The sequence below is a fragment of the Tauraco erythrolophus genome, chromosome 1 (assembly GCF_009769465.1).
Source record: "Tauraco erythrolophus isolate bTauEry1 chromosome 1, bTauEry1.pri, whole genome shotgun sequence".
Classification (NCBI taxonomy): domain Eukaryota; kingdom Metazoa; phylum Chordata; class Aves; order Musophagiformes; family Musophagidae; genus Tauraco; species Tauraco erythrolophus.
This window is the reverse complement of record NC_141465.1, coordinates 4,413,755-4,545,987: the sequence shown is the minus strand read 5'-3', so window position 1 is coordinate 4,545,987 and position 132,233 is coordinate 4,413,755. Positions and strand designations below refer to the sequence as shown.

General features: G+C 48.1%; 5 protein-coding genes across 6 annotated transcripts; 4 read left to right on the top strand and 1 right to left on the bottom strand.

Annotated features, from left to right (window-relative positions):
* Positions 1-14,137: 14,137 nt before the first annotated feature.
* On the bottom strand, positions 14,138-41,166 carry CHD1L (chromodomain helicase DNA binding protein 1 like). 2 transcript variants are annotated; one of them, XM_086616903.1, is made up of 23 exons: positions 41,070-41,166; positions 38,649-38,761; positions 37,791-37,897; positions 36,389-36,503; positions 34,118-34,149; positions 31,874-31,955; positions 30,191-30,353; positions 29,697-29,852; positions 28,371-28,463; positions 27,846-27,942; positions 26,359-26,432; positions 25,142-25,252; positions 23,414-23,528; positions 22,817-22,970; positions 21,581-21,746; positions 20,090-20,235; positions 19,553-19,716; positions 18,580-18,788; positions 16,935-17,033; positions 16,142-16,212; positions 15,764-15,878; positions 15,397-15,505; positions 14,138-14,694 (listed from the first exon to the last, which is right to left on the bottom strand). In XM_086616903.1, the coding sequence occupies exons 1-23, from the start codon at positions 41,164-41,166 to the stop codon at positions 14,616-14,618; spliced, it is 2,667 nt and encodes an 888-aa protein (XP_086473029.1). In that variant the 3' UTR covers positions 14,138-14,615. The 2 variants fall into 2 exon arrangements, with proteins under 2 accessions (XP_086473029.1, XP_086473035.1); XM_086616909.1 differs by lacking the exons at positions 25,142-25,252; positions 26,359-26,432; positions 27,846-27,942; positions 41,070-41,166 and having other exon boundaries at positions 38,649-38,718.
* A 188-nt stretch (positions 41,167-41,354) lies between these two features.
* On the top strand, positions 41,355-60,945 carry LOC147529351 (uncharacterized). The gene is made up of 20 exons (XM_086616834.1): positions 41,355-41,513; positions 41,608-41,664; positions 43,405-43,442; positions 44,721-44,861; positions 46,642-46,704; positions 49,450-49,570; positions 50,003-50,095; positions 51,140-51,300; positions 53,578-53,663; positions 53,934-54,017; positions 55,224-55,286; positions 55,416-55,493; positions 55,586-55,674; positions 56,423-56,459; positions 57,785-57,933; positions 58,150-58,212; positions 58,525-58,600; positions 59,232-59,316; positions 59,494-59,581; positions 60,145-60,945. The coding sequence occupies exons 1-20, from the start codon at positions 41,355-41,357 to the stop codon at positions 60,253-60,255; spliced, it is 1,842 nt and encodes a 613-aa protein (XP_086472960.1). The 3' UTR covers positions 60,256-60,945.
* Positions 60,946-65,872: 4,927 nt separating this feature from the next.
* On the top strand, positions 65,873-84,717 carry LOC147529350 (uncharacterized). The gene is made up of 20 exons (XM_086616742.1): positions 65,873-66,031; positions 66,126-66,182; positions 67,923-67,960; positions 68,493-68,633; positions 70,414-70,476; positions 73,221-73,341; positions 73,774-73,866; positions 74,911-75,071; positions 77,349-77,434; positions 77,705-77,788; positions 78,995-79,057; positions 79,187-79,264; positions 79,357-79,445; positions 80,194-80,230; positions 81,556-81,704; positions 81,921-81,983; positions 82,296-82,371; positions 83,003-83,087; positions 83,265-83,352; positions 83,917-84,717. The coding sequence occupies exons 1-20, from the start codon at positions 65,873-65,875 to the stop codon at positions 84,025-84,027; spliced, it is 1,842 nt and encodes a 613-aa protein (XP_086472868.1). The 3' UTR covers positions 84,028-84,717.
* Positions 84,718-88,789: 4,072 nt separating this feature from the next.
* Positions 88,790-106,181, top strand: LOC147529349 (uncharacterized). The gene is made up of 20 exons (XM_086616628.1): positions 88,790-88,948; positions 89,043-89,099; positions 90,839-90,876; positions 92,153-92,293; positions 94,074-94,136; positions 96,881-97,001; positions 97,434-97,526; positions 98,239-98,399; positions 99,042-99,127; positions 99,399-99,482; positions 101,038-101,100; positions 101,230-101,307; positions 101,400-101,488; positions 102,237-102,273; positions 103,599-103,747; positions 103,964-104,026; positions 104,339-104,414; positions 105,046-105,130; positions 105,308-105,395; positions 105,960-106,181. Exons 1-20 carry the CDS (start codon positions 88,790-88,792, stop codon positions 106,068-106,070), a joined length of 1,842 nt encoding a protein of 613 aa, XP_086472754.1. The 3' UTR covers positions 106,071-106,181.
* Positions 106,182-110,716: 4,535 nt separating this feature from the next.
* On the top strand, positions 110,717-128,686 carry LOC147529348 (uncharacterized). Its single transcript, XM_086616520.1, has 20 exons — positions 110,717-110,875; positions 110,970-111,026; positions 112,767-112,804; positions 114,083-114,223; positions 116,004-116,066; positions 118,811-118,931; positions 119,363-119,455; positions 120,168-120,328; positions 120,973-121,058; positions 121,331-121,408; positions 122,964-123,026; positions 123,156-123,233; positions 123,326-123,414; positions 124,163-124,199; positions 125,525-125,673; positions 125,890-125,952; positions 126,265-126,340; positions 126,972-127,056; positions 127,234-127,321; positions 127,886-128,686. Exons 1-20 carry the CDS (start codon positions 110,717-110,719, stop codon positions 127,994-127,996), a joined length of 1,836 nt encoding a protein of 611 aa, XP_086472646.1. The 3' UTR covers positions 127,997-128,686.
* Positions 128,687-132,233: the final 3,547 nt, after the last annotated feature.

Genomic DNA, 132,233 nt, shown 5'->3' with positions numbered 1-132,233 from the left:
CTCACAGCAGTTTTCAAAGCTGTTAGCAATAAACCACCACTTTCCACCCTCGCCCTCCCCAAACACAGAGAGACAACAACAGAAATTGGGCTTTATACTTGGCCAACTATTCTTTCCAGCCGTAAGATTCCTCCACTAACACCTCCAGAAAAGCTCGTAAGAGAGCAGAGAGCTCTACCACACGCAAGCCGTGCCAAAAAACGAAGCCTCCTCCCCACAGGGCTCCTTGGCTGGCAGTGCAAGCTGCAACGACGTTAAAGAAGGGTTCCCACTGCATCAGGAGCTGCAGGTATTTGCACAACATCTGGGCTTGCCAGGGCTCCTGCAAAGGAGAAGGCTGGGGGACACCTTTTGTGTACAGGAATTCCCAAGCTCCAAGGGCACATCGTGCCTCCAGAAAGCTCCTGAAAGGCAGCCCAGAATTTAGGGAGGACCAATAAGGACAGGAACGAAAGGCTTGAAGGTTTTGGGAGGGGAGAAATGAGGATGAATTTAAACACAGCAAGACATAAAGCCAAGGCACGGCACAGTTTGGAAAATGGCATCATTACTGTAGCAGGAATAAAAATCCTCCAGCCTGGGACACACGATGTTAACACTCGTTAACTCTCTAGACTTGCACACAGCCTGTAGCTTACGGCTCCAGCAATAGGCTGGGACTCATTAAACCTGATTTTTTTACTACCATCCTGCTGGGCAACCTTGGAAAAATCCTTCCTCTGTATCTGCCCTTCTCCGATAAATGGAGGTGAGGTCACCAAGCCCCTACCTTCAGAAAGCACCATGATACCCACAGAGATGGCTACCCAGGACCTTGGCAACATCAGGCATTGCGAACCACGGACACGCTCAGTTGTACAAAAGGTGATAACAAGTATTATAGGCTTAAACCACTGACCATTTGTGATGTTACCGGAATCCCTTTGAGAACAACCACTATCTTCACAGCTACGTGCCACCACATTACAGGAATAGGAAAAGCAAGGAGAGCTGCCAGCGTGCATGAGCAAGAGTTACAGTTTTCCTAGGCTTCTAGGAAAGTATCAACTCCCAGCCTTTTCCTCTAACCACATAAGTGAACGTTTCCCCAACTCCCAGACAGAAGAATTGTCACTGAGACAGGGACTGGGAACAGAGCTCCTCTTCTGACCCCTCTCAATCCCGGCAGCACAAGGTCACGCTTCCCTGGAGATGTTGGAAAACATTTCAGCAGGTGAAGAGGCTGCTCTGGAAACGCACAGGCTGCATAGACAGGAACCACAAGCCGTTTGACGGCGGGCGAAGCGAGGCAGCGCTGGGCACCAGGCACAGAAAGCAGACTCATGGAAAGACTAACACAGGAACATCGAGGCAGGCTGGATCATGCCAACTTTCGTTTTCTGTGTAAACAAGAGCAACGGTTTTGACACAGCCCTGTGAAAAGTCAACAAGGCGGCCCCCAAAAGCGTCAAGCCTCCTGGCTTGTCGTCAAAAGCAATACAATGAACTTGGGTACGGGGTGTACCACCTCCTGGCCCTAGCTGCAGGACACCCTGGTGGCTAAATAGATGTTCCTGCCAAGGCAGTTACAGGGCTGCCAGGAATAAAATGTATCTGCTCAACTTCAGCTGGAAAAAGCGTAATACCACTGGCTTTGTCTGGTCTCAACTATGGTTGATCTTCAACAAGGCTTCCTATATTTGGCCAACAATGGACAGCCTGGGCTACCGGCTAGACACCACTCCCAGTCTGAGCAGGATGATATGAAGAAACCGAGGAGGGAGGAGCACAGTCCAAACACACACTCCTCACAGCCAAGCCAAGCAAGTTACCTACCTCCTGGTCTATTTTACAGCAGGAGGGGACTAGCCTTACCCCAGAAAAGCTTCTGGAACAGCTGTGGAAGAGGTAGAGAGGGGACCGAAAGAAAAGTAACATGCTAAACTACGTCTCCTAGTTGGAACTCTTTCAGTGGCATGGACAGAAGTCAACCCTGGATGAGTCACCACCCCAACAGTGTCCACTACTAGAGCCTGAGCAAAGCTAGATAAGACAAGCTGGACGCAGCACAATCATATCCAAACTAAGCATAATCTTTAAACACTTCCACTACTAAACCACTGTTAATGAGGAGACTTACCCTACCCCTCTAGGCAAAGAGAACTGCGCTGCGTAAAGAAACAGGCCCATCACTTGGGGCCTCATCCGTCCACAAACAACTGTGAATTGAGAGCCCAATTTAGCCAACTGAAACGGTTTCACAAAAGATCATTGCATCTTGCAGGATGCCACTGAAGGCATGGTCTGTTTGCAGAGCTTCTGGCCCTGCGTGAAAGAAAGCTCCGTCAGCCCGGGGGTACAGTTGTACCGTATTTCGGCATCGACAAGAAAGCCGGTGTAAGTGGCTTCCACCTCCGCACCACGGTTCACCACTCTCGGTTGTGTCAACACAATTCTCTGGGAGAACAGCACCGCTGGAAAACAAAACAACAGCAACAAAAAATCTCTTTTCTCCTCCTTGCCACGCTTTTGTCTTGGATCCTTTCCGTGACCTAGTTCACAGCACAGCCCCAAACAGCAAAACCAACACGGGGTGAACAGCAGCACAAGTGAACAGCTAGAGAGGAGATAGGAACGCCTCCTCTGCTCCAACCATGACAACCGTGTAACTGCACACCCAGCACTTTGCTCCCAGTAGGGCCGGCACTCTCACTTTGCCTTTCCCTTTCTCACTGGTGACAGAAGGACACCAAGTCCCGAATGGAAAACAATGCTAAGGACGCCCCAAAGATGATTTTGGGACCCTATTCTAGCAAGAAGGATGGCTGCATCCTGCGTGACAGCAGAGAAATGTAGTTACCCCCAAATACCGCAGAGACCACTGTAATTGCAGTTTCTACGCAGCTACACAACTCATTGTAACTCCCTCTTTTCATACGCTCATAAATCTCCAAAGAGAGTTCTTTTGAATCGCTATTTTCCATGCTGGGAGCCCAGTCCCATTTCCAATGAAGTTCACTTTGTGATTGTCTTCAAGGGAGCACAATTTGGCTCCCTGCCCAAGGGAAATCTAAAAGAGCAAGTTACATCTTTAAATCAAAGAGGGCAAACGCAAACAAGAGCGCTCTTTTACATCCCATGCTTTCCCGATGGATTTTCCCCTGTGAAGTCAAGGCACATAACTCCAAAGCTGCTCAGCTTTGAAATCCTTGTCCGTATAGTTTCCATCTTACCCCGTTTAAAACTTGCAATCAATTAGGGTCGATTTACCAGTCAGTTCATGAAGTTACACGTATTTGGAAGTGCCATCTGGAGCACAAGCAGCCACAAGTGTCCGCGAGGATGTGCGCACATTCGGCTCCCTACGCTGTCGGCCTCGCTTGTTAAACAGCGCCAGCTGTCCGATGGGTAACGGATGCCCACGAGCTATCGCGCTGAGAAACCTTTTTCCTTCGTTTAGCGGAACGAAGAGCTTTACAAATTAAACACGCAGAAACCCAAGAGCTAAGCTACAGGATAGCGTCAGGGTTCAAGAGTAAAAATAATCGGAAGACGGCTAGGCAGCAAGGAAGCCTTCCAACTCCGGCATTGACTCGGCTGCACGGCACGGCCACAGCGTGTTCCTATTATTCACTTCCAAAAAACGAGAAGTTACGTAACTCGCTACGTTCGGCTGCATATACAGCAAGACCTATGAGCAATGCCCCAGGAACCTTCTGCTTCTGAACTTCCTGAGGAGGCCCCAATCCAGCAATGTGATCCGTAGGCACAGAAGCTCACCCATGCTCATCTACTCCCAGAGCCAAGGCTTTCACTTTTAATGGCCAACGAGCTTTGGGAAACAAGGTTTTTCCAAAAGCTTTCTATTTATTTTTGCATGTCATTAGACAAGGTTAATTTTAGCCTTGAATAAGGACATGGAGCTGCTGGAGCGGGTCCAGAGGAGGCCACGGAGATGATCTGAGGGCTGGCGCACCTCTGCTATGGAGACAGGCTGAGAGAGTTGGGGCTGTTCAGCCTGGAGAAGAGAAGGCTCCGGGGTCATCTTATTGCAGCCTCCCAGTACTTAAAGGGGGCCTACAGGAAAGCTGGAGAGGGACTTTTTACAAGGGCATGTAGTGATAGGACAAGGGGCAATGGATTTAAACTGAAACAGGGGAGATTTAGATCGGATATAAGGAAGAAATTCTTCCCTCTGAGGGTGGTGAGGCACTGGAACAGGTTGCCTAGAGAAGCTGTAGATGCCCCATCCCTGGAAGTGTTCAAGGCCAGGCTGGATGAGGCATTGGGCAAGCTGGTGTAGTGGAGGGTGTCCCTGCCCATGGCAGGGGGGTTGGAACTAGATATCTTTGAGGTCCCTTCCAACCCAAACCATTCTATGATTCTATATATAAAATATGCAGGGCTTTTACTCTATAGCAGTGGCTCTTGATTTGCGAGCCCTTCATTCTAAAAAAATGTTTAGTAGTCAGCAAATTCAAGCCCTCTAGCAATACGTTCTCTTTGCTTTTGCTTCTCAGAGGCTTCTTAGAAAGATTTGCTAGACCCCTGGGAATTTCCAGCCCCTAGGCTGAAAACCATTAGTCCATGACACGGATATTTCAAAAAGAAAAGTCACTTGCTTTATTGAAGCAATCCACCTGTGTGTTAAGCAGAACATGCAACAACACAGGTCTGAAAACATAGTGAGGCTGTTTCAATTGACAACAGAAACGCCCAGCCAAAGCCACCACCCAGGCAAGCGCTGTTTCCAAATGCTAAGCCCCAGCCTCTTGTCTCCCTGTTACACAGCTGGAAGCTGGGAATGTCTCTGCATGGGACCCAACGGTGAAGTACCTCCCTGGAGGATGTCCTTTGCCCACTCCAAGAACCACATCTGCGCCATCCAAGTTTGTGAAGCACAGCCAGCATTCAAGCCTATCATGCAAATCACATCTTAGCTGCCAGCCCACCAGCCTGCTGAAAGCTTGTGCTTCCTTGCTCATGTCTCCCGTGTTACTGGACCTTCAAGCGCTCCTCTTAACCCCAGAGTCACGGAGCATGGCAGCAGATATTGTGGCCTCACCCTCACGATACTAGACCTCCTGAGACTGCGTGTAGGAACAGTTTTCCATATTGATATTTAAAGCTCTACAGCCTTACTGAAACAAACAGGGGAAAGACTCTGCAAGACTCTCCAAACTATGTCTATCCAAGCAGGTAGTACCTGTACCCCAGTGTCAAAGTTTACTTTTAGCCATAGCATTAAAGGCTATAAACTACAAAAGGTTTCTCTACTGAAAGTGCACCCCCTCCTTGAGGATATCACATGTTTTCCTGCATTTTCTATTTGAATTTAAAAAGAAAAAGTCCACAGACCCTGATTAAATCCCCAGTACACAACACAGTGGGATTCCACAGTATGGAGTCTCCTTCTATCTCCATCCTCTTGCTCAACCCTGTACAAAGCCAATGCCACTCTGACTTTGCAAGGAGAAAGGGCAAGGGTGTTGGCTTCTGAGGAAATAAACACTGTTTTTTAAACTGACCCAAATCAGATAATTATGAAGTAAAGGCTAATAAGAAATTAAAAGATGGTTTTGACAAGGGTTCGCTTTCTCCTTCTGCCAAATTCCCCAGTGATGGTACCAGATACGGAGGAGCATGACACTGCTTGTGACTCTTACAATTAGTTTCCCACTGGTAGAACTGGACACCACAGGTCTCCACTCGAGGCTGCCACTCAAGTCCCTGCACAGCACAACAAGCCCTACAGCAGCAAAGCCCCATTTCTGATACCATTCTTTGCTTTGGTTGTCAGAGGCGAGGGTGGAAGGCAGGCTACCACAACAACACAACATGCAGTTTTGGTAGGACGACTGCATCCTCCTGGTAGCATTTTCCTGGCACAGTATCCTGGTCTCCCAGCGACAGGAAGCCCTCCCTACGTGCACGTATCCATAAGATAAGGGCCACCAAGAACGCTGCCACTATTAACCAAAATCAAAAGGCCAGCAGCAGCTACCAAGAGCTGCTGGCCAGTGACCATGGGCAGTCAGATACTTGCCTGGGTGGTTCTGATACAGGCTGGAATCCTTCCAAAATTTCAGCTCATAGGGAGCATTCTTAAGGGAGGCTTTCTGTAAGACTCTATTCACCATTTATTTTTCAAAATTAACAAGTGAAACGATCCCAGAGCCAGCACCAGTCCCATAGTGGTGGCCAGCTACATAGCCAAACCCCATCGGCGGAGAAGAGCCAAGCGTGGTCAAAACGAAGCTCTTCAAAGATGGCAAAGCATTGCTGAAGCTCTCTTCTCCTCAAAGTCAGGATGTCCCGGTGACAGGCTCACAGACAATGATATCACAGAATACACTCCACAACATCCTAATTTGCTCTTCCAGCCAGCGTGACTTAATTGCTTAACTCCTTATAGCTGCTAAGATCTCACGGGCCCGTCATTCTCAACAAACCCAGGGCCAAAAAACCCCACTGCTTCAAACAGCCACACAACTGCTAAGTCTGCCTCCCCTGCCATCAAGTCACTTACGCTTTCGCAGACCCTGTGGTCAAAGAGTCCAGCCCTTGGCAGGAGAGAGTGGGCACACAACCTTGACAGTCTTCTAAATGAGAAAGCAGTGTTTGGCAGCGGCTCTCCAGAGCAAAGCGTGCCGTTAGTGAAACCCAGCAGCTAACGCAATAGCTTTGCCCTCTATTGGGAGCACTCAGCAGCATTCCGGTACGCATCCCAGGCCAGCGCTGCCAAGGCGCAGGAGGAGACTCTGCTCTCCCTGGATGTCGTCGGAGCAGATTTATCTCCAGCCATGTGAGCTTGGCTGAACAGAAACAACCGTTCGGTCCTTCGAGCGTCGCTTCGGCCACCAAACCAGCTTCTAAGCAGAGAAGCGCGACCGTGTCCCCCCCTCCCCTTGGCACTAACCCCCGTGCCACCCCGCAGGACGAGCCCAGCCATAAAGCAGCGTGTTTTACACGGCCCGGGCACACGAGGAGCCTTCACGCCGCCGTGAATTCACCCGTGCTGGCGCATTACCGACACACGCTTTTCTCCAAAGGCAAGGCTTGGCACAGAAACCGCTGCCCACCGCAAAGCGCTGCACCTCCGGGTTTTACCCCGGGAAGTTGAGATCCCTCCCGCCCGCCGCCCCAACAGCCTCCCCGCGGGCGAGGGCAGCGCCGAGCCCGCCCGGCGGAGCCCCGGCCGGCAGGAGGGAGGCCCGGCGGCCGCCCCCGCCCGTCCCCGGGAACCGGCTCCCAGCCGCCCCGGAAAGCGCCGGGACACAGCGGGGTACCCCTGCAGCCCCCTCGGGCTTTCAGCTCCCCCCGGCCGGGGACGGACCCCTGCCACCAGGCGCGGCAGCCAAGGGGGTGCCCCCCGCGCTGCTCCCGCCGGCCCGGGCACCCCGGGGCAGAGCGGCGGCGGGGTCCCGGCGGCGGGAGGGCGTGGTGGGACCAGCGCCGCCGACCTCAACCCCACGCACACAGACAGACAGACGGACTCACCCACCTCCTTCCCGCGGCCGCCCCATGCCGCTCCCGGCACCGACCCGCCGCCTTTTCCCGGCGGCGGCCGCCGTCGCCGCCGCTGCCGCCGCTTTCCGCTTCCTGTGCCCGGCGCCGCCCCGCCCCGCCCCGCACCCCCGTCCCTCCCGCGCCAGCCGCCGCGCCGCCCCCGCCCCGCCGCAGCCGCCGCCCCTCGGGCGAGGCTGCCCGGGAAGCGGCCGCGCTCGGTGCCCCCGGGGCCGTGGCAGACCCTGTGCCCCAGCCTGGCTCCGGCGCTGCCCGCCCGCCAGACCCGGGCGCTGGCACCTCCCAGCCGGCCCTTATGCAGCCATACCTGGGGGGCACCTCGGGCTGGACCTGCTGCTCACCCCTCGGAGGCCTGATTTTACCCGTTGAACCTCTCCTGCAGCTCTGCCTCCTCTGCCATCCCGGCTCGTGCCCACGCTCAACGTGTCCTGCTGCTGCCCTTCTTCCCCAGACCTACCTATCGCCCCGCTCCCGGGTGCCAAGCACCCGCGCCCCGCAGCTCATCGAGGCTGAGCCCTTCCATCTCTACAGCTCTCCTCCACCCAGCCGTGCCCCTCACCTGTTCTTACACCATCACGCTCCTCCCCAGCAGGAAGACCAGTCCCTTTGAGCTCCAGGACAACCTTGTTCTCATGTTTTCTCCAGGCCTTCAGGACTGCTTGGTCTGTCCCTCCATCCATAGCCTGCAGCTGGGCACACTTTGCCCCTGGTCAGAAGAGGTCTACAATAAGGAAGACTCTCCTGCCCTCCAGGCTGCCTAAAGCGTGCCCTGGGCACCACATTCCTTACGCCACTGGCTCTGGGCAGCTGGGAAGGAAAGGCAGAGTTATGCGTAGCGTTCGAGTCGCCTCTTCTGTATTTAAATGTTCCTCCCTTTGCTTTCCCCTCTGGGCAGTCTTACCCTTCAAAAATAGTTACGTTTTCAGGCCGTACAACCAACCTGCAGCTGGGAACGCATGGAGAAAATCTAGACTTCCTAAATTCCATCCCTGTGCTTAGACGTACTCACGGACAATCCAATCTACAAAGGGAACAAACGAAGATACTCAAGTTATTCCTATCAGATAGTTGCACGGTTGTGGCTTCTCCAGTTTGCATCTTTCATTTCTCCCCTCACTCCCTTTTTCCAAAAGAACGCCACGGTTTTATTTGTGGTGCTTGCCCCCATTCCGTACAACATGGAATGACCTTACAATAGAAGAGTCAACCGGGAATTAGAAGGAACGTTTCCACATCCTTGATTGGGTAGTTGCATTACATCCTGCTTGGCACGGCGTACGCGCTTACCCGAGCCCGGGAGGGACTGGAAGAGGCTGGTATCAAGTGATAGGCTCCATCTTGTATCATGCATCAACACAGGGAGATGCTGTCCTGCCTGAAAGGCTACGGAAGCTCAGCGGAAAACTTCGACGAGGGAAAGAGGCTTTTTTCAAAGGTAACTTTCACTGGGCGTCTTTGAAAGCCAGCAAGAAACTCCTCTGCTAAGTCTGTTTCTTCTCCTACTCTGCTGCCCCAGCAGCTGCTCAAGATTTAGGGGATTTCTAAATGCTAGCTTCATGGTCTAGAGCAGCAGGACGTGCAGTACCCTACGGAAAGGAGACTGCTAAGAGATCCAAGCTGGGGATGTATATGAACCTCAGAGAGGACCAGCACCTACGTCCTGTCCAGACCTAGCTGGTGCAGACACCTGTTAGAGCCAGCAGTGAGGACCACTTGCGCCCAACTAAGCCAAGCTCTTCCAAGGAATATAGGCAAAGGAGGAATACACTGAAGGTGGGTGCAGGGGTGGATGCTGAGACGCTGTTACATGCTTCTCTCTCCTCATCTGTATAAGCCACTGAGACATGAGGAAATGTTTCACATGAGTCAAGCTCCTTGTGTGGTAGGGTCATAGTTCAGAAACTGGTGAAGCACCTACTGAATAGGTAAAATGAGAGTTGTTTGTTTGTTTGGTTGGTTTTTTTTAAAAGTACCCAGAACAAATCGCATAGATTCACAGGAGAATCCTTTTAAGTTGGAATGGACTTCCGGAGGTCCAGTCTCCCCATTCAAAACAGGGTCAACTAGAGCAGGTTGCTCAGGGCTGTGCCAAGTTGGGTTTTGAGTATCTCCAAAGACAAGAAAGTTCACGACCTCCCTGGGCAACCTGTTCCAGTGTTTAATAGCTGCATAGTAAAAATAGTTTTTTCTCATGTTGAAATGGAATTTCATGTACTTCAGTTTGTACCTATGCCCTTTTCCTTTCACTGGATACCTCCAAGAAGAGTCTGGCCTCATCTTTTCACTCCCTTCCACCAGGTATCCATACATGTTGACACCTATTTACACACATTGATTCCACTCCGAAGCCTCTCTTCTCAAGGCTAAAAAATCCCAGCTCTCCCAGCCTCTCCTGGGCTGATCACGTCAGATGCTCCAACTTCGGAATTATCTTAGTGGACCTATGCTAGACTCACTCCAGTATGTCCATCTCAAACAAAGATGGTCTCTGGTCCAGAGTATGCTCTATCTGCTTCTAACGCAAGACACCTTCACTGTTCAGTTCCCTTCTGTTTTGGTCTTTTACCAGTCCTGCTGGCATAGTGGACAGCGGATCTTTTAGGCAGGATCTCTAAGTAGTCAAGTCCATGGACTGGCACCACTTTATGACATGCTTTTAGATGGACATACAGATCAAGAGATGAAGAGGCAGGACACTGAAATGAAACCAGGCCCAAACTTGGCCTGTTTCGTTATGTAGCACACAGAAAAGGGATATGAGCTCAGGTTCTTTGCCTCTTTTCTGCAGCAGGCTTGCATGAGATCATAAATATCTTTGATTTGCTCCTAACTTGTCTGTCTTCTATTTGGAAAAAAAAAAAAATCCTTATCATGTGAATGCGGATGCTAGAACCTCAAGTTCACTGGAAGTAGCAGAGGAAGGCTAGTAGGTGCCCTGCATTTATTTCAATAAATAAGTTGATAAAATAATTATTTTCTGCTCAAGGCAGCAAAAAATGGGACTTTTTCAGATCTTACAAGCAGCAGCTTCTGGCTTCCTTTAAACTCCTTTGGTTTGTTTTTCCAATAGAAGTATGACTGACCTTCTTACTTGATGTAGATCCTTGAGGGGACTGTTTCTATCCATAACTCTGAAGAAATACTCAATAAAATGCTAGGAAGTGCAAGCAGGAACATTCTTTTTCTGGCTGAAACATGAGGATCCAGACAATTTTTGTCCTCAGCACATTTTCAGAAGATTCTTGGTGTTTTCCCACAAATGCAATACCATTTGCCCAAGGCCAAGATGGGTAGATGGCAGAGTCCAGCATGGAAAACACAGACTCACTCATGCAAGGAATTCAAAATGATACAGAGAGCTGTTTTTTTAGAGGAAATACTCATCTGTAATTTTACCAGTCCTGCTACTGCATTCCTCAGACTTGTGTTTTTCACTCTGAAAAGCATGAGTTGTACAGAAGACCAGCCAGAGACGGATTTTCAGTGACAGCTGTGGAACACAAGTGATCTTGAAGGAACTGGAAGAGTTACTTTCTGGAATGTGGACATTATGCCTTCTTACAACAAATCCCTTAATGTTCTGAATAACTCTGTCTCACATTTTGACTTGCTGACCACAGTGCACAACCAACCTGCTATCCAGTCAAACTACCTAAATAAAGGTCTATGCTGGCTCTTCTGGAATCATCTATCGTAAAGTGGTGGGAGTTTTCACACGACTTGACATACAGGTTACACTTTTAAGTCACGTCTTTGCTCAAAGGTTTCCTTTCTTTTTACTCCAGGATCATTAGAGTCACTTATTTTAAAACAAATCCACCTACTTATCCTTATATTTTTCTACTGGTCATTTTTGTGGGCCTGATTCTGCCTTGTTTGGAGACATGTACATGCAATACTTTTGTTAAGATACTGAGGTTCAATTTGCTGTAGATCGTCTTCATCACTCTGGGAAGCAGTCTTCCTCTTTCTGTCCCCAAAATCCAGACTCCACCTTCCCCAACACCCACTGACATATCCAGATCATTTTTGTACATGACAAAATCACAAACCTACACATGTCCATAGAACCTGATTGGTTTCTCCACTTTTTTACTGTTTCCTGAGTAGGACAGAAAGATCATTCTTAAGTTACAGGTCACAGAGATTCCTCACCAAAGACAGAATTTGTCTGCACAACGCTTTGAGAATCAGAGGCAGTGCCATGTCAAGGAAGAAACACAAGCATGAGCTGGTCCAGCACAAGTATAAATGTAATTCTGAATTACTGCCCACTCTTACGTGGCATCAGCTGGAGCCTCCAGCACGGGGTGGGCAGAGAAGTTTTTCACTGAGACTGGATGCCACTTCCTAGCTCCTATCTGATGAAACTGCTTGTATAGCCAGCCTGAACTGTGCACGATCTTGCTCTGTGCCACTGACCTCAATCTAGCAGAATACATCTAAAGTCTAAGTAAATGTGCACTGAGATACGCACGAGGAGCTACATTTCAGCTCTTACGCTGCAGAAAATTGTGTTCAGAGGAAGAGAGAGGCCAGAGGGACATGACTACAAAAGAACACCTTCCTTCCCTTTTGGGGTGGTTGCTATTTAGGAAGGGAAAATGTGTAGTACAGCACAGCTGAAGAAACAGCATGACACATTTATTTCGCCTAGCAACTTGCATAAAAGCTACTAAGCCCTTTATGGAATTAATTATCCAAAAATACATGATTTCTGCCCAAATAAAGAGAAATGGTGGTGGGCAGCAAACACTAGAAAAACTTCACTTGGCAGAGATTCTGCAAAACCCAGTTCAGGATTCAAGTTGAAATCTCACTTCCATTTCAAAGCAGACAGAGGTAGAACTTTTCTTTGGGTTCAGCAGATTTAAAGAACATTAAAGAATATTGTTCAAAAAAAAGAAAAAAAAACCCAAACAACAAAACCCCCACACTCCAGAAGCATTTCCTAAGTAAATTTAAAGAGAAAAAAAAAAAAGGTAGATTTTTTCTGTACAGGCCAATAGGACTAGAGGGGGAAAAGAGAACATCTTTTGTCTGACTTGCCCCCAAGTTAGAATCTATTGCACACCAAGACCTTTCCTCTCTGTGTGTGCCAGGAACCCTACAGCCCCCTCTGGACCTTATCTTAGAGGGTGTGGGACATGAACAGGCAGGCAGCCATGCCCTCCTTTCCTTTAAAACTCTAGTCATGAGTTATAGCAGGGTGGGGACACAGGACAGAGGCAGAACCCCATCTTCTTGTAGAAACAAAAGCAAGCATGAGGCCTTAAATCAGAATAACTGGCCATAGTGGTGGTAGAAGCACTACTTCGACCTATTCTGGGAGACCCAGCCACGAGACGAATCCTGTTCCACGTGTAACTGCATGGTGGCCAGAAAACCCGTAGGTGGGCTGGGATTTGGCCATAGGTGTGTGTGAAGCTGAGGAACAAGACAGCACACGCTGGAACGCTTGGGAATGAAACCTTTTAAAGAAGGGCAGTAAATATACAGGAAAAGAAGAGGTGGAGGAACAGAGCCTTGAGTCTGCAGGCTGGAATTACGAGTTGAGTCAAGGCGGCACTGAGAAAAGCATAACTGGTGTTTTAATTCTGGCAAAGAGGGAGCGTTTTTCCAGGCTGGAGACCACTGCCTTGCTCTCCCGACAGGGAGCCAAAGAGCAACATGTGCTGCTGCAGCTGATTAACAGTGCCGCCAGCCGGCCTGCTGGAAGAGTGCCAGTTTGTGTGACAGAAAAGGGGGGAAAACACGTACATCTATCTACTCACCACCTTCCACCCCACAGAGTCAGACTCTGATCCTGCAAGCCCTTCGCCAAATCCATAGGCGTTGTTCCTGCTGCAAGAAAGGTCTTACCCACAGAGGTGCTATGCAGCACTAGCTTACCTAAGCTTCAGCAGGATCAAAGATAACCAGTCACTTGGGGTTTAACAGTGAATGACTGAGTATCCAACTCAGGAAGGCTTCTCCTGGTGTGGAGCACACCACTCAGCATGACAAGCCACGTCAGAATCAGGCCTGAAATTATTAAGTAAACGCAGCCAGCGATGCGTGTTGGCAATTAGATATTTAAAGACATACTTTCCACTGCTTGTGGGGTGATTTCCTATTGGAAGCTGAACTTTAAATTGAATTAAGTTTGGCACCTCACAGTCTCTCTGGTCAAAACACTTACTAGGAGAGCTACTATTGCCTGGTTGTACTAAAAAACTCTGAAAAAATATGCTAACAGCGCCAACAATGCACAAAACAGGAAAGTTCTGTTGCAACAGAGTACAGCCAACATCAAAAACTCTGCATTATGATTTCCTTAAAATTAATCAAAGGGTCATGGGAACGTTTCTCACAGCTTTTTGGACAGCAGTAAGGAACTGGATTGCATAACAGCTGCAACAAAGAACTGTGCAATGAAAAAGCAGTTGTGGGAGATGGAAACGTGTCGTTTATAAAGTCAGACACAAATTTTGGCAGCCTTGCACACCTTTGCCCAGAATACTGGTAGCATTTTGCTTAATTGTAAGCATGTGATTGTATTTGAATATTGATAAATTTTGTATTTGAACAAAAGCAAGTCAAATGGACTTCTGGGGTACTGGAACAGTGTCAACAATTTATATTACGTGGTTCTCACGCGGTGTTGTGCAGACAGCTTCCTTTCCACTGAGACGTCCATGTGGGCAGGTGCACAGAGTCCCAGTTAACCACTAAAAAGCTGATTGAAGAGAAGTATAGTGAGACAGAGGATGAAATCTGAAGGGGGGGAAAATATGCCCAAACAATACTATATTCCAAGCCCTAGCAATACCTTAACGTAAGGGGTAACAACTGACCATCAGTGAAAGTTTAATTTTCCATCTCCCAAACAGGTCTGGGATTGAGCCAACATCCTTATCCAAAGACTCTTTGAAATCTGAGGCAGTCTCAGTCCTCTCCAGAGCCATCGATAAGATGTAAATGTTCTGGCTAATAAAGGCAGAGAGATGCAGGGGCAAATAACGACTGTGTAACTGACGTTTCTGAAGTGGATGCACATGGAACGTCTGAGTGACGTTGAAAAGATCCTCGGCTTTTTGTGCGTGTTTCCCAATGAAATTACTGCATCTTCATGGCTTTGAGACTGTCATTGAAGATGAATATGCTTGTGAAGTGGAGGAAGAGCCTTTATTCCTAGGGAAGTAATATCTAATAAGAAGTGTCAAGGAAATGCTGTCAAGGACTGCCAGACAACACGTCCACTAAGAGATTCTCCAAGGAAGGAGGCAGAATGCTCTCAATACTATAGTCTTTGTTTCAGGTTTTCAGTTTCACAGAACTGCTGACAGTGGTAGAATAGCAAATCATGTCTTCCTAGAGAAGTGACAAAACAAAGCCTTCTCATAAACCTCCGTTTGCTTTCCCAGAAGGTGAAAGCAATGAGCTCTTTTGCTGTAAGAGCCTGTCCTAACACACACCAACTCCACCATGTTCAGCCAAGGAAGCAGGTTATCACTTGCTTGGAACAAAAAACATTGTAATGCTTTTTTCACATTCTCACTTTTGATACTTTCTGAGTCACTTCCCTTACTCTGAAATACCAGTCATCTCCCCCACAGACGTGGCATATACAGGTAAGGTGATGGCTGTCAACTGTTAGCACCCAGTTCTAACAAACTCTGACAGGTATAATGAATCACACTAACCTGTCATTTTCACCTAAAATGGGAAGTCCTTACTGTGGAACGAGTACCTGGATGACAGCAAAGTCAGAGAAACCACGTCTTTAGTCAGACTGTGGCATCTGTGCCTTGCCTTGCCTTGCTTCCTTGCTTTGCATCCACCAAGGTATTCAGGGAAACATTTCAATATTAGATTATGAACAAAATAATACACACTCCAAAAGGATACATAAGAGTGGGGACACCCCGTGTTGCCAAATATTTTTGGATGAGCCGCTCGGTACCGTACCAGTTGAAACCTTTTGTTGCGTACCCGATTCGTGGAAGATGCACTGTTGCTGAGAAGGAGGGAACAGAGTGCACACTCTTTAGGACAAGATACACACAATAGGACAAGATATACACAAAGCAATCTAGGTAAGGACTTCAAGCTAACCAATGTGAACAGAAGAAATATTTTGGAACACGACATATCTGCCATAGAGATCTCACTCTTACTTCAGAAAAAACAGTACAGGAGGGGTGGAAATTGGTCATCATCTTTAGGTGCAGTCACGCATGTTAAGGATTCACTGTTCCACTGCACAAACACTTACCATTCCTTTTCTTGGCTGCTAAATAAATCTTCTTCAGGCCCTTTTCCAAAGCAGACAGCTTAATGCCAGACAAGTTGTTGGACCGATCCCGGTGCTGAGCTACAATCAAGGCCAACTAAGCAGAAAGCACACCAAAAAAATGAAGTGGAGTTTACATACAGCACTAAGAGACACAGTGATTGCTGCTGTTAAACTGCAGGACTAACTACTAGCTTTAATAAATGAGAAAAAGATCCCCTTTTCTCTAATGTTTAACTGCAGCTTAGCCATGTTCAGTATTCAGTGCCATTATTAGTGGGAAAAAGTCATGACATTCATTTCACACAGCTTCAAAAACATGTGGACAGAGCAACACAAAAAGGAGCTTCTCATTCTCACCAAGTCTTGTCCTTTTTTCCTGGATTTTTTATCATCAATAGGAAATAACAGGGTCCCTCCTAACTCCAGGTCTGTCCAGAAAATAAGAACAGAACAACAAAAAAATCAGTCCTGAAGAGCCTTTGCCTAGGGAAGCAAGACAGACGTTACTTCCCTTGACCCCTGAGATACACACACACACACTCTCCCCCACCCTCCACCCCGCCAGTTATATCCCAGTTAAAGACCAAAAATGGAGAGAGAGACACTAGAACAAGAAGAAAGCGTCTCCCAGGAAATTAGAAAAAACAACAGATCCACCTTACAGCAAGATGTGCATTCCTCACCAGCTGCAGGTAGCTCAAAACTGCTAATAGATGCTCAGGAGAAGATGAGTGCTTGGAGGAAACCAAAGGCTCAACTGAGTACTGCCTGAAGTGGCTTTCATCCTCCTTAAAAGCACTTTGACAGAAGATGCAGGGCTCTGTCTTATATAGTGAAAAACATCCTGGGAATAATGAACAAGTTGGTGGGGTTTTTTTTGGTTTTGGTTTGGTTCTTTTTTGATTGTTTTTTTTTTTGTGACTTGCAGCATGGATTGGAATGACCAACCCCTATGCAGAGTTCTCACACTCCTAACAAGTCAAGTCAAAGCTCCTGCTGTATTACTGCTTTCAGAGCTAGGGATGCAACTATCTAGAGAAAGAGGAAAAAAGCATGAGTACCAAGGTATCCAGGCACCTCACTCCTGCAACACCAGTGGGATTTCAGCTTTTTCAAGTATCTTGGCCTAAAGTCAGTTTTAATCTCTCACCTTTCATCTTTCCTGCCATCTCATATATTTTCCTTGGCTGATCAGAACGAGCCTCCAGAGCTGTAAATAAACCACCCCTTCCCCAGCGGCCAGAGTCATCTAGAATGAAATTACAAGTTAGATTCCTTTTAGAAAGTGAGGTTGAAGACCACCCCTGCAGGAAAGGGACCTACTCTGTACAAACACAACAAATGATTATCAGAAACAGACATGGGAACCAGACATGAACTGAAGTCAACCAGTACTCAAGGGACCATCCTAGAGGACAAAACTCAGCCCTTGAGGAAAAACAAACTTGTCACAGTTCCCTGAAAAACTCTACAGGAAGAATTCCTTCTTATTGTCCACTGAGGATGCTCAAACAAGCACTAACCATGGCACTGAGCCCATAAACCTGTCGGTATCCTCACATACATGCACATAATATGTGCATAGAGCAGGCATCTAGTGTGTCCCCAGACTGGTGCAGGTTTTTACTTTCATATGGCATTTCCACTTCAAACATGGAATACTGCATTCAGCTCTGGAGTCCCCAACACAAGAAGGACATGGAGCTCCTGAAGCGGGTCCAGAGGAGGCCACGGAGATGATCCGAGGGCTGGAGCACCTCTGCTATGAAGACAGGCTGAGAGACTTGGGGCTGTTCAGCCTGGAGAAGAGAAGGCTCCGGGGTGATCTTATAGCAGCTTTTCAGTACTTAAAGGGGCTACAGGAAAGCTGGAGAGGGACTTTTTACAAGGGCATGTAGTGATAGGACAAGGGGCAATGGATTTAAACTGAAAGAGGGGAGATTTAGATTGGATATAAGGAAGAAATTTTTCACTCTGAGGGTGGTGAGGCACTGGAACAGGTTGCCCAGAGAAGCTGTGGATGCCCCATCCCTGGAAGTGTTCAAGGCCAGGCTGGATGAGGCTTTGGGCAACCTGGTGTAGTGGAGGGTGTCCCTGCCCATGGCAGGGGAGTTGGAACTAGATGATCTTTGAGGTCCCTTCCAACCCAAACTATTCTGTGATTCTATGATTCTGTGAGTTTTTGTGCTGAGTTCAATGTAAGCCAAAGTGGGTTATAATCTTCTGCTATAGCCTTGGTCAGAAGAGCTGATTGAGGAGGAACTCTGTAACCTGAATTTCTCTCCCTCAGCCTCAGTATCTTAACAGAGGTCCTTAAAATAGGAGACTAGCATAGAGCCTCTGCACTGTCAGTGTTGGGAAACAAGCACCAAGAGAGAGCAGCTCACACCTCGGCCTCTGGAAACGCCTGTATCTCTCTGCTGACTGTATAAGGGAGACAACTTTCAATATCTCAATTCAATGCCTCAGTTTACATGGGATGAACAAAAGGCCCTCATCTCAGGAAGAACTGTCTCCACTTGGCTACAGACATACAATTTCAAGCCCTACAGGCACCTTTCAAGAGGCTCACCCATAAATCCAGAGAGGGCATGAAAAGATCCATGTACACCTTGCTAGTACTTGTGTGAGTTACACATGTAGTAGAGTCTGTATTGCCTCTGCACCACTCAAGATTGAAATGAAACAAAAATTATCTCAGTCTGGATAGGAATTAGAAACTACTGAGCCAGCAGGGACAATTCAGCCCCCCTTTCCACCTCACCCATCAACATTCCTGTTGTCACAAGTTCTACCTAGGCAGTGGACAATGATGGCATCCTCCTCTTCTGCTTTGGGGTGGGTGACATCTCCCATGACATACTTGATACAGTTCAGGTCTGCATCTTTGTAATCTAAATCCACACTCAGCCCAGCCTCATCCTCCTCAAACTCTTCCTCAGAGTCACTTTCCTCTGAAGGAAGGCAGGTTGATGTGTAATGATTTGCCTCCCACCAGGCCATCCTGAAACAAAACAAGAGAAGATGATGTTCAATGAAAATCAGAGGTGAGGGGAATGCACCTTGGTTTAAATCATTGCAGTGAAACACAGGAGACCCAGCCCTGCATTCCCTCTGCTCTCCCCCCTATTTTAGACTGAAACCAAGTCTATCGCAGTTCTTAACTTTGATATTAAGAGCCACATGCCAGTATGATAACACAGTTGCAGGCATGGAAAAAGTGAGTATTTGACAAAGGGCAAGGAGCTGCTTACAGTGGAGAAAAGGAAGAACACCTAGGAAAAAAGGAGGAGAAAGTTGAGACACATGCCAGAGAGTCACAGATGTCAGACCAATACATAGGGGCCAACTGTGACGTTTCAGAAAGCTTCTCCCAGAAGCTCACTGCACATTCAGATATGAGGTTTTTATTCAGGCCACTCTTTATTAATTAAATTAGATGTGAAGTCAGGCAGTGTATTCAGAGGAAAAGAACCCTTGCCAGAAGCTCAAGCCATTTTTCCACCTTCACATGCCTAAGTTATGCAGTTTGAGCACACACATGGAAACATCCTGATGCATGAAGCTAACCCTCTCACGAGGGTGGCCTGCAGCCATTTTGTTATGTTCTCCTCCCCTCGTGCCCAGCCCCACCTGCCATGGTGGATGGATACAGAGCATGGAGGGTGGATACAGAGCATGACTTGTTTTTGTCAGTCAGACACACATTTCTAGAGCATAGTGGAACAGACATCAGCTTCCAAGTAGTGGATGCAGTACAAACCATACTTTTTCTTATGTTCTGCCTCTGCTTTTGCCTTCTTCTTTTCCTCCATGAGCCTCACTCTCTTTGCTGCTGCTTCTTGGCGCTTCTTCCTCCTAGCCTCCAGCTCCTCTGAGCTCAACAAGTGCTTCCTCCTGGTTGACTGTTCCCGGAGGCCTGTGAGAAGGGCCTGGAAAAAGAAGGCAGTATCATGGAAACACACTGCTCATTTTAAAGCTGTGTCTGGCACCCACCCTAACTTCTGTGCCTTTCCCATTTGTCTACTTGCCCACAGGTTTTAATCACCAGATGGCAATTGTCACATAATAAGTGGTTTTGTGACCTAAGTTTATACTGGTGTGGCGCACATCGTATCTCTGATCAGTTATCAGAACTGCTGAAGCTGACAAGCCCTCAGATTCGAGCACTAACTTTACTACATTGAAATCCAAATCTTTTAACGTACGTTCTGCAAGCCGTAGGCAAAGAGAGAAAACTGTCAGCCTCGTTTCCCACGAGCAAATGAAAGAGCATCGTGTGCCTTTTCATGTCTTTTGTCTTACATTTGCTTTGTTCCGGAGAGCTCTCCCTTCCTTACTGGTCTCTTCAGTCAAGGCTTTCTGAAGTTCCAAAAGCTGATCAAATGCTTTTTTGTCTTCTCTGCTGGGTTCTTTTGAATAATCTTTGCCTTCGTACACATACATGTGATCTTTAAAAAATAATTAAAATGTGTAAAAAGGAAGTGAAAGCCACTAACATCTAAAGTGTACAGCAACATCAAAATAACTTTGGCTTCTCTGTGACACTTTTCTACCCTCAGCAGAAAAAGACATTCACTCTCATAATATTTTTTTTTTTTTAAATAACCAGTGTCAGCACCATGTAGAAACAACAAAATCAAGATTTGCTTCCTTAGGCAAAAGCTTTTCACTGAAGTCATTTATACTGGTAAAGAATCTTTTTTCCTATTTTGGTTCTTTAACTACTTGAAGATGCATTTCCTTCACCGTTCTCTTTGGTCATTCCATCTCTGCCAGTAGTGAATTCATTTAGCTGTGCTATCTAGTTACAGGCAACTCTGAAATGGATAGCAAACATGTTCTTTTGAGCTCCCAAACAAAATAAAAGCACGGAACTCTGGCAACCCAGAGTTACTGCTCATCAGGTGAGCTACGTTCCCCACAAGCATCACACAGCGTGCTACCACTGCTCCTCTTCAAGGTACTAACAAAAAATAACACTCTTTGCTCAGTCTCAGCCAATAATTACTTGTTGCCAACAACTGCTGCAGGACAGACAATACCTGTCCTGCAGGTCTGTATTTCTGCTTCAGTCACAGATCTGTATTTAAGTGCTGCTGTGTACTCAAAACAGAAATCCAGTCTTTCTCACCATGACACTAGAAGAGGGAAAGTACCTTTAGAATTTTTTATTGTATAGTATGGGGCTGTGAGAAACTAACTGCAAGTGTGGGACATTTGGACTGGAAGGTAGAGTACTGAAGACACAGTAGGTTTGTTCTAGTTGTTTAGACTACATAACTCTGCATTTCTTATCTCAGTTTGGAATTTTTTTAAGGTCATTTCAATGTGTGATTTTCATGGCCAATAATCTTTTGTTTGGAGATAAATACAAACCACCTGCTATAAAGCTTTTCCTTAAATTACTATTATATCTCTAAAGCTGTATATCTAGCTTAATGGTTCTCTGTGGGAAAACCAGCAGCTGCAATTTGAATATTTCCACTTTTCTCACTAATTCTCAAAATATTTGAAGCATATGAAGGAATTCAGCCCCCTAGCCACCAACCAGGCAAGTATCGTTACCATTATCTTACAAATAGGCAAATAAGGACACAAAAAAAGAAGAAAAAGACCAATAAAGGCTCAGAAATAAAGTCTGTAGGTGAGCCACAAACAAAATCCCAAGTCACCTACATAATTAGCAGTCCACTTTTCTTCTTGCTGCCTGAAAGTCCCACCCCTGCCTGGGAAGCCTTCTCTACCAGCACCCAAGTGCCATGCATTTCATAGGTATTTAGATTCTGAACTTACTCTCTGTATCCTCCTCTTCACTCTCTTCTTCGCGTGGCAGCGCAACGTCCGTCACCCACTTCCCTCCTTTTGTCTCTCCAAGGATGTTTTCTAGCTCCACATCCTGTATAGTACTCCCCTCAGAGGAGAGCAATTTATCCAAGCCAAATTTCAAGATTTCACTCAGCTTTAATAAAAAGAAGGGGAAGTTCAGTATTAAAATCTCCTAATTCCATGCCAATCCCAGTGTCTCGAGCTTCTCACGCTTAAATATAAAGGATGTACAAGCAGAGGAATCTAAGCCCTAATGTTACCTGTCAATATACTTAGGCTTTAACACACTTGGTTCTCCTAGCACCTGATGGGACAGGCCCCTACAACATATATCCCTCAAACATAACTCATCCAGACTCGAATGGGTCATTTTTCTCCAGGGCTAAATGACAAAACAGCACTGTACTGACTGCAGTCAAGCAGCTTTCTTCATAGCCAGGCTTGGTTTTGCCCCCAATGCCACAAAAATCCATGGGGAGAAAAACATCAGCATGGAACTTCTTATGGACTCAGTTCCACTTCTCCCATGGAAACGATAATTGCTGAGATACACGCTGATGGGGCAGGGAGGGGAGATGGCAGGGGAAAGGATACACGAATTCCAAACCTCTCCCAGGTTTATCTGCACACAGGGTGTATATCGCCCTGAATGTCAGTTTGCTTGAGGTTTTCAACCCAAGTTCTCAGCACAAACCTCAGCTTTCGGGTCAGAATTATAAATCATGCCCTGACTTTTGAGACATTGCATAGGCCAAGAGGTTAACAGAAGGCTGACTGAGTTTCAGACTAGCAACCAAAAGCTGGCTAAGTACTTATCATCAGCTCCATTTGAGAGAGAAAAGCACCAGAGCCAGGAAAGTTCTAGAAACAATGAGTCGGCTTCCACTTTAGACCTGTTATAATTAAAAATAAACAAGTAAAACAAGGAGAGGTTCTGCCTTCCCCTCTTCTCCAAGAAAACACTCCCTTTTTCAACAATGGCTGAGCCTCAAAATTGTAAAAACTGTCTTCGAACGTCAGATCTTGTCTGGACCTGGGATGTCATTTTGGTTCCTAAGACATGCAAAAGCTGTCACGTCAGTGCACATCTCCCTCAAAACCTAAGTGTCTGGCTAGGTTCACATCAGACATAAATACAGAAACACTCTGGGACATTTCTAAAGACATTTCTGGAGTCAAATTGAGGATACAGCTCTATTTTACCTGTAACTCTGCTGATCCCTGAGGCTTGGGCGCTCCCAGAGCAAACTGACCCCCTTCTACAACGGCACTTGTCAGTCGGAGCTTAGAAGCAGCCCTTCGGTAGATTATTTCTTCGATCGTATCTCGCCCAATCAAGCGGATAATTTTTACAGGCCTGGAAAAATTTAAGAAAATTCTTATTATTTTCCATCTTTTCAGGTGCACTAAAGCAGCTCACTTGCACGGAGCACTATCCCCTCACCCAGTATTTGGGTAGGGAAAAAAAGGCAAGAACAAAATCAGCAAAAATAATCAGCAGAAACGTAATGCTTATCTAATTGCTTCTTGACACAGGAGGAATGCTCGCTGCAGAAGCGCGAGCAAACCTCCAGATTCCCTCTCCTCCTCCAAACCTACAAAGCTCCCACCCTAGGCACACAACAAGGACAAGGCTGCATGAGGCTGCAACGGAAAAATGAAGACATAAAGTCCTCTCTGCTCTCCTTCTTTGGTCTTCAACCTACTGTGCTTTAACCCTCCATTGCCTATGAACAGGGAAAGCAACACTGAGAGGCCAAGAGAGTCACCAAGGAAACCAGAAGTAGCAAAATTTCTCACTTGTGCTGCCCGATCCGGTGAGCTCGTGCTATTGCTTGCAAGTCATTTTGTGGGTTAAAATCACTATCAGTAAAAATAACTGTATCTGCTGCTGTCAGGTTCATGCCAACTCCACCTGTGAACAAAGAAGGTCATAAAATATGTCACCAGCAGAAAAAAAAAAAAAAAAAAAGGAGCAGCTGGGGAATTTATGCTGTGCAAGGTTCTGTCAGAATTGATCAACTATATCTAATTCAATCCATCTCTCAACCCCAAACATGAGTCTCACAAGGATCTAAAAAGAGGAGTGAGCCTTCCAGTTCTGCACTTCTCCGTGCTTCCAGCCTTCTGCCAACAGCCAAAAAAAGAGCCGTACTGTGCACTGTAGTAAAAAGGTGGGTGCAAGTGAACGAATGCAAAGGGGACTGTTTGTCATGACTGAGGAACACAGACACGTTCCTCAGCTGGCAGACAGGTGAACTCAGCAAGGACTGGCTTCACTGGGGCTACAAAAGGGACCGCCCAAGTCAGGGCTTGGTTGCAGCACAAAAGCAACTGGTAAATAAACTGCTGAAACAGTGGAAAACACCGTGCCCAACTACACAACAACTAGAGCTAGGTATTTACATGGCTTAAAAGCTTTTCAGGTGAGAGTTTGGGGTCTCATGGAATGAAAGGAAAAAAATACAGTAATTTTTTTTTTTTAAGACTCACTATTGTGACAATGTACTGTCGTTAAAGAGGGAGGAGCCTGCTGCCTTACGTTTCTTACAGCTCTTGCCAAGCACCTCTTCACCGTAATCAGAACATACAAGTGGAGACAAGCCATGCACCTGAAAATCTCTGTCCATAATATGGGATGGAAATACTGTTAGCACACTCGGTCCCAGCTGAATACGAGATGCTTTGGCCAGACATAGCAATGTGCAGAGAAAAACAATTCCTAAGTCTGGCTGAGATGGGCAGGGAGAGTTCAGGCACTGTGGTGAGAGACACACTTATTCCTACCATTAGGCACTTCTCTTCAGTCTCTCTCCATACTCCCCTCAACGCACTGCAGTGTCACTGGAGCCAGGCTCATCCAGGAGGGCCTGACAAGAAGCCCAAAGGAAGATTTAGTTCAAGTTTGATGCTTGAGAGCAAGCAGTGTGGGATCCCTCCTCGGGAGACAAAGAGAAGCCTGCATCTGCCCTTGCTTGACTATAAAGACTGAGACGTCTAAAATTGTGTAGGAGACACAGATCTGCCTGAAGAGCCAGGAGGGGAAGGAGCACAGATGGCAGTCCCAGGGTGTTCTTTGCAGTCTCAGGACAGCAAAAGGCTCTCAGTGGAGTCTGTCTGCCAGCTAGAGAGCACGTCCATGTTCAGCAAACTCAAGAAGCAATTCCACCAGCTTACTTAGAGGAAGTCTGTTCCCGCCTGAAGTCTGGTGCTTGCAGAAATAAAATGCTCGTGGGATTCCTTAAGCTCAGCCTGGCACAGGGACAGGCATTATGGGACTTGGAATAAAAAAAGTAACTCAAGTGGCTGCAATATGAAAAGTATCTTGGCATCAGCTGCTGAAAGGAAAGCACAGAAACCAGATGTCCTAGCCAGGAGACCCAAGTTCAGGATGTGTCTTGACTCCCTCAAAAAAACCCCACATGAACAGGCTCTGCAGGATTCAGAACCCCCTGAAATCTTGCCAGAGAGAGCAAAAGAAGAGTGCAGAAGCAAGATGGGTTGTTTGTCTCTCCTTTCCTTACTTACCTGCTCTGGTGCTCAGCAGGAAGATAAAGATGGGCTGTTGACCAAAGTTCTTAATGGCAAGGTGCCTCTCCTCACCCCTGACGGAACCGTCCAGCCGCTCATAGCTGTAGCCTTTTTAAACAAGCAATATTTATGTTTCTGAAATTCCACCTATGCTCTTCCCTCTTCCCTCATTCTCTAGTGTCTCACTGCTGTCCTGAATCGTTCTACGCCAAATCCTCCTGCCTCAATTCTCATTTTATTGCCTTTGATTCCTTCGTTCTTTCCCAGTTAAACCTCGTATAAACTGAAGTAGTGACCCTGACTTCCAGATTGACTGTCGGTAAAGGGTAATTCAGCCGAGGCTGAAGCAGAGACTCTCAGCATTTAATTTACTGCTTGGAAACACAACAGGAAAATTCAGAGCCAAAGTAAAAGAATGTTAACACACAGTCCCATTTTAGACTCTGCTGTGCTGGCTGTTGGCCCCACAAAACAGGCCAACAACCATTGGATCCTCCTTATGCAAACTCCCATGGCCTTCAATGTGTGCTTTCCTGTGAGCAAGCAGTATGGAATATGGCCCTGCATTTGGCTTTATCCTGCATTATTAGATGTCCAAAACCATAAACACCAAACAAAAGCCTCTTTCATGGGAAATCCTAAGTAGGCATGGAGCCACGTGGATTGAAACAAAGGAAAATGTCCCAAGAACACTTGGCTAACCTTGCCAAAAATGGTCTGATCCAACCTGCCCTTGCAGAGATGTTGGGGCCCCACTGCCGACAACTGTTTTAATCAAAAATTAATTTCCTGGTATGAATGTGGCCCAATTTGCGTTTTGTGCTGGACAAACTGAATCTAGAGCAAGCCTACTGCCTTCAGTGTAACTACTTCAGGACTCCGGTACATAACTGAACACAGGTATATGATGAAACATTGCTACCCTGCCACCTGTTAGCTCCATTTTATCAAGCAATCAAAGCTGAAACTACTCTAAAGAACAACATTTAAGTGCCAGCTCATTTCAAGCAGTTGGTAAAACAGCAAAGAGCTAAACTCAAGACCCTCCCAACTCACAGTGCCACTGCAAGAATATGGTTTCTATCTACTAGGAAGCAATAAATCCTCATCACAGCTCCTTCTCCATTCCAGGCAGATCAACCAAAATCAGAGGAACCATATATGGTAGAGATCATTAGGTGAGGCTCTCTGCTGCCAAAGCATGCAGAACATACCTCTATAATCCAGGTAGTCTTGCAGGATATCAAGCAGTTGAGTCATCTGAGAGAAGAGCAAGACACGGTGGCCACTGGAAGAACATGAGACACCATGAGACTCAGCGTACTGTGACAGCATTTCATAGAGTGGTAGAGGGATTACAATAGCTAACGAGTCACTGTTAGCCACTGTCACATGGCAAGGCCTCATCACCTCTGTCCAATAAACCTCACTGCGTTGTCAGCCCCACATCCAAATGCAACCAGTTAGCTTCATCTGCCACCATCAGCTGCCATATCTAGAGCACGGAGTCACAGAGAGGTAACAAGGCTCTGGCACAGCTCTGCTGCTGGCTGGATGCAGCCTGGTGAGGATCCAAAGGAGCCTGTCTAAAAGGATCCTCAGCTTCAACTGAGCATCACGAGGTCTTCCTCACCACATGACTTGCCACAACAGACCTCACTCAAATCACACACTTTGAAGCATCTTAAATGTTGAGAAAATGTAGGATCAGCATCTCTGTGACAATAGAGCATTTCCTACTCCAGGAAATGACCCTCTAGAGATCAAACTCTGCTTAGAATCATGTGTAAGTGAGAAATCAACTCTCCCCTCTCCAAGCTCTAGGCCTCAGACAGCGCTCTGTTTAAATCAGACTTCACTGTAGAGCAGAACACAGACATTTTCAAGTCCAGAATTCGCACAGGTTGTCAAAGACAACCAAGGGAGAGGCACTCACTCACAAGGTGCTATAGAACAGAACAAAGACCTCCACAACCACATCAGAACTTCCTAAGACCTGTTGAAGCTCTGTCCTTTGGAAGTAATCAAAGAGAAATCACAGGCCAATTAAAAGAGGAGGTAGAATTTGTGTCATGCAGGAGGCACTGCTTCACGAACTGCACAAGAACGCAAACCACAGTTTGATTTTGCTTCCATGAAAGAGCTGGAAGTAAATACCGCACGGTCCTTAGTTTCCAGGTTCTAAAGTCACCAGAGCTCAACACAAGGAGTTCTGAAGGCTGTTCCCAAAGCTGAAGCTTCAGCTTATTCTTGGTTTTGGTCCAGTCAAATTTCTTTTTCACATTCGCTATGCATTCTGCCTCCTGGGCTAACACAGGCACAGTCGCACAAAGGAACTCGACTGATGTCTTGGAAGCCACTCTCAGGAACGCCATGCTCAAACCAGATGTGCTGCACACCATGTCAGATGGTTATTCTCCCAGGTTCCCAAATATGAGAACACGTGAGAGAGTTAATGTTTTGAGAAACGTGTGAAGGGAAGCTACAAAAGTCTTTGGGGTTACTCTACCATCTCCAGTGCAGCTCCTGACACTGAAATGACTTATTTCAGGTAGTCAGTAAGGTGCAATAAAAAGGGCAGTGCTTGTGTTGTGATGAGTATCTGCTCAATCTATGGCTAATTAAGGTAGTTCGCCTTCCCAGTTTGCCTCTTCTCCCTGTGTCAAGTCCACCCTGCCTTCCTCACCCCAACGTGACATACCCAGCATACAAGAATGAAAGGAGTTTATCCAACAAACACAGCTTGCCACTGGCTTCAACAATATGGTCTCCAATCTCAAAGGGTTCTGGCTCAACACCTGGAACAAAAAGCATTTTCAGATGCAGACCTAATACCGTGCAAATGACAACTCTGTGGTCAACCTCAGCATGTCTGCACTGCCTGCGATTGCCAAGCAGACCTCCATGATGCTTGCTTGAGAAGTGATGGCCCTTCTCTGTCCCTAAAGAACATCCTCAGTAGTTCACGAAGAATTGTGATTTCATTGTTTAGGTGAGAGAAGAACAAGTGGAAAGCTGCAGTAAGAAACTCAAATTTCACACAGTCCTCTACTTTATTCCTCATTATTGATGAGCTGTCATGTGGTGGAACTGGTCACAAACTCAAGTACAACATTGTTTATTGCTTCTGCTAAGCATTACACTGCCAAGCAATAACAGAAAACCACTGTGTAAATCAAGAAACTTATTTTTTTCTGTTTCTAGAGAGAGAACAGTGCTTTCTTACCATTGAAAAGGTACGGGTGGGCAACACACTTCCGCAGCTGAATTAAGACATTCTGAAGTGTAACCTTCCTTCCTGCTTCACTTTCAAATGCATCTAGAACAAAAAGCACAGAAAGGGAAGTGAGCAGGAAAGCCCACGCTCCATCAATGAGTGTGACTGGGAATGTCTGGGTACTGAGCACTGCTCTGCAGCGATTCAGCACTGGAGTATCTCTGCAGATCACATCTGCGTTTGAATTTCCCATCTCAAGACTAAGACATCTGTTTTCATGGACCAAACAAAATGTCCCTCGCATTTTTTTGGACAAGCCTTTAGAAATAAGACCCTGATGAAAACTACTCTGCCTTGTCAAACTCTCCGGAACTTTCTGGACTCCCTGGAAAATGTGACTGTCATTTTTCTAAGAGTGAATTATAGATCTAGGAACCATCAAAAATAGTGAAAGAAATTTGGTTGCAGTTAATTTGAATTTTCCAGCAACAACAACAACAAAAAAAGTAATACAGCATAGTCAAGATCTCCTGGGCAACCACGAAGTTAAGGAGAGTTGCATTTCTGCTAGGAGAAAAAAAAAAAACAAACGTGCACATATGCTAACTTTAGAAGAAGAAGGTTCAGATTGCCTGGTGATGTTCATGTAGAGTGCTAGCCCTAGAAGAACAAAGGGACTCCATCCCCCCCATTTTACTTTCCCTACAACACCTAAGCACTGGCAAGTCATACAATGTGGTACGCATAGACAGAAGAGGAGGAATTGAGAGAGAGGGAAATACTTCTCTCTCATATCTCAGGATGCTTTTTTACAGTTAGTTCATATGGGAAGTAACAAGGAGGAAGCTGTTATGGTAACAGTCTGTGGCTGCACTGTCTATATGGCCCTGTGGCTTCCTAACAAACTCATGTCTACGTCCAGTAGGTTTAAATTAACTTTATGGCATCTGTGCTACTATTGGAAAATTTGTAGAGATCCACAGATGCAACATTTCTTGTACCACCCTTTTATCTGAACACAGAAGCAAGTGATAGGAGCAGGCTTATCTCATGAAAAGTATTTTTAATTATTTTTAATGACGGGCTGGCCCAAAGCAGGATCCTGAAGCTGACCCTCCCTGGCTCTGAAACAACTCAGGTCTAGATCCATATGTCTCTTATTTTATCACAAGCTAAACCCCCAAATCAAGCAGCCCAAAGCACTGAATTCAGCATGTTTATTCCATGCATATTCTGCAAGCCAAAGCCTCTTCTGTTTCACTGCAATAGAGCACAAATTTACAAAACAAATTTTACTTTTAAAGTTAACTGATAGGCTTCAAAATTCTCAGTTACCCAGGTCTTTCGTCAAAATGGCCTTGTAGTACTTCCTCTGCAGAGCTGACATTCCATGGTACAGAACCACTTCCACCTTCTTTGGCAGCTCTGCAGCCACCTCAGATTTGACTCTTCGCAGCAAAAATGGCTGCAGAAGATTGTGCAATTCTTTTGCTATGCAGAGGCAGGAAAAAAAGAGGAAATCACTGCATTAAATGTAAGGAATTTATACAGTACCTTCACAACTAAACTTTCAAAATAAACATGTAAGGAACGTTACCTCTATTAGCTAAACGACTCAAGCTCAATTTTACACACAGAGAAACCAAAACATAGCTGCATACCTGAAATACTTAAGAGCTACATCAAGGTAAGTCATTATCACTTTTAGTGGCTTTGTTTTAAAGCTAGTCAGCATTAAAAGGAAGCAAATAAAGAGGACACGACATGCCTGTTTCCTAGTCAAGATAGCAGCTGATTCTGACTTGAGTACAACACTGCTTATTACTGACCTGGCTCACTCTCTTTTTCGATCCCTTGGTAATACTCAACAAACTCTGTCACTTGTTCCCTAGGAAAGATGTCAGGCTCGACAAGGCTGAGTAAGGAGTACAGTTCCTGGAGGCTGTTCTGGATTGGAGTGCCTGTGAGCAGCAGGCTGAAGCCTACTGAGAACTGAAAGAACCAGCAACAAAACAAAATTACTAGGAGACAATATCTGGAATGAAAAGTCACTCAATATACAACTCCACTCATGCCACTCTTCAGCTTAACTTAAAAATGAGAGGTAGCACAGAACTGCCCGCAGAACGCTGCCAAGTCTGCCAAAACCATCCAACATAAGGTACGGTGTGACAGCCAAACAGCTCCACCAAACTGACCAGGATGGCACCAATGCAATGAAAACAGCGCAAGCAAAATAAGAACAAAATGCAAAACCAACACCATCCAAATTCTCAGATCGACGCTCTCTGCAGTGCATACTCAGGGTTAGGTAACGAGAGATGACTGGAAAATGCTGTCGGAATAGGACAGTGAAATGAAACTGCAAGAGATTACGTCCCATTTCTATTTGCTGGCTAACTGACAAACTCAGCAACGTCATCTGGTCCATGTTGCTGACAGTAATCCCTGTAAAGGGACTTGGGGAATATGGTTACCTTTGAAAACACACAAGTCTTCTCTCAAGTTTGGTAACAGGAAATACGTTAGGAGGAGAGCTAAGGTGAATCATGCCTAATTCTTTGTGGCTACAACCAAGGCTCCTGAAATACAAACATCATGGACAGTGCCTCACCACCCTCAGAGGGAAGAATTTCTTTCTTATATCCAATCTAAATCTCCCCTCTTTCAGTTTAAAGCCATTGTCCCTTGTCCTATCACTACATGCCCTTGTAAAAAGCCCCTCTCCAGCTTTCCTGTAGACCCCCTTTAAGTACTGGAAGGCTGCAACAAGATCACCCCGGAGCCTTCTCTTCTCCAGGCTGAACAGCCCCAACTCTCTCAGCCTGTCTTCATAGCAGAGGTGCTCCAGCCCTCGGATCATCTTTGTGGCCTCCTCTGGACTCGCTCCAGCAGCTCCATGTTATTCTTGTGTTGGGGGCTCCAGAGCTGAACACAGTATTCCAGGTGGGGTCTCACGAGAGCAGAGCAGAGGGGCAGAATCACCTCCCTCAACCTGCTGGCCACATTTGTTTTGAAGTGTAATGTCATTTAGCAATTTCAATAAACATGGGTGGCTCCATTAAATGGGACAATAGAAGTCAACAGTTCATGACTTGAGGTCCCATGAACTAGGCAAGGGTTCCTTCACTCTCCCCAAGCTGGAGATAGCCTCTTGTTGTCTATACTGCCTTAGGTCAGCAGACTTCTACCACTTCAGTAGCACAGCTGTGGTTCAGCGCTCTATCTGGCTGCTTCACACTTTTCAGCCTCTCAAATTGCTCCAACGTGTCAAGCCCAAACATGAGTCAGAATGACAGATAAGCTCCAAATACAGCCCACATCCCTGCAAAGCCAACAAGATAGGCCTTTCTCTGTCTGCCACTAAATATGGGAATCTGTTCACCAACTCTGATGGAAACTGGTTGTGGCCCAGAGCTTAATAAACACTCAGATAAACAAACAGAGAATCTATATGCTATACTGATGAGGAAAAGGTCTTTAGACACTAAAAGATGGGTGAGTTATTTTACCTCAGAAAGCATCTTGTGAAGCAGAGAACTTTGATTTTTCAGTCTGTGAGCTTCATCTACGACCAAGGCAGCCCAGTTAAAGCTGAAGAAACACAAAACATCATCTTCAGTTAGGGGCTGACAATCTTTTAGTCCAAAAAGATTGAAATAAGTGGTGGCTCTGCTTGGCTGAACTTGAGATGGTCCCACCCCGGGAACAACAAACAAACATCACAAGTGAGGTGGGAGGAATTCACAAGTACTGGTTTTCAAGAGCCAACACAGCTTCATAACTAGAGCCTGGCTAGTTTTTCTGAAATCAAAAGTAAATAAAATTGCTTGAATTTCTTTCTTCTTTCTCCATCCCTGTTTCTCTGGGAAAACGACATAAGCACAAGTTAGTCAAATATTCAAGGAGGTCTATGATTTGGAAAACCAGATGTGAAACTAGGCCCTAGGACCTGTGCAGAAACCTAACAACTATGATGAGGTAGTGGTGGCAGAGCCATAACAAGCCTTTTGAAAATCACCCAAGACAGGAGTTTCAACTCGCTCTGGGCTTGATACAGCTATATGCAGTATCTCATCAAGTAGGCTGCAGCATCACTGGTGACTTAGTAGATCCACCAGGATCTACTGGATCTACTTAAGTAGATCTAAGGATCTACTTAATATAAACTGCAGATCTTTTCAATCCTCAGTGTTTGTGCCTGCTTATCATTAGGGTTTCAACTCCCACATCACAGAACGACCTCCACACAGTCAAGTCCAGCTGATGGGTAGGCAGGGGAGGGACACCATGATCCTTCAGCTTTTCTTACCCACACACTTCCCTTCCCAGAGAAATACAAGGGCTGAAATCACAGCGACCTACACTCTCCTCAAAGCTCTTCTGTTTCCTTTGATTCCTCTCTTTGCTATTTAAGAGTGGTTCTCCATTGCCAGGACAGTCAAATGTCATTATTCTTATTCTACAGGTACAGCAACTGAATTGCAGAGGGGACACTTCAGTGTGAAGCACTGCAGAAGCTCATGTGCAGAGCAGAGTCTGATCTCTCACGCGTTAAAAAGAGCAGGGCTCTTGCTCAAGTCATTTGTGCTGGTAAGGAGCGGTGGTGATGGGACATCCGATAACTTTGACCCCCCCTTTACAAACTGCTCCAAGGTACAAATGATTAGCAACTACTTTTTTCAGAAGGAAGACTAGAGAGGGAAAACCCCCAGACTCGGGTGACATGGCTTTGAGGTTATGTGCTAGCCTTAGAAGTAGGAAAATGCACTGGAGCTGATGTTTCTGTGCAACTAAGGCTAGTGACTTGCTCTCCCTGCGTACTACATACTAGGCCTAAGCTGAAAAATAAGCAAAATCATACACAGCAGTGAAGGATGTGACATGAAACTGTAAGGACAGTGTGGCCATGGCTACCTTTCACAGCGTTGGGCTTCTATCACGATGTATTCATCCAGCACAATCTGCTGTTTCCAGCAGTGGCTAAGGGCAGGTGCTTTGCAGAAAGACAACAGGGCACCCGCAGCGGACCTGACTAGCTCTGAGAGACCCAAAATTGTGTCAGCGGGGGCCACTGGGTTTCTGCTCCTACAAAGATCCTAAGCCATTCCTGATACCTGGCTGCCCCCAGCATTTGTCACGGCACATCACTGTTGCAAGGCATTGGTGCTAGTGCTAAAAAAATAGGAAAATTCCTCCTCATTTCGAGTGTAGGCTTCTGTAAAATCCTGTATGACCATGACAATACTTCCCACAGGCTGACCTTCAGCTGTATAATCAGTTTTCCTAGAAAGCATAATGCTCCATAAACTCTCCACAATTCTGACTGGTGGCAATAGGCAATAAACTTCAGGATGTGATATTAGCACACGATCACTGTCGTATAATGCAGGTCAATTTCAGCAAATTTTGCATCTAATACCTTTATAATCTGAAGATCTTCAAGATTTCCTCTGTTCTAAAATTCAGTCTTCTGGACTGATCTTTAGTGCACTGCTACAAGCCACTAAGTATAATTTATTGTGAGTTAACTGGCTTGAAAGTTGTCCTTGGGGGAAGTTCATGTACGTCTTAGCTAGCTGACATTAAAGCTTCTTCGTTGAAAGCTGGTAAAGACAAAGCTCTAATCACGAGCAAAGAACATCCTTGGCTCTTGTGAAACAAGCACAGGATCTCACACACACACAAACATGCGCTGAAGAAATCGCTGACAGATGTGCAGAATTAAATTTGAAAAAAATTAAAGCCAGACTTACCATTTCAGAAACGCTGCATCTTTCAGACAAATCTGCAATGAAAGGAAATGAACCATGATTTACGACTTAAGTTAATAATCAGTTAAGAAACAGAGCATCTGGGTTTTTGCATCTACTTGCAAACCAGGGTGGAACGGAGGAGAATGGAAAGAAGCCATTTATTACCTGAGGAAAGTAATGTGACAGCTATTGTAACCACAAGCTGTTGTAATCCTACATTTTAACTCTTGTCTGGCAAAATACCAGCAGTAGAACCTCAGAGAACTAATGGAAATTCACACACCATAAATGCTCTTCAACTCTGTAAAGTTTTTCGTATCTTTCTCACTCAGTAAGAAACACCACCCACCTTCAGCACCACAATATTTTTCACTCTAACCAAGCATATGCTTCTGTGGATTAATCTGAGCTATTACAATGACCTGATAGTATCCTGAAGTGTAGACATTGCTTGCCTAACTTTAGATTCAGAGGAAGAGAAATCAGGTTACTGAGGAGAAATCCTTAAAAAAGCACAGAATTTTATCATCAAAAGCAACAGACAAGAAAAATCTTAGCTAAGTGAGCATCTCCATACAGTCGATCGCTTTCTTGGACTTGCTTCACTATGAGCACCTCCATTTACCATGTTCAGGACAAGGGTTACCACTGTTCCCCACTCCTGCTTGTGAAACATGGAAAAAGATGCAGGTTCGGAGCAGTCAGCACAGGTCACGCAGCTCCCAGTGGGAACAGACAGTAAAATACTTGGAGAGGGAAAGTGAAAGGGCAAAGAGACAGGGAGATCAGGGGGTGGGGTGGGGGAGGAGCTCTAAGAGATGCTTTTCATCTGATTTCAAGTTGATTAAGAGAGTGTTAAAATAAAATCAAAGTGCTGATATGAAGCAATGTCTGACTGGGCCTGACTCATAAGAGAAAAACAAAGGCTTTTTCCCACTCCAGATAACTAAGCACCAGATCAAAGTCCAAAGCAGTGACCAAGGAAGCAACTCTATTCTGGTTGGTCCCATTTACAGCAGGACAGGCCCTTCTCAGGAGAGCTCTGACCAGATTCAGCCCAAAGTCCTACCAACTGTAACAAGGACTTGACCATTTTGCAGTCCAAGAACGAATTTTTGTCTGAGGAGGGCCTGCTGAAGAGGGCACAAAAAAGGCAAACTCTTTCTAAGTGTTCTTCCATTGCCTGATTAATAGGATCTTCATAAACATCACCAGTACAAGTACAGTACCAGTACAAGTTGGGGACTGAACTGTTGGGGAGCAGCACAGAGGAAAGGGACCTGGGGGTCCTGGTGGACAGCAGGATGACCATGAGCCAGCAACGTGCCCTTGTGGCCAAGAAGGCCAATGGCATCCTGGGCTGTATTAGAAGGGGTGTGGTTAGTAGGTCGAGAGAGGTTCTCCTCCCTCTCTACTCTGCCCTGGTGAGGCCGCATCTAGAATATTGTGTCCAGTTCCGGGCCCCTCAGTTCAACAAGGACAAGGAACTGCTTGAGAGAGTCCAGCGCAGGGCCACAAAGATGATTAAGGCAGTGGAGCATCTCCCTTGTGAGGAAAGGCTGAGGGAGCTGGGTCTCTTTAGCTTGGAGAAGAGGAGACTGAGGGGAGACCTCATTAATATTTATAAATATGTAAAGGGAGACTGTCATGAGGATGGAGCCAGGCTCTTCTCAGTGCCATCCAATGACAGAACAAGGGGAAATGGATCTAAGCTGGAACATAGGAGGTTCCGCTTAAACATGAGGAAGAACTTCCCAGTAAGGGTAACAGAACACTGGAACAGGCTGCCCAGAGAGGTTGTGGAGTCTTCTTCTCTGGAGATGTTCAAAACCCGCCTGGACGCGTTCTTGTGTGATCTGATCTAGGTGGTCCTGCTCTGGCAGGAGGATTGGACTAGATGATCCTTTGAGGTCCCTTCCAATCCCTGACATTCTGTTATTCTGTGATCACACATGTATGCTTCTATTAAGTGTTAAAGGTCTGTAAGACACATTCCAAGGCAATGAAGACACCATTTAGCATCAGTTAAGGATGGACACGTGTCTGTTTTCTTTACTCAAGGTGTGACACAGTTATGCAGTAAAGCTGGGGTTAAAGCAGATTATCTCAGGGACACAAAAACTGCAGCAACTTAGATCGGTTTGTGAAATGGGTTACAGAGTAGAAAACCACTGAGGAAGGTCAGAGAGGAGTACAGGGGGCAAAGCACGAGCTGGGTGGTACAGAGGAAAAACTCGAGCCCTCCTTTCAAGTGACAAAGACATCACGTACTTCATACGTTGTCAAGAGCGCACGGAAGTGAGATTGCTCCTTCAGGTTTTGCTGCAGTTTGGGCCGCTCCTCCTTGCTGCCTGTGTATGTCACAAAGGAAAGACATGGAGCAAACCTGTTGTCCAGAGAAAGACAGAGAAAAAACAGTGAGCCCAGCTCAGTCTTCCATGTGTTTTTGACCCTGGATCCCATTTTCAGACATAGCTACTGCACAGATAAAAAGAACCTCCCATCCAGACATTCTGCCCTCCTGTGAGATATGGCTGGATCTCAGCTTTGGAATCTAACCCCTTCCTGACTAATTTGCATCTCAGGTTGGCACCTCAGCTGCTGGTTCTGGTTTGGACAAATCCCAAACAAACTGCGTTCCCCTAGGTCTCACAGTCCAAGGCAGACGACTGAAAACCAGTCTCATGGCCCATCTGTTATTCTGAACTGAAAAAGCTCATGAGAAGCAGGTGAATGGTTTGCCCAGTTGGGACTGAAGAATTGGCCTAAGTCACGCTAAAATAAAGGCAGGCAATGTCTGCAGCAAAAAGGTCCAAGTCAGGGCATCAAAAATCTATCCTCTTCGTCAAAAAGCAGATAAAACCAGTTCCATGGAGGAAAAGTTGGGACCATAAAATTCTTCCTCATTTAATCTCACCGCTGATACCTGCCTAATGTTCCTCCTGGATAGCTGTTCACTGCCTATCTAGGAAGGGATGCACCCTCCCCCAACTATTCCAACTGCAAGTCTACTCAAATCAGGCCAGCTCACTTCAGAATGCAACCTGTGCGACTTCGGATGCTGAGAGGCAGCATCGCCGAACAGCCACACAGATAGACTTCTGTTCTAATACTTTTTGTCCTTCCTCTTAAGGAAGGGATGCACTTTCCTCTTAAGGAAGGGCAGAAATCTTTGGGCTTCAGCAGAATCTTGGGCTCCAGCTTAAAAATGTGTGAATTCTGGGCTTTGCAAACGTGCCATCAGCACAGTCACTGTACCCCAGTGAGGACAAGCTGCATGCACAGATGTATTTTGCATGCATATACAAGCATGCCACGAAAGATACTGTTCAACTTGTGTCTTACCTTTTACTGTACAGAATCCTGGCTGTCTTCTGCAGATTTTTGCCTAAGAGAGGCTGAGCACGGAGGGTTATAAATCAATAAAAAGTCAGGAGCTAGTGGGACTATTTGGACTTCGAGTCAGCCATACTGTAAGTTGGATGAATTAATGTATACCACAGCATATAGACTATGCTGCATAGTTTGCATTGATTTGCTGGTTTAGTAGCTTCGCTTTTTCACTTTTTTTCCTTTTGAATGGAATAAAACTGTTGGACTGACCACATTTGAAGAGAATCTTTGTAACTTGATGTGCAAGAATATGACGAGCCGGACAACTGTTGAATCTTACCTCTCCAGTTCGTCCTTCCAGTTGCTCAGAACAGAGAGAGGACAAAGTATCAGAAATTTCTCTTTGTTCGTTAATTTTTTTGTCAAATAAAGAAGTAGAGAAATAGTCTAGAAAAAAAGGAAAATAAATTTCTCGATAACAACAAAAAGGTTCAACCCAATAGCCTGAACCTACATAAACTGTTTCCTTCTTGAGCTTTGTAGCTAGTTCCTACAGCTTCTCTAGCACAAAGCAGAGCTAACAGAACATCAAATGAGACCCACTATCAATGACAAAAAAGCCTAGATCCCAAAACATGACCTGGAGCTCCTTTCCAAAGACTTTTCTCCTACAGTCACAAAAAAGATCTATCATACCTCACTTTCTAAAACTACTAGTTTGTTATTTAAGACCCATTAAATACCACCAGCTGAACCAAAGCACAGTCATTTTCCAACAAAACTGAAACCCACTGAAAAACTTACAAAAAAAAAAAGCTCTGTTAAATTTACACCTCTACATTTTAATCCACGTGTTGACAAACTCAAAAATCATTTTGCTGCAGGTGTATCAAAACGACATCATCTTCTCTGTACTGGCTGTTTATTGTGCCTTCTACACTGTGCACTAAGAATTATGCATTAAGGTGTTGGTATAAAACAACCACTCATCTTTTTACAGAACTCTGAAACGTTTTTAGAGTATTACTCAGGACTTCACATTTGTTTTAAACGATTAAGAAACGAAAGAAACAATGAGCTCTCTCTTTTGAGAGACTGATCATCAGGGTCTTTCTTTTTCATTCTGCAGAAACACTGGGCTAAAAAAAAAAAAAGTTAGGCAAAACTAATTTTCCAGAAGAAGGAGGAGGAGACACACCTGACAAGTCTTCCCAAGGCCCATCTCATCGCCCAGGATACAGCCATGCTGGATTTCGTAGCATTGCACCAGCCAGTTTACACCTTCTATTTGATAGGGACGAAGTTTAATGCCTGGGAATAAAAGCAGTTTGTTACGTTAACAGAGTCATTCAATACACTCTACATACAGTTACACCTCAAAGCCACCAAAACCAGGTCCTGCTCAGCACAGGCCTTCCCAAACACCTGTCTCACAGGAAAAGCACGCCGGTTTTCAGCAGAAGCTAGTTTACCCTATCGCAAATCCATCCAATTAAACCATATTCAGGAACTTTAAAATACATAAAAATGCCCCAGGTCATTACAAAGGCCTGTACAAGGAACCTAATCTGGTAATTAAAACTGTTACTTTGCATTCTTAAACGACAGCTTGACTTTCACCTCCAGCCACTTTTTAAAACGTGTTCGAGTTCTAGACTTAAGAACACACTTTAGGCTACCAGAAACGTCTGTAACCATCCACTATTGTATCATAATAACTTCTCAACGAGATGTTTTCCGGCTTTTCTGCACTTAAGCTACAGCAGACCTCAATTGTAGGTCACTGCAGCTACTATCATGGAATGGTTAGGGTTGGAAGGGACCTCAAAGATCATCTAGTTCCAACCCCCTGCCATGGGCAGGGACACCCTACACTACACCAGGTTGCCCAAAGCCTCATCCAACCGGGCCTTGAACACTTCCAGGGATGGGGCAGCCACAACTCCTCTGGGTAACCTGTGCCAGTGCCTCACCACCCTCAGAGTGAAAAATTTCTTCCATATATCCAATCGAAAGCTCCCCTCTTTCAGTTTAAATCCATTGCCTCTTGTACTGTCACTACATACACACCCCTGTAAAAAGCCCCTCTCCAGCTTTCCTATAGGCCCCCTTTAGGCACTGGAAAGCTGCAATAAGATCACCCCGGAGCCTTCTCTTCTCCAGGCTGAACAGCCCCAACTCCCTAAGCCTGTCTTCATAGCAGAGGTGCTCCAGCCCTCAGATCATCTCCGTGGCCCTGTCATCCTTATTATGGGGTGCGATACGTCGAAACAAACCACAAAACAAGTCAAGTCAAAGCTCTCAAGGTCTTTCCTTGTACCTGGACTCAAGTGCTGCCTGTTGTTAACAACGTCGTGCCATCGCCACCCTGAAACAAGCGCCCAAGCACGTGAAACAACTCGCCAGCCCGCAGGAAACAAGCCCAAATGAGCCCAGGGACTGAGGAAAACGCACAAGGAGGACGAGTCCAGGAACTCGTGGTGGGCCTGCAAGAACCTCATGAAGTTCAACAAGGCCAAGTGCAAGGTCCTGCACGTGGGTTGGGGCAATCCCAAGCAGAAGTACAGGCTGAGTGAAGAACGGATTGAGAGCAGCCCTGAGGAAAAGGACTTGGGAGTGCTGGTGGATGAGAAGCTCAACATGAGCCGGCAATGTGCGCTGGCAGCCCAGAAAGCCAACCGTGTCCTGGGCTGCATCCAGAGCAGCATGGCCAGCAGGTCGAGGGAGGGGATTCTGCCCCTCTGCTCTGCTCTCGTGAGACCCCACCTAGAATACAGTGTTCAGCTCTGGAGTCCCCAGCATAAGAAGGACATGGAGCTACTGGAGCAGGTCCAGAGGAGGCCACGAAGATGATTCGAGGGCTGGAGCACCTCTGCTATGAAGACAGGCTGAGAGACTTGGGGCTGTTCAGCCTGGAGAAGAGAAGGCTCCGGGGTGATCTTATTGCAGCCTTCCAGTACCTAAAGGGGGCCTACAGGAAAGCTGGAGAGGGGCTTTTTACAAGGGTGTGTAGTGATAGGACAAGGGGCAATGGCTTTAAACTGAAAGAGGGGAGCTTTCGATTGGATATATGGAAGAAATTTTTCACTCTGAGGGTGGTGAGGCACTGGAACAGGTTGCCCAGAGAAGTTGTGGCTGCCCCATCCCTGGAAGTGTTCAAGGCCAGGCTGGATGAGGCTTTGGGCAACCTGGTGTAGTGTAGGGTGTCCCTGCCCATGGCAGAGGGGTTGGAACGAGATGATCTTTGAGGTCCCTTTCAATCCGAACCATTCTATAATTCTATGATTCCATGACTGAGGAAAACGCACAAACGGACGGACAGCCCGGGCGCCCCCTGTCACGCCAGAAGCACGGAGCGGCCGAGGAAGGCGCGCGAGGAGCGGCGAGCACGGCTGCAACGCGGCTCTCCGCCGCAGCCGGCTGCCGCAGGCCCGGGAGCCACCTTCACCGACACCTTTATTTATGTCGGCCCGGCGGTGTCAGCGCAGAGCCCCGACGATTATCGCGGAGCAGCACCGCGCCCCCCCGCCGCCTCCCGCCATCCGCCCGCAGACACCGCCGCCCCCAGCGCGTTCGCGCTCCCTCATCCCTCCCCCCGCACCGCCCGGTGCCCGCTGACCTGTCAGACCCCACCGGTAAACGTCCCCCTCCTCCGCGCCCAGACCGCCCGCCCGGGCGCCGGCGGCGCGGCGAAGCGCCTGAAGGAAGCGGGACATGGCGGGCGGCGGCAGCGCCGCGCTTGGCCCGGCACCGCCGCTCCCTCCCGCCGCTCCTCCCTCAGCCCCCGGCGCGGCGCAGGCGCGCTCGGGGCCGGGGCCCGAGCACCGCCCCGGCAGGGGGAGGGGAGGGCTGCGGTGTCCCTGCGGCCGCCGCTGTCGCCGCCGGGATCGGCGCGAAGCGAGTCATGGCGCCGGTGCTGACGCTGTTGCTCCTCTCGCTGCTGCCGGCCGCCGCCGCCTACCTGTGCTGCGTGCGGCGGCACACGGGCAGCGCGGAGGCGGCGCTGCGCCGCCGGGAGCCGGGCCGGGCCGAGGCGCGGGGTCGCAGCCCGCCGCGGGACCCGGTGAGCGCCGGGGAGGCAGCGGGCGGGCGGAGCGGGGGCCGGGAGGGAAGGGCGGCGGGGCCGGGCGCTCACCTCTCGCCTCCTCTCTCGGCAGTGGGCCCCGCGGCTGTGCGGCTCCAGGCTGCGCCTCTTCGGCCATGTGGCCAACACGGTGAGTCCCCGGCGTTGCGGAGGGAAGGCGGTCGGGAATGCCGGGGGGGTTGGAGGGAGAGGGTCTCGGTGGGAAGGTAGAGCCCGCGTTTGCTGGGAAATCGTAGGGGGGTTGCTGCTGGCTGCGTGGGTTTGGGTTCACCCCGTGCCCCGGGTGGGATGCTGTGGGTGCGGAGGGCTGGCGGCTGGGTGTCACCCGTGTGTTGGGTGCCGAGAGCCCGAAGCTGACATGGAACCCGGAATACAGCCACCGCCAGCTTTCCTCAGGCGTGACGGGATTCGGGTCCTTCGGCCCCGCGAATGACGGTTTTGGGACGGCGCTGAAGGCAGTTGTCCCCTCGAGCTCTTCCTGGGGTGGGCTTTGTTGCTGCTGGGCTTTTCCTTTTGAGCCGATGTCAAGGTTAGGCACGAAAGTGTCATTTCGGCAGTGCGTGACCTGTTACAGAGCTTGGTGGCTCGTTGGGCTTGGAGTGAAGGATGGTGATGGGCTGTGCCTTTATTCCTGGGAATACTTTGCAAGTGGCTTTATATAATCATAGAAAGGTTTGGGTTGGAAGGGACCTCAAAAGATCATCCAGTTCCAACCCCCCTGCCATGGGCAGGAACACCCTCCACTACAGCAGGTTGCCCAAAGCCTCATCCAACCTGGCCTTGGACACTTCCAGGGATGGGGCATCCATAACTTCTCTGGGCAACCTGTTCCAGTGCCTCACCACCCTAAGAGTGAGGAATTTCTTCCTTAGGTCTAATCTAAATCTGCCCTCTTTCAGTTTAAGTCCATTGCCCCTTGTTCTATCACTAGATGCCTGTGTAAAAAATAAATAAATAATCCTTTTTTCCAGGATATAATAACGAGAATATCTTTTTATCCTTCACTTTGTGGCTACTTCTGGTGCGTGGCCATGGGCTTGTATCCTTTCCTGACATCCCCCTTGGAGAAGGGACAGGAGATCTCCCTCTCCCTCAGGATTGTGCTGGTTTAGATTGGATGCAGATTAGGAGCAATGCATTTTCCAAAAGAGACTGTAACTCTTATGTAACGTGGGAGGCAATGTATCGCTTCACAGATCTGGGAGCGTGAGCCTTGCTTCAGACTCGTACTGTATTTGTACATCCCATAACAGGTTTTTGAAGTCCATTGTTGAGCCATTAAGACAGGCTAGAACAAGGCTGGTCTCTTTGGGGACCGCTGGTGTTGCTACACCGGGAACCAAAGTATTAAAAGATTATTTTCAGCTGCCTTCTACCATGGAGTCTTCAAATTTCTCATGTGTTTCCAAGTTCACTCGGTTTACTGCAGGAGCTGCTCGAGCAACGGGAGAGATCCTAACAGTGGGACGAACAAAATAATATTAAGCTCCTGCATTATCCAATGTCTGCATAATCTGCAGAACATGAAGAAGGTAATGGATAGGAGCTATATGGATGCCTCTGCTTGACAGTGGTGCAGCCTGCAGCTGCAGACTTTCTGGGCCAAGTCAGGGAAGGACAAAGGCAAGAGAGCCAGAAGAATATACTTTTTATAATTATATAAATATGAGGGGGGGGAAGGCATTTCAGGTTGATTTTGTGGCCTGAAATACAAGTATTTGTGCTATTTTTTTACTACATAGCCTTGCGTGCTCTCCAGGGTGCTCTGAGACTGCAGCGATTGTGAGCACATTCAGCATTCCTTGTCTAGTGAGGAGAGTGTTCAGGTCAAAGTTACTGGAAACCAGTGTTTCTGTTTACTTTCGTCTAGGCTTTCGGACAGATCTGCTTACTGCCGCTCTTAATAAGGTAAGAGTGGGGAGTTTTCTCCCCCTTCAAGTTTTGGGTTTGTTGTTTTTTTTTTTTTTTTCTTTTTTGAAGGTGCTTGCGTTGCCCTCCACTTACAGGTTATTTGAAATGACCTTTTCTAAGACCCTTTCCTAATGACCCTGCATAACTTGATCGGAGAGTGAGCAAGATTATTTGATAGGTGTTGCTTACTTGTTTGCTTTTTTTAGCTACTCTGTTTTGAATGGGTCTCTGTTGGAAAAACTTAACCTGTTTTCACCCTCAGGCAGGTGCATGGAAACCAAATTCGCCAGCTTGCCTCTTTGCCTTTGTGTTCTTTTGCTAAAGAGCAGTCTTTATTCAAAGCTTCTGGATGCGCAAACCTGCTGTGTTTATCACCAGTAGTGGTAAAAGAACAGTAGTAGAGGCCTGGCATGAAGTTCAGAGGTTTTAGTGTGTTCTTTTTAAAGATACTCACTGGTTTAGGTCAGCGTTTTCTCCTCTCTCACTTATGTTTTTGTTTAGAACCTGTGCTTTCAGGTGTATGTTGGACGAAATGCCACTCGGGTACGAGGTGGCAGGAACCTCGGGCTCGCCCTTGGCTCACGTAGTTTGCCCATCTTTTGATGGGCCACCTGTGCATATCCCAGGACGCTGAGAAATGTGTTACACACAGTTGGTACCCCTGAATTTTAACTTGGGGCATGAGCTTTTTGAGTGAATCAAACCCAGAAAAGTTCACTGCTTTCATTCTTTGATATCTATGACAGGATCTTGATTTCATTGCTTTACAATGAAATCAATGATCTTGATTTTCATTGTGTTCCAAGCTATGGGCTTATGCTGCAATCCCTGTTGTATTTGGTTGCAAATGAGCTGTGTTGAAGCAAGTCATGGAAAAGCCTGAAGAGGTGCTTGTTTTAACAGGATTAATGCTTGAATGTATGGCTTACACTACTTTCTCCTTTTCTTTTCCTCTGAATTCCTGTGTTTGTTGTTCTGCGAGCGATATATCTAATATAAAGTGGGTTGAAAACTTTCACCATTTCTTTCCCAGCTTGGGTTTAGGGAGACTGGCTGGTCTTACTTCAAGAGGTGGGAGGCTTTGTTAAGCAAGCAGGATGGATTTGATGCTGCCTTTAGGAAAGGTGTGAGAGATTATCTTGTAACTGTTGCAACTCCCTGCTGGGAGAGCAGACTGCTAAGACAAAATGTTCTTAGGTAAGGTTCCCTCTGACAATGTGAAAAATTAGTCATGGTAGAGCTTGCAAGCTCTAGCAGTGTGTCTCTCTCTTTCAGGCTGTACAACTTCTCGCTCATGCGTTCACTTGACATTCAGGAAGATCCCACGTTTATTCCGGAGGTTGCTGCGGAGGTTACAGAAAACAAGTCTGAGGCTCAAAGCACTTTGGATATTATCGAGCAGCTGGTAGATGCAAGGTCAGTGTGTGATGTTTGAGTGGAGTGGCAGAACACGCGTGTTGGCACTGTTATGTTAGTGGGAACCTGTCGTTGTCAGTAATGTGGATTAAAATCTTTTTCCATGCCCAGCTGCTTTACAAAACAAATAGTGCTGTCAGTCATCTTTCCTTTTGTAACTTACAGACCACTGGTAGTTACAAGCAATATGAAGTTTCTGCAAGCCTCAGGGAGTGTGTTTATTTGGGAGTAACCAAATTCTGCCCTTGCCACCTATCTCTGGTTGCGCTGTTACAGCAGGTACACTTAGTGGTTGGCTAGTGAGCACGGACATCGCCTTAAGTGAGTTGGCAGGTGTGCTGTTTCTTGCCTACAAGGATTCTGAAAGAGGACAGGGGTGTTGCTTGAGGGAGAGAAGGAACGTGGGTTACAAAGAAAATCCACAAGAAATCAGGCTTGGTTAGTTAGGTGGTTGGATGAAAGCCTGTTCAGCTTCTTGATTGCAGCCCGTACTTGATTAAATCCCACTGGATTCCAAGCGAAATGGTACTCGGGCTCACATGTCTTACTGAGGTGGGAGCAGCTGGGCTGCTGTGCATGCTCTCCCCCTCTGGTTTTGGTTCTTAGTGATATATTGAGTGTTACAGGGCAGGTTACTGGAGCCAAACCTCTTTCCTGCATAGGACATTATGGTGCCCTACATTGTCCAATTCCAGGATTTGGCTTCTGGTTTGGGTGATGGTATGAAGACATCACGAGAGTAATAATTGTAGCTAGCTCTTCTGATGACCTTAGATTCATAGAATCATAGAATGGTTAGGGTCGGAAGGGACCTCAAAGATCATCTCGTTCCAACCCCCCTGCCATGGGCAGAGAAATCCTCCACTACACCAGGTTGCCCAAAGCCTCATCTGACCTGGCCTTGAACACTTCCAGGGATGGGGCCTCCACAACTTCTCTGGGCAACCTGTTCCACTGCCTCACCACCCTCAATGTAAAAAATTTAATTCATCCTGTTGTGATGAGAAATGGTCTATTTCTTAAGTGCTGTAGCCATCAACCAACTGGTTTTGGTTCTTAGTGATATATTGAGTATTACAGGGCAGGTTACTGGAGCCAAACCTCTTTCCTGCATAGGACATTATGGTGCCCTACACTGTCTGATTCCAGGATATGGCTTCTGGTTTGGGTGATGGTATGAAGGCATCACGAGAGTAATAATTGTAGCTAGCTCTTCTGATGGTCTTAGATTCACCCTGTTGTGGTGAGAAATGGTCTATTTCTTAAGTGCTGTAGCCATCAACTTAGGTTTTAAGCAGTTTGCTGATGGTCTGTATCCTTGTGTGTGCTGCATCGTGCCTTTCTCCCCTCCCACACCACACACGGAATCTGCTGCTGGCTATCTCTGCATCAGACTTGTGACAGAGATCCTGGGAAAAGGTTTTCCAGTATATTCTAACTCTTCTGTAATGTTTCAGTGATGAGTAGGAAAGGTAAACCTGGAATAAATTTTGCACAGTTTAGACTGTCGTATTGCAGGAGAAATAGAAAGCAACTAGAACATGCCAGCGAGACTGACCCCGTATTTCTGTGGCACCCTTAGTGTACCTGGTGCCTGGCATGTGTACAAGGTGTCTGAGAGCCTAAGCTGAAATGTGTAGGCTAGCAGTGTGACCAGTGACCAGCAGGTTCACTGTGAGTGATGCCCAAACCTGCGTTGAACTGTGGTGCTGAAGTCTACAGGTCTAAAGAGAGGTGCTGTTGATGGTTCACAGTTGCCTCCTTAATCCTTTCTTTGCAGGTCTGATTCTGCGAGCAATGGGTTTAGCTTCAAAGGGATCAAAGACTACCTGGACTGTTACCGGTAGGTGAAATTATGGTCTGGAAACAGCCTGTCTCGCATGTTCGCCTGCTGTGGGCTGCTACCGTTCCACAAGCTCTCAGGCATAGAATCATAGAGTGGTTAGGGTTGGAAGGGACCTGAAAGATCATCTAGTTCCAACCCCCCTGCCATGGGCAGGGACACCTTCCACTACACTCAAAGCCTCATCCAACCTGGCCTTGAACACTTCCAGGGATGGGGCATCAACAGCTTCCCTGGGCAACCTGTTCCAGTGCCTCACCACCCTCAGAGTGAAAAATTTCTTCCTTGTATCTAATCTAAATCTCCCCTCTTTCAGGTTAAAGCCATTTCCCCTTGTCCTGTCACTACACGCCCTTGTAAAAAGTCCCCTCTCCAGCTTTCTTGTAGGCCCCTTATAGGTACCGGAAGGCTGCAATAAGATCACCCCGGAGCCTTCTCTTCTCCCGGCTGAACAGCCCCAGCTCTCTCAGCCTGTCTCCATAGCAGAGGTGCTCCAGCACTCGGATCATCTTCATGGCCTTCCTCTGGACCCGCTCCAATAGCTCCATGTTCTCCGTTTTTTTTTTTGTGTGATCTGAACACAGCACTGCAGGTGGGGTCCCATGAAAGCAGAGCAGAGGGGCAGAATTCCCTCTCTCGACCTGCTGCCCACGCTGCTTTGGATGCAGCCCAGGATATGGTTGGCTTTCTGGCTGCCAGCGCACATTGCCGGCTCATGTTGAGCTTCTCCTCAACCAACAACATGTATCTGTGCTTGGGATTGCCCCGACCCACGTGCAGGACCTTGCACTTGGCCTTGTTGAACTTCTTGAGGTTCTCCAGGTGACAGGAGGTGGGTGACAGGCCCACCTCTCCAGCCTGTCAAGGTCCCTCTGGATGGCATCCCTTCCCTCCGGCGTGTCCATCACACCACGCAGCTTGGTGTTGTCAGCAAACTTGCTGAGGGTGCACTCGATCCCACTGTCCACGTTGCCAACAAAGATGTTAAACAGCGCTGGTCCCAATACCATCCCCTGAGGAACACCACTCATCACTGGTCTCCACTTGCACATCGAGCTGTTGACTGCAACTCTTTGAGTGCGACCATCCAGCCAATTCCTTATCCATCGAGTCGTCCGTCTGTCAAATCCATCTCTCTCTGACTTAGAGATAAGGATGTCATGCGGGACAGTGTCAAATGTTGTAGAAGGCCACCAAATTTGTCAGGCACGATTTGCCCTTAGTGAAGCCATGCTGGCTGTCACTAATCACCTCCTTTTTTTTTCCATGTGCCTTAGCATAGTTTCCAGGAGCATCTGGAGGATGGTTCTTCATTCTCCCAGTCCCTGCCTTTGCCTTTTGCAACATGGGTGGTGCATCTGCTAGTGAAGACTGAGGCAAAGAAGTTTGAGTACCTCAGCCTTTTCCATATCCCAGGTATCCAGGCCCCGTTTCCTTCCAGAGAGGGCTCACGTTTTCCCTAGACCTCCTTTTATCACTGATGTACCTATAGAAGTTTTTCTTGTTGCCCTTCATGTCCCTGGCCAGATTTAACTCTTATCAGGGCTTTAGCTTTCCTAACCTGATCCCTGGTTGCTCGGACAATTTCTCTGTATTCCTCCCAGGCTACCTGTCCTTGCTGCCACCCCTTGTAGGCTTCCTTCTTGAGCTTGAGTTTGTCCAGGAACTCCTTGTTCATCTATGCATCTCTTTGTTAGGATTGTACTTGAGGTGCTAGTGTTTGGCATCACCCTCAGCAGTCCTTTTCCTCTAACAGAGTAAAGAAGGAAAGCCAACTGAGAGCCAACTTTTACAAGCCTTACAAGGATATTTAAATGCTGTTTTCCTTGGCTTATTGTCAGTCTTCTCTGCGAGAGATTTCTACATACGTTGGTTGCTCAAACGTGTGAGTGAGAAGGAGAGAAAGGTTCATTTGGATGATGTGAGTTGCACGTACTGAGGGTGTCTGAAGAATCCCTTGGTTCCCCAGCTGCTTGTGCTCCTGTGAGCAGTTTGCCTGCTTTCACCCAGTAAACATGTCCAGCTCGGAAACAGCTGGAAGCATGTCCCTGACTCTAAGGTTCTGCGAGCTGTTGGCTGCTCGGTAACTCCTGGTTCCCTCTGAGACATGTGCCAGGCGTGGAACGCTCTGATAAATCCTCTTGTGCTCCCGGCACCTGTTCCTCAAGGGGCACCTCTGCAAACAGGCCTTGGAACAAAAGGCTGACACTGCAGTCTGGTGTTACAGGTAAATCCTGACTGTGAGGCTCTCGTGTCACCCAGAGGTAGATGTGTTTGTGGTGTACCATTGCCTTTTGCCAGGAGAGAGGAAAGGCCTGTTTGCTAAGGGTGGGTTCTGACAGTACTGCTGGGAGCCCCTTCTCTGTAACCTGTATAAAGGGGGCTGGCCTCTTGGTCTTAGCTCGTGATAACGGGAGTTTCATAGCCTCAGACTTTCAGGAGCTCAAGGACTGTCTGTAAAGCTGCCAGCTGTCTTTTCCTGTTATTCAGGAATATCTGGGCAACCCTCCTAGCTCCTGCCCCTTCTCTAAGGGTTGGGGGCGTATTGTGTAGGCAGATTCTCCCCTTAAGGAAGGGAGTCTCCTGTCTTGATGATGTCAACTGTGTTGAAATCATGACCCACAGAGATTCTTAGTGAGTTCTTGCTTACTGCTGTGACAGTTGCCGTCTTGCTCCATGAAAGACAAACCCTATGAGTGTGCGTGGTTGTCTTGTAACAAGGTCCCAACTTCTCTTGTCCTGCAGGAGTGGGAAGTTGACGCCATCTCAGGTAGCAAAGAACATCATTGCCACGCTGGAAGACTGTGACAAATCCACACCACCACTCAGAGCGATAGTGCAGTGGGACCCGAAGCAAATAATGCTGGTAATGTCTACCTCTGGTAGGAATAGGGCCTCTGCTACCCCAAGAGCAGTAGCATCCATCCAGAAGAGGCTCTTCTGCTAATACATTGCACGGAAAAATATGTACGTTTTTCCTGCCTCCTTGTGTAGAGGACTACAAACAAGTTTGCTTTCCTACCTGCAAAGAGAGGTGGAGTTAAAGCAATCTGTATCCTGCTGGACAGCTACGTTTAAAACAGGACTTCTGTGCTTGTGTGGCATCTGTTAGCATAGATGCTTCCAAGTAGCAGGTTTCCCATCAGCATATGGTGGAAGAAGAAAGAAACTTTTATAGTTTGGCTTAGTAACAGCATGAGAAAGCCATTTTTGGTATCTGTTCTGATACTGGTAATGACCTTCAGCTCAACTAAATATATATAATATAGCATACACTTTATTTTTTCCCTCTGTGCAGATGGCTGAGGCCTCCACTGCTCGTTACAGGAATAAATGTACCCTGTCTTATCTGGATGGCATCCCAGTGTGTCTGAAAGAAGAGTTCAAAGTGGTGAGTTTCTGTGTCTAGCTGTCAGTTTGTGCTGCAGGTGGTCAACCTGGACAACTCACTACGGGAATGTTGTAAGGTCATCACCTCAACAGAAGTCTGGGAATGTCGTAAAGGGTAGCATGGGGGTTGGTAAGGAGTAGGATTAACAAGTTTTGCCAGGTGAAGACAGATCTTGCGTACAGCAGACGTGTTGCATATCTTGTACTGATCTCTTTAATCCATGGGGAGTAGAAGGTGGGGGTGGGAAACAGTCCCTTTTGTGATGAAATGAGAATGTATAAAAGTATTTGTAGCTGTGGGTTTAACTGTATGTATTTCTCAGGCACTGACTCCACTCCACTGGCAAAGCATCCCTCTCTCCTTATCTCAAAGGATACGTGTCAGAAATATGCGAGTTACTTTGAAAATCCCCACTTACAAGGAGTTTTGCCTGTGGCCTAACAACAGCGACCATTAAATACTCCTGGCAGTGCCATCGAGCTGTCGTAGGCTCTGCAGAGAGCTCCCTATAGGCTGGGAGCCTGTTTATGTACAGATTCTTCCATCGCTGCCGAAGTGAAGAGTACTTAGCATACCCTAAAAGTGAGTCCATCTGGTATTTTGGCATTCGCCTAAACTTGGTGCCTTGCTTCAAAGCACTGCAGGTCTGAAACGCTGCAGCTCTGTCCGTAGAAAAATGGAAAATAAAGCTCCTGTGTGCTGTGGGGCCAAGGCGACTGTTCTGTTGCCCCTGGGCATAGCAGTTGCATTCCTTCCTGCAGGGAGGCAGACTTTTTCACCATCTGCATGTTTCTCCTTCTGTATCATGGTGTTAAAAGGACTCCTCTGCATTGGAGAGGGACCAAATATTGAAGGGTTAAGTGTCCCTCCTAACAGAAACCAACAGAGGACAAGTTGAAGAGTGAAGCTTCCTAGCCCTTACTTACCTCTGTGGGTCATAATGTCTGGGAGCTGTTGAGTTGAAGCGTGCACGTGAAGCATGCACGTGTGCCTGTCTACCTTGCCAGGGTTTTAGGATGAATAATAAGGTGTCTTCTTGCTAAGGTACCTTACCATCACCGAGTGGGAACAGTGTATCGTGGGACGGAGCCTGAAACAGAAGATGCTACCGTGGCCAAGAAGCTGCGAGAGGCTGGAGCTATCATTATTGGGGTCTCAAACATGCATGAACTAGCGACCGGAACAACTGGATGCAACCCTAATAGGTAAAAATCCCTTTCTCCTCTCTTCCTCTCTGGTCTTTATCTGTGTCGTGGGTTAGGCTGAGTCCGGCAACCCAACCCATGCAGCTCTCCCAGTCCAGTAAAATAGAGAGGAGAGAAAAATGTAATAAAAGAGCTGAGGATCGAGACAGGAACAGAGGAGCACCCACCAACCACGGTCCCGGGCAAAAGAGGCTTTTTCTTAATGCAAAACTATTTATTAACAGCTACCTACAAAGAGAAAAGCACACAAAAACGGTTACTTGAGAGAATAACAAGAAAACAAGGCCAGGTCTTAAAAACAACACCACTCCCCCCCTCCCTTGCTTCTTCTTTCTGGCTCTACCTCCTCCCCCCAGCGGCGCAGGGGACAGGGAATGGGAGAGTGCAGGTCAGTTCATTCCATGCTGTTACTGCCGCTTCTCTTAAAGGAAAAGGAGTCCTTACACCATTGTCCCCTGCTCCAGTGGATCCCCTACTCACGGCGAAAGCGTGAATCCTACCCGCTGGGGGGGCAAATCCTTACCCCATCAGATTTGCCCCAAGTGCGGGCTTTACCAGTCCTGGGCTTTTAAGGAGCCGTAGCCACTCGCTCTGGCGTGGGTCATCAACAAACTTTAAATGTGCTCCAGCGTGGGTCGTCATGTCGACCTTAAATGCGTCTCCATACAGAATCTGAATGCGTAAAATGCGTAAATGTGTCTCTACCTGTGCCCATGATTCACAATAGTCTCAGGCTTAGGCATCTCTTCCCGACGTGGGTCATCCACTGGTTGTGAGTGGGTCTCTGCTTGCTCCACCAAGGACTTGTTTGCAAAGGGGCTGCTGGCAAGGGGGACTCAGCCGCGGCACACGTTCCGTTCCATCTCCACTGACCTCTTATCTGTGTGGCCGTTTCTCTTAGATTTCAGTCCTGTCTGGGTGAACTCGGCCCGGTGGGCGCCCCGGCAGCGGGGCTCTCCCCGAGTTCCCCAAGCGGCTCCGCCGCCACCATCCTTGACGGGGTGGGCATCGGGCCCGGCCCGGGCCACCGGCCCGACCGGGAGCCCGGAGCGGGGGCCGTGCCCCCCCTCCCGTCTCCGTGCTCCTGGGCACCAGCACACCTTTCCGGTTCCTTTGTCCGACGTAAATAGGACAATTCGCAGAGGCGTCGATTGGCTCAAGCCCCGAGGGGGACGGGAGTCCGGTGTGATGGGCAGCTTCTGCCACCCGGACCTCCCCCCCCACTTCAAACCATAACACCCTGTCAGAGCTGACAGGGAAAGGTACAAAAATAGGGCAAGCGTGTGAGAATAAAACTGACGGAAGCACCCTGTGCACGGAGAATCCTGGTGGTATGAAAACCCAGCATGGTAGATTTGAGAGCCAGAGTAGCCGTGGAAGCCTGAAGGCTCCTGAAACCAAAGGAAGGAATGGTGTCTGCTGAGTAAGGCTTGGTTTGCCAGGCTTTGCAGGCCTGGAGGTGTGAATGTTTACAGGATGAGTGGTAGACAAAAGCAGTGTCAGAAAACAAATAAACAGTAATCTAATGCTCGGTCACAGTAATGGCTAAAAGCCCAGAATGGTGAGAAAAGGTACGGTCATCTCAGGAGAATATAGTGGTTTTATTTCCTAGCTAAAACAAGTTCACTGGAATTCGCTTTACAGTTGTGAATTCTCCAGCCATAGCCAAGCTGAGAGCTGCTGTTCCGGAGCAGTGGTCCTCACAGCCTTCATGAGCCATGTGCAGGGCCACGCTTCCTGCGCGTGCAGCTGGATGGAGCTGGAGCTACCCCTCAGCTGCAACAACGTGCCAGGGCATTTCCTCACTGTGTGAGGTCGGCTGGATACCCTGGTGGGTCTCTTTGGTGTCTGGGGACTGTGGTCAGACTGGAGACTTCAGGAGCTGCTGCTCCAGGATAAAGGGCAGACTGGGGATGCTGACTTGCTTGTCTGTAAGAAGTGCCGGCCACCAGCCGTGCCACCTTTTGGAACTGCATAAGGCACTGTGGCATGCAGTCGTGGCAGAGCGCTGTCGCAGACAGACGAGCTGGACCAGCATCCTTTCTCTTGCTTTGGGTCTGTCTCTTTTGGATAGGCTACTTATGGTGACAAAAGATTGGACTCTGAGGCAGAAGTCTTTTTTGCCTCTTATTTTCTAGGGACATAGCAGTATCTGGGATTATGGTATGTCTTTACTAAGAGATGAGAATCCCTGAGCTGTGTTTCTGGATCTTTTCCTGCCCTGTAGTGCACTCAGTCCTTCCTAGGAAAAGATTCAACACTGTTTGTCTGCTTCAGGTGCCACAAGATCCCTAGGAATCCCTACAAGCCTAACCACTTCACAGGTGGGAGCTCCAGTGGGTCAGCAGCAGCTGTAGCAGCAGGTAGGTGGTCCTAAATGGAGTTCAGGGGTGGTGGGAGGAAGGTCCTGAGACAAAGTACCTCAGGCATTTAGTTTTTATGAGGGGGTTTAGAAGCTGGAGGGAACCCCTTGCTGAACAGAGAGCTCCGTGTGCTGTCTTGGCTACAGCTGCTGGTAGAACGGACAGGGCAACACGATGTCTGTCTGATCACAGGCCAATGTGTGGGTTTTTTAGGTCTGGGCAACAACGATGTCTGTCTGATCACAGGCCAATGTGTGGGGTTTTTTTTAGGTCTCTGCCCAGTGGCTATTGGCACAGATGCAGGCGGCTCTGTGAGGATTCCTGCTTCTTTCTGTGGCGTGGTGGGGCTGAAAGGTAGAGTCCTGTAATCATGGAGGTGGTGAGTCTCGTTTGCTGTATCTCACAGAGCGCCACAAACAAGTCAGGCACAGTCCATAAACTCCTGTCAAGCAAAACTTGACCAGACAGACTCTGGAATGTAACACCCTGAGAATTATGTGGGTTGGACTGGCAGATTGGAAGGACTCTCTGTACTGGCTATTGAATGGATGTTCCAAAAAACCTAATTTACATGAGTTAAATGCTAAACAAACCACGTGTGCTGCTTTTCTTTCTACCTACTCATCCCTGTTTAGTCTTCCTTCTTTGCTGGGAGGTGTTCCCAACGTAGTTGGTTGTCTGTAGTGGGCTGGTGAAAAGCATCTCCACTGGCGATGGTTTGCCGTCATCCCAGTTATATGGAGAGGCTGATGCTGCTCAGATTTGTGTCTGGTAGGATAAATCTGGTAGTAGGCTTGTGTGAAATCAGGATGTAGCTGTTCCCTCTCATCTCAGTGTTACCCAAAGTAGCGAGGCAGTTTTTGCAGTAAGAATTAATCTTATCAAGGGGAATGTGCAGAGGACTCAAATGCACAGGGCAGTGTCTGCTGCATGGAAGGTGGTGAGGCAGGATTGGGACTTGTAAGAGATGCCAGCTTTTGGGAATGGTTTTCATTCCAGAGGATCTCAGCTGCTTCATCTGAGGCCAGATACTCAGCTGTTACTCTGTTTTTCCATCCTTCACATGTGATCGACTTGATTAATTTTGATTAATCTGAGGAAGACAATGATGACGATGACAAAAATGTAAATAGTCAGAAAGGTGATACAAATACTCACAGAAGACAACTGGCGTGAGGCATCAAGTCTCACTGGTGAAGTGAGTGAGATCTCCCAGGGGGTGGTATCTCCTGCTGTTGATAATCCTGCTCCTGCCTCTCCAACCTCCATACCACAGATGTTCCTTCTGTGTATCGAAATGCATGTATTTCAAAACGTCCCCGCACATATTCCCCCCAAGCTAAATCATTTCTTATGGAGGAGAACAGTTTCACTGATGAGACAGATCATGGTCAGCAGAACGGGGTACTCACAGATGAGCAACTGGGCTCTGAAACAGCAGACATAAAAGTGACTGGTGGGGGTGTGTTGCTCACTGACTGGGTGCACCAGAGCCATCTAGGTCAGATCTTAACCAGCAACTGCTGGTATCTAGCTAACTGCTCACTTCTTTTCCTTTAGGTACGTTTGGGCGCATCAGTTCTCACGGCAGCTTGCCTTTCTGCTACTCCACAGTCAGCGTAGGTAAGAGGACATGTTCTCCACTTCAGGGACCTTGCTGTGTAGTGTTCTCACAATGGACGCAATCTATGCCGACAAAAGACCTTGGGAAGACCCACTGTCATATTTTTATAACTGATCTCTCTTTTACAGGCCCGATCTGTACCTCAGTGGCAGACACAGCCATTGTTTATAGTATCCTTGCTGAGCCAGATCCGCTCTATCCATATGGTAGGTGAGCCCTCTCCCTCCCTGAGCACAGGTGCTGTGCCTTCCTAGAAGCATGCTAGATAACAGGAGGAACTCTTGTTTGTTCCCTGCAGGACTGAAACAGCCCAAAGCGACCCTATCTGATATGTGTGCTCCTGACCTGAAAGGCTTGAAACTGGGAGTGGACTGGTCATTTTTCAAGGTGCCTGTTCTCTCTCTCTCTCTCTTTCTGCTGCCTTGCAAAATGAGATTTTAAAGGGATTCTGTGTGTTCACTGTTCTCTAGCCTGTCCTCATTAGAGCTTCTCATATTTAGTCCTATAATTGGAAGACAATATAGCCTGGGTGGAAACATCGACAGGGATAGATTTTTTTTCCTAAGGCAGCCTTTTGAGTAAAAGTCTGTTGGAGGCATGAGGAAAGGTAACGACTGTACAGTTGATGGCAGTATGCTTCCTCATACTGCTGTTTCTATTGGAAGCAATGCTTCTGAACTGATTACAAAAGGCAGTTATTTTAAAATCGAAATGGGGAAAATTAGTGTATCCATTTGGTGACAGTGCTGTAGCTGCTGAGAGGTATTTCATCATTCCAAAGTAGAAACTGGGCTTGCAAGCTAGTACCACGTGGCAATTGTAATGCAACCCCACAAACGTGTCCATGATTTCTTCCCTGGAGGAAAACAAGGACTCTTTCTGGCTCTGCCTCAGTGCCAAGGAGGAATATCCTCCCCTCTGGAAAAGATGACCTTTCCTTTTCCTTAGGGGTATGACCTGCAAGCTGTTCTCTTGGAGCAGGTGGCCTAAGGCAATCCTGGAGGGCTGTGTTTCACTACCATTAGGGACAGGAACAAGGAAATCTCCATGAGGACCCAAGTCCTGGTGAGTGTGCTCACCAAGGAGAAGAGGGAAGTTACTAAAGTCTACTTAGTTCTTTCCTCTTATTCTCTAGGCATGTGATGCGGAAGTCCTGTCCATCTGTGAGAAAGGTAAAGAGGAGAAGTCTTTAAGTCTCTTATTCTGCCTGATGTCATGGTATCTATCACTTGGTGCTCCTCTTATGTATGCATTAAAAAGATCTCGACTGAAGTCCTTAAAGGCAGATCCTTAAAGAGGTCTGGCTGGACAAACAGCAGTAGCTTTGTATTAGGGAAGCCCTCCTGACTGCTGAGGGTTAAAAAGCTCAGCAGTTGTAGGCTTGTCAGGTTACAATGGAAGAATGCAGTCCAGTGTGCTAAGCCTCCCTCTGTATAAAGGCAGGTCTGTGCTCAGTAATACTTACTCTGCAAGCTGTAAGGGTAAAAGACTTTGAAGGGAGGGACTTGTTTCACAACATAATGTTCAGTAGGAAAGACAGGGCTAGGTCTTTGTGATGTATCCAGTCCTCTGGTATTTCCTTGAAATCAGCCAAGTGATGTCTTTAGGGTGGCTTTGTCAGAATTTAGACTAAGCAAAATTGACCCTGGTGAGTAGTTGGGGTGGGTGAGAAAAACTCTACAATCCCTGTTATAGTAGCTGCTGTCCTGTGCATTGGAGCTGAGATAGTTCACAGTATTCAGGCTAATTTGCCTGTATTTTCTTCAGCTTCCATATTTCCATAGACACGCTTCTACGTATGTAGTTTTCTTAGGAGAGATGTACCATAAGCCAGCGAAATAGGCAAGCTTGGGTATTCATAGAATCATAGAATGGTTAGGGCTGGAAGGGACCTTCAAAGGTCATCTAGTCCAACCCTCCCTGCAAGGAACAGGGATATCTCCAACTAGAAGTTGGGGTCAAAGAAAGAAGAGGATTCTTTTTAGACTGCAAGATTCAGTTTTCCCAAAGTCTTGGTGTTCAGCCTTGCTGAAGCGCACCAGGATTTATCAAATCTGTGCTGTTGACCTGCTCTCTTGACTATTCTCTGGGTTCCTCTAGCATTATGGTTCAGAAGAGGCTTTCAACAGGACTCACATGATGCTAAATAATAATGCTGATGGAATACTGGTCATGTCAAATGCTATGGGAACCATTGTCCGTTCACCTTTACTCTTTGAGTTAACTGGGGAGGTTGAGTGAGGAGATGAACTTGCCTGAAACATAGCGGGTGACTTAGGAACCTGTCTGCAAGCCCCTACCCCTGCCCTGTTGGAATACTGAGATCTAGTTAGGCTGAAGGCTTCTACCTACGAGAAGCAGCTGCAGCACTGAAGATACTTGCCTTGTCATGGCCTGTGGGGTCTCTAACTGCTCAAGGGGGTGGGGATTCACAGCCCCTCTATGAAGTTTCATGAACTCAGGGATGCTGTCTGTGCTTTACCTGTTCCGTACGCAGCTGTGGAGCATTTGCAGAGTTTGGGAGCCAGCGTGGTTGAAGTGTCTCTTCCAGAGATGGAGGAAGTGCGAGTAGCACACATCATCTGCATTCTCAGTGAGATGAGGGACTTCCTGCATCCTGACTTCAATAAACATTTCCAGGAAATGGTAAGCAGCAGCAGCTTGGTTCAGAGGCAGTAGTTGTCCCAGCTAATAGAGAGCAAGTGTCATGTCAGTGAGAAACCTGAGGCTCTCCCACTTTTTCTATGACAAACCACCTGTTGGATGACTACGGATAGAGGAGAGCAGAACTGGAAGAGAATTCCTGGGCTGTCACATTCAGTTTCTGGCAAGCAGAGCCATGACCGATGTTTTCTCTTCCAGAATTTGGAAACTCGGACTAACCTGGCCTTGGCTTCCCAGTTCACAGCTCTGGATTATATTACGGTACGGAACATACTGTGGTGAAGACTAAAGGGAGGCACCGAGGGAAACTGTAAAGGTGTGGTAGAGGACTCTCTTAACTTCCCCAAAGTTATTGTCCAGCTGTGTTGCCCTCTGCTGTGAAAGCACACTGAACGGCGGGGTGCCACAGAGGACGTGCCACCTGCACTGGTGGGCTGCCTCTTGATTCCAAACTGCAGGAATGGTGTCGTCTTTTACAAAGGCACAGGCTCTGATGGGCAGAGCCTGCCAACATCACACGTGAGCCTCACGAACCAAGAGGGACGGGTCAGACTGTAGTCTCTCTGCTTGCAGGCAAATCGACAGAGAACTCGGACCATGGGATTTTTGCGAGAGATCTTCACCACTGTGAACTGTATCCTTACACCAGGTATTGGCAGTCTTGGCCAAAGAGCTGGTCCCCAACAGCTGTGTGGTGGTTTTTTTAACAGTCACTCTATTAACTTTCCCTCCCCAATTTTCAGAGCATGACTTTTGTGCAAATACTTTGCTGTGCCTCAAGCCTTTAGAAGATAATGCAGCCTGGTTAGAAAGACTGCTGTCTATTTCTGGACTTACTGCCTATAGGCATGGCAGTGAGAATCTCTTTCTTGGTACTTGAAACAGGCAGAGCCAGCACGTTTACACAGGAGGGACTGGACATCTACTTAGATATGCAAATGTTCTTGCTCTAAATAGAAACTAACTGCTTAATTCATAAATCCCAGTGACTTGTGTTCTAGGGGTGTGTTTGCATCACCAATGTGTATCAGACATGTGGCTTTAATGAACTGAACTGTTCCTTTGAAGATTGCCCATTGCCTGACTCTTCCTTGGGTCTTTAAACACTGGATCAGGTTGCTCAGAGAGGCTGTGGAATCTCCATCCCTGGGGATATTCAAAAGCCCTTCAGACGTGGTCCTGGGCAACCTGCTTTAGCTGACTGTCCTTGAGACAGATGGTGAGACAAGGTGACTCCTGAGGTCCTTTTCAATCTCAATCATTTTGTGATTCCTTCACAGCTGTTCCTTCCACTGCCCCAAGAATCTATGAGTCTGACCTTGTGACTGGGAGCAGCAATTTGTCCTTCATAGTCCAGTCCATGAGGTAAGAAGAGTGCTGCTTGTACTACGGAAGCAAAAATTTGGGAGCAGCTGGAGACTAGCTGCACTAACTGAAGGAGCTCAGGCTGTAGAGCAGGAGAAATCAATCCTGTCTCTCCCAAAAAAGGATGCCTTTCCTGCTGTCCCAAGGCAGAAATGCTGACAACAGCTTTTCCCCCAGGTTCATGCAGCTTGCTAACTTCACTGGGATTCCAGGCCTTGTGGTCCCCATTGGATATTCTACTGCTGGGCTCCCCATCAGCTTCCAGGTGAGTACTGGCTCTTTGTGAATGCTGGGTCACAAAACCCCCAGGTGGCTTTGTCCTGAACCACTATAACCAGGCTCCTGCTGTTCACACAGAACACTGGAGGAGCTGGCAGGTACTGATAATAAAAGCTTTAAACTTGTGGGTGAAGAGACTTGCCTCAGAGTAACTCACTCCGGAATGGCAGAGGGACTCTTCAGGTATCTGGGCGATAGATTTCTCCGTCTCCCTGTCGACTTGCATCAGTACTCAATATTTGTCACTACTCTTTCCTCTCTTATTTCTCATTTCTGTAATTTCCTTAAGTCCTTCCCTCTTGAAATGGGTCTCATGCAAATGAAAAGTCCTTGTCTTGTAACTAAAAGTCACACAGCTGCCTTTATCTCAAATGCAGTGATGCCATACTGACTGGGGAAAAGGGAGAAGCCTGTGTCCTTTAGGTGCTGTTGGGGGAAAAAAATTATGTTTTCCAGAGCTTTCAATAGCAGCTGTATGTAATGATGCTACTTTTTTGTTTTGTTGGTTTTCCTCTTACCTTTCTCTTTCTGCCTCTCATCTTCTCCCAGGTCATGGCCAAATGGTGGGATGAAGCTGTTCTTCTGAGGATTGGCCTGAAGCTAGAGCAGTTCCGTTACCAGACCAAAAAGCCATCCATTTATTACGACATCCTTGCATAACAGAGTGACTGAGATCAGAATAAGTCTTTTTTTTCCTAGTCTGACCTGACCAAGTATTAGAGTGGACTTGTTTTCAGTGTTCACCTGAATAATGCTTTAGCAGCAGGCCCATTTGAGGAACGGGGAGGAACACTGATCTGAGCAGGCACTGATGCTGAGCAGACATCATTTCTGTTGTTAGTGGATCGTCCAGTTTATACTGGGAGACCAGCTGTTCTGGCAAGTTCCTCACAGTGTTTTTGCCAACAGAGGAAGCTGCAACTATCTTCTGTAACTTCTTTCCATGTAGGGGTCCTGTGTAAAGATGGAAGACAAATGCATCTAGAGGACTGTGTGCAGGCACACATACTACTGTGCACGGAAAGGTACAATCTCCAGCCCTTAAACCCTCTCACAGAACTCCTCCTGCTCCAGGATGGAACAAAGGTATGTTTGGGAGGGCAGAGGCAGCAAACAATGCCTAGCTCCCTTGGAGTGAGTAGGATCTTAGCACACCTGCAATTAAGTAGTGTGTGTTTTGGCTCCTTAGTCCCTCAGAGGAAAACAGCCTGTAGCTATGGAGGCATGGCCATGCTTCTGTTCCTTAGTGCTGCAACAGTGTAGGGTTGGTCACACTTTTGCACCAAGTATGGGTGTGCTGACTGAATGAGCAGTCCTAACTACCTGCAGCCTTACATGCAGGGGGAGGAAGCAGCAGAGCATGAACCCTCATCAGGCCCTGAGCAACCTGATCTAGTTGGAGATATCCCTGTTCCTTGCAGGGGGGTTGGACTAGATGACCTTTGAAGGTCCCTTCCAGCCCTAACGATTCTATGATTCTATGATCAGCTCTGTGCCCCAGAGCCCTGGTTCAGGGTTCTGGCTTTCTGTTGCACATCTCTCTTTCCCAAGCTAAGCCCTGGAGAGCCTCTTTTCTCCCACTGGTTGCTTAAGTATAAGCCTACTATCATGTAGCTGTCCAAATGGAAGAAAACTACTTGGTAATGGTGTGCAGTACTGCTTAAGGAGTGCTGAGCCAGCTGTTACAAACAGGTGAAACTTGTAGGAAACACTACTGAGCTACTGTCAGCATTGAAGCTGGGTGCAAGAAAGGTGTTGCACCAAGCCACATGCAGCAAAGAGCCTGCTCAAGATAAAAAGCCAACCCCCTCTTATCCCAAATGTACTTCCTGAAGTAATCAAGATAGAGTTAAGACATGGATTAAAGATGAGGCTGTACTACATAAGGCATGAGATGGCTTCAAGCCACAGTACTGAAAGGCCCCAGACTGTAAACTCCCAAGTACCTGTGTCCTGCCAGCAGCACTAGGGCCACGTGGAAGATAAGAAAAGGCCTAGGAGCAACCAGAGCTAAGCATCTGTGTTCGTTTTGGAGTAGCCAAATGCTCAGAGGCATCTCCTGTTGCCTTCATCATCAGGTATCCAGGCTGCTGGAGAAGCTGTCCCACAGGCAGGAGCAGAGAAGATCACTGTATTCTTACTTAGCTTGGAAGGAAAGAAGGAACAGAAAGTAGTTGCAGTTTCTCCCAAACTCAGCACAGTTTGGGTTTCTTTTCCCCCCATACATACCCACTCTTTGAACAGAGCTAGCACTTTACTAATGGCTAAAGTAGAGTCAGATGGCATCTGAATGGAAGAACATTGCATTGCTGTCTCCTCCTTAATTACCTGAGTTAAAGCATCAACTCCTACCATCAGCTGAGGCCAGCATCCATGCTGAAATTAATTACATGGTTAATACTGACTTTTATCTTCAATTCCTCTATGTGACACTGCTACAACTCTTCTTTCACTCGATTCTACTGTGATTCAGCTTTATGAAGAACGGTTTAAAAGCAAAGTATTTCCTCTATTATTAATAATACAATCATAGAATGGTTAGGGTTGGAAGGGACCTCAAAGATCATCTACCAACATACCTTAGAGTGAAACACTGCTGAAATGCTTTGCAGAGCAATAAAGGAGTTAAGAGTTTGACAAGAATAAATTTCTGCCAGGAACATTACTGCTTGAAGGAAATGACTGAATATGCTACTACTCTACTACTACTTAAAGCTACTACTCTAGGGATTAGAAATGGATGTTTAAAATATTAAATTACCATCCTGCTAGATGAAGCTATGAATTTCAAATCCCGTCCTAAATGATACACTACCCTAGAATTATAATTCCAATCTTTAGTTTGTTCTCTGGGCAGAAGAGGGAGCTCAACTTGCTAGGAGAAGAAATAGGGGCTAAAATAAAGAGTTGTTTTTTTTTAAAAAAATAACACTTGCATCCTGCTAACAGTGGCAAGAAGAAAGGACTGAGAGCTTTTACTCACTGATAGTAACTTAGTCTGTCTTACTGCACACAGTTTCCTCCCTGTCCCTAAACTGGTATCGCATCAGTGCACGATTCCAGTGCAAGACTTCCCTGGTATCGAGGTTACTAAGATAAACTTTACTCATCCTGATGAAAGGCCCCTGTGTTTCCTTTCTTCCCCTGGCTGTGAGCAGATCCAAGTTCTTCAGCAGACCAGTTCCTGATTGACAGCACTTCTGCCCCCACAGTATGCAACGGCAAAGCAGTTGTCTGAGCGAAGCGGACGCAGTGACCACACACACAATCCTGTTGCTTCACATAGATATATGTATGGGTATAGATATACGGTATATACACATTGATTTTTTTTTTATATATATATATATAAAATAAGACCTTGTTTATAAAGCGACATTTAATTGCCACTGGTTCCCTTCCCACCCCACAAAAACAATAGTATACAAAATATAAAATATTTTAAATATTTATAAACGCCGCAAGAAAAAAATAGAACTGTACGAAAATATTTTTTTTTTTTTCTGAGGTTCCCTCCCTCAGGAAAAGGGAAGGGAAAGAGAAAGGATACACATTTGACCAGCCTAGTGTGCCTTCAGTCCATAGTTGTTAAGCGGGTAGGAGTATGCCCTGCCTAATACTATCCGGTCCCAGAGGAGCTTAAATAAGACGTAATAATTGCAGAAAAGGATGAGAGCCATGGAGAGGGTATGGTTCCACTTCTCTGAGCGCAGCAGTGAGTAGAGCTGGTAGCAGACCACACTGCCTTCGATGAGAATCAGCAGGTTGAGCAGCCGTAACGGACGGTGAAAAAGGAACTGCAGGGAAAGAGTGAAAAGGACAGACTGCTGTGACACCTTGCGGTGTTGAACCGGGGAGGGGAACGTACACAAAGCTGTTGGGCACCACCACGCTGGGCAGAAGGAACATTGGTACTCCAGGCACCGTTAGCTGCTGCTTAGGGAAAGCAGCACAAGAAACACGACATGAAGAAGTGTCATTTCGCTCGGGAAGGGGAGAGTGGGTGAAACGACCTGTTGGCCACTGACATGCTTTCCTGTTTCCCTGGAAGACATTGTCTAGAACCCTGTTAAGAACATGCCTGATGGGAGAGCTGCATCACCGTGATGAGAAAGTGCTGACAAGGCAGCCGAAACCCTGTGATCTGCTCTGCTGCAGCTGGATTTATGGAATCATAGAATCATGGAATGGTTTGGGTTGGAAGGGACCTCAAAGATCATCCAGTTCCAACCCCCTGCCATGGGCAGGGACACCCTCCACTACACCAGGTTGCCCAAAGCCTCATCCAGCCTGGCCTTGAATACTTCCAGGGATGGGGCATCTACAGCTTCTCTGGGCAACCTGTCCCAGTGCCTCACCACGCTCAGAGGGAAGAATTTCTTCCTTATATCCAATCTAAATCTGCCCTTTTTCAGTTTAAATCCATTTCCCCTTGTCCTGTCACTACATGCCCCTGTAAAAAGTCCCTCTCCAGCTTTCCTGTAGGCCCTTTAAGTACTGGAAAGCAGCTATAAGATCACCCCGGAGCCTTCTCTTCTCCAGGCTGAACAGCCCCAACTCTCTCAGCCTGTCTTCATAGCAGAGGTGCTCCAGCCCTCAGATCATCTCCTTGGCCCTGTCATCCTTATTATGGGGTGCGATACGTCGAAACAAACCACAAAACAAGTCAAGTCAAAGCTCTCAAGGTCTTTCCTTGTACCTGGACTCAAGTGCTGCCTGTTGTTAACAACGTCGTGCCATCGCCACCCTGAAACAAGCGCCCAAGCACGTGAAACAACTCGCCAGCCCGCAGGAAACAAGCCCAAATGAGCCCAGGGACTGAGGAAAACGCACAAGGAGGACGAGTCCAGGAACTCGTGGTGGGCCTGCAAGAACCTCATGAAGTTCAACAAGGCCAAGTGCAAGGTCCTGCACGTGGGTTGGGGCAATCCCAAGCAGAAGTACAGGCTGAGTGAAGAACGGATTGAGAGCAGCCCTGAGGAAAAGGACTTGGGAGTGCTGGTGGATGAGAAGCTCAACATGAGCCGGCAATGTGCGCTGGCAGCCCAGAAAGCCAACCGTGTCCTGGGCTGCATCCAGAGCAGCGTGGCCAGCAGGTCGAGGGAGGGGATTCTGCCCCTCTGCTCTGCTCTCGTGAGACCCCACCTAGAATACAGTGTTCAGCTCTGGAGTCCCCAGCATAAGAAGGACATGGAGCTACTGGAGCAGGTCCAGAGGAGGCCACGAAGATGATTCGAGGGCTGGAGCACCTCTGCTATGAAGACAGGCTGAGAGACTTGGGGCTGTTCAGACTGGAGAAGAGAAGGCTCCAGGGTGATCTTATTGCAGCCTTCCAGTACCTAAAGGGGGCCTACAGGAAAGCTGGAGAGGGGCTTTTTACAAGGGTGTGTAGTGATAGGACAAGGGGCAATGGCTTTAAACTGAAAGAGGGGAGCTTTCGATTGGATATATGGAAGAAATTTTTCACTCTGAGGGTGGTGAGGCACTGGAACAGGTTGCCCAGAGAAGTTGTGGCTGCCCCATCCCTGGAAGTGTTCAAGGCCAGGTTGGATGAGGCTTTGGGCAACCTGGTGTAGTGTAGGGTGTCCCTGCCCATGGCAGAGGGGTTGGAACGAGATGATCTTTGAGGTCCCTTTCAATCCGAACCATTCTATAATTCTACGATTCCATGACTGAGGAAAACGCACAAACGGACGGACAGCCCGGGCGCCCCCTGTCACGCCAGAAGCACGGAGCGGCCGAGGAAGGCGCGCGAGGAGCGGCGAGCACGGCTGCAACGCGGCTCTCCGCCGCAGCCGGCTGCCGCAGGCCCGGGAGCCACCTTCACCGACACCTTTATTTATGTCGGCCCGGCGGTGTCAGCGCAGAGCCCCGACGATTATCGCGGAGCAGCACCGCGCCCCCCCGCCGCCTCCCGCCATCCGCCCGCAGACACCGCCGCCCCCAGCGCGTTCGCGCTCCCTCATCCCTCCCCCCGCACCGCCCGGTGCCCGCTGACCTGTCAGACCCCACCGGTAAACGTCCCCCTCCTCCGCGCCCAGACCGCCCGCCCGGGCGCCGGCGGCGCGGCGAAGCGCCTGAAGGAAGCGGGACATGGCGGGCGGCGGCAGCGCCGCGCTTGGCCCGGCACCGCCGCTCCCTCCCGCCGCTCCTCCCTCAGCCCCCGGCGCGGCGCAGGCGCGCTCGGGGCCGGGGCCCGAGCACCGCCCCGGCAGGGGGAGGGGAGGGCTGCGCTGTCCCTGCGGCTGTCGCTGCCGGGATCGGCGCGAAGCGAGTCATGGCGCCGGTGCTGACGCTGTTGCTCCTCTCGCTGCTGCCGGCCGCCGCCGCCTACCTGTGCTGCGTGCGGCGGCACACGGGCAGCGCGGAGGCGGCGCTGCGCCGCCGGGAGCCGGGCCGGGCCGAGGCGCGGGGTCGCAGCCCGCCGCGGGACCCGGTGAGCGCCGGGGAGGCAGCGGGCGGGCGGAGCGGGGGCCGGGAGGGAAGGGCGGCGGGGCCGGGCGCTCACCTCTCGCCTCCTCTCTCGGCAGTGGGCCCCGCGGCTGTGCGGCTCCAGGCTGCGCCTCTTCGGCCATGTGGCCAACACGGTGAGTCCCCGGCGTTGCGGAGGGAAGGCGGTCGGGAATGCCGGGGGGGTTGGAGGGAGAGGGTCTCGATGGGAAGGTAGAGCCCGCGTTTGCTGGGAAATCGTAGGGGGGTTGCTGCTGGCTGCGTGGGTTTGGGTTCACCCCGTGCCCCGGGTGGGATGCTGTGGGTGCGGAGGGCTGGCGGCTGGGTGTCACCCGTGTGTTGGGTGCCGAGAGCCCGAAGCTGACATGGAACCCGGAATACAGCCACCGCCAGCTTTCCTCAGGCGTGACGGGATTCGGGTCCTTCGGCCCTGCGAATGACGGTTTTGGGACGGCGCTGAAGGCAGTTGTCCCCTCGAGCTCTTCCTGGGGTGGGCTTTGTTGCTGCTGGGCTTTTCCTTTTGAGCCGATGTCAAGGTTAGGCACGAAAGTGTCATTTCGGCAGTGTGTGACCTGTTACAGAGCTTGGTGGCTCGTTGGGCTTGGAGTGAAGGATGGTGATGGGCTGTGCCTTTATTCCTGGGAATACTTTGCAAGTGGCTTTATAGAATCATAGAAAGGTTTGGGTTGGAAGGGACCTCAAAAGATCATCCAGTTCCAACCTCCCTGCCATGGGCAGGGACACCCTCCACTACAGCAGGTTGCCCAAAGCCTCATCCAACCCGGCCTTGGACACTTCCAGGGATGGGGCATCCATAACTTCTCTGGGCAACCTGTTCCAGTGCCTCACCACCCTAAGAGTGAGGAATTTCTTCCTTAGGTCTAATCTAAATCTGCCCTCTTTCAGTTTAAGTCCATTGCCCCTTGTTCTATCACTAGATGCCCGTGTAAAAAATAAATAAATAATCCTTTTTTCCAGGATATAATAACGAGAATATCTTTTTATCCTTCACTTTGTGGCTGCTTCTGGTGCGTGGCCATGGGCTTGTATCCTTTCCTGACATCCCCCTTGGAGAAGGGACAGGAGATCTCCCTCTCCCTCAGGACTGTGCTGGTTTAGATTGGATGCAGATTAGGAGCAATGCATTTTCCAAAAGAGACTGTAACTCTTATGTAACGTGCGAGGCAATGTATCGCTTCACAGATGTGGGAGCGTGAGCCTTGCTTCAGACTCGTACTGTATTTGTACATCCCATAACAGGTTTTTGAAGTCCATTGTTGAGCCATTAAGACAGGCTAGAACAAGGCTGGTCTCTTTGGGGACCGCTGGTGTTGCTACACCGGGAACCAAAGTATTAAAAGATTATTTTCAGCTGCCTTCTACCATGGAGTCTTCAAATTTCTCATGTGTTTCCAAGTTCACGCGGTTTACTGCAGGAGCTGCTCGAGCAACGGGAGAGATCCTAACAGTGGGACGAACAAAATAATATTAAGCTCCTGCTTTATCCAATGTCTGCATAATCTGCAGAACATGAAGAAGGTAATGGATAGGAGTTATATGGATGCCTCTGCTTGACAGTGGTGCGGCCTGCAGCTGCAGGCTTTCTGGGCCAAGTCAGGGAAGGACAAAGGCAAGAGAGTCAGAAGAATATACTCTTTATAATTATATAAATATGAGGGGGGGGAAGGCATTTCAGGTTGATTTTGTGGCCTGAAATACAAGTATTTGTGCTATTTTATTACTACATAGCCTTGCGTGCTCTCCAGGGTGCTCTGAGACTGCAGCGATTGTGAGCACATTCAGCATTCCTTGTCTAGTGAGGAGAGTGTTCAGGTCAAAGTTACTGGAAACCAGTGTTTCTGTTTACTTTCGTCTAGGCTTTCGGACAGATCTGCTTACTGCCGCTCTTAATAAGGTAAGAGTGGGGAGTTTTCTCCCCCTTCAAGTTTTGGGTTTGTTGTTTTTTTTTTTTTTTTTCTTTTTTGAAGGTGCTTGCGTTGCCCGCCACTTACAGGTTATTTGAAATGACCTTTTCTAAGACCCTTTCCTAATGACCCTGCATAACTTGATCGGAGAGTGAGCAAGATTATTTCATACGTGTTGCTTACTTGTTTGCTTTTGTTAGCTACTCTGTTTTGAATGAGTCTCTGCGAGCGATATATATAATATAAAGTTGGTTGAAAACTTTCACCATTTCTTTCCCAGCTTGGGTTTAGGGAGACTGGCTGGCCTTACTTCAAGAGGTGGGAGGCTTTGTTAAGCAAGCAGGATGGATTTGATGCTGCCTTTAGGAAAGGTGTGAGAGATTATCTTGTAACTGTTGCAACTCCCTGCTGGGAGAGCAGACTGCTAAGACAAAATGTTCTTAGGTAAGGTTCCCTCTGACAATGTGAAAAATTAGTCATGGTAGAGCTTGCAAGCTCTAGCAGTGTGTCTCTCTCTTTCAGGCTGTACAACTTCTCGCTCATGCGTTCACTTGACATTCAGGAAGATCCCACGTTTATTCCGGAGGTTGCTGCGGAGGTTACAGAAAACAAGTCTGAGGCTCAAAGCACTTTGGATATTATCGAGCAGCTGGTAGATGCAAGGTCAGTGTGTGATGTTTGAGTGGAGTGGCAGAACACGCGTGTTGGCACTGTTATGTTAGTGGGAACCTGTCGTTGTCAGTAATGTGGATTAAAATCTTTTTCCATGCCCAGCTGCTTTACAAAACAAATAGTGCTGTCAGTCATCTTTCCTTTTGTAACTTACAGACCGCTGGTAGTTACAAGCAATATGAAGTTTCTGCAAGCCTCAGGGAGTGTGTTTATTTGGGAGTAACCAAATTCTGCCCTTGCCACCTATCTCTGGTTGCGCTGTTAGAGCAGGTACACTTAGTGGTTGGCTAGTGAGCACGGACATCGCCTTAAGTGAGTTGGCAGGTGTGCTGTTTCTTGCCTACAAGGATTCTGAAAGAGGACAGGAGTGTTGCTTGAGGGAGAGAAGGAACGTGGGTTACAAAGAAAATCCACAAGAAATCAGGCTTGGTTAGTTAGGTGGTTGGATGAAAGCCTGTTCAGCTTCTTGATTGCAGCCCGTACTTGATTAAATCCCACTGGATTCCAAGCGAAATGGTACTCGGGCTCACATGTCTCACTGAGGTGGGAGCAGCTGGGCTGCTGTGCATGCTCTCCCCCTCTGGTTTTGGTTCTTAGTGATATATTGAGTGTTACAGGGCAGGTTACTGGAGCCAAACCTCTTTCCTGCATAGGACATTATGGTGCCCTACATTGTCCGATTCCAGGATTTGGCTTCTGGTTTGGGTGATGGTATGAAGACATCACGAGAGTAATAATTGTAGCTAGCTCTTCTGATGACCTTAGATTCGTAGAATCATAGACTGGTTAGGGTCGGAAGGGACCTCAAAGATCATCTCGTTCCAACCCCCCTGCCATGGGCAGAGAAATCCTCCACTACACCAGGTTGCCCAAAGCCTCATCTGACCTGGCCTTGAACACTTCCAGGGATGGGGCCTCCACAACTTCTCTGGGCAACCTGTTCCACTGCCTCACCACCCTCAATGTAAAAAATTTAATTCATCCTGTTGTGATGAGAAATGGTCTATTTCTTAAGTGCTGTAGCCATCAACCAACTGGTTTTGGTTCTTAGTGATATATTGAGTATTACAGGGCAGGTTACTGGAGCCAAACCTCTTTCCTGCATAGGACATTATGGTGCCCTACACTGTCTGATTCCAGGATATGGCTTCTGGTTTGGGTGATGGTATGAAGGCATCATGAGAGTAATAATTGTAGCTAGCTCTTCTGATGGTCTTAGATTCACCCTGTTGTGGTGAGAAATGGTCTATTTCTTAAGTGCTGTAGCCATCAACTTAGGTTTTAAGCAGTTTGCTGATGGTCTGTATCCTTGTGTGTGCTGCATCGTGCCTTTCTCCCCTCCCACACCACACACGGAATCTGCTGCTGGCTATCTCTGCATCAGACTTGTGACAGAGATCCTGGGAAAAGGTTTTCCAGTATATTCTAACTCTTCTGTAATGTTTCAGTGATGAGTAGGAAAGGTAAACCTGGAATAAATTTTGCACAGTTTAGACTGTCGTATTGCAGGAGAAATAGAAAGCAACTAGAACATGCCAGCGAGACTGACCCCGTATTTCTGTGGCACCCTTAGTGTACCTGGTGCCTGGCATGTGTACAAGGTGTCTGAGAGCCTAAGCTGAAATGTGTAGGCTAGCAGTGTGACCAGTGACCAGCAGGTTCACTGTGAGTGATGCCCAAACCTGCGTTGAACTGTGGTGCTGAAGTCTACAGGTCTAAAGAGAGGTGCTGTTGATGGTTCACAGTTGCCTCCTTAATCCTTTCTTTGCAGGTCTGATTCTGCGAGCAATGGGTTTAGCTTCAAAGGGATCAAAGACTACCTGGACTGTTACCGGTAGGTGAAATTATGGTCTGGAAACAGCCTGTCTCGCATGTTCGCCTGCTGTGGGCTGCTACCGTTCCACAAGCTCTCAGGCATAGAATCATAGAGTGGTTAGGGTTGGAAGGGACCTGAAAGATCATCTAGTTCCAACCCCCCTGCCATGGGCAGGGACACCTTCCACTACACTCAAAGCCTCATCCAACCTGGCCTTGAACACTTCCAGGGATGGGGCATCAACAGCTTCCCTGGGCAACCTGTTCCAGTGCCTCACCACCCTCAGAGTGAAAAATTTCTTCCTTGTATCTAATCTAAATCTCCCCTCTTTCAGGTTAAAGCCATTTCCCCTTGTCCTGTCACTACACGCCCTTGTAAAAAGTCCCCTCTCCAGCTTTCTTGTAGGCCCCTTATAGGTACCGGAAGGCTGCAATAAGATCACCCCGGAGCCTTCTCTTCTCCCGGCTGAACAGCCCCAGCTCTCTCAGCCTGTCTCCATAGCAGAGGTGCTCCAGCACTCGGATCATCTTCATGGCCTTCCTCTGGACCCGCTCCAATAGCTCCATGTTCTCCGTTTTTTTTTTGTGTGATCTGAACACAGCACTGCAGGTGGGGTCCCATGAAAGCAGAGCAGAGGGGCAGAATTCCCTCTCTCGACCTGCTGCCCACGCTGCTTTGGATGCAGCCCAGGATATGGTTGGCTTTCTGGCTGCCAGCGCACATTGCCGGCTCATGTTGAGCTTCTCCTCAACCAACAACATGTATCTGTGCTTGGGATTGCCCCGACCCACGTGCAGGACCTTGCACTTGGCCTTGTTGAACTTCTTGAGGTTCTCCAGGTGACAGGAGGTGGGTGACAGGCCCACCTCTCCAGCCTGTCAAGGTCCCTCTGGATAGCATCCCTTCCCTCCGGCGTGTCCATCACACCACGCAGCTTGGTGTTGTCAGCAAACTTGCTGAGGGTGCACTCGATCCCACTGTCCACGTTGCCAACAAAGATGTTAAACAGCGCTGGTCCCAATACCATCCCCTGAGGAACACCACTCATCACTGGTCTCCACTTGCACATCGAGCTGTTGACTGCAACTCTTTGAGTGCGACCATCCAGCCAATTCCTTATCCATCGAGTCGTCCGTCTGTCAAATCCATCTCTCTCTGACTTAGAGATAAGGATGTCATGCGGGACAGTGTCAAATGTTGTAGAAGGCCACCAAATTTGTCAGGCACGATTTGCCCTTAGTGAAGCCATGCTGGCTGTCACTAATCACCTCCTTTTTTTTTCCATGTGCCTTAGCATAGTTTCCAGGAGCATCTGGAGGATGGTTCTTCATTCTCCCAGTCCCTGCCTTTGCCTTTTGCAACATGGGTGGTGCATCTGCTAGTGAAGACTGAGGCAAAGAAGTTTGAGTACCTCAGCCTTTTCCATATCCCAGGTATCCAGGCCCCGTTTCCTTCCAGAGAGGGCTCACGTTTTCCCTAGACCTCCTTTTATCACTGATGTACCTATAGAAGTTTTTCTTGTTGCCCTTCATGTCCCTGGCCAGATTTAACTCTTATCAGGGCTTTAGCTTTCCTAACCTGATCCCTGGTTGCTCGGACAATTTCTCTGTATTCCTCCCAGGCTACCTGTCCTTGCTGCCACCCCTTGTAGGCTTCCTTCTTGAGCTTGAGTTTGTCCAGGAACTCCTTGTTCATCTATGCATCTCTTTGTTAGGATTGTACTTGAGGTGCTAGTGTTTGGCATCACCCTCAGCAGTCCTTTTCCTCTAACAGAGTAAAGAAGGAAAGCCAACTGAGAGCCAACTTTTACAAGCCTTACAAGGATATTTAAATGCTGTTTTCCTTGGCTTATTGTCAGTCTTCTCTGCGAGAGATTTCTACATACGTTGGTTGCTCAAACGTGTGAGTGAGAAGGAGAGAAAGGTTCATTTGGATGATGTGAGTTGCACGTACTGAGGGTGTCTGAAGAATCCCTTGGTTCCCCAGCTGCTTGTGCTCCTGTGAGCAGTTTGCCTGCTTTCACCCAGTAAACATGTCCAGCTCGGAAACAGCTGGAAGCATGTCCCTGACTCTAAGGTTCTGCGAGCTGTTGGCTGCTCGGTAACTCCTGGTTCCCTCTGAGACATGTGCCAGGCGTGGAACGCTCTGATAAATCCTCTTGTGCTCCCGGCACCTGTTCCTCAAGGGGCACCTCTGCAAACAGGCCTTGGAACAAAAGGCTGACACTGCAGTCTGGTGTTACAGGTAAATCCTGACTGTGAGGCTCTCGTGTCACCCAGAGGTAGATGTGTTTGTGGTGTACCATTGCCTTTTGCCAGGAGAGAGGAAAGGCCTGTTTGCTAAGGGTGGGTTCTGACAGTACTGCTGGGAGCCCCTTCTCTGTAACCTGTATAAAGGGGGCTGGCCTCTTGGTCTTAGCTCGTGATAACGGGAGTTTCATAGCCTCAGACTTTCAGGAGCTCAAGGACTGTCTGTAAAGCTGCCAGCTGTCTTTTCCTGTTATTCAGGAATATCTGGGCAACCCTCCTAGCTCCTGCCCCTTCTCTAAGGGTTGGGGGCGTATTGTGTAGGCAGATTCTCCCCTTAAGGAAGGGAGTCTCCTGTCTTGATGATGTCAACTGTGTTGAAATCATGACCCACAGAGATTCTTAGTGAGTTCTTGCTTACTGCTGTGACAGTTGCCGTCTTGCTCCATGAAAGACAAACCCTATGAGTGTGCGTGGTTGTCTTGTAACAAGGTCCCAACTTCTCTTGTCCTGCAGGAGTGGGAAGTTGACGCCATCTCAGGTAGCAAAGAACATCATTGCCACGCTGGAAGACTGTGACAAATCCACGCCACCACTCAGAGCGATAGTGCAGTGGGACCCGAAGCAAATAATGCTGGTAATGTCTACCTCTGGTAGGAATAGGGCCTCTGCTACCCCAAGAGCAGTAGCATCCATCCAGAAGAGGCTCTTCTGCTAATACATTGCACGGAAAAATATGTACGTTTTTCCTGCCTCCTTGTGTAGAGGACTACAAACAAGTTTGCTTTCCTACCTGCAAAGAGAGGTGGAGTTAAAGCAATCTGTATCCTGCTGGACAGCTACGTTTAAAACAGGACTTCTGTGCTTGTGTGGCATCTGTTAGCATAGATGCTTCCAAGTAGCAGGTTTCCCATCAGCATATGGTGGAAGAAGAAAGAAACTTTTATAGTTTGGCTTAGTAACAGCATGAGAAAGCCATTTTTGGTATCTGTTCTGATACTGGTAATGACCTTCAGCTCAACTAAATATATATAATATAGCATATACTTTATTTTTTCCCTCTGTGCAGATGGCTGAGGCCTCCACTGCTCGTTACAGGAATAAATGTACCCTGTCTTATCTGGATGGCATCCCAGTGTGTCTGAAAGAAGAGTTCAAAGTGGTGAGTTTCTGTGTCTAGCTGTCAGTTTGTGCTGCAGGTGGTCAACCTGGACAACTCACTACGGGAATGTTGTAAGGTCATCACCTCAACAGAAGTCTGGGAATGTCGTAAAGGGTAGCATGGGGGTTGGTAAGGAGTAGGATTAACAAGTTTTGCCAGGTGAAGACAGATCTTGCGTACAGCAGACGTGTTGCATATCTTGTACTGATCTCTTTAATCCATGGGGAGTAGAAGGTGGGGGTGGGAAACAGTCCCTTTTGTGATGAAATGAGAATGTATAAAAGTATTTGTAGCTGTGGGTTTAACTGTATGTATTTCTCAGGCACTGACTCCACTCCACTGGCAAAGCATCCCTCTCTCCTTATCTCAAAGGATACGTGTCAGAAATATGCGAGTTACTTTGAAAATCCCCACTTACAAGGAGTTTTGCCTGTGGCCTAACAACAGCGACCATTAAATACTCCTGGCAGTGCCATCGAGCTGTCGTAGGCTCTGCAGAGAGCTCCCTATAGGCTGGGAGCCTGTTTATGTACAGATTCTTCCATCGCTGCCGAAGTGAAGAGTACTTAGCATACCCTAAAAGTGAGTCCATCTGGTATTTTGGCATTCGCCTAAACTTGGTGCCTTGCTTCAAAGCACTGCAGGTCTGAAACGCTGCAGCTCTGTCCGTAGAAAAATGGAAAATAAAGCTCCTGTGTGCTGTGGGGCCAAGGCGACTGTTCTGTTGCCCCTGGGCATAGCAGTTGCATTCCTTCCTGCAGGGAGGCAGACTTTTTCACCATCTGCATGTTTCTCCTTCTGTATCATGGTGTTAAAAGGACTCCTCTGCATTGGAGAGGGACCAAATATTGAAGGGTTAAGTGTCCCTCCTAACAGAAACCAACAGAGGACAAGTTGAAGAGTGAAGCTTCCTAGCCCTTACTTACCTCTGTGGGTCATAATGTCTGGGAGCTGTTGAGTTGAAGCGTGCACGTGAAGCATGCACGTGTGCCTGTCTACCTTGCCAGGGTTTTAGGATGAATAATAAGGTGTCTTCTTGCTAAGGTACCTTACCATCACCGAGTGGGAACAGTGTATCGTGGGACGGAGCCTGAAACAGAAGATGCTACCGTGGCCAAGAAGCTGCGAGAGGCTGGAGCTATCATTATTGGGGTCTCAAACATGCATGAACTAGCGACCGGAACAACTGGATGCAACCCTAATAGGTAAAAATCCCTTTCTCCTCTCTTCCTCTCTGGTCTTTATCTGTGTCGTGGGTTAGGCTGAGTCCGGCAACCCAACCCATGCAGCTCTCCCAGTCCAGTAAAATAGAGAGGAGAGAAAAATGTAATAAAAGAGCTGAGGATCGAGACAGGAACAGAGGAGCACCCACCAACCACGGTCCCGGGCAAAAGAGGCTTTTTCTTAATGCAAAACTATTTATTAACAGCTACCTACAAAGAGAAAAGCACACAAAAACGGTTACTTGAGAGAATAACAAGAAAACAAGGCCAGGTCTTAAAAACAACACCACTCCCCCCCTCCCTTGCTTCTTCTTTCTGGCTCTACCTCCTCCCCCCAGCGGCGCAGGGGACAGGGAATGGGAGAGTGCAGGTCAGTTCATTCCATGCTGTTACTGCCGCTTCTCTTAAAGGAAAAGGAGTCCTTACACCATTGTCCCCTGCTCCAGTGGATCCCCTACTCACGGCGAAAGCGTGAATCCTACCCGCTGGGGGGGCAAATCCTTACCCCATCAGATTTGCCCCAAGTGCGGGCTTTACCAGTCCTGGGCTTTTAAGGAGCCGTAGCCACTCGCTCTGGCGTGGGTCATCAACAAACTTTAAATGTGCTCCAGCGTGGGTCGTCATGTCGACCTTAAATGCGTCTCCATACAGAATCTGAATGCGTAAAATGCGTAAATGTGTCTCTACCTGTGCCCATGATTCACAATAGTCTCAGGCTCAGGCATCTCTTCCCGACGTGGGTCATCCACTGGTTGTGAGTGGGTCTCTGCTTGCTCCACCAAGGACTTGTTTGCAAAGGGGCTGCTGGCAAGGGGGACTCAGCCGCGGCACACGTTCCGTTCCATCTCCACTGACCTCTTATCTGTGTGGCCGTTTCTCTTAGATTTCAGTCCTGTCTGGGTGAACTCGGCCCGGTGGGCGCCCCGGCAGCGGGGCTCTCCCCGAGTTCCCCAAGCGGCTCCGCCGCCGCCATCCTCGACGGGGTGGGCATCGGGCCCGGCCCGGGCCACCGGCCCGGCCGGGAGCCCGGAGCGGGGGCCGTGCCCCCCCTCCCGTCTCCGTGCTCCTGGGCACCAGCACACCTTTCCGGTTCCTTTGTCCGACGTAAATAGGACAATTCGCAGAGGCGTCGATTGGCTCAAGCCCCGAGGGGGACGGGAGTCCGGTCTGATGGGCAGCTTCTGCCACCCGGACCTCCCCCCCCACTTCAAACCATAACACCCTGTCAGAGCTGACAGGGAAAGGTACAAAAATAGGGCAAGCGTGTGAGAATAAAACTGACGGAAGCACCCTGTGCACGGAGAATCCTGGTGGTATGAAAACCCAGCATGGTAGATTTGAGAGCCAGAGTAGCCGTGGAAGCCTGAAGGCTCCTGAAACCAAAGGAAGGAATGGTGTCTGCTGAGTAAGGCTTGGTTTGCCAGGCTTTGCAGGCCTGGAGGTGTGAATGTTTACAGGATGAGTGGTAGACAAAAGCAGTGTCAGAAAACAAATAAACAGTAATCTAATGCTCGGTCACAGTAATGGCTAAAAGCCCAGAATGGTGAGAAAAGGTACGGTCATCTCAGGAGAATATAGTGGTTTTATTTCCTAGCTAAAACAAGTTCACTGGAATTCGCTTTACAGTTGTGAATTCTCCAGCCATAGCCAAGCTGAGAGCTGCTGTTCCGGAGCAGTGGTCCTCACAGCCTTCATGAGCCATGTGCAGGGCCACGCTTCCTGCACGTGCAGCTGGATGGAGCTGGAGCTACCCCTCAGCTGCAACAACGTGCCAGGGCATTTCCTCACTGTGTGAGGTCGGCTGGATACCCTGGTGGGTCTCTTTGGTGTCTGGGGACTGTGGTCAGACTGGAGACTTCAGGAGCTGCTGCTCCAGGATAAAGGGCAGACTGGGGATGCTGACTTGCTTGTCTGTAAGAAGTGCCGGCCACCAGCCATGCCACCTTTTGGAACTGCATAAGGCACTGTGGCATGCAGTCGTGGCTCAGTGCTGTCGCAGACAGACGAGCTGGACCAGCATCCTTTCTCTTGCTTTGGGTCTGTCTCTTTTGGATAGGCTACTTATGGTGACAAAAGATTGGACTCTGAGGCAGAAGTCTTTTTTGCCTCTTATTTTCTAGGGACATAGCAGTATCTGGGATTATGGTATGTCTTTACTAAGAGATGAGAATCCCTGAGCTGTGTTTCTGGATCTTTTCCTGCCCTGTAGTGCACTCAGTCCTTCCTAGGAAAAGATTCAACACTGTTTGTCTGCTTCAGGTGCCACAAGATCCCTAGGAATCCCTACAAGCCTAACCACTTCACAGGTGGGAGCTCCAGTGGGTCAGCAGCAGCTGTAGCAGCAGGTAGGTGGTCCTAAATGGAGTTCAGGGGTGGTGGGAGGAAGGTCCTGAGACAAAGTACCTCAGGCATTTAGTTTTTATGAGGGGGTTTAGAAGCTGGAGGGAACCCCTTGCTGAACAGAGAGCTCCGTGTGCTGTCTTGGCTACAGCTGCTGGTAGAACGGACAGGGCAACACGATGTCTGTCTGATCACAGGCCAATGTGTGGGTTTTTTAGGTCTGGGCAACAACGATGTCTGTCTGATCACAGGCCAATGTGTGGGGTTTTTTTTAGGTCTCTGCCCAGTGGCTATTGGCACAGATGCAGGCGGCTCTGTGAGGATTCCTGCTTCTTTCTGTGGCGTGGTGGGGCTGAAAGGTAGAGTCCTGTAATCATGGAGGTGGTGAGTCTCGTTTGCTGTATCTCACAGAGCGCCACAAACAAGTCAGGCACAGTCCATAAACTCCTGTCAAGCAAAACTTGACCAGACAGACTCTGGAATGTAACACCCTGAGAATTATGTGGGTTGGACTGGCAGATTGGAAGGACTCTCTGTACTGGCTATTGAATGGATGTTCCAAAAAACCTAATTTACATGAGTTAAATGCTAAACAAACCACGTGTGCTGCTTTTCTTTCTACCTACTCATCCCTGTTTAGTCTTCCTTCTTTGCTGGGAGGTGTTCCCAACGTAGTTGGTTGTCTGTAGTGGGCTGGTGAAAAGCATCTCCACTGGCGATGGTTTGCCGTCATCCCAGTTATATGGAGAGGCTGATGCTGCTCAGATTTGTGTCTGGTAGGATAAATCTGGTAGTAGGCTTGTGTGAAATCAGGATGTAGCTGTTCCCTCTCATCTCAGTGTTACCCAAAGTAGCGAGGCAGTTTTTGCAGTAAGAATTAATCTTATCAAGGGGAATGTGCAGAGGACTCAAATGCACAGGGCAGTGTCTGCTGCATGGAAGGTGGTGAGGCAGGATTGGGACTTGTAAGAGATGCCAGCTTTTGGGAATGGTTTTCATTCCAGAGGATCTCAGCTGCTTCATCTGAGGCCAGATACTCAGCTGTTACTCTGTTTTTCCATCCTTCACATGTGATCGACTTGATTAATTTTGATTAATCTGAGGAAGACAATGATGACGATGACAAAAATGTAAATAGTCAGAAAGGTGATACAAATACTCACAGAAGACAACTGGCGTGAGGCATCAAGTCTCACTGGTGAAGTGAGTGAGATCTCCCAGGGGGTGGTATCTCCTGCTGTTGATAATCCTGCTCCTGCCTCTCCAACCTCCATACCACAGATGTTCCTTCTGTGTATCGAAATGCATGTATTTCAAAACGTCCCCGCACATATTCCCCCCAAGCTAAATCATTTCTTATGGAGGAGAACAGTTTCACTGATGAGACAGATCATGGTCAGCAGAACGGGGTACTCACAGATGAGCAACTGGGCTCTGAAACAGCAGACATAAAAGTGACTGGTGGGGGTGTGTTGCTCACTGACTGGGTGCACCAGAGCCATCTAGGTCAGATCTTAACCAGCAACTGCTGGTATCTAGCTAACTGCTCACTTCTTTTCCTTTAGGTACGTTTGGGCGCATCAGTTCTCACGGCAGCTTGCCTTTCTGCTACTCCACAGTCAGCGTAGGTAAGAGGACATGTTCTCCACTTCAGGGACCTTGCTGTGTAGTGTTCTCACAATGGACGCAATCTATGCCGACAAAAGACCTTGGGAAGACCCACTGTCATATTTTTATAACTGATCTCTCTTTTACAGGCCCGATCTGTACCTCAGTGGCAGACACAGCCATTGTTTATAGTATCCTTGCTGAGCCAGATCCGCTCTATCCATATGGTAGGTGAGCCCTCTCCCTCCCTGAGCACAGGTGCTGTGCCTTCCTAGAAGCATGCTAGATAACAGGAGGAACTCTTGTTTGTTCCCTGCAGGACTGAAACAGCCCAAAGCGACCCTATCTGATATGTGTGCTCCTGACCTGAAAGGCTTGAAACTGGGAGTGGACTGGTCATTTTTCAAGGTGCCTGTTCTCTCTCTCTCTCTCTTTCTGCTGCCTTGCAAAATGAGATTTTAAAGGGATTCTGTGTGTTCACTGTTCTCTAGCCTGTCCTCATTAGAGCTTCTCATATTTAGTCCTATAATTGGAAGACAATATAGCCTGGGTGGAAACATCGACAGGGATAGATTTTTTTTCCTAAGGCAGCCTTTTGAGTAAAAGTCTGTTGGAGGCATGAGGAAAGGTAACGACTGTACAGTTGATGGCAGTATGCTTCCTCATACTGCTGTTTCTATTGGAAGCAATGCTTCTGAACTGATTACAAAAGGCAGTTATTTTAAAATCGAAATGGGGAAAATTAGTGTATCCATTTGGTGACAGTGCTGTAGCTGCTGAGAGGTATTTCATCATTCCAATGTAGAAACTGGGCTTGCAAGCTAGTACCACGTGGCAATTGTAATGCAACCCCACAAACGTGTCCATGATTTCTTCCCTGGAGGAAAACAAGGACTCTTTCTGGCTCTGCCTCAGTGCCAAGGAGGAATATCCTCCCCTCTGGAAAAGATGACCTTTCCTTTTCCTTAGGGGTATGACCTGCAAGCTGTTCTCTTGGAGCAGGTGGCCTAAGGCAATCCTGGAGGGCTGTGTTTCACTACCATTAGGGACAGGAACAAGGAAATCTCCATGAGGACCCAAGTCCTGGTGAGTGTGCTCACCAAGGAGAAGAGGGAAGTTACTAAAGTCTACTTAGTTCTTTCCTCTTATTCTCTAGGCATGTGATGCGGAAGTCCTGTCCATCTGTGAGAAAGGTAAAGAGGAGAAGTCTTTAAGTCTCTTATTCTGCCTGATGTCATGGTATCTATCACTTGGTGCTCCTCTTATGTATGCATTAAAAAGATCTCGACTGAAGTCCTTAAAGGCAGATCCTTAAAGAGGTCTGGCTGGACAAACAGCAGTAGCTTTGTATTAGGGAAGCCCTCCTGACTGCTGAGGGTTAAAAAGCTCAGCAGTTGTAGGCTTGTCAGGTTACAATGGAAGAATGCAGTCCAGTGTGCTAAGCCTCCCTCTGTATAAAGGCAGGTCTGTGCTCAGTAATACTTACTCTGCAAGCTGTAAGGGTAAAAGACTTTGAAGGGAGGGACTTGTTTCACAACATAATGTTCAGTAGGAAAGACAGGGCTAGGTCTTTGTGATGTATCCAGTCCTCTGGTATTTCCTTGAAATCAGCCAAGTGATGTCTTTAGGGTGGCTTTGTCAGAATTTAGACTAAGCAAAATTGACCCTGGTGAGTAGTTGGGGTGGGTGAGAAAAACTCTACAATCCCTGTTATAGTAGCTGCTGTCCTGTGCATTGGAGCTGAGATAGTTCACAGTATTCAGGCTAATTTGCCTGTATTTTCTTCAGCTTCCATATTTCCATAGACACGCTTCTACGTATGTAGTTTTCTTAGGAGAGATGTACCATAAGCCAGCGAAATAGGCAAGCTTGGGTATTCATAGAATCATAGAATGGTTAGGGCTGGAAGGGACCTTCAAAGGTCATCTAGTCCAACCCTCCCTGCAAGGAACAGGGATATCTCCAACTAGAAGTTGGGGTCAAAGAAAGAAGAGGATTCTTTTTAGACTGCAAGATTCAGTTTTCCCAAAGTCTTGGTGTTCAGCCTTGCTGAAGCGCACCAGGATTTATCAAATCTGTGCTGTTGACCTGCTCTCTTGACTATTCTCTGGGTTCCTCTAGCATTATGGTTCAGAAGAGGCTTTCAACAGGACTCACATGATGCTAAATAATAATGCTGATGGAATACTGGTCATGTCAAATGCTATGGGAACCATTGTCCGTTCACCTTTACTCTTTGAGTTAACTGGGGAGGTTGAGTGAGGAGATGAACTTGCCTGAAACATAGCGGGTGACTTAGGAACCTGTCTGCAAGCCCCTACCCCTGCCCTGTTGGAATACTGAGATCTAGTTAGGCTGAAGGCTTCTACCTACGAGAAGCAGCTGCAGCACTGAAGATACTTGCCTTGTCATGGCCTGTGGGGTCTCTAACTGCTCAAGGGGGTGGGGATTCACAGCCCCTCTATGAAGTTTCATGAACTCAGGGATGCTGTCTGTGCTTTACCTGTTCCGTACGCAGCTGTGGAGCATTTGCAGAGTTTGGGAGCCAGCGTGGTTGAAGTGTCTCTTCCAGAGATGGAGGAAGTGCGAGTAGCACACATCATCTGCATTCTCAGTGAGATGAGGGACTTCCTGCATCCTGACTTCAATAAACATTTCCAGGAAATGGTAAGCAGCAGCAGCTTGGTTCAGAGGCAGTAGTTGTCCCAGCTAATAGAGAGCAAGTGTCATGTCAGTGAGAAACCTGAGGCTCTCCCACTTTTTCTATGACAAACCACCTGTTGGATGACTACGGATAGAGGAGAGCAGAACTGGAAGAGAATTCCTGGGCTGTCACATTCAGTTTCTGGCAAGCAGAGCCATGACCGATGTTTTCTCTTCCAGAATTTGGAAACTCGGACTAACCTGGCCTTGGCTTCCCAGTTCACAGCTCTGGATTATATTACGGTACGGAACATACTGTGGTGAAGACTAAAGGGAGGCACCGAGGGAAACTGTAAAGGTGTGGTAGAGGACTCTCTTAACTTCCCCAAAGTTATTGTCCAGCTGTGTTGCCCTCTGCTGTGAAAGCACACTGAACGGCGGGGTGCCACAGAGGACGTGCCACCTGCACTGGTGGGCTGCCTCTTGATTCCAAACTGCAGGAATGGTGTCGTCTTTTACAAAGGCACAGGCTCTGATGGGCAGAGCCTGCCAACATCACACGTGAGCCTCACGAACCAAGAGGGACGGGTCAGACTGTAGTCTCTCTGCTTGCAGGCAAATCGACAGAGAACTCGGACCATGGGATTTTTGCGAGAGATCTTCACCACTGTGAACTGTATCCTTACACCAGGTATTGGCAGTCTTGGCCAAAGAGCTGGTCCCCAACAGCTGTGTGGTGGTTTTTTTAACAGTCACTCTATTAACTTTCCCTCCCCAATTTTCAGAGCATGACTTTTGTGCAAATACTTTGCTGTGCCTCAAGCCTTTAGAAGATAATGCAGCCTGGTTAGAAAGACTGCTGTCTATTTCTGGACTTACTGCCTATAGGCATGGCAGTGAGAATCTCTTTCTTGGTACTTGAAACAGGCAGAGCCAGCACGTTTACACAGGAGGGACTGGACATCTACTTAGATATGCAAATGTTCTTGCTCTAAATAGAAACTAACTGCTTAATTCATAAATCCCAGTGACTTGTGTTCTAGGGGTGTGTTTGCATCACCAATGTGTATCAGACATGTGGCTTTAATGAACTGAACTGTTCCTTTGAAGATTGCCCATTGCCTGACTCTTCCTTGGGTCTTTAAACACTGGATCAGGTTGCTCAGAGAGGCTGTGGAATCTCCATCCCTGGGGATATTCAAAAGCCCTTCAGACGTGGTCCTGGGCAACCTGCTTTAGCTGACTGTCCTTGAGACAGATGGTGAGACAAGGTGACTCCTGAGGTCCTTTTCAATCTCAATCATTTTGTGATTCCTTCACAGCTGTTCCTTCCACTGCCCCAAGAATCTATGAGTCTGACCTTGTGACTGGGAGCAGCAATTTGTCCTTCATAGTCCAGTCCATGAGGTAAGAAGAGTGCTGCTTGCACTACGGAAGCAAAAATTTGGGAGCAGCTGGAGACTAGCTGCACTAACTGAAGGAGCTCAGGCTGTAGAGCAGGAGAAATCAATCCTGTCTCTCCCAAAAAAGGATGCCTTTCCTGCTGTCCCAAGGCAGAAATGCTGACAACAGCTTTTCCCCCAGGTTCATGCAGCTTGCTAACTTCACTGGGATTCCAGGCCTTGTGGTCCCCATTGGATATTCTACTGCTGGGCTCCCCATCAGCTTCCAGGTGAGTACTGGCTCTTTGTGAATGCTGGGTCACAAAACCCCCAGGTGGCTTTGTCCTGAACCACTATAACCAGGCTCCTGCTGTTCACACAGAACACTGGAGGAGCTGGCAGGTACTGATAATAAAAGCTTTAAACTTGTGGGTGAAGAGACTTGCCTCAGAGTAACTCACTCCGGAATGGCAGAGGGACTCTTCAGGTATCTGGGCGATAGATTTCTCCGTCTCCCTGTCGACTTGCATCAGTACTCAATATTTGTCACTACTCTTTCCTCTCTTATTTCTCATTTCTGTAATTTCCTTAAGTCCTTCCCTCTTGAAATGGGTCTCATGCAAATGAAAAGTCCTTGTCTTGTAACTAGAAGTCACACAGCTGCCTTTATCTCAAATGCAGTGATGCCATACTGACTGGGGAAAAGGGAGAAGCCTGTGTCCTTTAGGTGCTGTTGGGGGAAAAAAAATTATGTTTTCCAGAGCTTTCAATAGCAGCTGTATGTAATGATGCTACTTTTTTGTTTGGTTGGTTTTCCTCTTACCTTTCTCTTTCTGCCTCTCATCTTCTCCCAGGTCATGGCCAAATGGTGGGATGAAGCTGTTCTTCTGAGGATTGGCCTGAAGCTAGAGCAGTTCCGTTACCAGACCAAAAAGCCATCCATTTATTACGACATCCTTGCATAACAGAGTGACTGAGATCAGAATAAGTCTTTTTTTTCCTAGTCTGACCTGACCAAGTATTAGAGTGGACTTGTTTTCAGTGTTCACCTGAATAATGCTTTAGCAGCAGGCCCATTTGAGGAACGGGGAGGAACACTGATCTGAGCAGGCACTGATGCTGAGCAGACATCATTTCTGTTGTTAGTGGATCGTCCAGTTTATACTGGGAGACCAGCTGTTCTGGCAAGTTCCTCACAGTGTTTTTGCCAACAGAGGAAGCTGCAACTATCTTCTGTAACTTCTTTCCATGTAGGGGTCCTGTGTAAAGATGGAAGACAAATGCATCTAGAGGACTGTGTGCAGGCACACATACTACTGTGCACGGAAAGGTACAATCTCCAGCCCTTAAACCCTCTCACAGAACTCCTCCTGCTCCAGGATGGAACAAAGGTATGTTTGGGAGGGCAGAGGCAGCAAACAATGCCTAGCTCCCTTGGAGTGAGTAGGATCTTAGCACACCTGCAATTAAGTAGTGTGTGTTTTGGCTCCTTAGTCCCTCAGAGGAAAACAGCCTGTAGCTATGGAGGCATGGCCATGCTTCTGTTCCTTAGTGCTGCAACAGTGTAGGGTTGGTCACACTTTTGCACCAAGTATGGGTGTGCTGACTGAATGAGCAGTCCTAACTACCTGCAGCCTTACATGCAGGGGGAGGAAGCAGCAGAGCATGAACCCTCATCAGGCCCTGAGCAACCTGATCTAGTTGGAGATATCCCTGTTCCTTGCAGGGGGGTTGGACTAGATGACCTTTGAAGGTCCCTTCCAGCCCTAACGATTCTATGATTCTATGATCAGCTCTGTGCCCCAGAGCCCTGGTTCAGGGTTCTGGCTTTCTGTTGCACATCTCTCTTTCCCAAGCTAAGCCCTGGAGAGCCTCTTTTCTCCCACTGGTTGCTTAAGTATAAGCCTACTATCATGTAGCTGTCCAAATGGAAGAAAACTACTTGGTAATGGTGTGCAGTACTGTTTAAGGAGTGCTGAGCCAGCTGTTACAAACAGGTGAAACTTGTAGGAAACACTACTGAGCTACTGTCAGCATTGAAGCTGGGTGCAAGAAAGGTGTTGCACCAAGCCACATGCAGCAAAGAGCCTGCTCAAGATAAAAAGCCAACCCCCTCTTATCCCAAATGTACTTCCTGAAGTAATCAAGATAGAGTTAAGACATGGATTAAAGATGAGGCTGTACTACATAAGGCATGAGATGGCTTCAAGCCACAGTACTGAAAGGCCCCAGACTGTAAACTCCCAAGTACCTGTGTCCTGCCAGCAGCACTAGGGCCACGTGGAAGATAAGAAAAGGCCTAGGAGCAACCAGAGCTAAGCATCTGTGTTCGTTTTGGAGTAGCCAAATGCTCAGAGGCATCTCCTGTTGCCTTCATCATCAGGTATCCAGGCTGCTGGAGAAGCTGTCCCACAGGCAGGAGCAGAGAAGATCACTGTATTCTTACTTAGCTTGGAAGGAAAGAAGGAACAGAAAGTAGTTGCAGTTTCTCCCAAACTCAGCACAGTTTGGGTTTCTTTTCCCCCCATACATACCCACTCTTTGAACAGAGCTAGCACTTTACTAATGGCTAAAGTAGAGTCAGATGGCATCTGAATGGAAGAACATTGCATTGCTGTCTCCTCCTTAATTACCTGAGTTAAAGCATCAACTCCTACCATCAGCTGAGGCCAGCATCCATGCTGAAATTAATTACATGGTTAATACTGACTTTTATCTTCAATTCCTCTATGTGACACTGCTACAACTCTTCTTTCACTCGATTCTACTGTGATTCAGCTTTATGAAGAACGGTTTAAAAGCAAAGTATTTCCTCTATTATTAATCATACAATCATAGAATGGTTAGGGTTGGAAGGGACCTCAAAGATCATCTACCAACATACCTTAGAGTGAAACACTGCTGAAATGCTTTGCAGAGCAATAAAGGAGTTAAGAGTTTGACAAGAATAAATTTCTGCCAGGAACATTACTGCTTGAAGGAAATGACTGAATATGCTACTACTCTACTACTACTTAAAGCTACTACTCTAGGGATTAGAAATGGATGTTTAAAATATTAAATTACCATCCTGCTAGATGAAGCTATGAATTTCAAATCCCGTCCTAAATGATACACTACCCTAGAATTATAATTCCAATCTTTAGTTTGTTCTCTGGGCAGAAGAGGGAGCTCAACTTGCTAGGAGAAGAAATAGGGGCTAAAATAAAGAGTTGGGTTTTTTTTTAAAAATAACACTTGCATCCTGCTAACAGTGGCAAGAAGAAAGGACTGAGAGCTTTTACTCACTGATAGTAACTTAGTCTGTCTTACTGCACACAGTTTCCTCCCTGTCCCTAAACTGGTATCGCATCAGTGCACGATTCCAGTGCAAGACTTCCCTGGTATCGAGGTTACTAAGATAAACTTTACTCATCCTGATGAAAGGCCCCCGTGTTTCCTTTCTTCCCCTGGCTGTGAGCAGATCCAAGTTCTTCAGCAGACCAGTTCCTGATTGACAGCACTTCTGTCCCCACAGTATGCAACGGCAAAGCAGTTGTGTGAGCGAAGCGGACGCAGTGACCACACACACAATCCTGTTGCTTCACATAGATATATGTATGGGTATAGATATACGGTATATACACATTGATTTTTTTTTATATATATATAAAATAAGACCTTGTTTATAAAGCGACATTTAATTGCCACTGGTTCCCTTCCCACCCCACAAAAACAATAGTATACAAAATATAAAATATTTTAAATATTTATAAACGCCACAAGAAAAAAATAGAACTGTACGAAAATATTTTTTTTTTTTTCTGAGGTTCCCTTCCTCAGGAAAAGGGAAGGGAAAGAGAAAGGATACACATTTGGCCAGCCTAGTGTGCCTTCAGTCCATAGTTGTTAAGCGGGTAGGAGTATGCCCTGCCTAATACTATCCGGTCCCAGAGGAGCTTAAATAAGACGTAATAATTGCAGAAAAGGATGAGAGCCATGGAGAGGGTATGGTTCCACTTCTCTGAGCGCAGCAGTGAGTAGAGCTGGTAGCAGACCACACTGCCTTCGATGAGAATCAGCAGGTTGAGCAGCCGTAACGGACGGTGAAAAAGGAACTGCAGGGAAAGAGTGAAAAGGACAGACTGCTGTGACACCTTGCGGTGTTGAACCGGGGAGGGGAACGTACACAAAGCTGTTGGGCACCACCACGCTGGGCAGAAGGAACATTGGTACTCCAGGCACCGTTAGCTGCTGCTTAGGGAAAGCAGCACAAGAAACACGACATGAAGAAGTGTCATTTCGCTCGGGAAGGGGGGAGCGGGTGAAACGACCTGTTGGCCACTGACATGCTTTCCTGTTTCCCTGGAAGACATTGTCTAGAACCCTGTTAAGAACATGCCTGATGGGAGAGCTGCTTCACCGTGATGAGAAAGTGCTGACAAGGCAGCCGGAACCCTGTGATCTGCTCTGCTGCAGCTGGATTTATGGAATCATAGAATCATGGAATGGTTTGGGTTGGAAGGGACCTCAAAGATCATCCAGTTCCAACCCCCTGCCATGGGCAGGGACACCCTCCACTACACCAGGTTGCCCAAAGCCTCATCCAGCCTGGCCTTGAATACTTCCAGGGATGGGGCATCTACAGCTTCTCTGGGCAACCTGTCCCAGTGCCTCACCACGCTCAGAGGGAAGAATTTCTTCCTTATATCCAATCTAAATCTGCCCTTTTTCAGTTTAAATCCATTTCCCCTTGTCCTGTCACTACATGCCCCTGTAAAAAGTCCCTCTCCAGCTTTCCTGTAGGCCCTTTAAGTACTGGAAAGCAGCTATAAGATCACCCCGGAGCCTTCTCTTCTCCAGGCTGAACAGCCCCAACTCTCTCAGCCTGTCTCCATAGCAGAGGTGCTCCAGCCCTCGGATCATCTCCGTGGTCCTGTCATCCTTATTATGGGGTGAGATACGTCGAAACAAACCACAAAACAAGTCAAGTCGCGGCTCCCAAGGTCTTTCCTTCTACCCGGACCCAAGTGCTGCGTATCGTTAGCAACGTCGTGCCATCGCCACCCTGAAACAAGCGCCTCGAGCAGGTGAAACAACTCGCCAGCCCGCAGGAAACACAAGCCCAAACGAGCCCAGGGACTGAGGAAAACGCACAAACGGACGGACAGCCCGGGCGCCCCCTGTCACGCCAGAAGCACGGAGCGGCCGAGGAAGGCGCGCGAGGAGCGGCGAGCACGGCTGCAACGCGGCTCTCCGCCGCAGCCGGCTGCCGCAGGCCCGGGAGCCACCTTCACCGACACCTTTATTTATGTCGGCCCGGCGGTGTCAGCGCAGAGCCCCGACGATAATCGCGGAGCAGCACCGCGCCCCCCCCGCCGCCTCCCGCCATCCGCCCGCAGACACCGCCGCCCCCAGCGCGTTCCCGCTCCCTCATCCCTCCCCCCGCACCGCCCGGTGCCCGCTGACCTGTCAGACCCCACCGGTAAACGTCCCCCTCCTCCGCGCCCAGACCGCCCGCCCGGGCGCCGGCGGCGCGGCGAAGCGCCTGAAGGAAGCGGGACATGGCGGGCGGCGGCAGCGCCGCGCTTGGCCCGGCACCGCCGCTCCCTCCCGCCGCTCCTCCCTCAGCCCCCGGCGCGGCGCAGGCGCGCTCGGGGCCGGGGCCCGAGCACCGCCCCGGCAGGGGGAGGGGAGGGCTGCGCTGTCCCTGCGGCTGTCGCTGCCGGGATCGGTGCGAAGCGAGTCATGGCGCCGGTGCTGACGCTGTTGCTCCTCTCGCTGCTGCCGGCCGCCGCCGCCTACCTGTGCTGCGTGCGGCGGCACACGGGCAGCGCGGAGGCGGCGCTGCGCCGCCGGGAGCCGGGCCGGGCCGAGGCGCGGGGTCGCAGCCCGCCGCGGGACCCGGTGAGCGCCGGGGAGGCAGCGGGCGGGCGGAGCGGGGGCCGGGAGGGAAGGGCGGCGGGGCCGGGCGCTCACCTCTCGCCTCCTCTCTCGGCAGTGGGCCCCGCGGCTGTGCGGCTCCAGGCTGCGCCTCTTCGGCCATGTGGCCAACACGGTGAGTCCCCGGCGTTGCGGAGGGAAGGCGGTCAGGAATGCCGGGGGGGTTGGAGGGAGAGGGTCTCGGTGGGAAGGTAGAGCCCGCGTTTGCTGGGAAATCGTAGGGGGGTTGCTGCTGGCTGCGTGGGTTTGGGTTCACCCCGTGCCCCGGGTGGGATGCTGTGGGCGCGGAGGGCTGGCGGCTGGGTGTCACCCGTGTGTTGGGTGCCGAGAGCCCGAAGCTGACATGGAACCCGGAATACAGCCACCGCCAGCTTTCCTCAGGCGTGACGGGATTCGGGTCCTTCGGCCCCGCGAATGACGGTTTTGGGACGGCGCTGAAGGCAGTTGTCCCCTCGAGCTCTTCCTGGGGTGGGCTTTGTTGCTGCTGGGCTTTTCCTTTTGAGCCGATGTCAAGGTTAGGCACGAAAGTGTCATTTCGGCAGTGCGTGACCTGTTACAGAGCTTGGTGGCTCGTTGGGCTTGGAGTGAAGGATGGTGATGGGCTGTGCCTTTATTCCTGGGAATACCTTGCAAGTGGCTTTATATAATCATAGAAAGGTTTGGGTTGGAAGGGACCTCAAAAGATCATCCAGTTCCAACCCCCTGCCATGGGCAGGAACACCCTCCACTACAGCAGGTTGCCCAAAGCCTCATCCAACCTGGCCTTGGACACTTCCAGGGATGGGGCATCCATAACTTCTCTGGGCAACCTGTTCCAGTGCCTCACCACCCTAAGAGTGAGGAATTTCTTCCTTAGGTCTAATCTAAATCTGCCCTCTTTCAGTTTAAGTCCATTGCCCCTTGTTCTATCACTAGATGCCCTTGTAAAAAATAAATAAATAATCCTTTTTTCCAGGATATAATAACGAGAATATCTTTTTATCCTTCACTTTGTGGCTGCTTCTGGTGCGTGGCCATGGGCTTGTATCCTTTCCTGACATCCCCCTTGGAGAAGGGACAGGAGATCTCCCTCTCCCTCAGGATTGTGCTGGTTTAGATTGGATGCAGATTAGGAGCAATGCATTTTCCAAAAGAGACTGTAACTCTTATGTAATGTGGGAGGCAATGTATCGCTTCACAGATGTGGGAGCGTGAGCCTTGCTTCAGACTCGTACTGTATTTGTACATCCCATAACAGGTTTTTGAAGTCCATTGTTGAGCCATTAAGACAGGCTAGAACAAGGCTGGTCTCTTTGGGGACCGCTGGTGTTGCTACACTGGGAACCAAAGTATTAAAAGATTATTTTCAGCTGCCTTCTACCATGGAGTCTTCAAATTTCTCATGTGTTTCCAAGTTCACTCGGTTTACTGCAGGAGCTGCTCGAGCAACGGGAGAGATCCTAACAGTGGGATGAACAAAATAATATTAAGCTCCTGCATTATCCAATGTCTGCATAATCTGCAGAACATGAAGAAGGTAATGGATAGGAGCTATATGGATGCCTCTGCTTGACAGTGGTGCGGCCTGCAGCTGCAGACTTTCTGGGCCAAGTCAGGGAAGGACAAAGGCAAGAGAGCCAGAAGAATATACTTTTTATAATTATATAAATATGAGGGGGGGGAAGGCATTTCAGGTTGATTTTGTGGCCTGAAATACAAGTATTTGTGCTATTTTATTACTACATAGCCTTGCGTGCTCTCCAGGGTGCTCTGAGACTGCAGCGATTGTGAGCACATTCAGCATTCCTTGTCTAGTGAGGAGAGTGTTCAGGTCAAAGTTACTGGAAACCAGTGTTTCTGTTTACTTTCGTCTAGGCTTTCGGACAGATCTGCTTACTGCCGCTCTTAATAAGGTAAGAGTGGGGAGTTTTCTCCCCCTTCAAGTTTTGGGTTTGTTGGTTTGTTTTTTTTTTCTTTTTTGAAGGTGCTTGCGTTGCCCGCCACTTACAGGTTATTTGAAATGACCTTTTCTAAGACCCTTTCCTAATGACCCTGCATAACTTGATCGGAGAGTGAGCAAGATTATTTGATACGTGTTGCTTACTTGTTTGCTTTTTTTAGCTACTCTGTTTTGAATGGGTCTCTGTTGGAAAAACTTAACCTGTTTTCACCCTCAGGCAGGTGCATGGAAACCAAATTCGCCAGCTTGCCTCTTTGCCTTTGTGTTCTTTTGCTAAAGAGCAGTCTTTATTCAAGCTTCTGGATGCGCAAACCTGCTGTGCTTATCACCAGTAGTGGTAAAAGAACAGTAGTAGAGGCCTGGCATGAAGTTCAGAGGTTTTAGTGTGTTCTTTTTAAAGATACTCACTGGTTTAGGTCAGCGTTTTCTCCTCTCTCACTTATGTTTTTGTTTAGAACCTGTGCTTTCAGGTGTATGTTGGACGAAATGCCACTCGGGTACGAGGTGGCAGGAACCTCGGGCTCGCCCTTGGCTCACGTAGTTTGCCCATCTTTTGATGGGCCACCTGTGCATATCCCAGGACGCTGAGAAATGTGTTACACACAGTTGGTACCCCTGAATTTTAACTTGGGGCATGAGCTTTTTGAGTGAATCAAACCCAGAAAAGTTCACTGCTTTCATTCTTTGATATCTATGACAGGATCTTGATTTCATTGCTTTACAATGAAATCAATGATCTTGATTTTCATTGTGTTCCAAGCTATGGGCTTATGCTGCAATCCCTGTTGTATTTGGTTGCAAATGAGCTGTGTTGAAGCAAGTCATGGAAAAGCCTGAAGAGGTGCTTGTTTTAACAGGATTAATGCTTGAATGTATGGCTTACACTACTTTCTCCTTTTCTTTTCCTCTCAATTCCTGTGTTTGTTGTTCTGCGAGCGATATATCTAATATAAAGTGGGTTGAAAACTTTCACCATTTCTTTCCCAGCTTGGGTTTAGGGAGACTGGCTGGTCTTACTTCAAGAGGTGGGAGGCTTTGTTAAGCAAGCAGGATGGATTTGATGCTGCCTTTAGGAAAGGTGTGAGAGATTATCTTGTAACTGTTGCAACTCCCTGCTGGGAGAGCAGACTGCTAAGACAAAATGTTCTTAGGTAAGGTTCCCTCTGACAATGTGAAAAATTAGTCATGGTAGAGCTTGCAAGCTCTAGCAGTGTGTCTCTCTCTTTCAGGCTGTACAACCTCTCGCTCATGCGTTCACTTGACATTCAGGAAGATCCCACGTTTATTCCGGAGGTTGCTGCGGAGGTTACAGAAAACAAGTCTGAGGCTCAAAGCACTTTGGATATTATCGAGCAGCTGGTAGATGCAAGGTCAGTGTGTGATGTTTGAGTGGAGTGGCAGAACACGCATGTTGGCACTGTTATGTTAGTGGGAACCTGTCGTTGTCAGTAATGTGGATTAAAATCTTTTTCCATGCCCAGCTGCTTTACAAAACAAATAGTGCTGTCAGTCATCTTTCCTTTTGTAACTTACAGACCGCTGGTAGTTACAAGCAATATGAAGTTTCTGCAAGCCTCAGGGAGTGTGTTTATTTGGGAGTAACCAAATTCTGCCCTTGCCACCTATCTCTGGTTGCGCTGTTACAGCAGGTACACTTAGTGGTTGGCTAGTGAGCACGGACATCGCCTTAAGTGAGTTGGCAGGTGTGCTGTTTCTTGCCTACAAGGATTCTGAAAGAGGACAGGGGTGTTGCTTGAGGGAGAGAAGGAACGTGGGTTACAAAGAAAATCCACAAGAAATCAGGCTTGGTTAGTTAGGTGGTTGGATGAAAGCCTGTTCAGCTTCTTGATTGCAGCCCGTACTTGATTAAATCCCACTGGATTCCAAGCGAAATGGTACTCGGGCTCACATGTCTCACTGAGGTGGGAGCAGCTGGGCTGCTGTGCATGCTCTCCCCCTCTGGTTTTGGTTCTTAGTGATATATTGAGTGTTACAGGGCAGGTTACTGGAGCCAAACCTCTTTCCTGCATAGGACATTATGGTGCCCTACATTGTCCAATTCCAGGATTTGGCTTCTGGTTTGGGTGATGGTATGAAGACATCACGAGAGTAATAATTGTAGCTAGCTCTTCTGATGACCTTAGATTCATAGAATCATAGAATGGTTAGGGTTGGAAGGGACCTCAAAGATCATCTCGTTCCAACCCCCCTGCCATGGGCAGAGAAATCCTCCACTACACCAGGTTGCCCAAAGCCTCATCTGACCTGGCCTTGAACACTTCCAGGGATGGGGCCTCCACAACTTCTCTGGGCAACCTGTTCCACTGCCTCACCACCCTCAATGTAAAAAATTTAATTCATCCTGTTGTGATGAGAAATGGTCTATTTCTTAAGTGCTGTAGCCATCAACCAACTGGTTTTGGTTCTTAGTGATATATTGAGTATTACAGGGCAGGTTACTGGAGCCAAACCTCTTTCCTGCATAGGACATTATGGTGCCCTACACTGTCTGATTCCAGGATATGGCTTCTGGTTTGGGTGATGGTATGAAGGCATCATGAGAGTAATAATTGTAGCTAGCTCTTCTGATGGTCTTAGATTCACCCTGTTGTGGTGAGAAATGGTCTATTTCTTAAGTGCTGTAGCCATCAACTTAGGTTTTAAGCAGTTTGCTGATGGTCTGTATCCTTGTGTGTGCTGCATCGTGCCTTTCTCCCCTCCCACACCACACACGGAATCTGCTGCTGGCTATCTCTGCATCAGACTTGTGACAGAGATCCTGGGAAAAGGTTTTCCAGTATATTCTAACTCTTCTGTAATGTTTCAGTGATGAGTAGGAAAGGTAAACCTGGAATAAATTTTGCACAGTTTAGACTGTCGTATTGCAGGAGAAATAGAAAGCAACTAGAACATGCCAGCGAGACTGACCCCGTATTTCTGTGGCACCCTTAGTGTACCTGGTGCCTGGCATGTGTACAAGGTGTCTGAGAGCCTAAGCTGAAATGTGTAGGCTAGCAGTGTGACCGGTGACCAGCAGGTTCACTGTGAGTGATGCCCAAACCTGCGTTGAACTGTGGTGCTGAAGTCTACAGGTCTAAAGAGAGGTGCTGTTGATGGTTCACAGTTGCCTCCTTAATCCTTTCTTTGCAGGTCTGATTCTGCGAGCAATGGGTTTAGCTTCAAAGGGATCAAAGACTACCTGGACTGTTACCGGTAGGTGAAATTATGGTCTGGAAACAGCCTGTCTCGCATGTTCGCCTGCTGTGGGCTGCTACCGTTCCACAAGCTCTCAGGCATAGAATCATAGAGTGGTTAGGGTTGGAAGGGACCTGAAAGATCATCTAGTTCCAACCCCCCTGCCATGGGCAGGGACACCTTCCACTACACTCAAAGCCTCATCCAACCTGGCCTTGAACACTTCCAGGGATGGGGCATCAACAGCTTCCCTGGGCAACCTGTTCCAGTGCCTCACCACCCTCAGAGTGAAAAATTTCTTCCTTGTATCTAATCTAAATCTCCCCTCTTTCAGGTTAAAGCCATTTCCCCTTGTCCTATCACTACACACCCTTGTAAAAAGTCCCCTCTCCAGCTTTCTTGTAGGCCCCTTATAGGTACCGGAAGGCTGCAATAAGATCACCCCGGAGCCTTCTCTTCTCCCGGCTGAACAGCCCCAGCTCTCTCAGCCTGTCTTCATAACAGAGGTGCTCCAGCACTCGGATCATCTTCATGGCCTTCCTCTGGACCCGCTCCAATAGCTCCATGTTCTCCTTTTTTTTTTTGTGTGACCTGAACACAGCACTGCAGGTGGGGTCCCATGAAAGCAGAGCAGAGGGGCAGAATTCCCTCTCTCGACCTGCTGCCCACGCTGCTTTGGATGCAGCCCAGGATATGGTTGGCTTTCTGGCTGCCAGCGCACATTGCCGGCTCATGTTGAGCTTCTCCTCAACCAACAACATGTATCTGTGCTTGGGATTGCCCCGACCCACGTGCAGGACCTTGCACTTGGCCTTGTTGAACTTCTTGAGGTTCTCCAGGTGACAGGAGGTGGGTGACAGGCCCACCTCTCCAGCCTGTCAAGGTCCCTCTGGATGGCATCCCTTCCCTCCGGCGTGTCCATCACACCACGCAGCTTGGTGTTGTCAGCAAACTTGCTGAGGGTGCACTCGATCCCACTGTCCACGTTGCCAACAAAGATGTTAAACAGCGCTGGTCCCAATACCATCCCCTGAGGAACACCACTCATCACTGGTCTCCACTTGCACATCGAGCTGTTGACTGCAACTCTTTGAGTGCGACCATCCAGCCAATTCCTTATCCATCGAGTCGTCCGTCTGTCAAATCCATCTCTCTCTGACTTAGAGATAAGGATGTCATGCGGGACAGTGTCAAATGTTGTAGAAGGCCACCAAATTTGTCAGGCACGATTTGCCCTTAGTGAAGCCATGCTGGCTGTCACTAATCACCTCCTTTTTTTTTCCATGTGCCTTAGCATAGTTTCCAGGAGCATCTGGAGGATGGTTCTTCATTCTCCCAGTCCCTGCCTTTGCCTTTTGCAACATGGGTGGTGCATCTGCTAGTGAAGACTGAGGCAAAGAAGTTTGAGTACCTCAGCCTTTTCCATATCCCAGGTATCCAGGCCCCGTTTCCTTCCAGAGAGGGCTCACGTTTTCCCTAGACCTCCTTTTATCACTGATGTACCTATAGAAGTTTTTCTTGTTGCCCTTCATGTCCCTGGCCAGATTTAACTCTTATCAGGGCTTTAGCTTTCCTAACCTGATCCCTGGTTGCTCGGACAATTTCTCTGTATTCCTCCCAGGCTACCTGTCCTTGCTGCCACCCCTTGTAGGCTTCCTTCTTGAGCTTGAGTTTGTCCAGGAACTCCTTGTTCATCTATGCATCTCTTTGTTAGGATTGTACTTGAGGTGCTAGTGTTTGGCATCACCCTCAGCAGTCCTTTTCCTCTAACAGAGTAAAGAAGGAAAGCCAACTGAGAGCCAACTTTTACAAGCCTTACAAGGATATTTAAATGCTGTTTTCCTTGGCTTATTGTCAGTCTTCTCTGCGAGAGATTTCTACATACGTTGGTTGCTCAAACGCGTGAGTGAGAAGGAGAGAAAGGTTCATTTGGATGATGTGAGTTGCACGTACTGAGGGTGTCTGAAGAATCCCTTGGTTCCCCAGCTGCTTGTGCTCCTGTGAGCAGTTTGCCTGCTTTCACCCAGTAAACATGTCCAGCTCGGAAACAGCTGGAAGCATGTCCCTGACTCTAAGGTTCTGCGAGCTGTTGGCTGCTCGGTAACTCCTGGTTCCCTCTGAGACATGTGCCAGGCGTGGAACGCTCTGATAAATCCTCTTGTGCTCCCGGCACCTGTTCCTCAAGGGGCACCTCTGCAAACAGGCCTTGGAACAAAAGGCTGACACTGCAGTCTGGTGTTACAGGTAAATCCTGACTGTGAGGCTCTCGTGTCACCCAGAGGTAGATGTGTTTGTGGTGTACCATCGCCTTTTGCCAGGAGAGAGGAAAGGCCTGTTTGCTAAGGGTGGGTTCTGACAGTACTGCTGGGAGCCCCTTCTCTGTAACCTGTATAAAGGGGGCTGGCCTCTTGGTCTTAGCTCGTGATAACGGGAGTTTCATAGCCTCAGACTTTCAGGAGCTCAAGGACTGTCTGTAAAGCTGCCAGCTGTCTTTTCCTGTTATTCAGGAATATCTGGGCAACCCTCCTAGCTCCTGCCCCTTCTCTAAGGGTTGGGGGCGTATTGTGTAGGCAGATTCTCCCCTTAAGGAAGGGAGTCTCCTGTCTTGATGATGTCAACTGTGTTGAAATCATGACCCACAGAGATTCTTAGTGAGTTCTTGCTTACTGCTGTGACAGTTGCCGTCTTGCTCCATGAAAGACAAACCCTATGAGTGTGCGTGGTTGTCTTGTAACAAGGTCCCAACTTCTCTTGTCCTGCAGGAGTGGGAAGTTGACGCCATCTCAGGTAGCAAAGAACATCATTGCCACGCTGGAAGACTGTGACAAATCCACGCCACCACTCAGAGCGATAGTGCAGTGGGACCCGAAGCAAATAATGCTGGTAATGTCTACCTCTGGTAGGAATAGGGCCTCTGCCACCCCAAGAGCAGTAGCATCCATCCAGAAGAGGCTCTTCTGCTAATACATTGCACGGAAAAATATGTACGTTTTTCCTGCCTCCTTGTGTAGAGGACTACAAACAAGTTTGCTTTCCTACCTGCAAAGAGAGGTGGAGTTAAAGCAATCTGTATCCTGCTGGACAGCTACATTTAAAACAGGACTTCTGTGCTTGTGTGGCATCTGTTAGCATAGATGCTTCCAAGTAGCAGGTTTCCCATCAGCATATGGTGGAAGAAGAAAGAAACTTTTATAGTTTGGCTTAGTAACAGCATGAGAAAGCCATTTTTGGTATCTGTTCTGATACTGGTAATGACCTTCAGCTCAACTAAATATATATAATATAGCATACACTTTATTTTTTCCCTCTGTGCAGATGGCTGAGGCCTCCACTGCTCGTTACAGGAATAAATGTACCCTGTCTTATCTGGATGGCATCCCAGTGTGTCTGAAAGAAGAGTTCAAAGTGGTGAGTTTCTGTGTCTAGCTGTCAGTTTGTGCTGCAGGTGGTCAACCTGGACAACTGACCGCGGGAATGTGAGAATCCCCACTTACAAGGAGTTTTGCCTGTGGCCTAACAACAGTGACCATTAAATACTCCTGGCAGTGCCATCGAGCTGTCGTAGGCTCTGCAGAGAGCTCCCTATAGGCTGGGAGCCTGTTTATGTACAGATTCTTCCATCGCTGCCGAAGTGAAGAGTACTTAGCATACCCTAAAAGTGAGTCCATCTGGTATTTTGGCATTCGCCTAAACTTGGTGCCTTGCTTCAAAGCACTGCAGGTCTGAAACGCTGCAGCTCTGTCCGTAGAGAAATGGAAAATAAAGCTCCTGTGTGCTGTGGGGCCAAGGCGACTGTTCTGTTGCCCCTGGGCATAGCAGTTGCATTCCTTCCTGCAGGGAGGCAGACTTTTTCACCATCTGCATGTTTCTCCTTCTGTATCATGGTGTTAAAAGGACTCCTCTGCATTGGAGAGGGACCAAATATTGAAGGGTTAAGTGTCCCTCCTAACAGAAACCAACAGAGGACAAGTTGAAGAGTGAAGCTTCCTAGCCCTTACTTACCTCTGTGGGTCATAATGTCTGGGAGCTGTTGAGTTGAAGCGTGCACGTGAAGCATGCACGTGTGCCTGTCTACCTTGCCAGGGTTTTAGGATGAATAATAAGGTGTCTTCTTGCTAAGGTACCTTACCATCACCGAGTGGGAACAGTGTATCTTGGGACAGAGCCTGAAACAGAAGATGCTACCGTGGCCAAGAAGCTGCGAGAGGCTGGGGCTATCATTATTGGGGTCTCAAACATGCATGAACTAGGGACTGGAACAACTGGATGCAACCCTAATAGGTAAAAATCCCTTCGTCTGTCTCCAGCTATAGCCAAGCTGAGAGCTGCTGTTCCGGAGCAGTGGTCCTCACAGCCTTCATGAGCCATGTGCAGGGCCACGCTTCCTGCACGTGCAGCTGGATGGAGCTGGAGCTACCCCTCAGCTGCAACAACGTGCCAGGGCATTTCCTCACTGTGTGAGGTCGGCTGGATACCCTGGTGGGTCTCTTTGGTGTCTGGGGACTGTGGTCAGACTGGAGACTTCAGGAGCTGCTGCTCCAGGATAAAGGGCAGACTGGGGATGCTGACTTGCTTGTCTGTAAGAAGTGCCGGCCACCAGCCGTGCCACCTTTTGGAACTGCATAAGGCACTGTGGCATGCAGTAGTGGCTCAGTGCTGTCGCAGACAGACGAGCTGGACCAGCATCCTTTCTCTTGCTTTGGGTCTGTCTCTTTTGGATAGGCTACTTATGGTGACAAAAGATTGGACTCTGAGGCAGAAGTCTTTTTGCCTCTTATTTTCTAGGGACATAGCAGTATCTGGGATTATGGTATGTCTTTACTAAGAGATGAGAATCCCTGAGCTGTGTTTCTGGATCTTTTCCTGCCCTGTAGTGCACTCAGTCCTTCCTAGGAAAGATTCAACACTGTTTGTCTGCTTCAGGTGCCACAAGATCCCTAGGAATCCCTACAAGCCTAACCACTTCACAGGTGGGAGCTCCAGTGGGTCAGCAGCAGCTGTAGCAGCAGGTAGGTGGTCCTAAATGGAGTTCAGGGGTGGTGGGAGGAAGGTCCTGAGACAAAGTACCTCAGGCATTTAGTTTTTATGAGGGGGTTTAGAAGCTGGAGTGAACCCCTTGCTGAACAGAGAGCTCCGTGTGCTGTCTTCGCTACAGCTGCTGGTAGAATGGACAGGGCAACACGATGTCTGTCTGATCACAGGCCAATGTGTGGGGGTTTTTTAGGTCTGGGCAACAACGATGTCTGTCTGATCATAGGCCAATGTGTGGGGTTTTTTTAGGTCTCTGCCCAGTGGCTATTGGCACAGATGGAGGCGGCTCTGTGAGGATTCCTGCTTCTTTCTGTGGCGTGGTGGGGCTGAAAGGTAGAGTCCTTTAATCATGGAGGTGGTGAGTCTCGTTTGCTGTATCTCTGTCGTGGGTTAGGCCGCTCTGGCAACTGAACCCTACACAGTCACTCACTCACCCTCCTCCAGCCCCAGGGATGAGGGAGAGAATTAAAGGATAAGTGGGAAACCCGTGGGTTGAGATAAGAACAATTTAATACAGATGATTTAATACACAGTGTAGCTGCTCACCACCCCCTCGTATGCGAAGCCCGTCTTGTCCCGAAGCTGCAACCCAGGACCAACGCGAGGCCCCGAAATAGAGAGGGGCAGAGAGAGAGAGAGAGAGAGAACTCCGAGAGTGGGAGTACTGGGAGAGGAAAAAAAGGCAATAGGGTGAAAGCACAGCAAGCGCAAAAGAGCAGAAGCGGTGAAAGAGCCAAAACGCAAAAGCCCTTCTGTCCGGCTGCCCCTCGCTTTTATACTGGGCACGACGCTGCATGATACGGAATACTAATTGGCCAGTTTGGCCCTCAATCTTAAGGTCCACCACAAATCACAAGGGGAATTGAGGCCCCCTTGTCCCGGCTCTGGTCCCCCCTTATCCTGTTGTGCTCCTGCACACTGGCAAGAACATGGCAAGCTGAAAAGTCCTTGAGACCTCAGTGCCAACTCCAAACATCAGCGTGCTATCAACATTCTTCTCAGAGCGAGCCTCTGAGTAAAACCAAAACACAGAGCTCTCCTAGCTGCTAAAAAGAAGAGCTAACTCTGTCCCAGCTAAAACCAGGACAATCTCATAGAGCGCCACAAACAAGTCAGGCACAGTCCATAAACTCCTGTCAAGCAAAATCCGACCAGACAGACTGGAGTGTAACACCCTGAGAATTACGTGGGTTGGACTGGCAGATTGGAAGGATTCTCTGTACTGGCTATTGAATGGATGTTCCAAAAAACCTAATTTACATGAGTTAAATGCTAAACAAACCACGCGTGCTGCTTTTCTTTCTACCTACTCATCCCTGTTCAGTCTTCCTTCTTTGCTGGGTGTAGTGGTTTGTTTTTTTTTTTTTTACTCCGTTTTTCCATCCTTCACATGTGATCGACTTGATTAATTTTGATTAATCTGAGGAAGACAATGATGACGATGACAAAAATGTAAATGGTCAGAAAGGTGATACAAATACTCGCAGAAGACAACTGGTGTGAGGCATCAAGTCTCACTGGTGAAGTGAGTGAGATCTCCCAGGGGGTGGTATCTCCTGCTGTTGATAATCCTGCTCCTGCCTCTCCAACCTCCATACCACAGATGTTCCTTCTGTGTATCGAAATGCATGTATTTCAAAATGTCCCTGCACATATTCCCCCCCAAGCTAAATCATTTCTTACGGAGGAGAACAGTTTCACTGATGAGACAGATCACGGTCAGCAGAACGGGGTACTGACAGATGAGCAACTGGGCTCTGAAACAGCAGACATAAAAGTGACTGGTGGGGGTGTGTTGCTCACTGACTGGGTGCACCAGAGCCATCTAGGTCAGATCTTAACCAGCAACTGCTGGTATCTAGATAACTGCTCAATTCTTTTCCTTTAGGTACGTTTGGGCGCATCAGTTCTCACGGCAGCTTGCCTCTCTCCTTCTCCACAGTCAGCGTAGGTAAGAGGACATGTTCTCCACTTCAGGGACCTTGCTGTGTAGTGTTCTCACAATGGAGGCAACCTATGCCTACAAAAGACCTTGGGAAGACCCACTGTCATATTTTTATAACTGATCTCTCTTTTACAGGCCCGATCTGTACCTCAGTGGCAGACACAGCCATTGTTTATAGTATCCTTGCTGAGCCAGATCCGCTCTATCCATATGGTAGGTGAGCCCTCTCCCTCCCTGAGCACAGGTGCTGTGCCTTCCTAGAAGCATGCTAGATAACAGGAGGAACTCTTGTTTGTTCCCTGCAGGACTGAAACAGCCCAAAGCGACCCTATCTGATATGTGTGCTCCTGACCTGAAAGGCTTGAAACTGGGAGTGGACTGGTCATTTTTCAAGGTGCCTGTTCTCTCTCTCTCTCTCTTTCTGCTGCCTTGCAAAATGAGATTTTAAAGGGATTCTGTGTGTTCACTGTTCTCTAGCCTGTCCTCATTAGAGCTTCTCATATTTAGTCCTATAATTGGAAGACAATATAGCCTGGGTGGAAACATCGACAGGGATAGATTTTTTTTCCTAAGGCAGCCTTTTGAGTAAAAGTCTGTTGGAGGCATGAGGAAAGGTAACGACTGTACAGTTGATGGCAGTATGCTTCCTCATACTGCTGTTTCTATTGGAAGCAATGCTTCTGAACTGATTACAAAAGGCAGTTATTTTAAAATCGAAATGGGGAAAATTAGTGTATCCATTTGGTGACAGTGCTGTAGCTGCTGAGAGGTATTTCATCATTCCAATGTAGAAACTGGGCTTGCAAGCTAGTACCACGTGGCAATTGTAATGCAACCCCACAAACGTGTCCATGATTTCTTCCCTGGAGGAAAACAAGGACTCTTTCTGGCTCTGCCTCAGTGCCAAGGAGGAATATCCTCCCCTCTGGAAAAGATGACCTTTCCTTTTCCTTAGGGGTATGACCTGCAAGCTGTTCTCTTGGAGCAGGTGGCCTAAGGCAATCCTGGAGGGCTGTGTTTCACTACCGTTAGGGACAGGAACAAGGAAATCTCCATGAGGACCCAAGTCCTAGTGAGTGTGCTCACCAAGGAGAAGAGGGAAGTTACTAAAGTCTACTTAGTTCTTTCCTCTTATTCTCTAGGCATGTGATGCGGAAGTCCTGTCCATCTGTGAGAAAGGTAAAGAGGAGAAGTCTTTAAGTCTCTTATTCTGCCTGATGTCATGGTATCTATCACTTGGTGCTCCTCTTATGTATGCATTAAAAAGATCTCGACTGAAGTCCTTAAAGGCAGATCCTTAAAGAGGTCTGGCTGGACAAACAGCAGTAGCTTTGTATTAGGGAAGCCCTCCTGACTGCTGAGGGTTAAAAAGCTCAGCAGTTGTAGGCTTGTCAGGTTACAATGGAAGAATGCAGTCCAGTGTGCTAAGCCTCCCTCTGTATAAAGGCAGGTCTGTGCTCAGTAATACTTACTCTGCAAGCTGTAAGGGTAAAAGACTTTGAAGGGAGGGACTTGTTTCACAACATAATGTTCAGTAGGAAAGACAGGGCTAGGTCTTTGTGATGTATCCAGTCCTCTGGTATTTCCTTGAAATCAGCCAAGTGATGTCTTTAGGGTGGCTTTGTCAGAATTTAGACTAAGCAAAATTGACCCTGGTGAGTAGTTGGGGTGGGTGAGAAAAACTCTACAATCCCTGTTATAGTAGCTGCTGTCCTGTGCATTGGAGCTGAGATAGTTCACAGTATTCAGGCTAATTTGCCTGGATTTTCTTCAGCTTCCATATTTCCATAGACACGCTTCTACGTATGTAGTTTTCTTAGGAGAGATGTACCATAAGCCAGCGAAATAGGCAAGCTTGGGTATTCATAGAATCATAGAATGGTTAGGGCTGGAAGGGACCTTCAAAGGTCATCTAGTCCAACCCCCCCTGCAAGGAACAGGGATATCTCCAACTAGAAGTTGGGGTCAAAGAAAGAAGAGGATTCTTTTTAGACTGCAAGATTCAGTTTTCCCAAAGTCTTGGTGTTCAGCCTTGCTGAAGCGCACCAGGATTTAGCAAATCTGTGCTGTTGACCTGCTCTCTTGACTATCCTCTGGGTTCCTCTAGCATTATGGTTCAGAAGAGGCTTTCAACAGGACTCACATGATGCTAAATAATAATGCTGATGGAATACTGGTCATGTCAAATGCTATGGGAACCATTGTCCGTTCACCTTTACTCTTTGAGTTAACTGGGGAGGTTGAGTGAGGAGATGAACTTGCCTGAAACATAGCGGGTGACTTAGGAACCTGTCTGCAAGCCCCTACCCCTGCCCTGTTGGAATACTGAGATCTAGTTAGGCTGAAGGCTTCTACCTACGAGAAGCAGCTGCAGCACTGAAGATACTTGCCTTGTCATGGCCTGTGGGGTCTCTAACTGCTCAAGGGGGTGGGGATTCACAGCCCCTCTATGAAGTTTCATGAACTCAGGGATGCTGTCTGTGCTTTACCTGTTCCGTACGCAGCTGTGGAGCATTTGCAGAGTTTGGGAGCCAGCGTGGTTGAAGTGTCTCTTCCAGAGATGGAGGAAGTGCGAGTAGCACACATCATCTGCATTCTCAGTGAGATGAGGGACTTCCTGCATCCTGACTTCAATAAACATTTCCAGGAAATGGTAAGCAGCAGCAGCTTGGTTCAGAGGCAGTAGTTGTCCCAGCTAATAGAGAGCAAGTGTCATGTCAGTGAGAAACCTGAGGCTCTCCCACTTTTTCTATGACAAACCACCTGTTGGATGACTACGGATAGAGGAGAGCAGAACTGGAAGAGAATTCCTGGGCTGTCACATTCAGTTTCTGGCAAGCAGAGCCATGACCGATGTTTTCTCTTCCAGAATTTGGAAACTCGGACTAACCTGGCCTTGGCTTCCCAGTTCACAGCTCTGGATTATATTACGGTACGGAACATACTGTGGTGAAGACTAAAGGGAGGCACCGAGGGAGACTGTAAAGGTGTGGTAGAGGACTCTCTTAACTTCCCCAAAGTTATTGTCCAGCTGTGTTGCCCTCTGCTGTGAAAGCACACTGAACGGCGGGGTGCCACAGAGGACGTGCCACCTGCACTGGTGGGCTGCCTCTTGATTCCAAACTGCAGGAATGGTGTCGTCTTTTACAAAGGCACAGGCTCTGATGGGCAGAGCCTGCCAACATCACACGTGAGCCTCACGAACCAAGAGGGACGGGTCAGACTGTAGTCTCTCTGCTTGCAGGCAAATCGACAGAGAACTCGGACCATGGGATTTTTGCGAGAGATCTTCACCACTGTGAACTGTATCCTTACACCAGGTATTGGCAGTCTTGGCCAAAGAGCTGGTCCCCAACAGCTGTGTGGTGGTTTTTTTAACAGTCACTCTATTAACTTTCCCTCCCCAATTTTCAGAGCATGACTTTTGTGCAAATACTTTGCTGTGCCTCAAGCCTTTAGAAGATAATGCAGCCTGGTTAGAAAGACTGCTGTCTATTTCTGGACTTACTGCCTATAGGCATGGCAGTGAGAATCTCTTTCTTGGTACTTGAAACAGGCAGAGCCAGCACGTTTACACAGGAGGTACTGGACATCTACTTAGATATGCAAATGTTCTTGCTCTAAATAGAAGCTAACTGCTTAATTCATAAATCCCAGTGACTTGTGTTCTAGGGGTGTGTTTGCATCACCAATGTGTATCAGACATGTGGCTTTAATGAACTGAACTGTTCCTTTGAAGATTGCCCATTGCCTGACTCTTCCTTGGGTCTTTAAACACTGGATCAGGTTGCTCAGAGAGGCTGTGGAATCTCCATCCCTGGGGATATTCAAAAGCCCTTCAGACGTGGTCCTGGGCAACCTGCTTTAGCTGACTGTCCTTGAGACAGATGGTGAGACAAGGTGACTCCTGAGGTCCTTTTCAATCTCAATCATTTTGTGATTCCTTCACAGCTGTTCCTTCCACTGCCCCAAGAATCTATGAGTCTGACCTTGTGACTGGGAGCAGCAATTTGTCCTTCATAGTCCAGTCCATGAGGTAAGAAGAGTGCTGCTTGTACTACGGAAGCAAAAATTTGGGAGCAGCTGGAGACTAGCTGCACTAACTGAAGGAGCTCAGGCTGTAGAGCAGGAGAAATCAATCCTGTCTCTCCCAAAAAAGGATGATTTTCCTGCTGTCCCAAGGCAGAAATGCTGACAACAGCTTTTCCCCCAGGTTCATGCAGCTTGCTAACTTCACTGGGATTCCAGGCCTTGTGGTCCCCATTGGATATTCTACTGCTGGGCTCCCCATCAGCTTCCAGGTGAGTACTGGCTCTTTGTGAATGCTGGGTCACAAAACCCCCAGGTGGCTTTGTCCTGAACCACTATAACCAGGCTCCTGCTGTTCACACAGAACACTGGAGGAGCTGGCAGGTACTGGTAATAAAAGCTTTAAACTTGTGGGTGAAGAGACTTGCCTCAGAGTAACTCACTCCGGAATGGCAGAGGGACTCTTCAGGTATCTGGGCGATAGATTTCTCCGTCTCCCTGTCGACTTGCATCAGTACTCAATATTTGTCACTACTCTTTCCTCTCTTATTTCTCATTTCTGTAATTTCCTTAAGTCCTTCCCTCTTGAAATGGGTCTCATGCAAATGAAAAGTCCTTGTCTTGTAACTAGAAGTCACACAGCTGCCTTTATCTCAAATGCAGTGATGCCATACTGACTGGGGAAAAGGGAGAAGCCTGTGTCCTTTAGGTGCTGTTGGGGGAAAAAAAATTATGTTTTCCAGAGCTTTCAATAGCAGCTGTATGTAATGATGCTACTTTTTTGTTTGGTTGGTTTTCCTCTTACCTTTCTCTTTCTGCCTCTCATCTTCTCCCAGGTCATGGCCAAATGGTGGGATGAAGCTGTTCTTCTGAGGATTGGCCTGAAGCTAGAGCAGTTCCGTTACCAGACCAAAAAGCCATCCATTTATTACGACATCCTTGCATAACAGAGTGACTGAGATCAGAATAAGTCTTTTTTTTCCTAGTCTGACCTGACCAAGTATTAGAGTGGACTTGTTTTCAGTGTTCACCTGAATAATGCTTTAGCAGCAGGCCCATTTGAGGAACCAGGAGGAACACTGATCTGAGCAGGCACTGATGCTGAGCAGACATCATTTCTGTTGTTATTGGATCGTCCAGTTTATACTGGGAGACCAGCTGTTCTGGCAAGTTCCTCACAGTGTTTTTGCCAACAGAGGAAGCTGCAACTATCTTCTGTAACTTCTTTCCATGTAGGGGTCCTGTGTAAAGATGGAAGACAAATGCATCTAGAGGACTGTGTGCAGGCACACATACTTCTGTGCACGGAAAGGTACAATCTCCAGCCCTTAAACCCTCTCACAGAACTCCTCCTGCTCCAGGATGGAACAAAGGTATGTTTGGGAGGGCAGAGGCAGCAAACAATGCCTAGCTCCCTTGGAGTGAGTAGGATCTTAGCACACCTGCAATTAAGTAGTGTGTGTTTTGGCTCCTTAGTCCCTCAGAGGAAAACAGCCTGTAGCTATGGAGGCATGGCCATGCTTCTGTTCCTTAGTGCTGCAACAGTGTAGGGTTGGTCACACTTTTGCACCAAGTATGGGTGTGCTGACTGAATGAGCAGTCCTAACTACCTGCAGCCTTACATGCAGGGGGAGGAAGCAGCAGAGCATGAACCCTCATCAGCTCTGTGCCCCAGAGCCCTGGTTCAGGGTTCTGGCTTTCTGTTGCACATCTCTCTTTCCCAAGCTAAGCCCTGGAGAGCCTCTTTTCTCCCACTGGTTGCTTAAGTATAAGCCTACTATCATGTAGCTGTCCAAATGGAAGAAAACTACTTGGTAATGGTGTGCAGTACTGCTTAAGGAGTGCTGAGCCAGCTGTTACAAACAGGTGAAACTTGTAGGAAACACTACTGAGCTACTGTCAGCATTGAAGCTGGGTGCAAGAAAGGTGTTGCACCAAGCCACATGCAGCAAAGAGCCTGCTCAAGATAAAAAGCCAACCCCCTCTTATCCCAAATGTACTTCCTGAAGTAATCAAGGTAGAGTTAAGACATGGATTAAAGATGAGGCTGTACTACATAAGGCATGAGATGGCTTCAAGCCACAGTACTGAAAGGCCCCAGACTGTAAACTCCCAAGTACCTGTGTCCTGCCAGTAGCACTAGGGCCACGTGGAAGATAAGAAAAGGCCTAGGAGCAACCAGAGCAAAGCATTTGTGTTCATTTTGGAGTAGCCAAATGCTCAGAGGCATCTCCTGTTGCCTTCATCATCAGGTATCCAGGCTGCTGGAGAAGCTGTCCCACAGGCAGGAGCAGAGAAGATCACTGTATTCTTACTTAGCTTGGAAGGAAAGAAGGAACAGAAAGTAGTTGCAGTTTCTCCCAAACTCAGCACAGTTTGGGTTTCTTTTCCCCCCATACATACCCACTCTTTGAACAGAGCTAGCACTTTACTAATGGCTAAAGTAGAGTCAGATGGCATCTGAATGGAAGAACATTGCATTGCTGTCTCCTCCTTAATTACCTGAGTTAAAGCATCAACTCCTACCATCAGCTGAGGCCAGCATCCATGCTGAAATTAATTACATGGTTAATACTGACTTTTATCTTCAATTCCTCTATGTGACACTGCTACAACTCTTCTTTCACTCGATTCTACTGTGATTCAGCTTTATGAAGAACGGTTTAAAAGCAAAGTATTTCCTCTATTATTAATCATACAATCATAGAATGGTTAGGGTTGGAAGGGACCTCAAAGATCATCTACCAACATACCTTAGAGTGAAACACTGCTGAAATGCTTTGCAGAGCAATAAAGGAGTTAAGAGTTTGACAAGAATAAATTTCTGCCAGGAACATTACTGCTTGAAGGAAATGACTGAATATGCTACTACTCTACTACTACTTAAAGCTACTACTCTAGGGATTAGAAATGGATGTTTAAAATATTAAATTACCATCCTGCTAGATGAAGCTATGAATTTCAAATCCCGTCCTAAATGATACACTACCCTAGAATTATAATTCCAATCTTTAGTTTGTTCTCTGGGCAGAAGAGGGAGCTCAACTTGCTAGGAGAAGAAATAGGGGCTAAAATAAAGAGTTGGGTTTTTTTTTAAAAATAACACTTGCATCCTGCTAACAGTGGCAAGAAGAAAGGACTGAGAGCTTTTACTCACTGATAGTAACTTAGTCTGTCTTACTGCACACAGTTTCCTCCCTGTCCCTAAACTGGTATCGCATCAGTGCACGATTCCAGTGCAAGACTTCCCTGGTATCGAGGTTACTAAGATAAACTTTACTCATCCTGATGAAAGGCCCCCGTGTTTCCTTTCTTCCCCTGGCTGTGAGCAGATCCAAGTTCTTCAGCAGACCAGTTCCTGATTGACAGCACTTCTGTCCCCACAGTATGCAACGGCAAAGCAGTTGTGTGAGCGAAGCGGACGCAGTGACCACACACACAATCCTGTTGCTTCACATAGATATATGTATGGGTATAGATATACGGTATATACACATTGATTTTTTTTATATATATATAAAATAAGACCTTGTTTATAAAGCGACATTTAATTGCCACTGGTTCCCTTCCCACCCCACAAAAACAATAGTATACAAAATATAAAATATTTTAAATATTTATAAACGCCACAAGAAAAAAATAGAACTGTACGAAAATATTTTTTTTTTTTCTGAGGTTCCCTCCCTCAGGAAAAGGGAAGGGAAAGAGAAAGGATACACATTTGGCCAGCCTAGTGTGCCTTCAGTCCATAGTTGTTAAGCGGGTAGGAGTATGCCCTGCCTAATACTATCCGGTCCCAGAGGAGCTTAAATAAGACGTAATAATTGCAGAAAAGGATGAGAGCCATGGAGAGGGTATGGTTCCACTTCTCTGAGCGCAGCAGTGAGTAGAGCTGGTAGCAGACCACACTGCCTTCGATGAGAATCAGCAGGTTGAGCAGCCGTAACGGACGGTGAAAAAGGAACTGCAGGGAAAGAGTGAAAAGGACAGACTGCTGTGACACCTTGCGGTGTTGAACCGGGGAGGGGAACGTACACAAAGCTGTCGGGCACCACCACGCTGGGCAGAAGGAACATTGGTACTCCAGGCACCGTTAGCTGCTGCTTAGGGAAAGCAGCACAAGAAACACGACATGAAGAAGTGTCATTTCGCTCGGGAAGGGGGGAGCGGGTGAAACGACCTGTTGGCCACTGACATGCTTTCCTGTTTCCCTGGAAGACATTGTCTAGAACCCTGTTAAGAACATGCCTGATGGGAGAGCTGCTTCACCGTGATGAGAAAGTGCTGACAAGGCAGCCGGAACCCTGTGATCTGCTCTGCTGCAGCTGGATTTATGGAATCATAGAATCATGGAATGGTTTGGGTTGGAAGGGACCTCAAAGATCATCCAGTTCCAACCCCCTGCCATGGGCAGGGACACCCTCCACTACACCAGGTTGCCCAAAGCCTCATCCAGCCTGGCCTTGAATACTTCCAGGGATGGGGCATCTACAGCTTCTCTGGGCAACCTGTCCCAGTGCCTCACCACGCTCAGAGGGAAGAATTTCTTCCTTATATCCAATCTAAATCTGCCCTTTTTCAGTTTAAATCCATTTCCCCTTGTCCTGTCACTACATGCCCCTGTAAAAAGTCCCTCTCCAGCTTTCCTGTAGGCCCTTTAAGTACTGGAAAGCAGCTATAAGATCACCCCGGAGCCTTCTCTTCTCCAGGCTGAACAGCCCCAACTCTCTCAGCCTGTCTCCATAGCAGAGGTGCTCCAGCCCTCGGATCATCTCCGTGGTCCTGTCATCCTTATTATGGGGTGAGATACGTCGAAACAAACCACAAAACAAGTCAAGTCGCGGCTCCCAAGGTCTTTCCTTCTACCCGGACCCAAGTGCTGCGTATCGTTAGCAACGTCGTGCCATCGCCACCCTGAAACAAGCGCCTCGAGCAGGTGAAACAACTCGCCAGCCCGCAGGAAACACAAGCCCAAACGAGCCCAGGGACTGAGGAAAACGCACAAACGGACGGACAGCCCGGGCGCCCCCTGTCACGCCAGAAGCACGGAGCGGCCGAGGAAGGCGCGCGAGGAGCGGCGAGCACGGCTGCAACGCGGCTCTCCGCCGCAGCCGGCTGCCGCAGGCCCGGGAGCCACCTTCACCGACACCTTTATTTATGTCGGCCCGGCGGTGTCAGCGCAGAGCCCCGACGATAATCGCGGAGCAGCACCGCGCCCCCCCGCCGCCTCCCGCCATCCGCCCGCAGACACCGCCGCCCCCAGCGCGTTCGCGCTCCCTCATCCCTCCCCCCGCACCGCCCGGTGCCCGCTGACCTGTCAGACCCCACCGGTAAACGTCCCCCTCCTCCGCGCCCAGACCGCCCGCCCGGGCGCCGGCGGCGCGGCGAAGCGCCTGAAGGAAGCGGGACATGGCGGGCGGCGGCAGCGCCGCGCTTGGCCCGGCACCGCCGCTCCCTCCCGCCGCTCCTCCCTCAGCCCCCGGCGCGGCGCAGGCGCGCTCGGGGCCGGGGCCCGAGCACCGCCCCGGCAGGGGGAGGGGAGGGCTGCGCTGTCCCTGCGGCTGTCGCTGCCGGGATCGGCGCGAAGCGAGTCATGGCGCCGGTGCTGACGCTGTTGCTCCTCTCGCTGCTGCCGGCCGCCGCCGCCTACCTGTGCTGCGTGCGGCGGCACACGGGCAGCGCGGAGGCGGCGCTGCGCCGCCGGGAGCCGGGCCGGGCCGAGGCGCGGGGTCGCAGCCCGCCGCGGGACCCGGTGAGCGCCGGGGAGGCAGCGGGCGGGCGGAGCGGGGGCCGGGAGGGAAGGGCGGCGGGGCCGGGCGCTCACCTCTCGCCTCCTCTCTCGGCAGTGGGCCCCGCGGCTGTGCGGCTCCAGGCTGCGCCTCTTCGGCCATGTGGCCAACACGGTGAGTCCCCGGCGTTGCGGAGGGAAGGCGGTCGGGAATGCCGGGGGGGTTGGAGGGAGAGGGTCTCGATGGGAAGGTAGAGCCCGCGTTTGCTGGGAAATCGTAGGGGGGTTGCTGCTGGCTGCGTGGGTTTGGGTTCACCCCGTGCCCCGGGTGGGATGCTGTGGGTGCGGAGGGCTGGCGGCTGGGTGTCACCCGTGTGTTGGGTGCCGAGAGCCCGAAGCTGACATGGAACCCGGAATACAGCCACCGCCAGCTTTCCTCAGGCGTGACGGGATTCGGGTCCTTCGGCCCCGCGAATGACGGTTTTGGGACGGCGCTGAAGGCAGTTGTCCCCTCGAGCTCTTCCTGGGGTGGGCTTTGTTGCTGCTGGGCTTTTCCTTTTGAGCCGATGTCAAGGTTAGGCACGAAAGTGTCATTTCGGCAGTGCGTGACCTGTTACAGAGCTTGGTGGCTCGTTGGGCTTGGAGTGAAGGATGGTGATGGGCTGTGCCTTTATTCCTGGGAATACCTTGCAAGTGGCTTTATATAATCATAGAAAGGTTTGGGTTGGAAGGGACCTCAAAAGATCATCCAGTTCCAACCCCCCTGCCATGGGCAGGAACACCCTCCACTACAGCAGGTTGCCCAAAGCCTCATCCAACCTGGCCTTGGACACTTCCAGGGATGGGGCATCCATAACTTCTCTGGGCAACCTGTTCCAGTGCCTCACCACCCTAAGAGTGAGGAATTTCTTCCTTAGGTCTAATCTAAATCTGCCCTCTTTCAGTTTAAGTCCATTGCCCCTTGTTCTATCACTAGATGCCCTTGTAAAAAATAAATAAATAATCCTTTTTTCCAGGATATAATAACGAGAATATCTTTTTATCCTTCACTTTGTGGCTGCTTCTGGTGCGTGGCCATGGGCTTGTATCCTTTCCTGACATCCCCCTTGGAGAAGGGACAGGAGATCTCCCTCTCCCTCAGGATTGTGCTGGTTTAGATTGGATGCAGATTAGGAGCAATGCATTTTCCAAAAGAGACTGTAACTCTTATGTAATGTGGGAGGCAATGTATCGCTTCACAGATGTGGGAGCGTGAGCCTTGCTTCAGACTCGTACTGTATTTGTACATCCCATAACAGGTTTTTGAAGTCCATTGTTGAGCCATTAAGACAGGCTAGAACAAGGCTGGTCTCTTTGGGGACCGCTGGTGTTGCTACACTGGGAACCAAAGTATTAAAAGATTATTTTCAGCTGCCTTCTACCATGGAGTCTTCAAATTTCTCATGTGTTTCCAAGTTCACTCGGTTTACTGCAGGAGCTGCTCGAGCAACGGGAGAGATCCTAACAGTGGGACGAACAAAATAATATTAAGCTCCTGCATTATCCAATGTCTGCATAATCTGCAGAACATGAAGAAGGTAATGGATAGGAGCTATATGGATGCCTCTGCTTGACAGTGGTGCGGCCTGCAGCTGCAGACTTTCTGGGCCAAGTCAGGGAAGGACAAAGGCAAGAGAGCCAGAAGAATATACTTTTTATAATTATATAAATATGAGGGGGGGGAAGGCATTTCAGGTTGATTTTGTGGCCTGAAATACAAGTATTTGTGCTATTTTATTACTACATAGCCTTGCGTGCTCTCCAGGGTGCTCTGAGACTGCAGCGATTGTGAGCACATTCAGCATTCCTTGTCTAGTGAGGAGAGTGTTCAGGTCAAAGTTACTGGAAACCAGTGTTTCTGTTTACTTTCGTCTAGGCTTTCGGACAGATCTGCTTACTGCCGCTCTTAATAAGGTAAGAGTGGGGAGTTTTCTCCCCCTTCAAGTTTTGGGTTTGTTGTTTTTTTTTTTTTTTTCTTTTTTGAAGGTGCTTGCGTTGCCCTCCACTTACAGGTTATTTGAAATGACCTTTTCTAAGACCCTTTCCTAATGACCCTGCATAACTTGATCGGAGAGTGAGCAAGATTATTTGATACGTGTTGCTTACTTGTTTGCTTTTTTTAGCTACTCTGTTTTGAATGGGTCTCTGTTGGAAAAACTTAACCTGTTTTCACCCTCAGGCAGGTGCATGGAAACCAAATTCGCCAGCTTGCCTCTTTGCCTTTGTGTTCTTTTGCTAAAGAGCAGTCTTTATTCAAAGCTTCTGGATGCGCAAACCTGCTGTGTTTATCACCAGTAGTGGTAAAAGAACAGTAGTAGAGGCCTGGCATGAAGTTCAGAGGTTTTAGTGTGTTCTTTTTAAAGATACTCACTGGTTTAGGTCAGCGTTTTCTCCTCTCTCACTTATGTTTTTGTTTAGAACCTGTGCTTTCAGGTGTATGTTGGACGAAATGCCACTCGGGTACGAGGTGGCAGGAACCTCGGGCTCGCCCTTGGCTCACGTAGTTTGCCCATCTTTTGATGGGCCACCTGTGCATATGCCAGGACGCTGAGAAATGTGTTACACACAGTTGGTACCCCTGAATTTTAACTTGGGGCATGAGCTTTTTGAGTGAATCAAACCCAGAAAAGTTCACTGCTTTCATTCTTTGATATCTATGACAGGATCTTGATTTCATTGCTTTACAATGAAATCAATGATCTTGATTTTCATTGTGTTCCAAGCTATGGGCTTATGCTGCAATCCCTGTTGTATTTGGTTGCAAATGAGCTGTGTTGAAGCAAGTCATGGAAAAGCCTGAAGAGGTGCTTGTTTTAACAGGATTAATGCTTGAATGTATGGCTTACACTACTTTCTCCTTTTCTTTTCCTCTCAATTCCTGTGTTTGTTGTTCTGCGAGCGATATATCTAATATAAAGTGGGTTGAAAACTTTCACCATTTCTTTCCCAGCTTGGGTTTAGGGAGACTGGCTGGTCTTACTTCAAGAGGTGGGAGGCTTTGTTAAGCAAGCAGGATGGATTTGATGCTGCCTTTAGGAAAGGTGTGAGAGATTATCTTGTAACTGTTGCAACTCCCTGCTGGGAGAGCAGACTGCTAAGACAAAATGTTCTTAGGTAAGGTTCCCTCTGACAATGTGAAAAATTAGTCATGGTAGAGCTTGCAAGCTCTAGCAGTGTGTCTCTCTCTTTCAGGCTGTACAACCTCTCGCTCATGCGTTCACTTGACATTCAGGAAGATCCCACGTTTATTCCGGAGGTTGCTGCGGAGGTTACAGAAAACAAGTCTGAGGCTCAAAGCACTTTGGATATTATCGAGCAGCTGGTAGATGCAAGGTCAGTGTGTGATGTTTGAGTGGAGTGGCAGAACACGCGTGTTGGCACTGTTATGTTAGTGGGAACCTGTCGTTGTCAGTAATGTGGATTAAAATCTTTTTCCATGCCCAGCTGCTTTACAAAACAAATAGTGCTGTCAGTCATCTTTCCTTTTGTAACTTACAGACCACTGGTAGTTACAAGCAATATGAAGTTTCTGCAAGCCTCAGGGAGTGTGTTTATTTGGGAGTAACCAAATTCTGCCCTTGCCACCTATCTCTGGTTGCGCTGTTAGAGCAGGTACACTTAGTGGTTGGCTAGTGAGCACGGACATCGCCTTAAGTGAGTTGGCAGGTGTGCTGTTTCTTGCCTACAAGGATTCTGAAAGAGGACAGGGGTGTTGCTTGAGGGAGAGAAGGAACGTGGGTTACAAAGAAAATCCACAAGAAATCAGGCTTGGTTAGTTAGGTGGTTGGATGAAAGCCTGTTCAGCTTCTTGATTGCAGCCCGTACTTGATTAAATCCCACTGGATTCCAAGCGAAATGGTACTCGGGCTCACATGTCTCACTGAGGTGGGAGCAGCTGGGCTGCTGTGCATGCTCTCCCCCTCTGGTTTTGGTTCTTAGTGATATATTGAGTGTTACAGGGCAGGTTACTGGAGCCAAACCTCTTTCCTGCATAGGACATTATGGTGCCCTACATTGTCCAATTCCAGGATTTGGCTTCTGGTTTGGGTGATGGTATGAAGACATCACGAGAGTAATAATTGTAGCTAGCTCTTCTGATGACCTTAGATTCATAGAATCATAGAATGGTTAGGGTTGGAAGGGACCTCAAAGATCATCTCGTTCCAACCCCCCTGCCATGGGCAGAGAAATCCTCCACTACACCAGGTTGCCCAAAGCCTCATCTGACCTGGCCTTGAACACTTCCAGGGATGGGGCCTCCACAACTTCTCTGGGCAACCTGTTCCACTGCCTCACCACCCTCAATGTAAAAAATTTAATTCATCCTGTTGTGATGAGAAATGGTCTATTTCTTAAGTGCTGTAGCCATCAACCAACTGGTTTTGGTTCTTAGTGATATATTGAGTATTACAGGGCAGGTTACTGGAGCCAAACCTCTTTCCTGCATAGGACATTATGGTGCCCTACACTGTCTGATTCCAGGATATGGCTTCTGGTTTGGGTGATGGTATGAAGGCATCATGAGAGTAATAATTGTAGCTAGCTCTTCTGATGGTCTTAGATTCACCCTGTTGTGGTGAGAAATGGTCTATTTCTTAAGTGCTGTAGCCATCAACTTAGGTTTTAAGCAGTTTGCTGATGGTCTGTATCCTTGTGTGTGCTGCATCGTGCCTTTCTCCCCTCCCACACCACACACGGAATCTGCTGCTGGCTATCTCTGCATCAGACTTGTGACAGAGATCCTGGGAAAAGGTTTTCCAGTATATTCTAACTCTTCTGTAATGTTTCAGTGATGAGTAGGAAAGGTAAACCTGGAATAAATTTTGCACAGTTTAGACTGTCGTATTGCAGGAGAAATAGAAAGCAACTAGAACATGCCAGCGAGACTGACCCCGTATTTCTGTGGCACCCTTAGTGTACCTGGTGCCTGGCATGTGTACAAGGTGTCTGAGAGCCTAAGCTGAAATGTGTAGGCTAGCAGTGTGACCGGTGACCAGCAGGTTCACTGTGAGTGATGCCCAAACCTGCGTTGAACTGTGGTGCTGAAGTCTACAGGTCTAAAGAGAGGTGCTGTTGATGGTTCACAGTTGCCTCCTTAATCCTTTCTTTGCAGGTCTGATTCTGCGAGCAATGGGTTTAGCTTCAAAGGGATCAAAGACTACCTGGACTGTTACCGGTAGGTGAAATTATGGTCTGGAAACAGCCTGTCTCGCATGTTTGCCTGCTGTGGGCTGCTACCGTTCCACAAGCTCTCAGGCATAGAATCATAGAGTGGTTAGGGTTGGAAGGGACCTGAAAGATCATCTAGTTCCAACCCCCCTGCCATGGGCAGGGACACCTTCCACTACACTCAAAGCCTCATCCAACCTGGCCTTGAACACTTCCAGGGATGGGGCATCAACAGCTTCCCTGGGCAACCTGTTCCAGTGCCTCACCACCCTCAGAGTGAAAAATTTCTTCCTTGTATCTAATCTAAATCTCCCCTCTTTCAGGTTAAAGCCATTTCCCCTTGTCCTATCACTACACACCCTTGTAAAAAGTCCCCTCTCCAGCTTTCTTGTAGGCCCCTTATAGGTACCGGAAGGCTGCAATAAGATCACCCCGGAGCCTTCTCTTCTCCCGGCTGAACAGCCCCAGCTCTCTCAGCCTGTCTTCATAACAGAGGTGCTCCAGCACTCGGATCATCTTCATGGCCTTCCTCTGGACCCGCTCCAATAGCTCCATGTTCTCCTTTTTTTTTTTGTGTGACCTGAACACAGCACTGCAGGTGGGGTCCCATGAAAGCAGAGCAGAGGGGCAGAATTCCCTCTCTCGACCTGCTGCCCACGCTGCTTTGGATGCAGCCCAGGATATGGTTGGCTTTCTGGCTGCCAGCGCACATTGCCGGCTCATGTTGAGCTTCTCCTCAACCAACAACATGTATCTGTGCTTGGGATTGCCCCGACCCACGTGCAGGACCTTGCACTTGGCCTTGTTGAACTTCTTGAGGTTCTCCAGGTGACAGGAGGTGGGTGACAGGCCCACCTCTCCAGCCTGTCAAGGTCCCTCTGGATGGCATCCCTTCCCTCCGGCGTGTCCATCACACCACGCAGCTTGGTGTTGTCAGCAAACTTGCTGAGGGTGCACTCGATCCCACTGTCCACGTTGCCAACAAAGATGTTAAACAGCGCTGGTCCCAATACCATCCCCTGAGGAACACCACTCATCACTGGTCTCCACTTGCACATCGAGCTGTTGACTGCAACTCTTTGAGTGCGACCATCCAGCCAATTCCTTATCCATCGAGTCGTCCGTCTGTCAAATCCATCTCTCTCTGACTTAGAGATAAGGATGTCATGCGGGACAGTGTCAAATGTTGTAGAAGGCCACCAAATTTGTCAGGCACGATTTGCCCTTAGTGAAGCCATGCTGGCTGTCACTAATCACCTCCTTTTTTTTTCCATATGCCTTAGCATAGTTTCCAGGAGCATCTGGAGGATGGTTCTTCATTCTCCCAGTCCCTGCCTTTGCCTTTTGCAACATGGGTGGTGCATCTGCTAGTGAAGACTGAGGCAAAGAAGTTTGAGTACCTCAGCCTTTTCCATATCCCAGGTATCCAGGCCCCGTTTCCTTCCAGAGAGGGCTCACGTTTTCCCTAGACCTCCTTTTATCACTGATGTACCTATAGAAGTTTTTCTTGTTGCCCTTCATGTCCCTGGCCAGATTTAACTCTTATCAGGGCTTTAGCTTTCCTAACCTGATCCCTGGTTGCTCGGACAATTTCTCTGTATTCCTCCCAGGCTACCTGTCCTTGCTGCCACCCCTTGTAGGCTTCCTTCTTGAGCTTGAGTTTGTCCAGGAACTCCTTGTTCATCTATGCATCTCTTTGTTAGGATTGTACTTGAGGTGCTAGTGTTTGGCATCACCCTCAGCAGTCCTTTTCCTCTAACAGAGTAAAGAAGGAAAGCCAACTGAGAGCCAACTTTTACAAGCCTTACAAGGATATTTAAATGCTGTTTTCCTTGGCTTATTGTCAGTCTTCTCTGCGAGAGATTTCTACATACGTTGGTTGCTCAAACGCGTGAGTGAGAAGGAGAGAAAGGTTCATTTGGATGATGTGAGTTGCACGTACTGAGGGTGTCTGAAGAATCCCTTGGTTCCCCAGCTGCTTGTGCTCCTGTGAGCAGTTTGCCTGCTTTCACCCAGTAAACATGTCCAGCTCGGAAACAGCTGGAAGCATGTCCCTGACTCTAAGGTTCTGCGAGCTGTTGGCTGCTCGGTAACTCCTGGTTCCCTCTGAGACATGTGCCAGGCGTGGAACGCTCTGATAAATCCTCTTGTGCTCCCGGCACCTGTTCCTCAAGGGGCACCTCTGCAAACAGGCCTTGGAACAAAAGGCTGACACTGCAGTCTGGTGTTACAGGTAAATCCTGACTGTGAGGCTCTCGTGTCACCCAGAGGTAGATGTGTTTGTGGTGTACCATCGCCTTTTGCCAGGAGAGAGGAAAGGCCTGTTTGCTAAGGGTGGGTTCTGACAGTACTGCTGGGAGCCCCTTCTCTGTAACCTGTATAAAGGGGGCTGGCCTCTTGGTCTTAGCTCGTGATAACGGGAGTTTCATAGCCTCAGACTTTCAGGAGCTCGAGGACTGTCTGTAAAGCTGCCAGCTGTCTTTTCCTGTTATTCAGGAATATCTGGGCAACCCTCCTAGCTCCTGCCCCTTCTCTAAGGGTTGGGGGCGTATTGTGTAGGCAGATTCTCCCCTTAAGGAAGGGAGTCTCCTGTCTTGATGATGTCAACTGTGTTGAAATCATGACCCACAGAGATTCTTAGTGAGTTCTTGCTTACTGCTGTGACAGCTGCCGTCTTGCTCCATGAAAGACAAACCCTATGAGTGTGCGTGGTTGTCTTGTAACAAGGTCCCAACTTCTCTTGTCCTGCAGGAGTGGGAAGTTGACGCCATCTCAGGTAGCAAAGAACATCATTGCCACGCTGGAAGACTGTGACAAATCCACGCCACCACTCAGAGCGATAGTGCAGTGGGACCCGAAGCAAATAATGCTGGTAATGTCTACCTCTGGTAGGAATAGGGCCTCTGCCACCCCAAGAGCAGTAGCATCCATCCAGAAGAGGCTCTTCTGCTAATACATTGCACGGAAAAATTGTACGTTTTTCCTGCCTCCTTGTGTAGAGGACTACAAACAAGTTTGCTTTCCTACCTGCAAAGAGAGGTGGAGTTAAAGCAATCTGTATCCTGCTGGACAGCTACGTTTAAAACAGGACTTCTGTGCTTGTGTGGCATCTGTTAGCATAGATGCTTCCAAGTAGCAGGTTTCCCATCAGCATATGGTGGAAGAAGAAAGAAACTTTTATAGTTTGGCTTAGTAACAGCATGAGAAAGCCATTTTTGGTATCTGTTCTGATACTGGTAATGACCTTCAGCTCAACTAAATATATATAATATAGCATACACTTTATTTTTTCCCTCTGTGCAGATGGCTGAGGCCTCCACTGCTCGTTACAGGAATAAATGTACCCTGTCTTATCTGGATGGCATCCCAGTGTGTCTGAAAGAAGAGTTCAAAGTGGTGAGTTTCTGTGTCTAGCTGTCAGTTTGTGCTGCAGGTGGTCAACCTGGACAACTGACCGCGGGAATGTGAGAATCCCCACTTACAAGGAGTTTTGCCTGTGGCCTAACAACAGTGACCATTAAATACTCCTGGCAGTGCCATCGAGCTGTCGTAGGCTCTGCAGAGAGCTCCCTATAGGCTGGGAGCCTGTTTATGTACAGATTCTTCCATCGCTGCCGAAGTGAAGAGTACTTAGCATACCCTAAAAGTGAGTCCATCTGGTATTTTGGCATTCGCCTAAACTTGGTGCCTTTCTTCAAAGCACTGCAGGTCTGAAACGCTGCAGCTCTGTCCGTAGAAAAATGGAAAATAAAGCTCCTGTGTGCTGTGGGGCCAAGGCGACTGTTCTGTTGCCCCTGGGCATAGCAGTTGCATTCCTTCCTGCAGTGAGGCAGACTTTTTCACCATCTGCATGTTTCTCCTTCTGTATCATGGTGTTAAAAGGACTCCTCTGCATTGGAGAGGGACCAAATATTGAAGGGTTAAGTGTCCCTCCTAACAGAAACCAACAGAGGACAAGTTGAAGAGTGAAGCTTCCTAGCCCTTACTTACCTCTGTGGGTCATAATGTCTGGGAGCTGTTGAGTTGAAGCGTGCACGTGAAGCATGCACGTGTGCCTGTCTACCTTGCCAGGGTTTTAGGATGAATAATAAGGTGTCTTCTTGCTAAGGTACCTTACCATCACCGAGTGGGAACAGTGTATCGTGGGACGGAGCCTGAAACAGAAGATGCTACCGTGGCCAAGAAGCTGCGAGAGGCTGGGGCTATCATTATTGGGGTCTCAAACATGCATGAACTAGGGACTGGAACAACTGGATGCAACCCTAATAGGTAAAAATCCCTTCGTCTGTCTCCAGCTATAGCCAAGCTGAGAGCTGCTGTTCCGGAGCAGTGGTCCTCACAGCCTTCATGAGCCATGTGCAGGGCCACGCTTCCTGCACGTGCAGCTGGATGGAGCTGGAGCTACCCCTCAGCTGCAACAACGTGCCAGGGCATTTCCTCACTGTGTGAGGTCGGCTGGATACCCTGGTGGGTCTCTTTGGTGTCTGGGCACTGTGGTCAGACTGGAGACTTCAGGAGCTGCTGCTCCAGGATAAAGGGCAGACTGGGGATGCTGACTTGCTTGTCTGTAAGAAGTGCCGGCCACCAGCCGTGCCACCTTTTGGAACTGCATAAGGCACTGTGGCATGCAGTCGTGGCAGAGCGCTGTCGCAGACAGACGAGCTGGACCAGCATCCTTTCTCTTGCTTTGGGTCTGTCTCTTTTGGATAGGCTACTTATGGTGACAAAAGATTGGACTCTGAGGCAGAAGTCTTTTTTGCCTCTTATTTTCTAGGGACATAGCAGTATCTGGGATTATGGTATGTCTTTACTAAGAGATGAGAATCCCTGAGCTGTGTTTCTGGATCTTTTCCTGCCCTGTAGTGCACTCAGTCCTTCCTAGGAAAAGATTCAACACTGTTTGTCTGCTTCAGGTGCCACAAGATCCCTAGGAATCCCTACAAGCCTAACCACTTCACAGGTGGGAGCTCCAGTGGGTCAGCAGCAGCTGTAGCAGCAGGTAGGTGGTCCTAAATGGAGTTCAGGGGTGGTGGGAGGAAGGTCCTGAGACAAAGTACCTCAGGCATTTAGTTTTTATGAGGGGGTTTAGAAGCTGGAGGGAACCCCTTGCTGAACAGAGAGCTCCGTGTGCTGTCTTGGCTACAGCTGCTGGTAGAATGGACAGGGCAACACGATGTCTGTCTGATCACAGGCCAATGTGTGGGGGTTTTTTAGGTCTGGGCAACAACGATGTCTGTCTGATCATAGGCCAATGTGTGGGGTTTTTTTTAGGTCTCTGCCCAGTGGCTATTGGCACAGGCGGCTCTGTGAGGATTCCTGCTTCTTTCTGTGGCGTGGTGGGGCTGAAAGGTAGAGTCCTTTAATCATGGAGGTGGTGAGTCTCGTTTGCTGTATCTCTGTCGTGGGTTAGGCCGCTCTGGCAACTGAACCCTACACAGTCACTCACTCACCCTCCTCCAGCCCCAGGGATGAGGGAGAGAATTAAAGGATAAGTGGGAAACCCGTGGGTTGAGATAAGAACAATTTAATACAGATGATTTAATACACAGTGTAGCTGCTCACCACCCCCTCGTATGCGAAGCCCGTCTTGTCCCGAAGCTGCAACCCAGGACCAACGCGAGGCCCCGAAATAGAGAGGGGCAGAGAGAGAGAGAGAGAGAGAACTCCGAGAGTGGGAGTACTGGGAGAGGAAAAAAAGGCAATAGGGTGAAAGCACAGCAAGCGCAAAAGAGCAGAAGCGGTGAAAGAGCCAAAACGCAAAAGCCCTTCTGTCCGGCTGCCCCTCGCTTTTATACTGGGCACGACGCTGCATGATACGGAATACTAATTGGCCAGTTTGGCCCTCAATCTTAAGGTCCACCACAAATCACAAGGGGAATTGAGGCCCCCTTGTCCCGGCTCTGGTCCCCCCTTATCCTGTTGTGCTCCTGCACACTGGCAAGAACATGGCAAGCTGAAAAGTCCTTGAGACCTCAGTGCCAACTCCAAACATCAGCGTGCTATCAACATTCTTCTCAGAGCGAGCCTCTGAGTAAAACCAAAACACAGAGCTCTCCTAGCTGCTAAAAAGAAGAGCTAACTCTGTCCCAGCTAAAACCAGGACAATCTCATAGAGCGCCACAAACAAGTCAGGCACAGTCCATAAACTCCTGTCAAGCAAAATCCGACCAGACAGACTGGAGTGTAACACCCTGAGAATTACGTGGGTTGGACTGGCAGATTGGAAGGATTCTCTGTACTGGCTATTGAATGGATGTTCCAAAAAACCTAATTTACATGAGTTAAATGCTAAACAAACCACGCGTGCTGCTTTTCTTTCTACCTACTCATCCCTGTTCAGTCTTCCTTCTTTGCTGGGTGTAGTGGTTTGTTTTTTTTTTTTTTTACTCCGTTTTTCCATCCTTCACATGTGATCGACTTGATTAATTTTGATTAATCTGAGGAAGACAATGATGACGATGACAAAAATGTAAATGGTCAGAAAGGTGATACAAATACTCGCAGAAGACAACTGGTGTGAGGCATCAAGTCTCACTGGTGAAGTGAGTGAGATCTCCCAGGGGGTGGTATCTCCTGCTGTTGATAATCCTGCTCCTGCCTCTCCAACCTCCATACCACAGATGTTCCTTCTGTGTATCGAAATGCATGTATTTCAAAATGTCCCTGCACATATTCCCCCCAAGCTAAATCATTTCTTACGGAGGAGAACAGTTTCACTGATGAGACAGATCACGGTCAGCAGAACGGGGTACTGACAGATGAGCAACTGGGCTCTGAAACAGCAGACATAAAAGTGACTGGTGGGGGTGTGTTGCTCACTGACTGGGTGCACCAGAGCCATCTAGGTCAGATCTTAACCAGCAACTGCTGGTATCTAGCTAACTGCTCAATTCTTTTCCTTTAGGTACGTTTGGGCGCATCAGTTCTCACGGCAGCTTGCCTCTCTCCTTCTCCACAGTCAGCGTAGGTAAGAGGACATGTTCTCCACTTCAGGGACCTTGCTGTGTAGTGTTCTCACAATGGAGGCAACCTATGCCTACAAAAGACCTTGGGAAGACCCACTGTCATATTTTTATAACTGATCTCTCTTTTACAGGCCCGATCTGTACCTCAGTGGCAGACACAGCCATTGTTTATAGTATCCTTGCTGAGCCAGATCCGCTCTATCCATATGGTAGGTGAGCCCTCTCCCTCCCTGAGCACAGGTGCTGTGCCTTCCTAGAAGCATGCTAGATAACAGGAGGAACTCTTGTTTGTTCCCTGCAGGACTGAAACAGCCCAAAGCGACCCTATCTGATATGTGTGCTCCTGACCTGAAAGGCTTGAAACTGGGAGTGGACTGGTCATTTTTCAAGGTGCCTGTTCTCTCTCTCTCTCTCTTTCTGCTGCCTGGCAAAATGAGATTTTAAAGGGATTCTGTGTGTTCACTGTTCTCTAGCCTGTCCTCATTAGAGCTTCTCATATTTAGTCCTATAATTGGAAGACAATATAGCCTGGGTGGAAACATCGACAGGGATAGATTTTTTTTCCTAAGGCAGCCTTTTGAGTAAAAGTCTGTTGGAGGCATGAGGAAAGGTAACGACTGTACAGTTGATGGCAGTATGCTTCCTCATACTGCTGTTTCTATTGGAAGCAATGCTTCTGAACTGATTACAAAAGGCAGTTATTTTAAAATCGAAATGGGGAAAATTAGTGTATCCATTTGGTGACAGTGCTGTAGCTGCTGAGAGGTATTTCATCATTCCAATGTAGAAACTGGGCTTGCAAGCTAGTACCACGTGGCAATTGTAATGCAACCCCACAAACGTGTCCATGATTTCTTCCCTGGAGGAAAACAAGGACTCTTTCTGGCTCTGCCTCAGTGCCAAGGAGGAATATCCTCCCCTCTGGAAAAGATGACCTTTCCTTTTCCTTAGGGGTATGACCTGCAAGCTGTTCTCTTGGAGCAGGTGGCCTAAGGCAATCCTGGAGGGCTGTGTTTCACTACCGTTAGGGACAGGAACAAGGAAATCTCCATGAGGACCCAAGTCCTGGTGAGTGTGCTCACCAAGGAGAAGAGGGAAGTTACTAAAGTCTACTTAGTTCTTTCCTCTTATTCTCTAGGCATGTGATGCGGAAGTCCTGTCCATCTGTGAGAAAGGTAAAGAGGAGAAGTCTTTAAGTCTCTTATTCTGCCTGATGTCATGGTATCTATCACTTGGTGCTCCTCTTATGTATGCATTAAAAAGATCTCGACTGAAGTCCTTAAAGGCAGATCCTTAAAGAGGTCTGGCTGGACAAACAGCAGTAGCTTTGTATTAGGGAAGCCCTCCTGACTGCTGAGGGTTAAAAAGCTCAGCAGTTGTAGGCTTGTCAGGTTACAATGGAAGAATGCAGTCCAGTGTGCTAAGCCTCCCTCTGTATAAAGGCAGGTCTGTGCTCAGTAATACTTACTCTGCAAGCTGTAAGGGTAAAAGACTTTGAAGGGAGGGACTTGTTTCACAACATAATGTTCAGTAGGAAAGACAGGGCTAGGTCTTTGTGATGTATCCAGTCCTCTGGTATTTCCTTGAAATCAGCCAAGTGATGTCTTTAGGGTGGCTTTGTCAGAATTTAGACTAAGCAAAATTGACCCTGGTGAGTAGTTGGGGTGGGTGAGAAAAACTCTACAATCCCTGTTATAGTAGCTGCTGTCCTGTGCATTGGAGCTGAGATAGTTCACAGTATTCAGGCTAATTTGCCTGTATTTTCTTCAGCTTCCATATTTCCATAGACACGCTTCTACGTATGTAGTTTTCTTAGGAGAGATGTACCATAAGCCAGCGAAATAGGCAAGCTTGGGTATTCATAGAATCATAGAATGGTTAGGGCTGGAAGGGACCTTCAAAGGTCATCTAGTCCAACCCCCCCTGCAAGGAACAGGGATATCTCCAACTAGAAGTTGGGGTCAAAGAAAGAAGAGGATTCTTTTTAGACTGCAAGATTCAGTTTTCCCAAAGTCTTGGTGTTCAGCCTTGCTGAAGCGCACCAGGATTTAGCAAATCTGTGCTGTTGACCTGCTCTCTTGACTATCCTCTGGGTTCCTCTAGCATTATGGTTCAGAAGAGGCTTTCAACAGGACTCACATGATGCTAAATAATAATGCTGATGGAATACTGGTCATGTCAAATGCTATGGGAACCATTGTCCGTTCACCTTTACTCTTTGAGTTAACTGGGGAGGTTGAGTGAGGAGATGAACTTGCCTGAAACATAGCGGGTGACTTAGGAACCTGTCTGCAAGCCCCTACCCCTGCCCTGTTGGAATACTGAGATCTAGTTAGGCTGAAGGCTTCTACCTACGAGAAGCAGCTGCAGCACTGAAGATACTTGCCTTGTCATGGCCTGTGGGGTCTCTAACTGCTCAAGGGGGTGGGGATTCACAGCCCCTCTATGAAGTTTCATGAACTCAGGGATGCTGTCTGTGCTTTACCTGTTCCGTACGCAGCTGTGGAGCATTTGCAGAGTTTGGGAGCCAGCGTGGTTGAAGTGTCTCTTCCAGAGATGGAGGAAGTGCGAGTAGCACACATCATCTGCATTCTCAGTGAGATGAGGGACTTCCTGCATCCTGACTTCAATAAACATTTCCAGGAAATGGTAAGCAGCAGCAGCTTGGTTCAGAGGCAGTAGTTGTCCCAGCTAATAGAGAGCAAGTGTCATGTCAGTGAGAAACCTGAGGCTCTCCCACTTTTTCTATGACAAACCACCTGTTGGATGACTACGGATAGAGGAGAGCAGAACTGGAAGAGAATTCCTGGGCTGTCACATTCAGTTTCTGGCAAGCAGAGCCATGACCGATGTTTTCTCTTCCAGAATTTGGAAACTCGGACTAACCTGGCCTTGGCTTCCCAGTTCACAGCTCTGGATTATATTACGGTACGGAACATACTGTGGTGAAGACTAAAGGGAGGCACCGAGGGAGACTGTAAAGGTGTGGTAGAGGACTCTCTTAACTTCCCCAAAGTTATTGTCCAGCTGTGTTGCCCTCTGCTGTGAAAGCACACTGAACGGCGGGGTGCCACAGAGGACGTGCCACCTGCACTGGTGGGCTGCCTCTTGATTCCAAACTGCAGGAATGGTGTCGTCTTTTACAAAGGCACAGGCTCTGATGGGCAGAGCCTGCCAACATCACACGTGAGCCTCACGAACCAAGAGGGACGGGTCAGACTGTAGTCTCTCTGCTTGCAGGCAAATCGACAGAGAACTCGGACCATGGGATTTTTGCGAGAGATCTTCACCACTGTGAACTGTATCCTTACACCAGGTATTGGCAGTCTTGGCCAAAGAGCTGGTCCCCAACAGCTGTGTGGTGGTTTTTTTAACAGTCACTCTATTAACTTTCCCTCCCCAATTTTCAGAGCATGACTTTTGTGCAAATACTTTGCTGTGCCTCAAGCCTTTAGAAGATAATGCAGCCTGGTTAGAAAGACTGCTGTCTATTTCTGGACTTACTGCCTATAGGCATGGCAGTGAGAATCTCTTTCTTGGTACTTGAAACAGGCAGAGCCAGCACGTTTACACAGGAGGGACTGGACATCTACTTAGATATGCAAATGTTCTTGCTCTAAATAGAAACTAACTGCTTAATTCATAAATCCCAGTGACTTGTGTTCTAGGGGTGTGTTTGCATCACCAATGTGTATCAGACATGTGGCTTTAATGAACTGAACTGTTCCTTTGAAGATTGCCCATTGCCTGACTCTTCCTTGGGTCTTTAAACACTGGATCAGGTTGCTCAGAGAGGCTGTGGAATCTCCATCCCTGGGGATATTCAAAAGCCCTTCAGACGTGGTCCTGGGCAACCTGCTTTAGCTGACTGTCCTTGAGACAGATGGTGAGACAAGGTGACTCCTGAGGTCCTTTTCAATCTCAATCATTTTGTGATTCCTTCACAGCTGTTCCTTCCACTGCCCCAAGAATCTATGAGTCTGACCTTGTGACTGGGAGCAGCAATTTGTCCTTCATAGTCCAGTCCATGAGGTAAGAAGAGTGCTGCTTGCACTACGGAAGCAAAAATTTGGGAGCAGCTGGAGACTAGCTGCACTAACTGAAGGAGCTCAGGCTGTAGAGCAGGAGAAATCAATCCTGTCTCTCCCAAAAAAGGATGCCTTTCCTGCTGTCCCAAGGCAGAAATGCTGACAACAGCTTTTCCCCCAGGTTCATGCAGCTTGCTAACTTCACTGGGATTCCAGGCCTTGTGGTCCCCATTGGATATTCTACTGCTGGGCTCCCCATCAGCTTCCAGGTGAGTACTGGCTCTTTGTGAATGCTGGGTCACAAAACCCCCAGGTGGCTTTGTCCTGAACCACTATAACCAGGCTCCTGCTGTTCACACAGAACACTGGAGGAGCTGGCAGGTACTGATAATAAAAGCTTTAAACTTGTGGGTGAAGAGACTTGCCTCAGAGTAACTCACTCCGGAATGGCAGAGGGACTCTTCAGGTATCTGGGCGATAGATTTCTCCGTCTCCCTGTCGACTTGCATCAGTACTCAATATTTGTCACTACTCTTTCCTCTCTTATTTCTCATTTCTGTAATTTCCTTAAGTCCTTCCCTCTTGAAATGGGTCTCATGCAAATGAAAAGTCCTTGTCTTGTAACTAAAAGTCACACAGCTGCCTTTATCTCAAATGCAGTGATGCCATACTGACTGGGGAAAAGGGAGAAGCCTGTGTCCTTTAGGTGCTGTTGGGGGAAAAAAAATTATGTTTTCCAGAGCTTTCAATAGCAGCTGTATGTAATGATGCTACTTTTTTGTTTTGTTGGTTTTCCTCTTACCTTTCTCTTTCTGCCTCTCATCTTCTCCCAGGTCATGGCCAAATGGTGGGATGAAGCTGTTCTTCTGAGGATTGGCCTGAAGCTAGAGCAGTTCCGTTACCAGACCAAAAAGCCATCCATTTATTACGACATCCTTGCATAACAGAGTGACTGAGATCAGAATAAGTCTTTTTTTTCCTAGTCTGACCTGACCAAGTATTAGAGTGGACTTGTTTTCAGTGTTCACCTGAATAATGCTTTAGCAGCAGGCCCATTTGAGGAACGGGGAGGAACACTGATCTGAGCAGGCACTGATGCTGAGCAGACATCATTTCTGTTGTTAGTGGATCGTCCAGTTTATACTGGGAGACCAGCTGTTCTGGCAAGTTCCTCACAGTGTTTTTGCCAACAGAGGAAGCTGCAACTATCTTCTGTAACTTCTTTCCATGTAGGGGTCCTGTGTAAAGATGGAAGACAAATGCATCTAGAGGACTGTGTGCAGGCACACATACTACTGTGCACGGAAAGGTACAATCTCCAGCCCTTAAACCCTCTCACAGAACTCCTCCTGCTCCAGGATGGAACAAAGGTATGTTTGGGAGGGCAGAGGCAGCAAACAATGCCTAGCTCCCTTGGAGTGAGTAGGATCTTAGCACACCTGCAATTAAGTAGTGTGTGTTTTGGCTCCTTAGTCCCTCAGAGGAAAACAGCCTGTAGCTATGGAGGCATGGCCATGCTTCTGTTCCTTAGTGCTGCAACAGTGTAGGGTTGGTCACACTTTTGCACCAAGTATGGGTGTGCTGACTGAATGAGCAGTCCTAACTACCTGCAGCCTTACATGCAGGGGGAGGAAGCAGCAGAGCATGAACCCTCATCAGGCCCTGAGCAACCTGATCTAGTTGGAGATATCCCTGTTCCTTGCAGGGGGGTTGGACTAGATGACCTTTGAAGGTCCCTTCCAGCCCTAACGATTCTATGATTCTATGATCAGCTCTGTGCCCCAGAGCCCTGGTTCAGGGTTCTGGCTTTCTGTTGCACATCTCTCTTTCCCAAGCTAAGCCCTGGAGAGCCTCTTTTCTCCCACTGGTTGCTTAAGTATAAGCCTACTATCATGTAGCTGTCCAAATGGAAGAAAACTACTTGGTAATGGTGTGCAGTACTGTTTAAGGAGTGCTGAGCCAGCTGTTACAAACAGGTGAAACTTGTAGGAAACACTACTGAGCTACTGTCAGCATTGAAGCTGGGTGCAAGAAAGGTGTTGCACCAAGCCACATGCAGCAAAGAGCCTGCTCAAGATAAAAAGCCAACCCCCTCTTATCCCAAATGTACTTCCTGAAGTAATCAAGATAGAGTTAAGACATGGATTAAAGATGAGGCTGTACTACATAAGGCATGAGATGGCTTCAAGCCACAGTACTGAAAGGCCCCAGACTGTAAACTCCCAAGTACCTGTGTCCTGCCAGCAGCACTAGGGCCACGTGGAAGATAAGAAAAGGCCTAGGAGCAACCAGAGCTAAGCATCTGTGTTCGTTTTGGAGTAGCCAAATGCTCAGAGGCATCTCCTGTTGCCTTCATCATCAGGTATCCAGGCTGCTGGAGAAGCTGTCCCACAGGCAGGAGCAGAGAAGATCACTGTATTCTTACTTAGCTTGGAAGGAAAGAAGGAACAGAAAGTAGTTGCAGTTTCTCCCAAACTCAGCACAGTTTGGGTTTCTTTTCCCCCCATACATACCCACTCTTTGAACAGAGCTAGCACTTTACTAATGGCTAAAGTAGAGTCAGATGGCATCTGAATGGAAGAACATTGCATTGCTGTCTCCTCCTTAATTACCTGAGTTAAAGCATCAACTCCTACCATCAGCTGAGGCCAGCATCCATGCTGAAATTAATTACATGGTTAATACTGACTTTTATCTTCAATTCCTCTATGTGACACTGCTACAACTCTTCTTTCACTCGATTCTACTGTGATTCAGCTTTATGAAGAACGGTTTAAAAGCAAAGTATTTCCTCTATTATTAATCATACAATCATAGAATGGTTAGGGTTGGAAGGGACCTCAAAGATCATCTACCAACATACCTTAGAGTGAAACACTGCTGAAATGCTTTGCAGAGCAATAAAGGAGTTAAGAGTTTGACAAGAATAAATTTCTGCCAGGAACATTACTGCTTGAAGGAAATGACTGAATATGCTACTACTCTACTACTACTTAAAGCTACTACTCTAGGGATTAGAAATGGATGTTTAAAATATTAAATTACCATCCTGCTAGATGAAGCTATGAATTTCAAATCCCGTCCTAAATGATACACTACCCTAGAATTATAATTCCAATCTTTAGTTTGTTCTCTGGGCAGAAGAGGGAGCTCAACTTGCTAGGAGAAGAAATAGGGGCTAAAATAAAGAGTTGGGTTTTTTTTTAAAAATAACACTTGCATCCTGCTAACAGTGGCAAGAAGAAAGGACTGAGAGCTTTTACTCACTGATAGTAACTTAGTCTGTCTTACTGCACACAGTTTCCTCCCTGTCCCTAAACTGGTATCGCATCAGTGCACGATTCCAGTGCAAGACTTCCCTGGTATCGAGGTTACTAAGATAAACTTTACTCATCCTGATGAAAGGCCCCCGTGTTTCCTTTCTTCCCCTGGCTGTGAGCAGATCCAAGTTCTTCAGCAGACCAGTTCCTGATTGACAGCACTTCTGTCCCCACAGTATGCAACGGCAAAGCAGTTGTGTGAGCGAAGCGGACGCAGTGACCACACACACAATCCTGTTGCTTCACATAGATATATGTATGGGTATAGATATACGGTATATACACATTGATTTTTTTTATATATATATAAAATAAGACCTTGTTTATAAAGCGACATTTAATTGCCACTGGTTCCCGTCCCACCCCACAAAAACAATAGTATACAAAATATAAAATATTTTAAATATTTATAAACGCCACAAGAAAAAATAGAACTGTACGAAAATATTTTTTTTTTTTTCTGAGGTTCCCTCCCTCAGGAAAAGGGAAGGGAAAGAGAAAGGATACACATTTGGCCAGCCTAGTGTGCCTTCAGTCCATAGTTGTTAAGCGGGTAGGAGTATGCCCTGCCTAATACTATCCGGTCCCAGAGGAGCTTAAATAAGACGTAATAATTGCAGAAAAGGATGAGAGCCATGGAGAGGGTATGGTTCCACTTCTCTGAGCGCAGCAGTGAGTAGAGCTGGTAGCAGACCACACTGCCTTCGATGAGAATCAGCAGGTTGAGCAGCCGTAACGGACGGTGAAAAAGGAACTGCAGGGAAAGAGTGAAAAGGACAGACTGCTGTGACACCTTGCGGTGTTGAACCGGGGAGGGGAACGTACACAAAGCTGTTGGGCACCACCACGCTGGGCAGAAGGAACATTGGTACTCCAGGCACCGTTAGCTGCTGCTTAGGGAAAGCAGCACAAGAAACACGACATGAAGAAGTGTCATTTCGCTCGGGAAGGGGGGAGCGGGTGAAACGACCTGTTGGCCACTGACATGCTTTCCTGTTTCCCTGGAAGACATTGTCTAGAACCCTGTTAAGAACATGCCTGATGGGAGAGCTGCTTCACCGTGATGAGAAAGTGCTGACAAGGCAGCCGGAACCCTGTGATCTGCTCTGCTGCAGCTGGATTTATGGAATCATAGAATCATGGAATGGTTTGGGTTGGAAGGGACCTCAAAGATCATCCAGTTCCAACCCCCTGCCATGGGCAGGGACACCCTCCACTACACCAGGTTGCCCAAAGCCTCATCCAGCCTGGCCTTGAATACTTCCAGGGATGGGGCATCTACAGCTTCTCTGGGCAACCTGTCCCAGTGCCTCACCACGCTCAGAGGGAAGAATTTCTTCCTTATATCCAATCTAAATCTGCCCTTTTTCAGTTTAAATCCATTTCCCCTTGTCCTGTCACTACATGCCCCTGTAAAAAGTCCCTCTCCAGCTTTCCTGTAGGCCCTTTAAGTACTGGAAAGCAGCTATAAGATCACCCCGGAGCCTTCTCTTCTCCAGGCTGAACAGCCCCAACTCTCTCAGCCTGTCTCCATAGCAGAGGTGCTCCAGCCCTCGGATCATCTCCGTGGTCCTGTCATCCTTATTATGGGGTGAGATACGTCGAAACAAACCACAAAACAAGTCAAGTCGCGGCTCCCAAGGTCTTTCCTTCTACCCGGACCCAAGTGCTGCGTATCGTTAGCAACGTCGTGCCATCGCCACCCTGAAACAAGCGCCTCGAGCAGGTGAAACAACTCGCCAGCCCGCAGGAAACACAAGCCCAAACGAGCCCAGGGACTGAGGAAAACGCACAAACGGACGGACAGCCCGGGCGCCCCCTGTCACGCCAGAAGCACGGAGCGGCCGAGGAAGGCGCGCGA

Excerpts from the sequence above, each read along its gene's own strand:
- LOC147529350 (XM_086616742.1), top strand. The coding sequence starts at position 65,873 with ATGGCGCCGGTGCTGACGCTGTTGCTCCTCTCGCTGCTGCCGGCCGCC. Across the intron at positions 66,032-66,125 it reads GCAGCCCGCCGCGGGACCCG|TGGGCCCCGCGGCTGTGCGG; the intron begins GTGAGCGCCGGG and ends CTCTCTCGGCAG. Across the intron at positions 75,072-77,348 it reads ACTGGATGCAACCCTAATAG|GTGCCACAAGATCCCTAGGA; the intron begins GTAAAAATCCCT and ends TGTCTGCTTCAG.
- CHD1L (XM_086616903.1), bottom strand. The coding sequence starts at position 41,166 with ATGTCCCGCTTCCTTCAGGCGCTTCGCCGCGCCGCCGGCGCCCGGGCG. Across the intron at positions 30,354-31,873 it reads TTCACAAGATGCTTTCTGAG|TTCTCAGTAGGCTTCAGCCT; the intron begins GTAAAATAACTC and ends TGGTTCTTTCAG. Across the intron at positions 26,433-27,845 it reads CTTTCATTCTTGTATGCTGG|TGGCCACCGTGTCTTGCTCT; the intron begins GTATGTCACGTT and ends ATGTTCTTCCAG.
- LOC147529348 (XM_086616520.1), top strand. The coding sequence starts at position 110,717 with ATGGCGCCGGTGCTGACGCTGTTGCTCCTCTCGCTGCTGCCGGCCGCC. Across the intron at positions 119,456-120,167 it reads TGAAAGAAGAGTTCAAAGTG|GTACCTTACCATCACCGAGT; the intron begins GTGAGTTTCTGT and ends CTTCTTGCTAAG. Across the intron at positions 125,953-126,264 it reads CAGCTCTGGATTATATTACG|GCAAATCGACAGAGAACTCG; the intron begins GTACGGAACATA and ends CTCTGCTTGCAG.
- LOC147529351 (XM_086616834.1), top strand. The coding sequence starts at position 41,355 with ATGGCGCCGGTGCTGACGCTGTTGCTCCTCTCGCTGCTGCCGGCCGCC. Across the intron at positions 51,301-53,577 it reads ACTGGATGCAACCCTAATAG|GTGCCACAAGATCCCTAGGA; the intron begins GTAAAAATCCCT and ends TGTCTGCTTCAG. Across the intron at positions 55,494-55,585 it reads AGATCCGCTCTATCCATATG|GACTGAAACAGCCCAAAGCG; the intron begins GTAGGTGAGCCC and ends TGTTCCCTGCAG.
- LOC147529349 (XM_086616628.1), top strand. The coding sequence starts at position 88,790 with ATGGCGCCGGTGCTGACGCTGTTGCTCCTCTCGCTGCTGCCGGCCGCC. Across the intron at positions 94,137-96,880 it reads GACTACCTGGACTGTTACCG|GAGTGGGAAGTTGACGCCAT; the intron begins GTAGGTGAAATT and ends CTTGTCCTGCAG. Across the intron at positions 105,396-105,959 it reads GGCTCCCCATCAGCTTCCAG|GTCATGGCCAAATGGTGGGA; the intron begins GTGAGTACTGGC and ends ATCTTCTCCCAG.